General features: G+C 41.2%; 4 protein-coding genes across 6 annotated transcripts; all 4 read right to left on the reverse strand.

The window, feature by feature from the left end:
* Window positions 1–3,962: 3,962 nt before the first annotated feature.
* On the reverse strand, window positions 3,963–33,919 carry LOC134395133 (inter-alpha-trypsin inhibitor heavy chain H4-like). 3 transcript variants are annotated; one of them, XM_063121154.1, is made up of 22 exons: window positions 33,824–33,919; window positions 30,736–30,896; window positions 30,156–30,260; window positions 29,157–29,319; window positions 28,946–29,056; window positions 28,729–28,857; window positions 28,482–28,598; window positions 25,898–26,066; window positions 25,383–25,508; window positions 22,196–22,377; window positions 21,411–21,593; window positions 18,881–19,020; window positions 16,923–17,068; window positions 16,617–16,655; window positions 16,436–16,522; window positions 14,863–14,898; window positions 13,853–13,873; window positions 10,567–10,686; window positions 8,291–8,462; window positions 6,222–6,376; window positions 5,122–5,218; window positions 3,963–4,128 (listed from the first exon to the last, which is right to left on the reverse strand). In XM_063121154.1, the coding sequence occupies exons 1-22, from the start codon at window positions 33,896–33,898 to the stop codon at window positions 4,053–4,055; spliced, it is 2,610 nt and encodes an 869-aa protein (XP_062977224.1). In that variant the 5' UTR covers window positions 33,899–33,919; the 3' UTR covers window positions 3,963–4,052. The 3 variants fall into 3 exon arrangements, with proteins under 3 accessions (XP_062977224.1, XP_062977225.1, XP_062977226.1); XM_063121155.1 differs by lacking the exon at window positions 13,853–13,873; XM_063121156.1 differs by lacking the exons at window positions 3,963–4,128; window positions 5,122–5,218; window positions 6,222–6,376; window positions 8,291–8,462; window positions 10,567–10,686 and adding an exon at window positions 10,701–12,003.
* Window positions 33,920–36,713: 2,794 nt separating this feature from the next.
* LOC134395132 (inter-alpha-trypsin inhibitor heavy chain H4-like) lies at window positions 36,714–64,422 on the reverse strand. Its single transcript, XM_063121153.1, has 22 exons — window positions 64,340–64,422; window positions 61,878–62,038; window positions 61,296–61,400; window positions 60,172–60,334; window positions 59,961–60,071; window positions 59,744–59,872; window positions 59,513–59,629; window positions 57,138–57,306; window positions 56,556–56,681; window positions 54,519–54,701; window positions 53,700–53,881; window positions 52,982–53,121; window positions 52,405–52,550; window positions 49,857–49,895; window positions 49,662–49,766; window positions 47,445–47,474; window positions 45,866–45,883; window positions 45,165–45,284; window positions 43,699–43,870; window positions 40,193–40,347; window positions 37,674–37,773; window positions 36,714–36,891 (listed from the first exon to the last, which is right to left on the reverse strand). Exons 1-22 carry the CDS (start codon window positions 64,412–64,414, stop codon window positions 36,816–36,818), a joined length of 2,622 nt encoding a protein of 873 aa, XP_062977223.1. The 5' UTR covers window positions 64,415–64,422; the 3' UTR covers window positions 36,714–36,815.
* A 16,088-nt stretch (window positions 64,423–80,510) lies between these two features.
* On the reverse strand, window positions 80,511–92,815 carry MUSTN1 (musculoskeletal, embryonic nuclear protein 1). Its single transcript, XM_063121184.1, has 3 exons — window positions 92,595–92,815; window positions 86,296–86,416; window positions 80,511–80,978 (listed from the first exon to the last, which is right to left on the reverse strand). Exons 1-3 carry the CDS (start codon window positions 92,601–92,603, stop codon window positions 80,872–80,874), a joined length of 237 nt encoding a protein of 78 aa, XP_062977254.1. The 5' UTR covers window positions 92,604–92,815; the 3' UTR covers window positions 80,511–80,871.
* A 1,418-nt stretch (window positions 92,816–94,233) lies between these two features.
* On the reverse strand, window positions 94,234–136,905 carry STIMATE (STIM activating enhancer). Its single transcript, XM_063121180.1, has 8 exons — window positions 136,788–136,905; window positions 122,950–122,998; window positions 121,393–121,491; window positions 119,252–119,373; window positions 106,977–107,089; window positions 103,790–103,867; window positions 100,924–101,073; window positions 94,234–99,773 (listed from the first exon to the last, which is right to left on the reverse strand). Exons 1-8 carry the CDS (start codon window positions 136,849–136,851, stop codon window positions 99,657–99,659), a joined length of 792 nt encoding a protein of 263 aa, XP_062977250.1. The 5' UTR covers window positions 136,852–136,905; the 3' UTR covers window positions 94,234–99,656.
* Between the last annotated feature and the right edge of the window lie 6,585 nt (window positions 136,906–143,490).

Genomic DNA, 143,490 nt, shown 5'->3' on the forward strand with positions numbered 1-143,490 from the left:
TTAGCACGCCGCTCCGACCATGTTACTCCGCTTCTGAAATCTCTTCATTGGCTTCCAATTCACTTCAGAATCCAATATAAACTTCTCCTGTTAACCTTCAAAGCTTTTCACGGTCTAGCTCCTTGCTATCTCTCCTCTCTCATCTCACACTATTGCCCCGCTCGTGCTCTTCGCTCCTCTGATGCCATGTTTCTCGCCTGCCCAAGGGCCTCTACTTCCCTTGCTCGGCTTCGTCCATTTTCTTCTGCTGCCCCTTACGCCTGGAACGCTCTTCCAGAGCATTTGAGAACTACAAGTTCAACCACAGCTTTTAAAGCTCAACTAAAAACTTTTCTTTTTCCTAAAGCTTTTAAAACTTGATGTTGTGCAGACTTCTACTGTTACTTTCTACTGTTAGTTTTTCCCTACCCTGTGCCTGCTTACCCTTCCCTGTACCTGTTGGCATTCTCTTCCCCTCCTTATTGTTTTACTATGATTTTATTAGATTGTAAGCCTATGCGGCAGGGTCTTGCTATTTACTGTTTTACTCTGTACAGCACCATGTACATTGATGGTGCTATATAAATAAATAATAATAATAATAATAATAATAATAATAATAATAATAATGGGAACTCTCACCACCACTCCATTGGGGCCTGGGAAAACTCTCTTAGCCAGCCTGTGAGTGGCTAACAGAGATTTCCTTGGAGTCACCAGGGGTGGAAGCATAAAATTAGAGGGGTGACAGCAGCCTTTGGTTTTGGCCTCGTGTCTGTCTTTGCTTTGGACTCCACCTATGTGTGTTTGGTCCTGACCTATTTGAAGACCTGTGCTTTAGGCCAGCTTTGTTGCTTTTTCACTGAAGCATTGTTTCCAAATATACGCTGGTTCTTATATGTCTTTTATCCCTTTCTTCCCCTATCCCTTTGTAAACAAACGTATCACCTCACCTACCTTGATGATTGCGTGTGTTTTCTTCCAAGTAAGCCTTGGTACTAAGATGAGAACTTTCTGTTCCGTTATTGTTACTGTTTAAAGTTTCAGTCGTAGAACTTTGGGAATAGAGTTCCAGCTTACGCTCTTATTTCACAGTGTCCTGGAGATCTGAGAATCCCTGGCTCAGGCCTAGGTGGTGGCAGCCGACTTTGCTGGGTTGGGGTTCTGCCTGAGCAACCTCATGTCCCTGCCCACATTGCTTGGAGCTAGAGCAAACCCCTTCCTCCCTTCACAGGGGTGCTGATCTTTCCATAGGGGCAGGACGGGAGTGGCCCCCATACTGTGGGATTCACTCCCTCAGTGATTGCATCTGGCTCCCTCATAGACTGCATCTCAGTTTTAAATAGGGATTTAAGACCTAGGCAGAATCTACAATACTGCTTTAAAACAGTTTATAACAGTAGTGACAACTGTTGGGGCCCAGGACACACTCCATAGACAGTTTTCAAACCATTTTCAAAGTGTCATATCCTGCTTGGTGTAGATCGGGTGTATGAATCTGCTTACACAGGACTCCCACCTGCTCCCTTTTGCACACACAGATCAAACCTGTGCAAAAGCTCATTAAGTTTGCTGCCAAGAAATGCTGCATGATTATATGTTGCATGGCATTCCACAATATTGAATCAAGCAAGGCAAACTTATCACGCAAGAGTCTGGAGGCACATTCAAGTCAATGGATTGATGTATAAAAGTTTACATCTCACACTAGAACTGGAGGATAGGATTTCCTTGGAGAGGCAATGATCTTCTTTTCAGCAGGTAAGGTGAGAGTGATGCTGCCAGGTGAGGAACTGCAACATGGTCTCTTCCCACATGGTCCTTGCTACTCACGGTTCCCTAGTGGCATGGGAAGGAGGTGTTTATTGTTTTTAAAGTACCTGAAAAGGTGTGATTTGTTAACACCTGTCAGACAAGGGGCCTAGCTTGTATGGAGTCCAGGTCTCATATGGGGCTTGGGGCATATGGGCCAGTGGCAGGAGACGTGGATGTGAATGGGCTGGCAGTGAAGCCAAAGGTCAGGAACCAAAGGATAGAAAAATACTTACAGAAAGGTGAAGGCTAAATATTGGATTAGATAGACAAGGTAAAGCAGGGCAGGAGCCGAAAAAGGCAGGCATTGCTGTTTCCCAAAGGAGTGAGTTATTCACATTGCTAGCCCAGAAGGAAGGCTTTGATATGGCCTGGTGCCTCTCCAGTGGGCTGCAAGGTCAGCTGACCATCTTTGGGCTGTGGGGTCAGTTTACAGAAACCAGGCCACAATGCTAGCCTAGAGGGCACTTTTGCCTGGCTGATTGGTAGAGAGGGTGCAGGTGGGGTGGGCGATCACATACCAAAGGCTGGGCTACTGCACAACAAAGATTTTACATAAATATTATGCCATTTTATTGGTCATTGACTGTCATAGTGATTGCTGGGGCTATGTGCATAAAGCTCTTTCAAATAGGTAAACATTTTGTAGTTCAGCTGTTGCGGAGGGGAAGAACACTGCTGGGATTTGGTCCTCCCTCTCTCCCCCTTGTGTGCCAAAAGGCGGATCAGCAGGATTTGAAATATTTTGAAAAGGCTCCACACATGGATGAAGGTGACATTCATAATTTGACTGAAGTTTTCCCTAACCAGACCCTCCTAAGAAGCATGTTGTAGATTCATGACTTGTCCGGTTCTAAGTAGCCCTGGAGGTGTGGAGGCCTGATCTTGTTACCAAGGCTGGAGGGCCAGTGTTGTAGTGGAGTGAAAGCTTGCAATGTGAAAGCACAAGGTATTTTTGATCAGCAGGGACAATGATGTCATTTGCTTCCCTCTGTGCTTTGCTGCAATCCTCACAGTAGCTGGAGGGGAAATGGATTTTCTCAACAACACGATATTGCTCCCTATCTTAAAGCAGAGTATTTTGCGTTAGGTTGGTCTTGAATGGGCAATTAAGACCCCTTACCTTTACAGAAGATAGGTGACCATATCAAAAGGAAGTCAGGACTCCTGTATGTTTAACATCTTTCGGAAAAGTGAATTTCAACAGGTGTCATTTGTATGCATGCAGCACCTGGTGAAATTCCCTCTCCATCACAACAGTTAAAGGTGCAGGAGCCTTGCCCTCTTTAGCTAGCATGACCAGATACAAAAGAGGGCTGGCAGGGCTCCTGCAGCCTTAACTGTTGTGATGAAGAGGGAATTTCACTAGATACTGCAATGCATGCAAATGACACCTGCTGAAATTCCCTTTTCTATACAACTGTTAAAGATACAGGAGCCCTGTCCTACTTTCCATATGTTCACCCTAGAAAATAGCTGCTCCTGGTGGAGATGAAAACTGCTGGAACTGGTTTGTTATTATGAAGCAACACAGCTGCCCTTATTTTTGGATACGCCTGTGGAGACTATCATAATGCAGTTCAAAATAGATCATTACGCCACTGGGGAGGGCATGTAAATTCCATGCAAGCATGTTTAGCAGTTTAAAAATTGTAAAAGTGAGCCGCAACTATTGTAAGAAAAATTAATTACTATGAAACATCAAACAAAGTAGAAAAGGCTTAATTACAATTCATTTCTAACATAGCATCTTTTTTTTCCTGTTGGAAAACTGGACATTCTTGAAATGTTGGGAAATATAACCATAAGCACATAATGTTTAAATTGTAGTATTTATTCTGCAATTCGGCCGGAATGTCTGTACCACCATAACTGCATTTAATACATGATCTAAGAGGGCATAGGGAATGGGCCTTCTGTGGCAGAGCACTTCAGGAGCTGACATTTTTGACAAATGAAAAGGAAAAAAGAGGCTGGACAGCAGTAGAAACGTTTTCCTATATGTGTGTGTGTGCATAATTTTTGTTCCTCATCAAATTAGTGAAAAACCTTGTTCTCAAATTCATGCAATTTGAAATTTAACAACAGCATTTTATATTTATCAATTAAAAGCCAACGCTAGAGTGAAAGGTAGAAGTTGCACTTAAAAATAATTTGCAGATTAGTCCATGTTTTGTATGATTTTGTTTATTTCAAAGATTTAAAGACAGCCTCTTAGGAGAAACCCTGAAATTACATTTTAATGTTTTATCATTTCTTCTTCAATGAATTATAGATAGTGACCAGCATGTCATAGTACCACCACCTAACCCAGTCCTGTAATCTTTCTTGCTTTGCCTGAAAAAAATGGAAAAAGAAAAGGAGAGGTAAATTGAAAATAGGGTGGCCACTTCTGCAATCTGGTTTTATTCTGGTTGTACTTTTATATTGGGTTTTTATGTTGTGGGTTAAGTTGTATACTTTAAATTGTACTTCTGGTTTTAATTTTTGTGAATCACCCAGGGAGCTTTGGCTATTGGAAGCTATAGAAATGCAATAAATAAATAAAAGAAAGAAAGAAAGCAGTCAAGAGAGGACACCAATTCACATTAAAATTGCATATGCTAAATTTCTAGTGTAAGAGAACGTTTAAGATTCATTATTTTAAAATAAATAGAAATGCAGTTTTGTAATGGTGAGGTATGTGAGTAGGTGACTGCCTGATCAGTCTACTGTGGTGCTAACTGTTGATGGGCAATTTCAGGGTCTATGCTCCTCTCCCTACTTATCGTTCTTTCTCTTTAAACCTGATTTGGACAGGACAATCCTTTAAATACAGGGCACTTGCAAATGGAAGACAGCCCTTCAACAGAAGACAGTCCTCTGTCAAGCGGGACACATGGTCACTCCACCTGAAAACCATTTGGGCTTTTCCATTGTTCGCTGGGAATGCCAAGTGGCTGATAGTTGAATTTACAAAAACGACTTCCAGTTTACTATCTTTAATTGTCAAACATTTCAAAGTTCCTCTTCCTATACATAAGGCTCTCTCACAAAGATGGAGAGGTCCGGGGTGTGTGGTGAAAGAAGAGTTAAAAGCACTGAGTATTTTTAGACTAGAGAAAAGATGACAAAGTAGGGCTACTTTAAATAGTTTCATGTTTGTATATTGGAGACAGAGGCCTTAGCTAGACCTAAGGTTTATCCCGGGATCGTCCCTGCTTGCTCCCGGGATCTCCTGTGTGTCATTTAGATGCACAGGGATGACCCCGGGATGATCCCGGGATAAACCTTAGGTCTAGCTAAGGCCCAAATAATTCTCTACAGCTAATGCTCTTTGGTATTCTTTACCTGGTGGCATCATGTGGTTGTCCTTGTACAAGGATTTTCTTCCTTCCAACGTTTTCACCATGGCTTCTTTCGAATTGTGTATTAAAGAAAAACTGCCCTGGGGGACACAGAGAAACACACACAAAATTACATCAGTTATGCTGAAGTAACTGCTCTACCCAAAAGGCAGGTTATCTCCTGCCTGATTCTAGGATACAGTTGGGTCCTGACCTTTATGGGGGGCTCTTAAGGTTGGTCCAGAAGCTGCATTTGGTGCTCAACGTCACAGTCAAGTTGGTAACGGGAGTAGTTGCAGCTTATCGCCGGCATATTACACCTATGCTGATTGAACTGCACTGGCTGCCTATACACTGCTGGACCAGGTTTAAGGTTTTGGTATGTGTTTACAAAGCTCTAAAAAAAAATCAGGGCTAAATACTAAAGAGATCCCCTGATCTCCTACTGGCCTGCTGCACTCATCAAGAGATTCCTCCTGGTGGTGGATGTCCAGTCCATCATGGCTCAAAATAGGGTCTTTCCTATCATAGCACCTACTCTTTGGAACACTCTACCACTACAAATTAGGTAGGTGCCAAACCTTCTCAGATTGAACAGCATCTTTTCCAAAGGGTATTCTCATAGTTCATATTGTTGTCCAAACCTAGTCACTATGACCCTTGCAGTTTGACAGGCCCCTACAAACCAAAATCTAACCCTAAGTCTGCTGAGAATAATAATAGTCAATTAAAAAGAGACATTTATGCATCAAACTCTATGCTCAGTAACATTCCCAGTTACCTCTATCAATAATGGCTCCACACGAAGGGCTTCACTACTTGCTAAGTTGAATACATAACATGCAGTTGTTCCTCAGTTTAAAACTTCCCATCCAGCCACTGTTCCCATTAATTTTACCTCCACCACCACAACCCGGTAGGGTGGCTTAGGAAAGCTACTCTCTCAGAGCTCCCCATCCCACCAGAGACACAGAGATAATTCTAACCCACTTTAGAGGGTTATTGCAAAGATTACTGAGATAATGTATGTGAATTGATCTGTGCCTGCCACATTTAATAATAAATGCTATTTTTGTTAGTCCATTGAAAAATCTGAATACATACCTAAAAGTCCAGCAACTTTGTCAGAAAAGTTATCACTATTCTGGAAGTACAATGCAAGGAAATCAAGGGGGGGCTTCTTATAGTAAACTTTCATTGTGATGTTGCCTGGTCCTGACAGAGAGAGACTCTCTTCCTGTTCAATTATAATTCTCAATCTAAAAAAAGAATGAATGGCTTTTTGAATGTTTCAAATATTTGGTATCCTGTTATTTGCTGCTGGGCAATATAGAAATAAATAAATAAATAAATAAATAAATAAATAAATAAATAAAGATTCATTGTTATATAAATTGGACTTTGATCTGCAATCACAACTTCGATGTACCATAATTTAATGAGTATTACTATATTTGATAATTATTATTATTTCATAGATTTAATGTTTGTTTGTTTTTTTGAAATATCTATACCCTGGCTTTTAGGATTTTGTGCTCAGAAAGCATCTTCCAGAAATAGATATAAACAATTTCAATAAAAATAGAAAATGCAAATTAAACCCAAAACACCAGGGTTGGTATCTAGTCAGTATCCCTCTGTTGAAGGACAGCATCTGTCAGAAAAATGAAAAGTGGGAGGTGATTTCTGGTTATTTCTCCTCACTTTGATAATTTTGTTGGGAAGCAGAATATAAATTTGTGAAATAATAATAATAATAATAATAATAATAATAATAATAATAATGTTTCAGCTGATTTGACCTCATCCAGATTAGAACTACCTCCAGACACAAATTCAGGATTTCCTTTGTCTCCTGGGATTTATTTCAGTGGCTTCATGGTGCTGTTAAAAAGCATGGAGGATAAGATGGAAGAGGACAAGGTGCACAGCAGTAACTCCCCAGCTCAACCTTCTAGATATGTATTCTAAAAAAATTGGAGACACCATAACTCCATGCCCACAATTCTTACTCTGTCCAGAAGGATACCATGGTGGATGGTATTGAAAGGTGCTGGAAGGTTCAGCAGATCATGTACCAGGAGGACTAAGGCCTTAGCTAGATCCTGGGGCAAACCCCAGGATCGTCCCTGTGCATCCACATGATGGAGGGGATCCCGGAATCAGGGAAGGATGATTCTTCCCTTGCCCTGGGATATAGCCCTCCCCTTTGGCCCTAGTTTTTCCGCGGTCCCAGGCTGAGCCCGAGAACGCAGAACGTGTGGCCCGATGTCGCGGGTTGACCCAGCTCTATGCAATTCCTCGCGCGGAGCTGGTAGCTGCACCCATCAGGGGTACGGTGGGGGGAGCGGGGAAATTATTATTATTATTATTTAAAAAAAAACACCTACCTTTGCGCACAAGCATTTATACGCTGCTGTTACTTTAAAAAATTAAAAATGGCAGACGCAACGCCCCTCCTCCTGAGGTCGTCGCGTCTCACGTGTAAACGGAGAGGGATCTTGTGTAAACACAATGTGAGATCTTCCCTCCTCCATCTACCATAAGAGGTAGGTCTAGCTAAGGCCAAGGCTGTCCCATAACCAGGGCAGAAACAAGATTAGAAACATCCAAATTATCAGTATCATCCAAAACTGCCTGCAGATTAGACACCATCACCTTTTCCAGTACCTTAGTAAGAAATGGTAAATCAGATTCTGGATTATCATTGTTCATGTCAGCCAGAACTAAATTGTCTTTCTCTCAGAGAGGTCAAACTGCCACCTCTTTCAGGGCAGCTGAGATCTCATACTCCCTCAAAGAAGCATTAACCGCATCCAATATCCAAGATCTGGATATTGTTTGCTCTGGTTGTTTTAAGTAGCTAGGACAGGCATAGTGATGGCCATCAATTTGGATGGCTCTAAAAGGGGGTTAGAGAAATTCTTGGAGGATAAGGCTATCAATGGTTGTGTTGGCTATATGCTAACTCCAACATTAACTACATATGATATCCAAGTTGATAAACCAGCTCTGGTTATTTTAAGTAGCCAGGATATGTAACGATCTAAAAGGCATGGTGGATCTCAAACCTCCAAGTGTTTGTCCTCATTCTCAGAATTATATCGTCTAGAATACTCAGAATGTAAAAAAGAGACTAACTATGAAAGGAAACTGAGAAGAGCAATGTTTACCCTTTGACTGTTAAAGATGCAGCATTTGTCCATGGGAAAGAGCGTGCATAGCTCTGATCATTCAATACAATTTCTCTCGTTGACACACTAATTTGCATATTAAGCATCTGATAGATTACTTCAAACTCCACAAACTGTCTGTTTTCCCCACGCTTGCCAGTCACGATAATCCCTGAAAATATATTAGTCAAAGAACAGAGGGTTAGGCACATGAAACATATCACTGTTGCCAAGCAATAATTTAATTTGACATGCAGTTTCCACAAATAACAGTTTTCACTATAATTTAGTTGGGAGTTTATTGTCCATAAAGCCTTTTCTTTTAAGAATTAGGTTATCTTCTATAACAATATATTGTAAAGTTTTATTTTTAATATCAAAAACATTTCAAGTATAATTAAACAAACATAAATAAATGCAAATTGGAGAAAAATGAAATATGAACACAAAGAAGTCTCTGTACACCTTTATAAACACAGGTGCAGGCCAAAGTACAACGATATGCCAGTAACATATGGACTGTAAAGAAATCAAGGCCAGACTGTGGATCAAGTTGGCATCTATCTGCCTACACCTACCTTCTCCCCTGGACAACTCTACATTGCCATGAGTCATGTGCACTCATTGGCAAACCTCATGATTCAAGTTGACGATGAACCAGAATAGGGACATTACAGTGTCCCCAGTAGAGTTTACACCTAGAACATTGCATTTATGGAGTTTTGTTACATCTTGTATGCAACACTTTGGCCCCATTCAGACAACACGCTAAACCATGCTGCTTAACCACAAAATGATTAATGGAATGCATTCTGTTAACCATTTTGTGGTTAAGCAGCATGGTTTAGCGTGTTGTCTGAACGGGGCTTTTGAAGGTTTCAATAAACACAGTTAGTTAAGTTAAACTTTTCTTTAGATATGATTTTTCTCTACGAACTGTGTTTGAGGGAAACCAACTGGTTTAAATATAACCACAAAATAAACATACCAAAAGCAACAAAATTCACATGTTACCAATACTGAACTCTACATACTTTGATTGTTCAATGAAATTTGCAGAATTGCTCTACACATGTGTGCTGAGGACAACATTGTAAGAGACACAGCTAGAACGAGATGTTGTAGCCAGACAGAATTTCCATTCATCCATCCATTGTGCTATCAGTATTGATTGATATTGGCATTTGTACATGACGTGAGATATGAAGGTAGATAAAGAGATGATGCAGAGAGGCAAAAAGGAAGGAAGCTTCAAAATTGGTCCCTCAACATTTAAAACAAATACTACTGATTAAGTGATATGTATGCTGATCTATGGAGTAAGAAATCATAAGAACATAAGAGCCACCTAATCCAGTGTTCTGTTCACACAGTGGCCAACCAGCTGTCAATGGGGAACCCTCAAGCAGGACATGAGTGTTGGATCCTGGAATGGATCTGGTTTTACTTTATTCCACTGTTTTAGAAGTGCCTGGTGGCATGAAGAAATATGAAGAAATCAGAAGAAGTGTGTTTTCTAAATGTCAAGGCTTCAGCTGGACAATTATTGAATTATTGGTTTGAGATGCTTTTCAATTAGTCAATTAGTGATTGCCATGACTGTACAGTTTTTGCCCTATATAAATGCCTGTGTTTTGTGTATGTTCTCCACTCCATCTTTACCTCATCTGTAATGCTGCTGCTGTGTATTTGATATAACCGTTTGTGAGTATAACTTGTGATGCTGTAACTGAACTCCTATGCCAGTAAAAAGGCTTTGTTTTAACTAAGCAAAGAATCCTGAGCCTCATTTGTGTCTTTGCTGTGTTCTACGCTGAGAGACGCTTCTAACTCTGCTTATCTCTGGAAGAGAGTTTAACTTCCAACAATGAGTGCCATGTTTCCCAGCACTTGGTGTACATAAGGCACACTGCCTCTGATACTGTAGGTCACATATAGCTATCAGGACTAGTAGCTGTTGATAGCCTTCTGTTGCAGGAAGGATTCCTGAGATAAGGCATGTGAAGCACTTCAAACAACTGAATTATTCACAATAGATAATCATGTAATATCAATTTTCTTTGTAAGCCCTGAGTCATTCTTTAAGTGCAACTGTGCTGGGTTACCAAGAATTCTTCTGTCAAAGGTTTTCATGTATTTGTTGTCACCTTGAAAGTATTTTTTTATAGAGCTTTGAGTAATCAAATCCACCAAGTTCTGTGTGGAAACAAACAAACAAACAAGTCCAGACATGAAAGTTGGGCAGTTGACCACGTTTTACAATATGAAGTGTATACCTTTGTCTGGATCAGATAGCAGGTTTATAGTTGTTTGCGACTGTCCATTGATATTTAAACAAATGGAAGCATTATCACCAGGCACTTGTAAGATGAAATGTGGATAGTCACTACTACTGTCTGGAAAAAAAAGACAAAAAGACAGGAAGAAGACACTGTAGTTGTTTCTTTGGTTTTGATTTGTGATACAGCCAGAGAACTCCTAGGTTCATCAGTGGGCCAATTCTATCGAGATACATTCACATTTACGCACACCAAATTCAAATAGATTGCAAATAGTTTTGATTGAAAGGGTGAAAGGACAGGAAACAGCAACTAAATTATCCATTTTTCCTTCTGTGCTGCAGTTTATTAAGTATAAATGTCAGCAGGAAATTTCCCTTTTCCACTGTGAAAACGGACTGTGGTAGCTGACAACCCTTCGTTGAGTGAATTTCGATTTCATTATTTTTATTTAAGTTGCCTTGAGAGAGCATGGCCCTAAAAGGCAGCAAAGAAATACTTAAACAAACAAACATTTAATGCAGACTGGGATTAAAACATATACCTAGGAGGAGAGGATTCCAACTGTTTTAACAGAAATCAATTGCCACCATTGATAGTTGAACTTATTTTTATTTTTTATTATTTATTTATTGCATTTATATACCGCTCCATAGCTGAAGCTCTCTGGGCAGTTTACAAAAGTTAACAAAACTTACCCACCAACCCAATTTTGAATGGTCCCAATTTAAACAAATTATTTTACAACACTTTCAAATTATTCAGAATGAATGGGTTGCAATTTCAGGGCCCATTTTGATTCAAGGGCTCATCAGCATCAAAAGCAGAAGTCCCTTCACTTGCTTGGATAGTATCGCTCACTTGCATAATGCTCTCACGGGGAAGTTGGTGGTATACTGCTCAAGGCTAAAGAAGCTTAAGGGCTTGCCAAAATTGATGTTGGAGATGATGATGATGATGATGATGATAGGAAGTAAAGAACAACCCTCCACGCCAGTCTTCCCCAACTAGTGCCCTCTAGGGATGTTGGACTATAGTTCCCTTCAAAGTTCCCAACACACCTGGAGGGCACCATGCTCTGCTTTTTAGTGGGGGGATTTGCTCAAGTAACAGAGTGCAGCAAGGTCAGGCTGGGGAGGTTGGGGTGGTGGTCTTTATTCCCCTCCTCGTTCCTTTCAATGTAAGCAATAATGCCCCATTCCACCTCCACCCTGACTTCCTATGAGAATCGGGCACTTCACAGGGATAAAATCCACGTGGCTGTCCTTTCATGTCTAATCTGCCATTGACAGGCAAAGTTGCAATAGGTTCTTTGCAATGCCAAATCAGGTTAAGCAAAATGGGAGTTACCTAGCGTCATCTGACGGGGTGGGAGCAACTGCATTTCCTTACCGTCATTTTTCCTCCGCTTCTCTTTCATGATACTTCCGCTTTCTTCACATGCGGGAAGAAAGAGGAAGTAAACAACGACCATGTGGCCCAATCAGTGGGTGTTTTTATTGTGCTGCTTTTCCTGCGTGCAGCAGGAAATGGAAGCACATTTCACTCCCTGCCCCAAAATCAGATTTACTAGGGTCTTATTTGTGGCAGAAAGAAGAACAGAAGGAGTGGGAGATGTGGGAGATGGCGGGACGCGGACGGCATCGTGAAAAGGACCCGCAAAAAACAAGCATGCAATAAAACGCTCCTCTGATTACACTCATTGTCAAACAAGTATAAAATCTAGGCTGCAATCCAATACACAGTTACTTGGGAGTGAGGCCCATTGAACTCCATGGGACTTATTTCCCAGGACACATACAAAGGATTGCACTGTCAGTCAACATCCTGCGCCAAGAAGACAAAACTTTTGTCGAGTGGGCTTAAAATGTGATCAAGACAAGACAAGTCTTGTTCTGATTTCCCAACTTAAAGTGTGTGATATACTACATTTTGGGGTTCACACCTGTTGGATGAACCTATGGAGGGGGCTGCGTGATTGCCCATGCTAGCCCCATTCCCCACTGGGGCCATTTGAAAGCTCCCCCAACCTTTGCATGGTCAGTGGATGTCAGATAGCATTCTGCATGCTTTCAGCGATATGCAAGTGGGCCTCCTCCCAATGTCTGCAGAATGTGAAGATGTTGGAAGAGCTTTGTGGAGGCTTGGGTGGAGGGTGGGGCTAAACTGTGCAGCCCCCCCCACCCCCACCGCCCCTGAGCTCTCTTACAAATGCATGGAGGGGTGGGTGTGCACCCCCTTACAGTTGACAAGGCAAATGCTTGTAACAAAGCCCAAAGCTTTTTTGTTTCATTTTAAATGAAGGGCATCAAACCAGTCCATACTCCAGGAAATAAAGCCAGACTGCTCACTTGAGGGAATGGTATTAAAGGCAAAACTGAAGTACTTTGGCCACATAATGAGAAGACAGAATACCCTGGAAAAGAGGCTGATGCTAGGGAAAGTGGAAGGCAAAAGGAAGAGGGGCCGACCAAGGGCAAGATGGATGGATGATATTCTGGAGGTGACAGACTTGACCTTGGGGGAGCTAGGGGTGGCGACAGCCGACAGAAAGTTCTGGCGTGGGCTGGTCCATGAAGTCACGAAGAGTCGGAAACGACTGAACAAATCAACAACAAAAAATCCTCACAAGGCTTTGTATTTGACCTGGGAAATGGAATAGGTGGGGGTTGCTTAACATAGGTGGGGGTTCCTCACTAGACATTTGTCAGCTCAGACTGTGGTCATGTCTACACCAGGCAGTTATCCCGGGGTTGTCCCTAGGCCATCCCTGTGTGTCCAAATGATGCACAGGGGATCCCAGGGTCAACCGGGGATGACCACAGACTCACCCCAGGATAACTGAAACAGGGGATGTCCCTGTTTTTCCGTGATCTCGGGACAACCCAGGACTGCGGCTGGTGTGGCCTCCTGGGTCCACAAATGGGCACAGAGATGCATGGGGTGGCTCTGTGCTCATGGGGGGGCGGAGTTTGGTGAGGGGTTTTCCTTACTTTCTTGCCGCGTGCGGCTCCTCTTTAAATAAATTAAATGGCGGCCATGACGTCCCTCTTCCCTTACAGGATGTCACACAGTCATATAGACGCCAGGGGAGGACTGCGGAAGCAGGTAAGTCCACGATCCTCCCCCTTCCCTCCCACTACACCCTTAGGTGAAGATGAGCCCTCACTCTTGGAATCTGTTTTCCTCCTCCCCAGCCACAGGATTGTAGATACTCATACCCATATCTGGAAGATTTCAGGGGGCAAATATACTAATAGAGAATTAAATGTATATTACTTACCAAACCTTCTTTCAGTGCGATCTAATAATATAGAAATTATGAATATTCTACAGTTTGACTTCATAGCACTAGATCATTTCACTAATTCTTATACAGTACTACTAGATGAAGTTAATGTAGCATTATAGGGATACAGACAGCCACCCCAACAACCCACCCTTGCTGGATTTCCACATAACACGAAGCTACAGAGTGTCCCCTCTGCACCCACAAATATTCAGAATGGCCACCGTCCATGACAAGAAGTCTCATGGAGAATTTCAACCATGGTGGTTTCTTGCTCTGTGTGAACCAGGTGTCCATAATGCCCCCATCCCCATTCCCTAGGCCCTATTACTGGAAGAGAAGTTCAGAGGGAACAGAGGGTGAATGGATACAGTGGCCAGGTTCAAAGATAACGAGAAGCCACCATGGGGCATCTTGGCATGGTGGCAGCCACCATTTTCAATATTTGAGCCCTGGCAGGGGCATGCTGTGTGAACGGGATAAAGAGAAATAAAACAGGGCATAACTTTAAAGTATTAAGGGCACAATCCTATTGTTTAGGACCTCAATGTTCATAAGCCTGCAAACTTGGAAACTTATAATCATCCGATGCAGAGCGAGAGGTGCAGCAGAAGTGATCTACACCTCCCTGTCCTGCCACTCTGCATTACTGTTAGGCAGGCACTTTTTTTGCCCATCTAGCTGTGGCGTTTGGGAGGCGGAGGGAAGGAGGCTGGAGAAGCCTCAGGATAGCTCATACCCTGTCCTCTCCAGTCTCCTCCCCTTGCCACCGAAACACTCCCCTTTCCCCCCTCTCCAAAGTTAAATGTGGAAAGGCAGCTGGCATGGTTCTTTCTCTGCTGGCTGGAAGGGGGTCGGAGTGTGGATTCTGTCCTCTGCGGTTGGAGCGCTCTCTTCAATCTTGGATCCAGGAATACAAACTATCTATGGCCCCCAGATGCTGTCTATCGGCCATAGGATTGCTCCCCAAGTTCCCTAAAAAACTGCTATTTGTAGACACTTACATGTGTTGGGGACGTATTTGTCACGACGGATGAAACCTAGAACAGAACAAGCATTGTAAAAAAAAAAAGTCAGTGATTAAGAAAAAGGGGGGAATCTTTCGATACTGTAGCACAACTGAACAATTTGTTTCCCAAGTAGATGAATATACATTTCTAATGTGGTCAATTGGAATAACCTTCCAATAATAATATATAATTATTTGTAATGTGTATACAATAATATGTATTTTTGCGCAAACGGCACTATTCACAGCTGCACCCCCACCCCACCCTGAAAAATCCATGAGTTGATGGACTCATGGCATGCTGAGTTGGGCCGACTCACAGATGATCAAGATGGAGTCTGGAGGGGCTGAGCAGGCAAAACCCCACAGAGCTCCACCCTCCCGCAAATGGATTCCTCCAACAACTTCACTACCATATTTCTTCGATTGTAAGACGCCATCGATTGTAAGACACACACTAATTTCAGTACCACCAACAGAAAAAAAACACACCCTAAGACACCCGTGATTCTAAGACGCACCCCGTTTTTAGAGATGTTTATATGGGGGGGAGGGAGTCTTAGAATTGGAAAAATATGGTATTTACTTTTCTCCATTTACCATTTATCCCTACTCTCTGCTTACTTCAACCAGTTACTGATCCATAAGAGCACTTCTTCAGTCCTGTCTCATCTGATGGCAGCGCCCCTCCCCCCACTCACCTTCAAGGAAGTGCAGCATTAGGAAGTATGATGGGCAGCTATAAAGAGCACAAGAGCCCCCAAGATCTTAGGACACCTGGATGACTTTGCCATCCACGGACATTCTAGGTCCCCTCTTTAAAAACATACTTGGGTCATAGCTAGATGGGGCAAAATCCCTTCCCTGTGCATCTACATGACGCACAGGGGATCCCAGGATCACGGAGGGATGATCCCTCCCTTGCCCCAGGATCTCGCCCTACCCTTTGAGCCTGGTTTTTCCACGGTCCCAGGCTGAGCCCAAGATGGCGGAATGTGTGGCCGGGTGTCGCGGTTTGTCTCGGTTCCTTGGGGTTACTCACGAGGAGCCGGGACCCGTACACTGCGCCCACCAGGGGTGGAGTGAGGTGGGGGGAGTGAGGGAAATAATTTTAAAAAAAACAAAACCTTACCTTTTGCACATGAGCACATCTTTAAAAACAAAACAAAATGGCGGGCGTGACGCCTCTCCCTCTGAGGTTGTCACACGCTGCATGTAAATAGAGGGAGGATCTCGTGATGAAAACATCGCGAGATCTTCACCCCTCCATTGTGCAATAACAGGTAGGTCTAGCTAAGGCCTTAGTTGCACATTGGTTGGTCAAACACTTTTGAGATAACATTGATTATATTTCTTTTTAGAACATAAAATACACATGCACACAGTTCTTCCCTCTGGAGAGGAAGGCCACTGTTAGAACCTTCTCTTACAAAATCCAAACTTAGTAAAAGATTTCCCAAAAACAAGGTGAAAAGTTTGGAACAAAACCTCCTGGAAGAGAGAAACTCTTCTTTGAACATACAGGTGCCCTGTAATGCTTGTTTGAGATAAGGGGATGATAAGAATACTTTGTACTGGAATGGAAAGAAACCGGGATCCGTAGTGGCTTTCCTTTCTTCGGCTCGCAGGATGTCCTTGTCTCCCCGAAATCACACCTATGGGAAATTCTCATGGTTAGACTTTTTTTCTGAAAGTATAAATTGTTTGGAATAAATTGCTGGTATCAGATTGCTAGAATAGATTACATACGTGAAACGACACGATGCTGTTGCCTGAAATTTTCATTATCTGGACAAAGAGACAATGACAGGAGTAATGTCAGCTTTGTTTGCATTCAGTGGATTATGCCATGAGCCCTTGGTGCAAAGCAGGTGAAGTCTGTGAATCTGTCACCTTTCCAGATAGCCTTTTGATCAAAATTGTGTCATAACAGTTGTATAGTGTCCCAGTGTAGAGGCACCTCAGGTGTGGAATGGCACAAAAATATTCAAACCAGTTTATTACATTTTATTGTGTTGCTTCTATTTGACATTGAAACCTTTTCTGCGGTTTTACCTGCCTCTGTAGGTTTGTTTGCCACCTCTTGAGCATCAGGCTTGGTCACCACCATGGAAGTGAGGGGCGTGACAAAGCTAAACTTCAAGGAGAGATTCAAAGCTTGGGCGTCCAGGTTTTTCCGTTTTTCTCCTTCCGCAGAAACACTAAAATGCAGGGGCAAAATCAGCACCGTTGATTTTGACTCATGATTCAAAGAAACAAAATGGAGGGAATAAGGTACTTCAGAACTCAAGAATTTATATCAGGAATAGGGTGACGATATGAAAAGGAGGACTGGGCTCCTGTATCTTCAACAATTGTTTAGAAAAGGGAATTTCAGCAGGTGTCACTTGTATGCATGCAGCACCTGGTGAAATTTATTTTTAATATTTATTATTGCATTTATATTCAGCATTTTTTCCTCCAAGGAACCCAAGGCGGCGTACATAATCCTCCTCCCTCCTCTCCATTTTATCCTCGCAACAACAACCCTGTGAGGTACATTGGGCTGAGAGTCTGTTACTGGCCCAAAGTCACCCAGTGGGTTTCCATGGCCGAGTGGGGACTAGAACCCAGGTCTCCCGACTCCCAGTCCAACACTCTAACCACTACACCACACTGGCTCTAATTCCTTCTTAATCACAACATTAAAGCTGCAGCAGCCTGCCCTGAGTCACCAGATACAAATGGTGTATATATGGCTTGTCTATATTTATTTATTTAAGGATTTAAATAAATATATACACAAATGGTGTATATATGGCTTGTTTACCCAAACCTAAATGCACATATTTGGGTTTTGGGTTACATGACGCAGCCGTCCATTTGCCGCAGTGCCAGGTTTTTAACCTGATAATGCGCATCTTCGCATTCGCGATTTACTGCAACTTTTAGATCACGTCCGAGTTTGCACCATGTTATGGCTATGTGTCTTTGGGGGAGTTAAATCAGATTTTGACATGCGGGCAGAGCTTTGAGGGTAGGACAACATGATTGGCTGATTTCCTGATTTCGCACCAATCGGCTGCCTCGTTCGTTCGCTCCGATTTTAGTTTGAAGTCTGTCTGCGGAGCGCCAAACAGAAAGCTTCTTAAAACAAATTTATTTCTGTATTCATATATTTATTGCATTTCTGTACCGCCCAATATGCAAAGCTCTTTGGGCGGTTCACAAAAAGAAAGAGGGGGGAAACGGGCAGCCAGATGAAGGAGATGAGTTCTGCTGCCTTGTTCCTTCCCCCCCCCCCGCTCCCAGTTTGTGTGTTATATGAATCTGCGGAGTTCCAGATATAAAATTTATAGCTTCACTCCTCTCTCCTCCATAGCTTCGTATATGCGATAATGCAATAATGTGCATGTGTGCATTTATAACTCACTATAAAAAAAATTCAGGAAATAAATCGGTGTTTCTGCTGCAGTGTGATGTTCTTTATCTACATTCGAATCAATGAAAATTTGGGTTTATATTTAATGAGGAGCAATCCTGTTGTCGTATAGACGAGGGCCTGCTGAAATTCCCTTTTCTATACAACTATTAAAGGTACAGGAGCCCTGTCCTCCTTTTCATATGGTCATCCTAATTAGGAATATTCCCACCCTCTTATTGAAATAAGATGTGAAACATAATGAAAGCCAGTTAATGCATCATGACAAGCTGTGCTGAAAATAAGCCATGGTGGGTGGTTTGTTCACTCACTAACCCACGTTACCCTGGCTCTCAAAATGGTTTGTTTGCAGAAAACTACCCTTGATGGGTAAACCGCTCAGGGTTCAGACACCATGCTAAGCCACTCTGTGGCCTCGTGTGATGACAACGGAACATGGCTTAGCAAACCCAATAACTGTTCTCCTCTGTTCTGAAACTACAACCACAAAATAGGAGAATAGAGTCCTTCCTTTGAAAAGAATGGTGGTGCCTTTAAGAACCTTGCTCATTTGTGGCTGTTAACACCAGAGAAGGAAGTGTTATTAGCTTACGATTTTTCTAAAAGTTGTTGAATTGTTTGGTAGGCCCATAATCTCTCAATGAAATTTCCAAAGATGTATTCCTGATGCTGAAATACTTGCTCCTTTTCTGATACATTTGCCTCTTCTTTAAGGGTCAGATTGCTAGTATGCTGCAAGGGGGGAAAGTGTGTTATCCATAGTAACACCCAATTTGAACAAAACATCCAGACTGAACAGACAACACATGTTATTTTCTACACAGATTGACATTAAAAGAAATATCAATCTTTAACAGACTTTTAGAGCTTGAGAACAGTAGACATCTTTTTACCGCATTTGTAAAATCAAATAATTATGAATGGGGGGAAAAACACTGATAAAGTTTTGAGTTGACGTAAACCAGTAGGATGCTGCTTGTAAACCAGTCAACTGATGTTTTCAGTGAATAGATTCATTTGCTCATTGAAGTATGTTCTTTTCTTTTATATTATCATAATGAGCTTGGATAGTCATGTGTCTATAAGTCTGGAAGCAAAAGGGGGGCACCCAAAAATAAGGTAGCAGTTTCTACATAGGTAGGGGACTCCCTAGGAATTAAGAATACACTTATGAATTAAAAGTAAAATAAACGTTTAATTCCCCATTTCCCTACTGCCCATGGTCTTGGAACCTGCCCAGACCCATGGAATGCTGAAGGCATAGAGAGAAGAAAAGTAGAGCGACACTTTTCTTTGCCTGGAGAGGAAAGCAGCAGCTCTCACTTCCTGGAAGTCAGGCCAAAAGCAGTTGGGCCATGAAATGCTGAAGGTGTCAGCTGAAGAAAAAGGTGGGAGGATGATCTGGTTTGCTCAAATCCCCATCAGCTTATTGCTTATTCCAGAGATAAGCATTAGGTCCCTTCCCCTGGCAATAGGGCATGCTACACAGCTGGCAGCCAGTCCTGAATGCGAGCAAGTCTTTTAGGACTCTGTGGCCTTAGCTAGACCTAAGGTTTATCCTGGGGTCATCCCGGGGTCGCCCCTGCCTGCTCCCGGAATCCCCTGTGTGTCATTTACATGAACAGGGATGACCCCGGGACGATCCCAGGATAAACCTTAGGTCTAGCTAAGGCTTGTAACACAGCAGACAAATGGTACATGATGGCAATAAAGAAAAGAGGTTTCCACTGCAAGCTTCAAATAGTTCTGCGGGTGTCCTGTCCCAGGATGGCAGGAACCCTGAACAGGAGCAGACCTGTTAAGGGCTGGGGATGACTTACAACATGCTATTGCAGGTCCCCACTTTTTCATTTATAACTCTAAATTCCATGGTAAAAAATCCTTCAGTCACTTACATTTTCCCTTGTGCTCCCAAAGGCATGAAAATGGTAAGTTAAGGGACACACCGTAATGTCTGCACATGGGCCAGTGTAAAAGTTGAAATAGAACAGCCCTTTTATTTTCCCTTTTCCCTTTAAACATGGCAAGACATGTAAATTGCATAAGCAATTTGCATATCTTGGGCAAATTACAACCGTAATTAGTGTATTTTTTGCAAACTGCAGCTGCAAAGTGCTTAGTTGAGCATAAATTGCAGCTGGGCAGAGCCATAAGGGGGGACTCCAATAATGGAAAAGACCCTCTGAGGTCAGAGCTCTGACTAAAAGGGTTTCCCTGTACTATCCTATGGTCCCTGGGATGCTGTCTTGAGGTTATGGGAAATATTTCTCCCAACCTGAACATACCCAGACACTATGATTAACATCTGGGGTCTCCCTGTGAGTGCCACCTCCAAGGGAGGCTTGGAAGGTGGCAACAAGGGAGAGGTCCTTCTCTGTGGTGGGCCCCCAACTGTGGAATGAAAAGACAAGTGCAGACAAAATCCAATAATAGTTGAATAAAACATACATAGGGGAAGGCCAGAGCAATCAGATAAACCTTCAGGGCCTTCTTAAAAGCTTACAATATGGGGCCTAATGGAGCCCAGATAGCAGCCCATTACAGGCCTCTCCCGTGTATTTGCTGACTTATCTATCGACAAAGGTGGGCAAGTGAGAAGGGCCTTTGTTGCTGCTCTTAAGGTGTGGGCAGGCTGATATGTGTGAAGATAGGCTCCCAAGTCACTTTCTACCACACCACTTAATGCATCTTCTGAAAGCCCATTTTTCCAGACAGCAGGTATCAATCAAAAGGCATTGTACATTTATACTGTTGTTTTATACTTTGAATGTTTTTAATTTTTGTGAACTGCCCAGAGAGCTCCGGCTATAGGGTGGTATAGAAATGTAATAAATAATAAATAAATAAATAAATAAATAAATAAATAAATAAAATTGTGCACCTATTCTGACTTTCCTTCCTTAAGAGATTCTTTCTGCCATGGGAAAAGTGACAGAAAAACAAAGGAGGAATCCAAATAGAAGACATTGTCATCTGGACTCCCTGTAAAATTCTGAGAAATGAGGCAGGGTGATTGCACAATAAAAGCGTTGCCAGCGTCAGACATGAAATGACTTTGTAGACCTGCTTCAGTGATAATGATGTTGTTCATGCAAAGAAGCCATGCTTAATCCAGTACTTACCGACTGAGCATTAATTTCCACAGGGAAAACATCTATTTCATTTCCAAGCTTTCCAGCGACTACAATTTCAGAGCCATCAAAGAGCAGCTTGAAATTATTCTGAGTGATTTCCAGTGCAACATTGTCTGGATATTTCATTTCAATCTCCTTCAGGATGGGAGTAGCGACCTCATGATAAAAGCCCTGGAAAAGGAAAGACAGAAACAATGCAATGTCCTGATCAAGAAGAAATACAGGCCCTTTCTACACCATATGGATGTAGAGGGAGGGAGTGGAGAGGATTTCACGATATTCTGCTCACAAATGCGTGCGTGACATCCTGGGAGGACATATGCGTGCGCTTCAGCTAAAGGTAAGATTAAAAAAAACACCGATCCCACTCCCCACTCCAACCCTGATGGACACGGAGCACCTAAAGAGCTCCGTGCCCGGTGCTCGTTTCCCACCTCCTCGCATTTTCTTGAGAGGAAGCGGGACTAAGCCGGAACAGGTGCCCACACATCTCCCGTGGTCTTGGAATGATCCCGAGACCGCAGGAAGAATAAGGTTTTCCCAGGGATTATTTATCCCTGGGAAAACCCATTCTCGTCCCTACTTGCCCCTGGGAGTCCCTGTGCATCATTTGGATGAACATGGACTCAGCCTTGACCAGCCCGGATTTGGGGGCTGGTATAGAAACAGCCCTAGAGAGGTAGAGTTTAGTATACCTGGAGATATTTTCGAGACGTGATTTTATTCGTGTATTTAAAACATTTGCATATGATTTTATAATTGCCCCCCCCTACCTGGAGCTGCAGGGCTGCATCCGAGTCCTCGTATATACGCCTAGCAACTCCCCCGTTGTCTAAGGCCATCTTCTCCAGAAATGAGTAGCTGACGTCAAAGCCGAAGCCAAGACAGTAGAGGAAGTATTTGCCTTCATTAGCCCTCTTTATGTTTGCTTGAATCTCATTGACATTAGTAACACCTGTTAGACATATTTTTAAAAAAGTATTTAAACATGACTCAGGGGTGCGTGCATAAGTGTGGTTAGTGCCTAAATAAGCTGTATTTTGGGAGAAAGAGGCAGAAGTTTGGAGAAAACACAAATAATGAGATTACAAAGCCTTACTGAGTTTTCAAGTTAAAAAAAAACCTTCAGAGACAAAGCGTATGAGACGTTTGTGTTAAAATGTAACACATATTATATTTTGGATTTCCAGTTTATGATTCAGAAACAGCAGCCCCACAAGTTCTTCTTCGATCATCTGGCAGCTCATCACTAGATCTTGGCAAAATCTGCTCATATGAGTATGAGTGTGTGTCTGTATGGCACCTAGTATGTTGAAAGATGGGTTTAAGACAGCCTCCCCCAACCTGATGCCCTCATCTCCAGAACAGTCCATGAGGTTGCATCCAGAGTGCATCACATTACCATCCTTGGACTTCTCAGACTTCAGCTTTGAAGCCATCATCAAACTGCATGTCATTGCAATCAAAGGCTTCAAGAGCAAGCAAGATGCCTTTAAGGGATAATGTCTCATTCAGTGTTGGGACAAAGCCACCAACCTAAAGAAAGTTAAAATCCTAAAGCTCATTCAGAGACTGGCAGTTGTTGGAGCAACATACAAGTCAAGAATGTGTGGCTTCCAGCCCCACTCTAAGCTTTCCATGGTGCTTCTCACTCTTGTTGTGCCTATCCAAGGCCTGACCATGGACCTGGCTATGCTTCTGAAATGTCCCCTCTGCTAGTCCTCTAGCAGAGCTTCAACTGAGCTTCACCCATTCTTCAGCAGGTCCCTGCTGCCTGAAACAGAACATGGGGAGTGGGAGTGAAATGCCCTGCTTGGAGGAAATGGGTGACTGGATCCCTGAATGGGAGACTTCCATTAGGAGGGAGGATACAATGCAACACTTCTTGGGATGCATCAAACTATTCTCAATAGGTTTTTCTCCCATGTTTTCCCATGCTGTTTGTTTATTTTTCTCTCTTTCAAGATTTCCCCTGCAAGCATTTCACAAGACTAAGGAATAAGAGAGGATAGCTTGACATATGGGCCCAATGATATAACAAGCATCAGAATGTGACTGCACCAGAAAATAGTAACGTGATACATTTGAGCTATCTGAAATAGGAAGCTGGACAACAGGCTTGGATTTGGGGGGAAAGCACTGACTTCTAAAAAATCAAGTACTATATGAATGGAAGGATAAAACTAAACCAGACATAGATGTTAGTGCTTCCTAGGAAGATATAGCATATACAATCAAGGTATGAAAGAGAATGACAAAATATGAAGGAATTTTGGTTGGTTTTAGATGGCGTTGCTACCTCTTGTTAGAAAGTCAGTCAGGAGAGATAAACAAATAGGCACAGCGGATTGAGCATTCAACAATCCGACAGCACACAAGGCTAAAAAAAGTGGGGAAAGGAAGAAAACAGCTTTACTCACAAGTATTCTTGCATTTACAAATACAGGCACAGCGTAGGATTTCAAAAAGGCTTTGTTCAATCCATTTCTTTGTGTTCTATAACACCAGCAGAGATAGCAAGGACACCATGTGCCCACCATGGGGAGGGATATCTCCTGCCGTATGAGACGCTAACCCAACAGGGATCGTGTTTTTGAGTGATCCATGGTGTACAAACTTTTCATCTTGACAGGCCAAGAGATGGTGGGGTGGAGGAGGAAGAAAGGGGACAAGCAGGAAACTGTAGGCTATAGAGATCCCCATATATTAACTAGCTAACTTCCAAACTGCCCTCTTCCTGTAACTTCAGACGAGTTTGCAATATTCCCAACAATTTTGTGGATATATATCATAAGAAGAATTAGAGATCAGTTCATCTGCTGGGGTGTGTGTTCCCATCTCTCTCTCTCTCTCTCTCGCTCTCTCTTTCTGTGTGTGTGTGTGTGTGTGTGTGTGTGTGTGTGCGCGCGCCTTACCTACTTCATACTTTTGTCTCATTCAGGCTCTCTTGCTCAAATGGATATAGGAATGGTGGTTGAATGTGGAAGAAACATAAAAATATGAAGATTTTAATCAGGATAAATGTTTGAGGAAGGTTTGAAATTGGAAATTGTTGCATAGAAGGTTTGGGGAGGAGAAAATATACACATAGGCTGACTATCATGACTAACAACATGATAGTCAACAGTGAGGTAATAATCAACTCGACAGTTCTTTATCTAGGAAGTACTCCCCACCCAACATGATAATAATCAACTGTGGTGTAGATTAGGATCAGCATTGAGTTGACTGTTAGTCCACACTGAGTTGACTCACTCATCCCCCACCCTCTCTCTTCCCAGCAGTCTTCTCTCTAGTATCCCATCAGCCATTGCTGCCAAAAGTATATCCTGCTGGCTGGACTAGAGCTGCCGCTGCCGCTTTGATCGCTCTTGCGTTATGAATCTATGGTTGATTAAATAATCAATAGTGGTTGAGGAAATAACGAACGGTGCCCTGCACACAACAAGATGACTAAGGGTAGTTCAAATAGCCATCTCTGCTCAGCATTGTTTATTTGTGTTAGGCCAAATAACCAATTGTTGGTTAAAAAACTCCCTCCACACAACACGTTAACCCATGGTGGGTTAAATAACCAACCATCAACTATTTAAACCACTGTTGGTTATCATGTTGTTTGAACCCAGTCATGCAATTGTATTGTTTATTAGTATGTAATAAAATTAATATGATATAAATGAAAACAACAGCAAATTGGAGTTGCTTGCTACTAAGTAATTCCGATATGGCTAATTAGAAATGATTGAGGTTTGTTGTCTGACATGAAGATCGCTCTAAATGGAATATAGCCTTGTGTATTTGTGGTTATTTTAGTAGCTGTATGCATTGTGATGTAGTTTGTATAGTTTGTATTGTTTTTTACCTTTCCCTGTGGGTCTTGTTTTTGTAGAAAATAAATAAAAGTATTAATTATCAAAGAAAACAACAGCAAATTGGGTTCTTTTGCTGTTTCTAACTTACCAGTAGTGGGTTGACCGTCTGTCAACAAAATGATCATTGATACACTTCTGTCTGGCAGTAACTCAGCAGAGGTGGCTTTATCCAGGGAACGAATTGCAGCCAGAAGAGCCCCATTGATATCTGTTACTGTAACAGGCAGGAGAACATAATGATGGATTTGACCACATACTGGATTCTTCAATGATGCATAGAGGAGATTTCAAAAGTTATGAGGAAAGTTGGGCTTAAAGGATCTAATAAATAAGGTGTTAGAGGACGTTCACTCCAAATGTAGGATATGTCAAAAAGTTATGCAGCAGTGAATAAATGCACATCATATTTAGTTGAATAATCTAAAATTGAACAGAAAGGCTCAAGAAAGAAAAAGGAATAAAGTAGGAATGGAGTCATATTTCTGAGCAGAAAAAATACATCAAGTAGTTGAATCAAAAACAAGATATGGGATAACTGTGCCAAGTACATTTTTAAAACTCTACTGAAAAGCTTGACAAGCCTACTTGGTAAAAAAAAATTACCTCCTTGAGCAAAAATGGTCTGAACATATTGTTTAGCCAGTTCCACGTTCTCCTCTGTGGCTTGCAACAAAGATGGACGCCATTCAGCAACATTTCCACTAAAGATGACTAAGTTAAAGTGGTCTTCAGGGTTAAGATCTCCCAAAATCTTTTGCAGGGCCTCTATTGTCTGTAAAATGCATAAAGCAGCACATGACTTTCAGGCATGTAGTCATGATCAGGATCTGAAGCCTAAAACGAGACATGCGTTCAAATAAAGATTTCTCAGTGTGGGAGAGAGGGTTTGGATAAACATCTCTTGGCTTAATAAGCCAGGATGTGAATGGTTCTTTTGGTTGTGAATGGAGCCCCCTTGCTCCTTTCTTCACGTGAGCCATACAAGAAGTCAAGAAGTCTTAGGGTGACCCTATGGAAAGGAGGACAGGGCTCCTGTATCTTTAACAGTTGCATAGAAAAGGGAATTTCAGCAGGTGTCATTTGTATATATGGGGAACCTGGTGAAATTCCATCTTCATCACAGCAGTTAAAGCTGCAGGTGCCCTGCCCTCTTTTAAATCTGGTCACTCTAGTATAGCTCCTGCATCTTTAACTGTTGTGATGAAGAGGGAATTTCACCAGGTTCTCCATATATACGAATGACATCTGCTGAAATTCCCTTTTCTATGAAACTGTTAAAGATACAGGAGCCCTGTCCTCCTTTTCATATGATCACCCTAAGAAGTCTTCCATAACTATACTTTCCGGGGGTTTTGTCCAACCAAGAAACAATAGAACTTAAAAGGCTTAATGTTCTGGCTCATTCTGAAATTGTTTCTCAGCTTAAACAAAATGGGATTTTATAGTTAATAAAAGATGTCCGGGTTTGGTTGCTCCCACCATGAGGAGAGAAGTGAAGAGGGCTACATGCTTGCATTCATCAGAACGCAGTCTATATGTCTAAAAGCCACATGATATGTGGCAATTTTCCTGTATGGAAATGCTTTTTGTGTAGGAAAAATGTAACACATGAAACAGTTTTGAAGACATATTTTTGGGCAGGATATGCCCCGAACATAGAGAGAACCATAGCTTCACCCATGGTTATGACCATGATTTGACACCAGTTTGAGATGACAAGTCAAGTAGGCACTGACATTTACTGATATAAGGTTCCTGCAGTAGGGGCCTTAGCTAGACGAGGGGTTATCCCGGGCTGATACCCGGGATCGCCCCTGTAAATCCAGATGACGCACAGGGGATCCCAGGCTCAGGCAGGGATCAACCCTCCCTTGCCCTGGTATAATGGACACCACTTTGGGCCCGGTTTTTCCCGCGGTCTTGGGCTGAGCCTGAGACTGCGAACAAGTGGCCCGTTGAAGCGGCTTCTCCTCGGCTTTGTGCAATTACTCGCACAGGGCGCAGCACCCCCCAGGAGCGCTGCACCCATCCAGGCTAGGGTGGAGGGAGCGGGGAAATAATTTTTTTAAAAAAACCTACTTGCCGTTGGTGGAGTGCTCCTGTGCTGCTGGCCCTTTAAAACTTTTTTTAAAACAGAGGGCACAACGGCTCTCCTCCAGAGCTCGTCACGCCTCGTGTGTGAACGAGGGCGAGATCCCGCGATAGTTGCATCGCGGGATCTCCCCTCCTCTAGCCCGGATTTACAGGTAGGTCTAGCTAAGGCCAGGGTTTATGAGCTGTGCTTCTTCTCTTCTTCTCGAGTAAATGCATTCACTGAGAAGGTGTGTCATTCTCTATAGTGCAATGCTTCACCTAGGCCCCTTCCACACGCTGTACTGAAGGCGTATGCATGCGCCCCAAGTACGGCCCCAAAACGATAGTGTGCACTACAGCAAGAAGAGACGGAGGAGGAGGGTGGGGAATCCTGGCGCGTCTGCCGCCACCCGCCTCCCCGCCGGCCTCCTGCTGCCTAGGTAAGAGCGACCCGGGTCGGAGAGCTTGGCTTCTGCCTCCGCCGAGCTCTCCGACCCGGGTCGCTCTTACCCCGGCAGCAGAAGGCCGGCGGGGAGGCGGCAGCGGTGGCAGACGCGCCCGGATTCCCCAGCTGCCACCTCCTCCGTCTCTTCTTGCTGTAGTGCACACTATCGTTTTGGGGCCGTACTTGGGGCGCATGCATGCGCCTTCAGTACGGCGTGTGGAAGGGCCCCTACTCTTGCCACCTGAAATGTTCTTTTCCCTCAAAAACAATAACAGGATTGCAGAATGGGAGCAATGCATCTTCAGACCCAACTTATTTCCACAAGGTTATTTAGCTTATCCTTAAACACTGCTTGAAGAGCTACATACACCATTTGTGCCAGATAGAGTGAGAACAAGAGAGAGTGTGTAGCCTGGACAGTAACAGTTCTACAATACTCCAAGAGGGTATTCAGACTCCAAGAGGGTAACCCACTCACCCACAGTTCTTTCCTGAAGCTCAAGTCCCAAAGATGGATGAGGCTGGGACCAGCTGGAGGATCCCAAACCCATTAGAAAAGACTGTATTTCACTGTGATTCCTTAAGAAGAGACACTACATTGTTCCTGCCTTCGCATGACAAAAACACTATGAGAAAACTCCAAAAATGTTCTATTTTGAGACAAATTACCTGCTGAATTTTCTTGCCAGACATAGATCCACTTTTATCTATCACAAAGATTATATTTTTGGGAAATGCTGGCATTTGACTCGGTGCAAAATAGTGGACAAAATATCCATTCACAATCTGAAAACAAAGAAACAAACAAACAAACAAACAAACAGTGTGTTAATGTATTAGATTTATACATTTTATAAAAGAAGGGGATGGAAATGAGCAAAGGTACTTACTGTAGTTACAGTCTTCCTTTCATTACCTGTATATCGCCCGCAGCGACACTCCTTTTAACATCATAACGGATGAGAAAATCTCCATTGAGCAAAGTTTCTTCCAGTTCGGGGCTTTTTCTTTGTTGAGATATGGTTGGCTTAAATGAAATGTGGGCCTGAAAATTAAAGGCACAGACAAAAACAGTCACATTATCATTGGAGGACAAGTGCTGTGTTCATTCAAGGGCATCAAGATGGTTGTACCTTGGTCTCATCCTGGACCTTGGTGAGGGCATTGCTCAGCTCATTGGTCATGAAGGTGCTTTCCGTTTCCAAGAAACTGATGCCTTGCGGTTCAAAGATGTGGGTATCAATCTGAGGAAAATGAAAAGAAACAGACCAGATTCAGACCTTCCAGCTGTGACGTGATGCCTGCAGGCAGTGGCCCTTAGGACAATATCTTCGAAGGGTTTACCTGGAAGTGATTCACCAGCTGTTTGGGCTTGACCTTAATCAGCAGTTCATACTTTCCCAGCTTCCGCTTTAGCAGCTCCTCGTAGATCAACTCAAAGGTCACTTTAGCTGCTGCTGCAACGTTGACTGAAACATGAAACTGCTCTAATTTTCTTCCAGCCGATCTGGAAATAAATGACCATAATTCAGGCTGTATTTGTGTAGACATGTACCGGTTCTTGTTCCTATGGTGGACAATGTGTAGGTCTATCAATGTATCATCCCCATTCAAAAGGTTTCCAGAGGCTCCAGTCCTGTCACCCATTAAACCATCATAAAGTGTTCATTGTAAACGCTTCAGCTAAACCCCAGTGTCTCAAAGACACTAAGGCGATGCAGAAATCCCTAGTTGTATAGGACAAAGATTGTGGGGTTAGCTGCTTTTCACACAAGGCTGATGAAAGCTGAATGGGTTGGAATAACTGTTTCTATACCACTATTTCAATTCAATTTTAGTTTTCTATACCTAGGGTGACCATGTGAAAAGGAGGACAGGGCTCCTGTATCTTTAACAGTTGGATAGAAAAGAGAATTTCAGCAGGTGTCATTTTTATGCATGCAGCACCTGGTGAAATTCCCTCTTCATCACAAAAGTTAAAATGGCCCTCTTTTGTATCTGGCCACTGTTGTATAGCTCCTGCAGCTTTAACTGTTGTGATGAAGAGGGAATTTCACTAGGTGCTGCATGCATACAATGAAACCTGCTCAGATTCCCTTTTCTATTCAACTATTAAAGATAAGGAGCCCTGTCCTCCTTTTCATATGGTCACCCTACTATACTACTATGTAGACTGGGCAGCAGGGACAGTGGGAACAACCTCAATCCGCTACACTATGTGCATTTAGCCTCTCTGCTTATGGAAGTCTGGGCAAAGCTAAAGATGCTCCCTTTCCAGTTCAAGGATTCTACTAACAGGTGGAATAAACTTTCTAAAAAGCCAGGGGACCTTCTGTTGCTTACTTGACCAATCCAGCGCTTTGCCCTCGTGAAACGGCAGCATCATACTGATCTTGTGCAGATTTCTTCTCCTTGATTATTCCAGGATATGTTTCTCCATCTATGGTCCTTAAAAATCAATAATTCAACTGTGTAAATCATTAATTACAAGGAAGAGGTGCAGGTCCAGAGAGAAGTAAGGAGAACACAGTGACACGGTGATGTGCAGATCTATGATGACTGGCCCCAACAGAAAGAAAACTAAACCTTATGTGCCCCCGGTATGATATTTTCTGCACTTTCAGATCTTAAATCATGCAGTAGAACAAGTTATGGAAGTTAATAGAAGTTAATAGAAGTTAGCGGCACTTAACTCTCAGTAAAATTTCTGTAAAAGAATATCTTAGGCTTTGTTATAATTGGCAAACATATCTACTCTTTCCCTCCAAAACTGCCATCATGTATACTTGAGGGATAACAGGGACAACATCTCCAAAGGCATCTCCTCTCATAAGCCAGGAAATTTCTCTCAGGTTTCATCCTGGCATTGTCTTGTTGAAGCAGCCCAGAACAGACTCAAGAACACTTCAAGAGATGTGCTTACATGCTGAAGTTTGTGATGAAGGCTGTCTTGGGTAATTCCACTTCAAATAGGGCCTCCTTGGATTCATTTGCCTTGTTGACAACTCTGCTGGTTATGACCGTGTGAGCAAACCGTGATGTAACTTTGCAGTCCACATGCAGGCTGTAGATTTCAATGGCATTCTGGGGAAGTGAAGAAAAGGGTTGTATAAAATTAATACTACAAACTGGATTCCCGCTAATTCAAGTTCCTATATTTATTGGTCAACCATTGAGCAGTAGCTATAGCTAACAGTCACAACAATCGACTTCGAATACAAAAACACCTGGTCATAGAAATGCCAAACTATTGTTTTAAAGGCTTAAATGAACAAACTGCTTAGATATTTAGTTGATGATCAAAATGTTATTTTTATATAAAGGTTTCATACCGTCAGATGTTTCACTATTTGAACTGTGATTGAATTTTTATTCTTTCTCTTTTTAAAACAACGCAAACAAGGCAGGATGGGGTGGGACAGTGCGATAATGCAGAAGGAGAAGAGGTCATGGAAAAAGAGATGGATGAACTCATTGTTAGCCTGGACAGTGTGTGGGTGTCCTGCATGTTGCAAGACAGTTTCTGGCTGCCTTTGGGAGGTGAACATCCTGCGGGGGTGGTGTTCTCTTTGCTCAAATGGTCAGTGACCTTGGACTACCTACGTCATGAATATTTAGATGATCTAAGACAAAATAAATCTTTGAGAGTGGACCTGAACTACGTTAACTGATATCTATCCCAAATTCTCAAACGCAAGAGCATGATGCATTTCTGCCTCTAGGGGGCACTGCCATTGAAGCAGAGACTGAAACTAATAGTGGTAACTATAGCTCAGAAAATAAGTCTGATTAAATTTCATGCATATTTACTGATTCTTGGTTCCCCCTTTTTTGTCAGTTCTTTTTATGGGAATGGGTGTTTTATGTCTTGACCTTGGAGGACTAGCGGAAACATAAATAATTTTATTTGTTACTAATGTTGGTGGTTTCTTCTGTTGTTGTTTTTAATTGATTTTTTTGCCTGCTCCTCATAAACTGGCAGAACCAAAGAGGTTCCTTACAGTTCAGGTGTTCCTAACAGTTCAGGAACTTGTAGCTCCATTTGTTAAATGGAGCTACAAGTAAAAAAAAAGTAAAAAAAAAGTAAAGTAAATTTGTAATAATTGTTTGAATACACTATACTTTTAATATACCAAATGTAATAATTTTATGCCATACCAACTTGGACATAATTACATTTTATATTACTAAAGTAACAAAGTGACTTTCAATCTGTAAAAAGTGTTAATATTGCATTATTTCAATTTTTCCAAAAAAAATAATTTTTTTTCCAACCCCCCACCCCGGAAAAAAAAGTTTTTTCCTATGGCTTCAAAATTTCTGGAAATTTTACATCTCTACTCCTGTGTTACCTGTAGAGCAAGGCTGTGTGTGAGGGTGTGTCTATAAGGGGAGGCGGGGATACAGTAGCTGAGCTGTAGCAGTGGCGCCAAGTGTGCGCACTCACGTGGGAGGGAGGGAGCCAATCAGGGGCTAGATTGGCTCAGCGGGAACAAGGCCTTGTCAGTGGACAGGAAGGAAAACTTCCTTCCCTCTAGTCTGCCAGAAGCTAGTAAGAGCAGGGCCTCTCGCGTGGCTTCGGCATTGCCGTCGCTGACTTCCCCACCCACCCACTCCAGGGTACCTCACTTCTTGCCATGAACTATGGTTAGTCACCAGTTAATGGGGCTGAGAAGGAATTTTACCTGCACACAGATTGGCATTGGGTGAAGGGTTTTTGCCTTCCCCATAGCAAGAATTAATTCAGTGGTATTTGGATTTGACTTGACAAATATAGATAGCTGTAAGGTTGATTAAAAACTTTCAATTCTATGTCACAGCTTTGTAGGTGTGGAAGGCCTTGGGCTGGATCCACTGGTAAGGGGAACAGGATTGGGTGCCCCGTTTTCCCCTTCAAGAGAGGGTCCACTTAATGGACCACTGAGGTGTGTGGCATTAAGACCCAGCTCAACATGGGGCTGCAATCCAGGCCACACCCCAGGGAGGCAGAAAGCGGCTCACTTCAACGGTCTGCGCCTTGGGGTCTTCCTCTGACTCCTGCTCCAATGAGGCACCTGGCAGGCAAACCAAGTTGATTGAATTGGACTGCAGGTGGATAGTCCAAGTAACAGATCCATGCCCCATTTATTTATTTATTTATTACATTTTTATACCGCCCAATAGCTGAAGCTCTCTGGGCGGTTCACAAAAATTAAAACCACAATAAAACAACCAACAGGTTAAAAGCACAATTACAAAATACAGTATAAAAAGCACAACCAGGATAAAACCACGCAGCAAAATTGATATAAGATTAAAATACAGAGTTAAAACAGTAAAATTTAAATTTAAGTTAAAATTAAGTGTTAAAATACTGAGAGAATAAAAAGGTCTTCAGTTGGCGACGAAAGCAATACAGTGTAGGCGCCAGGCGGACCTCTCTGGGGAGCTCATTCCACAACCGGGGTGCCACAGCGGAGAAAGCCATACCCCATGCCCCCACCTATTCTTTTCCAAGCTGAGCTAATAAAGTTGAGGTCAGTTATTTCATCCATCCAAGTCTATGTCTGAATTTGTTTCCCCACCTCCCTGTCCTGCCCCTAAGGGACCAGCTATATGCTGGTCCCTTATAGTGTGGCTATATGCTGCCACACACAATGCAACTTCCTGCTGCCTCCTCTTTTTCGCTGCCCAAATCCACTGGAGCTCTTAGCCCTTGGCTTGGGGAGTAGACATCAAGCTAATCCTTAAAGCTGTCTCACAGATTGACCAGAATGTTAACTAAACATAAATATTTTCTGGAACTATTGCAAAAATATATTTATACTTCTGAAGAACAGAGTTCAGTCATGTGGGAAAACCTCTTCCCTAACCCCCTGAGTCCAGTTTCTATCTGAATACCCCCTTGTTCCTTAAATTGCCACTGAGTATCTAAGGCTTTCCCGTTAACATTAGTTGAATTCAGTGACTGAATCTCAGATTTGTCTCACATTTTAATGAATGATTAGACGCCACACAAAAATGGTAAATACCTGATGTACAGCCAGGTCTGCTAACACTATCTGCGAAGAAAAGACCAGCCAGAGAGTGAAAACTTGCCTTTCCATTTTGGAAATGACAGAGCCACAGAGGAGAATTAATTTATTGGAAAGAGTTAATGAATAACTAGGATGTGGGAGAATTCAGGAAATCAGTATGCCTAATATTTGCACATTGATGTAAGACACAGTTATGTTCTTTTGCCTTTCACCCTCATTGAGCAAGTGAACGAAGAAGCAATGTTTCTCCTAATCTTATATGATACAATCTCTTCAAATTCTTGCTGTAAACCCAGATATTTGGAGCCTAGTATCATATGATTTTTTTCCTCTTGCAAAGAAAGAAAAATTCTAAGAAGTTGAAAGTGTTCCTTTTATCAAAATACCTTGATACAATTAATGGCTAAACGGCTTGGGGCCAGGCTACCTGAAGGAATGCCTCCTCCCATACGTACTTGTCTGGACCCTAAGGTCATCCTCGAGGCCCTTCTCTGTGAGCCCCTGCCAAAGGAGGTGAGGCAGGTGGCTACCAGGAGGAGGGCCTTCTCTGCTGTGGCACCCTGGCTATAGAATAAGCTCCCTAAGGAGGTTCGCCTGGCACATGCCAGATGAAGACCTTTTTATTCTCTCAGCATTTTAACAGTCTATAAATTAATTTTAACTTTTCTGTTTTAAATTTGTATTTTAAATTTGTATTTCTGATGATTTTATCCTGGTTGTGTTTTTATATTATTTTATATCATGTTTTTATACTGTTTGTTTTATACTTTGATTGGTTTTAATTTTTGTGAACTGCCCAGAGAGCTTCGGGTATTAGGTGGTATAAAAAGGCAATAAAAACAATTTGGGATTATTATTATTTTCACTTGGTAAGGGATTTATAGAATGTGGCTATATATTATATATTTGCACCAATGGAATTTGCCCTCACTCAAAAAAGGTTTCCTGAAAATAACATATTTCACTATTTGCTGATGTTGTTATGCAGTGAAATCAAAGGAAGGGCAATGCTCTAAGGTGGGGAATGCATTTCATGTGAGGGCAATTTTTTCATGGAATGCAGTTCCCATGTTAGTTCAGCCCTGTAACATATAATGCCCATTGAAAGCTCCGCAGATCCCAAATCCTTACACAGGACTGCAATCCATTCCTATTTGTACTCATGGGTCAAATCCACGCAAAAGGGGCCATCTCATTAAGCTTGCTGTCAGGATATGGTCCATATTTAAACATATGGTGCATTGCAGAAGGCAATATTGAAGTGCAAGGCAACCTTATTGCACAGGAGACTGGAGGCTCATTCAAGTCAATGGATTGATGGGTAAAAGTTTACATCTCACACTAAAACTGGAAGATAGGATTACCTTGGAATGGCTATGGCCCCTCTTTTCATGTTAGCAGGAGAGATGGAAGCGATGCTGGCAGGAGATGAACTGCAGTATGTTCTGCTCCCATATGGTCCAGGGTTTCTCACAATTCCCTGGTAGCATGGAAAGGAACAGGGTGATAGCAGGTTCTTTGCCACCACTGTAGTTCAAGAGGGGGCCCTTGTTGTTGTTGTTGCTGCTGCTGCTGCTGCTGCTGTTCTTAACATAACTGGAAAAATGTAGTTTGTCAACACCTGTCAGACCAGGGGCTAACTTGCATAGGCTGCCAAGGAGGGCAGGTCACATATGGGGGCTATGGGCACATGGGTGAGCAGCAGGAGGCATGGTTGTGAACAGGCTGGTGGAGAGCCTAAGGCCAGAAACCAAAGTCCAGAAACATAGTCATAGAAAGGTGAAGGTCCAATACTGGATTAGATAGACAAGATAAAGCAGGGTAGGAGTGGGAAAAGGCAGCCTTTGCTTTTACCCAATGGGGCGAGTTATTCACATTGCCAAACCAGCCCAGAAGGAAGGCTTTGATATGGCCTGGTGCAAGTGGTGCATGTCCATTGGGCTGCAAAGTCAGCTGACCATCTTCAGGCTGTGGGAGCTGTTTACAGAACCCAGGCCAGTACTCTCAAGCCAAGAGTCACTCTTGCCGTATTGTGCCTGATATGGCCAATCGGTAGAAATCCCAGAGTGCTGGTGGTGTGGGAGGTCATGTACCGAAGTCTGGGCTATTAGAGGCCCCAGTTTTATATTCCTCCTTGGCACAACAAAGATTTTAAATAAATGTAAATTTTTTGGTCATTGACTATCATAGTCAAATCTGCACTTGAGCTTCGGCTATTGGGCGGTATAAAAATGTAATAAATAAATAAATAAATAAATAGTGATCAAAGCAGGGCTGTGTGCATAAAGCCCTTTCAAAAAAAGTTAGCTGTTCAGCTGCTCAGCTGTTCAGAAAGGGAAGAATTCATCCGGGATTTTTTTTTCTTCCTCTCTCCCTTTTGTGTGCCAAAAGGCTGATCAGCACGATTGGAAATATTTTGAAAAAGCTACACACATGGATCAAGGCAATAGGCATGCAGCGTCAGAATTAGCCACCGCCACCCTGAAGCAGCTAAAGCACGGGGTTTTGCTTATTGCAGCGATAACCTGCCGCCGCATAGGCAGCCTCCGTGTTACCAAGGAAGGAGGACCAATGTTGTAGTGTAGCCAGGGCTTGTAGGGTGGAAATGTGAGGCCTTTTTGATTGGCAGGGACAATGATGTCATCAGCTTCCCTCTGAGCTTTGCTGCAATCCTCCCAGTAGCTGGAGGGGAAATGGATTTTCCCAGCAATAAGATATTGTTGTGAGCTCCCCTTGCTGTAATGCCCAGTTTTCTGGGGTGGCTTGAATGGGCAACATTTAACAATCTCAAGTTCTCTATTAAACGGTGTTTAATATTTATCAGTTGATACCCAAAGTTAAAGAGAAATATAATAGTTGCACTTATAAATAAATTGCACATCAGTTCCTGTTTTGTATTACTTTATTTATTTTAAAGATCTACAGGCTGTCTTTTAGGGGAAACCCTAAAATATTACATATTATTTACTGCTTTACAATTTCTTCTTCAAGGAGTTATATCCAGTGACCAGCAGAAAAGAGTTCCATCAACTGATCCAGTCCTGTAATCTTTCTTGCTTTGGCTGAAAAAATGGAAGAATAGTAGCAGTAAAGGCAGATGTGTGAGAACCTTCCACCCTGCCCTCTTGAAAATTGGGTGACCACTTAAGTGTTGCCAAAGAAAAAGAAATGCAGCACAAAAGAAGCGGTCAAAAGAGGAACCAGTTTGCATAAATTTTGCATATGTTAAATTATGTATATAAGTGCAGATTTAAAACTATTATTATTATTATTATTTAAGTATAAATACAACTTCATAGCGGGGAAGACTGTAAGCAGGTGACTTTGTCACTGACTCTCAGCCTACTCTACCTCACAGAGTTGTTGTGAGTATAAAATGGAGAGGAGAATTATGTAAACTATCTTGGGATCCTTGGAGGAAAAAAGATTGGACATAAATATAATAATAATAATAACAATAATAATAATAATAGATAAATAATAATAGTAAATGTGTTTCTGATCCCTAGTGGGAACGAGATTACAATAAGCTTAGGAAACAGGCAGACTATCCTCTGTGAGTTCTTCATATCCACGGATACCTTACCAATTTAAAAATCCAAAGTAAAATGGTTTCATTTGCAAAGAAATATTTTCCCATTTACTATCTTTAATTATTTTTAAAAAATCAAAATTCCTGTTCCTTAAAAAAAGCCTCCCTCACAAACAGGGAGAGGCCTGGGGTATGAGGTGAAAGAAAAGTTCAGAAGCACCGAGTATTTTTAGACTAGAGAAAAGATGACAAATTATGGCCAACATAGCATGTTTCAAATATGTACATCAGAGACAAGACAATTCGTTTTACCTTGTGGCCTCATGTGGTTGTCCTTGCACAAGCAGGGTTTTCTTCCCTTCGTGACTTTGACCAAGGTTTCTTTCAAATTGTGTATTAAAGAAAAACTGCCCTGGGGGACACAGAGAAACACACACAAAAATCACCTCGGTTATGCCCGAATAGGCGCTCCACCCCAAAGGCAGGTTATTTCCTGCCTGATTCTAGGTTACAGTTATGTACTGCGCTTTATGTGGGGCTCCATACAGTTGTATGGAAGCTGCAATTGGTGCAGAACATTGCAGCCAGGTTGATAATGGGATCGGCTTATGCTGTCAGGCTAGGTTTAAGGTTTTGGTACATGTTTACAAAGGCCTTAGCTAGACCTAAGGATTATCCCAGGCAAATGGAGGGGTCGTCCCTGCCTGCTCCCGGGATCCCCTGTGTGTCATTTGGATGCACAGGGATGATCCCGGGACAATCCCGGGATATAGGCCTGGTCTAGCCATGGCCAAAGACTCAGGTCCACAATACTTAAGACATCCCCTGATCCCTACTGGTCTGCTTAGTTGCTGCACTAATCAAGAGATACCCTACTGGTGGTACGCAAGATTTTGTTCGTCCTGTCCATCATGGCTAGAAATAGAGCCTTTACTATTGTTCCACTCTTTGGAACATCCTATTAATATTATTATTATTATTAATAATAATAATAATTTATAAAGTGCCATCAATGTTCATGGCGCTGTACAAAACAAAACAAAACAAGACAATCTGCCATATGGCTTACAATCTAAAATCACAGTAACAGACAGGGCAGGGAGGGGAAGAACCAGTCAGGGTAGGGGACATTAAAACTAAAATATAGGCTGGTATCAGCATGCTATGACTGATAAGCTTTCGAAAAAAGAAACGTTTTCAAGAGATGTTTAAAAACTGAAATCGACGTCATGGTCTGCAGATGCACTGCAAGAGAATTCCAGGCATAGGGGGCAGTGAGCGAAGATGAGCAAAGAGAAGTGGAAACTCTTGGGCAGGTAAGAGAAATGGTGTTATTGGAGCGAAGGGCATGAGCAGGACGGTAAAGTGAAGTAAGGCACGAGAGGAAGGGAGGAGCCAGATCATGATGGGCTTTAAAAGTGAGAAGAAGAAGCTTGTATTAGATCCTATAAGAGATAGGAAGCCAGTGAAGGGATTTTAGAAGTGGGGTGACGTGATCAAAACGACAAGCCAAGAAAATAATCTTAGCCACTGAATGATGAATGGAGACCAGTGGGGGAAGATGAGAAGAAGGAAGACAGGTCAACAAAAGATTACAATAATCCAGGAGAGAAATAACCAATGCATGAACAAGGGTATTGGCGGAAGAGACCGATGGGAACGGTCGAATTCTAAAAATGTTATACAAGAAGAAACGCCAAGACTTAGCTACAGCCTCGATATGTGACAAAAAGGTAAGTGAAGAGTTAAAAATGGGCCCCAGTCCTCTCCTCCCCCTGTTTTTTTATTTATTTATTTATAGAGGTGTGGGGCCCATTCCTCTCCCCACATTTTAAAAAAAATTACCACGGGGCTCCCCTGAGCTCCTGGAGGTCTGCCCCTTCTCTGTCCAGCTGATGGCAATGAATCAGGGGGTGCCATCGGCTGTGACATGCCTCCGCAGACAAAAAAGTTGGGATAAGTTCCCAACTTCTTTTCAGTGGAATTTCTGGGGTTTGCCCCTGGATGGCTTCACAATAGCAGCTGTGTCATGTAGATGACCTGCCACTACTGTGACTCCACCCTGGGTCAAACCCATAATCTAGAAAAGCCCCAGGAAGTTCCTGATTCAAATATAGCTTCAGCCATGAGATCATGAGGTGGCTTAGGAGAGCTACCCTGTCAGAACTCCCCCTCACACCACCATCACTCCATCTGCAATACAAAGATATACTAACTTATTCATTCATTTTTCATTACATTTTTATGCCACCCAGTAACTCCCTAACCCACCATAGAGGGACAGATTAATGAAATAATTAGGGCTGTGCTTCAGAGGGCTTGCTTCAGAGGGCATTTTCGAGCCTCCAAAATGGCCCTGATTCAACTCGGGGTGCTTTGGAGGGTGCTTGCCTCACCTTTATGCCAAAACAAGATTTGCTTCCCCCCCCCCCCCTCAAAAAAGTAACTCAGCTTGCAGGTTCCTGGGTGCCAGCTGGGTGCAGGAAGAAACTATGGCGGCCATAAAGAGGAGCAGGAGGACACGATTTACAGGTAAGTCTTGGTGGTGGCAGCAGCAGCAGTGGCCCAAAGCACACCGAGGATTTTTGGTACCAATCTGCTTTGGCCTCAGGTTGCCTTAGGCCAGCCCAGTACTGAGCTGGAGCAGGGCCAAGGCGGGCCGAATCGAGCCACCTCACCTCAGATTCGAGGATTCGACCCAAGGTGATGTACAGCCCTAGATATAATATACTGTATGTGAAGTTGTTTGTGCCTACTAAAGAGCTACATAAAAGCTACAGTGAACAATACATGTTATTATTGTTAGTCCACTTTAAAATTTGAATATCTACCAAGAAGTCCAGCAACTCTGTCAGAAAAATCATCAGCATTCTGGAAGTACAGTCCAAGGAAATCAAGAGGGGGCTTCTTATAGTAGACATGTGTTGTGATGTTGCCTGGTCCTGTCAGAGAGAGGATCTCCTCCTTTTCAATTATCATTGTCAATCTAAAAAAGAAGAAATACCTTTTTGAATGCATAATGATACAACTTTTCAAATACTTTTCATAATGATACAACTTTTCAGAGAGTTTCAGCTTTTGGGCGGTATAAAATGCAATAAATAAATAAATATTTAGTATTATGTTGTATAAATTTAATATTATTTAAATTACATGTTGATGTGAAATCATTATTTCAATGCAAGAAAACATCAGGGTGACAGCCAATTTGTTCCCTTCAGTTAACGGAAAGCATCTTGAAGTGGAATGGAAAGGGGGTGATTTTCAATGATATTCCCTCCTTCCTCTAGGTCCCCCCACACCAATACCTCCCATGCTAGAATGGATCCCCAACATTCCAGAGAAGATTTGGGGACTGGGCGGTGCAAAAGAACTACAAGGGTAGGGGGAATTGGCAAAAATCACTCCCTTCCCATTCTGCTGACTGATGTCTCCCATTAGCAGGGGAACATCAATTGGATCCCAGCCCAGGTAAAAACAACGTAAGACCACCATAAGAGAGATCAAGCCATGGAAGCTTAAACATAAAGGAACAATAATGGTAATTTTTATCATTGGTGATGATACAGCTAGGAGTGAACCACAGGGCCAAGCCCTGGGCCCCCTCAAATGACCATCCAAAGCAATAGGTGATGAGGGCAGTGGTAAACAGCACCTACGTCAGCTCAGGCCTACTGGGGGCCTAACGCAGGTTAGGATGCTGCAGCATCCTTTCTTATGTTTAAAGAGTTTAAGTTTAAAGAGTAGCCAACTGGGTATGGACATAGTTGCAGATGACATCCAGTTCTGTTTTCTTTATAACATCTGCAGGTTCTGGACTGGTGCTTTGATCCAGTACTGGGCTGGATGAGGGCCAATAAACTGAGTTTAAATAGTGTCAAGATGGAAATGCTGTGCGCTGTGGGTAAGAACATAAGAAGTGCCAGGCTGGATCAGACCAAGGGTCCATCTAGTCCAGCACTCTGTTCACACAGTGGCCCACCAGCCAGGGACCAACAAAGCAGGATATGGTGCAACAGCACCCAGCCACCCATGTTCCCCAGCAACTGGTGCACACAGGCTTACTGCCTTGAATACTGGTGATTACACACAACCATCAGGGCTAGTAACCATTGATAGTTTTTGCCTCCAGGAATTTATCCAACCCTCTTTTAAAGCCATCCAAATTGGTGGCCATCACTACATCTTGTGGTAGTGAGTTCCATAATTTAACTATGGGCTGTGTGAAGAAGTACTTTCTTTTATTTGTCCTGGATCTCCCATCAATCAGTATTTTGAGAGTGGGAGAAAAATGTCTCCCTATCCACATTCTCCACACCATGCATAATTTTGTACACCTCTATCATGTCTCCTTTTAATCTCCTTTTTCTCAAGCTAAACAATCCCAGTTGATGTAACCTTCCCTCATAGGGGAGATGCTCCAGCCCCTTAATCATTTTAGTTGCCCTTTTCTGCACTTTTTCCAGCTCTATAGTATCCTTTTTTAGATGTGGTGACCAGAACTGTACACAGTATTCTAAATGTAGTCGCACCATAGATCAGTATAAAGGTAGTATTATACTAGCACTATTATTCTCAATTCTTTTTCTTATAATGCCTAATATGGAGTTTACCTTCTTTACAGCGGCCGCACACTGCATGGACAATACATTTCCATTGAGCTGTCCACCACAATCCTAAAATCCCTTTCTTGTTCGGTCACTGCCAGCTCAGATCCCATTAGATTATACTTGAAGTTGGGTTTTTTTGCTCCGAAGTGCATCCGGGAAATAAGTAAGTTGCCTATCCTGGATGGTGTTGCACTTTCCATGAAGGAACAGGTGTGTAGCTTGGGAGTGCTCCTAGACCCATCTTTGTCATTGGAAACTCAAGGGATAGACCATCTATGGACCTTCCTGACCATGATAGCTTAGCTGTGGTGGTTCAGGCACTGGTAATCTCAAAACTAATTTTTTGCAACACACTCTATTACAGTAATGTGGGACTACCCTTTGGTTTGGTCCAGAAGCTGCAGATGGTGCAAAATGCAGCTGCAGGACAGCTTACAGGGGCCTCCTTTTGACAGCATGTTACGCCTTTTGTAAAAGAACTGCACTGCCTGCCAGCCAGCCAGACCAGGTTTAAGGTTTTGTGGTTAATATATAAAGCCCTAAACAACTTGAGGCCAGGTTATTATAGGAATCACTTCACACCTTATTTTCTTGCCTGCGATCCTCAGAAGAAGCACCTTTGATGGTGCCATATGGTCCTGAGGTTCACCTTAAGAGCACAGTAATAGAGAATTTTGTGTTACAGCACAAAATGTTCTACCAGTTGATATGAGACAGGCATCTACTGCTTTGACCTTTAAACATTTTCTTAAAACCTATCTCTTTATGTAGGCTTTCCCTAACGTGTGACTTAGCCAGCTACATTTATAGTTTTATTGTTGATCAGTGATTGTTGTATCTTATTGCTATTCCTCCCCCGCCCCCCGTGTTTGTTGTCGTTATGTTCACCACTTCAAACATTTTGTTGGGAAGAGGCATATACATGTGTGAATGAATGAATGAATGAATGAATGAATGAATGAATGAATGAATAAAGTTTCATCTGATTTGCACTCATCCAGATCATAACTATCTCCTGATGCAAATTCAGGCTTTCCACTGCCTCCCTGGAATTAATTTAAGTGGTTTCATGGAGCTGTTAAAAAGCCCTGGGGATAAAACAGACTCCCATGGTATTGCAGAGGAAAAGGTACAGAGCAGCAATTCCCCAGCACCTTCTGAACACGTACTCTAACAGGACCAGAGGCACCATATCCCCAAGCCACCAACTCCTACCCTGGTAGGGCTGTCCAGAAAGAGAACGTGGCTGATGATACTGAAAGCTGCTGGTAGGTCCAACAGAATCCACATGTTGCACTCCCCATGTCTACTTCTCACCACAAATCATGCAGCCAGCTGACTAAGGCAGTTTCTGCCCCATAACAAGGCCAGAACAGGCTGAAAAACCCTCCAAGTTGTCAGTGTCATCCCAAACTGTCTGGAGATAAGACACCATTTCCCCTTTTCCGGTACCTTGGTAAGAAATAAAGTATCGCCTCTTTCAAGGCAGCTTGGACCTCCCCTTCCCTCAAGGAAGCACTAATTGTATCTGATGTCCAAGCTGATAGACTAGCTCTGCTTATTTTAAGTAGCCAGGATGGGGAAAGGATCTAAAAGGCATGTGGTTTGTTCACATTTTCAGAATTATATGGATGTAAGAGATGGAAATTGTAAGAAAGTGACTTTATATAAGGGGTAGGCTCAGTGCCCACTAACTATGAAAGGAAACTGCAAAGAGCAATTTTTACCCGTTGAACGATAAAAATGCAGTACTTGTCCATTGGAAAGAGTGTGCATAGCCCTTATCTTTCAGTACAATTTCTTCCCTTGTCACACCGATTTCCACATTAAGCATCTCATAGGTTACTTTAAACTCCATAAACTGTCTGTTTTCCCCAAGCTTGCCAGTCACGAGGATCCCTGAAAATACATTAGTCAGAGAACAGAGGGTTAGGCCCAGGAAACGTATCACTGCTTGCCAAGCAACAGTTTAGTATAAATATAACGACAATATAAACATAACAAGAGCAACAAAATCTGCCTCTTACCAATAGTGATCTCTACCTACTTTGATTGCCCACTGAAATTTGTAGAATCACACTGCACAAGTGTGAACCAGATGCGTGGCCAGCAAAGATTTGCATCCATATAATCTGTTTTGATTAGTTTCGGCATTTGTACATGTCATGTGAGGCATGGAGGATAAGGCTATCGATGGGTACTACATATTCTCTCCAAGATTTGAGGCAGTATCAGTTGCTGGGAAATGTGAGCCAGGACAATACTATTCCACGTCTTGTGGCCTTCCCACAGGTAGGCTAGCCACTGTGTGAGCAGCATGCTGGACTAGATGGCCCTTTGGTCAGATTCAACATGGCTCTTCTCATGTTCTTATGTGATGATAGATAAACAGGTGATGCAGACAGACATAAAAGAAAGAAGTTTTGGGATTGGGCCCTCAAATCTTAAAACAATACTACTGACTCATAGCGTCATCAAACAGGGCAAAATCATGTTTTCTTACCATTACTTCTCCGCCCACATGTTTGTCCCTCATTACTTCCTCTTTTGAAAGAGAAAGTAAACAACTTGCACGTGGCCCATTCAGTGGGCCATTTTCATCCCGCAGCTTCTCCTGTTCACAGCAGGAGTTAGCAGCAACGTCCGTCTTTAAAACTAAGTCGGTCTTACTGGGGTGGTGTTTTTTTTGTCATGTGAAGAAGGCTAGAAGGGGCGGGAGGGGTGCAAGAGGCAGATGATGTCGTGAGAGGGACCCATGAAAATCTGTGAGTGCCCATTAACGAGCGTACAATAAAACATTCATCTGATGGAGCTCAGGGAGATATGTATGCTGACCTATTGACTAAGAAATCATCATAATAAAAAACACTGGGAACTGCAACAGTGTTGCAGTAAGGATCCCTAAGATAATGTATGTGAAGCACTTTGAACGACTGAAATGAACTTTCTAAATGACCAAGTATTATGATTAATGTATGAAATTAATAGCAGAAAAATCACACAGTAAGAGATTTCATTGTAAACCATGTTGGGTTGCCAAGACCATCCAAAGCAGAGGTCTTCATGTACCTCTATGGAAAGCATTTCCATAGAGTTTCAAGCCCACTAGATTCCATATAGAAACACAAATTAAACAAAACAAAAACAAAACAACAGACAATGAAAGTTGTGCTGTTGACTATGAAGTGAATACCTTTGTCTGGATCAGATAGCAGGTCTATGGATGTTTGCGACTGTCCATTAATATTTAAACAAATGGAAGCATTATCACCAGGCACTTGTAAGATGAAATGTGGATATTCACTACTACTGTCTGAAAAAAAGATAGGAAGAAGACACTGCAGTTGTTTCTTTGGTTTTGATGAGTGATACAGCCAGAGATCTCCTAGGTTCATCAGTGGGCCAATTCTATCAAGATGCATTCACATTTATGGCAAACAGAATGCAAACAGTTGCATGGTGCAAAGACATTCAACTTACCCCATATTATCTGCCTCTTGCAGCATGTATTGTGTAGACGAAGCAGCGTATCATACAGGAAAGAGCATCTAACTAATTAATTTTACTAGAGAACCCCTTCTTCCTTTACTGTAGTTTATTAAGTAAAGTATTGTATTTTAAAAGGCAGAACCATACACAAACTCCCAGCCCCATACACCTGCTCTTGCAATTCATGATGGAGATTGTGTGGATCCTTGTTTTAAATGAAGAGCAGCCTCAGAAGGCTTGGATTTGATCTGAAGAATGGCATAGCTGTGTGGGATGCTTAACATTTTCCTCACCTCAGCAGATATTTTCCTACTAAAACTCAGTCCCTCAGCACAGGATTCCATATCTAGATCATTTCAGGGTGGGTGGGATGTACTAATAGAAAAATAAATATATATGACTTACCAGGAATTTTTGTTGGACCTAAAAATATAGAAATTATTAATGTTCTACAGTTGGATTTCTTATGGACTGGATTATTTCACAAATTCTTACACAGTACTACAAGGCAAAGCAGTATTTTCTTTAATATAGCATTATAGGGGTATAGTGTTATACTTCTATAATGCCAATTTTAAAACTATTTATTTATTTATTTATTTATTTATTACATTTTTATACTGCTTTCTGGGCACTTCACAACAATTAACAACTGATATATGGTTATAATAAAGCTATAGCTGTATGAAGCTAATTAAAAAAATTTTTTTTTTTGAAAACCTTGCTAAAATGGCAGGGGCTGGAAAGGATATAGAGAGAGGCATAGTGCTATAATACTCATTTAAGTGGTACGTGTGTATATACAGTAAATATCAAAGCATAGACATAAAAGTGCTCTGCAATACTTAAAAAACCAATTAAAGATAAAACAAATGGATCTTAAATGGGTCACCCACCGTGTGCCTCAACTATCATCAGTTCATTGCCCACATCAAAATAAAACCTTTTTAAAATGATAGGAGGGTAGTGCTACAGGCATCTACATTTGTGGAGAATACGTTGCTATTTCATCTCTCTCAAAAAAAAGTTGAGTCATTTTTAAGGCAAGGAAGTGGCTGTGGACAGCTGGTTTATAGGTGGCTTTAGTGCTTTTAATCAATGCCTTGTTTCTGCTGTGAAAAAGGATGCTGGTGATTATTACTTCCTGAGGGTAAATATATACATGAAGCCACTACAGTTTGACTCCCCCCCCTCTTGAATTTATTTCTTTATTATTTTGTTATTACAGAGGAAACGTCCAGTAGGTAAACAAAGGAAAACAGGGCAGCAAGAAATGATGACTCTAAAATCACTTCACTGGCTGCCAATTAGTTTCAGGGTGAAGTATGAAGTGTTGGTTATTACCTTTAAAGCTCTACATGGTTTGGGTCCAGGTTACCTGTGGAATCACCTTCTCTAATAAAACCCACCCTGCACACTCAGGTCCTCTGGGAAGAATTTACAACCATTACCCAGAGGACCTGGGTCAAGGGCTGGAAATTATGGGAGGGTCTGTTTGCCCACCTTCCCATCTATAACCCATTGTTGTCAATGGAAGTTTCCAGTGAAAGTCAAGCAGCAGCTTCTGAGAAGTGATTTCTTTTCCTGGACAGAAGCCAGGAGAGAATGAGTTACATGTCTCTCCCCACCCTCCCAGGTCCTGAGTCTGCTCAGGTCTTTCCCGTGGCTGCTATTTATGTAACAAATAACATACATGTTAGGTGCATTTACACAACTAATTTTAGTTTAGTTTAGCTCTCAGGATGCAATAAATAGAACACTGGGAAATGACTCTAAAATATATAGACTCTCAACTATTTGCATGTAAAAAAATACTTTAAAAGAAATACTGCCTGATGTTCCTAAGCAATTCACAACATGCTGTTACAGGCACAATGTTTTTAAAAATCTAAACCATGGTTGCTTCATGCATACCAACCAATGATGAAACAGAACAGGCATAATTTAAAACTAATAAATTCCCTAGTTATTCATACTCACTTACTTTTTTGGGGGGACACTGAATGATAGAAACCTAGAACAAAACAGAAACATTTCATTTTTTAAAAAAGTATGTCAGTGATGAAGAAAAATAGAAATAAATTTAAACATTTAGAAGTTGCAGCAAATCCAAACAATTTGTTTCCCAATTGAATGAATATGTTTACAATGTGGTCTATTGAAATAACCCTATAATAATTAAATATATAATGACTTTTAACATGTAATATTGAATATATATTTCAAAACAAACCAACAAACCAACAACAACAAACATCAGATGCTGAAAGGACCAAAGGAAGTTGAAACTTCAAAGCAGAAAATTACTTCCAAACAAGTGAGGTCAAATAAACATGGTGATGCCTCACGGAGAATGTCGCAATGGGCTATGATTGAGTTATTTGAGGGTTGTTTTTCCCACAAACAAGCCATACCCCTAAGGTTCAGACAACACGACAAGCTGCAGTCAGGCAGATGAATATGCAAATTATGCATGGGACGCTCCACAGCTTAAACAAGCCATAGTGGCTTATTTAGTTTATGCTGATCGTACAAACGAGATCCCTGTATTCTATAGACCAAAGCGGGCTTTCCCAACCTTGGGCCTTCCAGATGTTTTGGACTTCAATCAGCCCTAGCCAGCTTGGGCAATGGTAAGGAATGCTGGGAATTATAGTTCAAAACATCTGGAGGGCACCAGGGTGGAGAAAGCTGGTCCAAAGCATGAATGTGACTTACTGACATGGTTTGCATGGCATAACAGCCCATGGCTTAATAAATTAATAGCCCATGGCTTAATTAATTCTTGGGGCTGTCGTGTTGTGCCGTGTGCCCTTTTTGCACAGCACCCCCGTTTGCCATGGTTTGCTGTGTCATGTGAAACTCGTGTAATGCGTTGTTTGAGTGGGAAGACAACCTTCAAATAACTCTAAAACAAGCTATGGGTTATTTAAAGGTTATCTAACCCCCTCAAACAATCCACAATGCTGGGTTCAAACAAAACAGCAAGTTATGATCTTGCTGCTAGTGACTGCATATTCAAAATAGATGCCAGGCCTTCAGCCCTCCAGGGAAATTTACCCACAGTGGCTTAGCGTTATGTGTGAACAGCCCCACTGCTTGGAAAGCCCATTTTTGTCTCCTGGGCTGGGTTGGCAAAAGCATTAAAAACTGGACACCTTAAGCATCCCTGGTTGTGGATAGTCAGAATGCTTCCAGATAAAGCTTTTATTGTGCAGTCCTGCCTCATGTACAGAATTTTACAGCAGTCCGAGTGACACCTGCCATTTGCAGCCCTCGTGCGTTTTCCCACTGCTGCTTCTGTCTTTTTTCCTATCATGGAAAAGGCATTAAGGAGGGAAAGATGGATTAGCTGCTAAGTGCCTTTGGTTACTAACTCTAGGAGATGTCACTTTTACAAATAAATATTACATTTTCCCTGTACTAAAAAAAAAAAAAAAACACCCTGCCAAAAGTGCTCTTTAGACACAGATGCAAAGCTAGCAGGTCTATACATCATCTAAAGAACCTGTAAACAAGCATAAGTAGGGAATGACGAGTGCACAACAAATGCCTTGAATAGAAAAGCTCTTAGAAACACAGCCAAGAGTAAAGGCCTGGCTGGCAGGATACCAGGTGTCCAAGCAGCAGACCTCTTTGGAGGACACAGCTTCAGTCCTGTCTCAGCTGATGGCAGCAGCTATCCCCTCACTTCCCAGCGAGGACAACAAGGAATGAGATTGCATTAGGAGAGCTTCGGCTATTGGGCGGTATCAAAATGTAATAAATAAAATAATAAAATAAATAAGTATGATGGAGAGCTATAAAGAACCCAGCAGTGAGACTAGGGCCACAGCTAGACCTAAGGTTTATCCTGGGATCATCCAGGGTTCGCCCCTGCCTGAGCACTGGATCCCCTGTGTGTCACCTAGATGAACAGGTTTGACCCCTGGACGATCCAGGAATAAACCTTAGGTCTAGCTGTGGCCTCAATCAGCCCCCAAGTTCTCAGGGTACGTAAGCAGGGAATGACAAGCACATAAGAAATGCCTTGTGTTGAAAAGCCTTCAGTATCCTCTTTTTATAACATAAAAAGAGTGGAAGATTTTCCAAAAATGAGAAGAACAGTTTGGAACAACATATAGTCATAGAGGGAAGCACTTCTTTGAGCCTGCATTTGCCCTGTAAAGCTTTTTTTGAGATAAGGGGATAATAAGAATACCTGGTAATGGAAAGGGATCATACATGGGTTGCATCACATCAAAATCATAATCTGATGACTCAAGCATTATGTAACTCTCAGGATGGCTTGGGCTCATCTTCATACCTATGGGAGATGCACATGGTTAGAACATTTTTATGACAATATAAATAGGATTAAGTTGCTGTTTTTAAAATCACTAATGCAGATACATACCTGCACCAAAAGGATGATGGTGCATGTACATCTCGTTATCTGGACAAAGAGACAATACAGAAGTAACGTCATCCGTGTTGCAGTGTAAGCCTCATTTTTATCCCACCACCACCAGCAGCAGCACCATGTTTGCATTTAATTGGTTATGCCATGGGTCTTTCATGCTAGTGAGATGAGGTTTGCTAATCTGTCACCCCTGTTGTTATTATTATCTCTGTTTTCTCACTCGTGGCAGTTGTTGTTATTGTTATTGTTATTATTATTATTATTATTATTATTATTTACATAGCTATATCTCCCCATAGCTGAAGCTCTCTAGGTAGCTTACCTTTAGATAGAGCCTTTTGAACTAAACTATTTCAAAGGAGTTGTACAGTGCCACAATTCTTAGGTACCTAAGGTGCTGATTGGCAGAAAAATTAATTCCAACCAATTAATTACATTTTTATCCCTCCTTTTTCCAAGGAACTCAGGACAGCGTGCATGGTCAACTGCTATTTATCCCCCCAATAATCATGTGAGAGGGTTTAAGATGAAAGATACTGATTGACCCAAAGTCAGGCCGTAGCTAGACCTAAGGTTTATCCCAGGATTGTCCTGGGGTCAAACCTGTTCATCTAAGTGCCACACAGGGCATCCAGTGCTCAGGCAGGGACGAACCGGGGATGATCCTGGGATAAACCTTAGGTCTAGCTACGGCCTAAGAAATAACTATCATTCGCAGCCAGCGCTGTAGGGCATCGTTTGGGAAGACCACTCAAGCGATTGCATAACACTGGCTTGCCAAGCAATTTTGTAATGTAATTTAAGCAAAATATAGTATTAATATAGGGTTTGATTGGTAGAATTTCCATTAATCCACAGTAGGTTCTATAGCCCTTTGATTTGTTTTTAACCATATTTCTGAACCAAGGCCCTGTCCTTTCATGAACTTTTCCATCAACAAACATTTTTAATCTTTTGAAGCCTGTGCACTCCTCCTCTCCAGTGCTGTACTTAAAATCTAATGAGTAACAGATATCCCATTGTGTACAGACGTCGAAGTCAGCACAGTGAGCCAATCAACAGCAAAGTAGGATTGGTGTAGCCCAAGTAGAGGAGAATCTGGTTCTGGAAATCATTTGAAAAGGCTCCAATGTCTTTTAATACGGGAACTACACTCCATTCCAAGATGTCTTCACAGATTGTGTCATAAGTTGTGAATTCATCACAGGTGCATTGATTTGGCAAGAGTTGTAAAAAAAAGAAAAGGAAAAAAAGGTGTGCACACATGGCCTCAAACAGATAATTGTTTCAGTCCCCATTGTATTTATTAGTTCTACGTTTTAAAAGAGTGGGTATAAGAAACTGTTTGGTTTAAGCAGACATGTAGGAAACAGTGACAGAACAGAGTTTGTTTTAAAAAAATTAACTTTAAAAAATGACCTGTCTTGTGAATCAATACAAATATAAGACCATAACAAAAGTCCTGTTGGATCAGACCAAAGGTCCATCTAGTCCAGCATTCTGTTCACATAGTGGTTAACCAACTCTCAACCAGGGATCCACAAACAGCAACTACTGCCCTGATACTGGAGGTAGCATATTGCCATCAGGACTAATATCCATTGACAGCCTTCTACTCCAGGAATTTATCCAACACCCTTTTAAAGCCATCCAGATGGGTGGCATTACTAATTCTTGTGGTAGTGAATTCCATAGTTTAACAACTATGCACTTTGTGAAGAAGTACTTCCATTTAGAAGTACATGCTGAATCTTCCACCAATCAGCTTCATAGGATGACCCTGGGTTCTAGTATTATGAGAGAAAATGTCTCCCTATCCACATTCTCCACACTGTATTTTGTACATGTATGTCATATCTCCCCTCACTCACCTTTTTCCAAGCTAAATAATCCCAGTTGTTGTAACCTAACCCTCATAGGGGAAATGCTCCAGCCCCTTAATCATTTTAGGTGCCCCTTTTTGCACTTTTCCCATCTCTACAATATATTTTAGGTGCGAGAACCAGAACTGTCGCACCATAGATTTATATAAGGGCAGTGTATTATTGACAGTTTTATTATCAGTTCCTTTCATAATTATGCCTAACATGGAGTTTGCCTTTCTTTTCTTTTTTTTTACAGCAGCTTCACACTAGGTTGACATTTTCATCGAGCTGTCCACCACAACCCCAAGATGTCATTCTTGGTCAACCACCACCACCAGCTCAGATCTCATCAGGTTACAAATTTATCGCTCATTAACCAATCAGGTCACACACATACAAAAACATAATAAAACACCCTCTTATACAAAAACAATAGTAATGTAAATATCATTAAGAAATAAAACAATAGCAAACACTAAGAAGAAATATATATTAACATGTTAAGCTAACTGGTCTGTAATTTTCTGGATCCTCCGGATCTTTTTTAAAAAAATTGGTGTTACATTGGCCATTCTCCAGTCCTTGGGTACATCTTGGATACATGTTGCATATTCTTGCTACAATACATTAAGATGTATTGCTACTATTTGGCAATGAAACCTTTTGTGCTGTTTTACCTGCCTCTGTAGGTTTGTTTGCCACCTCTTGAGCATCAGGCTTGGTGACCACCATGGAAGTGAGTGGGGTGACAAAGCCATACTTCAAGGAGAGATTCAAAGCTTGGGCATCCAGGTTTTTCCGCTCTTCTCCTACTGCTGAAACACTAAAATGCAGAGGCAAAATCAGCACTGTCGTTTTTGACACATAATTCAGAAATGAAATAGAGGTGATTACATGCTGCAGAAACCCAGATTTTGAATTAGGAATATTCATTCTCTTCCATTGAAACAGACTATGGCCACAGCTAGACCTAAGGTTTATCCTGGGATCATCCAGGGTTCGCCCCTGCCTGAGCACTGGATCCCGTGTGTCACCTAGATGAACAGGTTTGACCCCTGGATGATCCAGGGATAAACCTTAGGTTTAGCTATGGCCTGTGAAACATAATGAAAGCCAAGGAGTTACCAGTGCAAACCAAGATATTGCTTTGTCTCTGTTCTGAAACTACACCAACAAAATGAGAGAATATAGCTCTTACTTAGAATGGCATGTTTGCGGCAGTTAGCACCAGAGAAAGAATTGTTATTCTCTTACTGTTTTTCTAGTAGTTGTTGAATTGTTAGGTAGGCCCACGATCTCTCAATGAAATTTCCAAAGATGTATTCCTGATGCTGAAATACTTGCTCCTTTTCTGATACATTTGCCTCTTCTTTAAGGGTCAGGTTGCTAGTATGCTGCAAGGGGGGAAAGTGTGTTATCCATAGTAACGCCCAATTTGAACAGAAGAACACCCAGTCAGAACAAGCAACACATGATATTTTCTACACAAACTATTGTTATATCAATTTTAACAGACTTTTAAAACTCGAGAACAGTAGACATCGTTTGACTGCATTCATAAAATCAAATAATTATGAATAAAAAAGCACTCCAACAAAGCAACGTAACACTCAATCTCAACAGCTAGAGTGACCAGATACAAAAGAGGGCAGGGCTCCTGCAGCTTTAACAGTTGTGATGAAGAGGAAATTTCACCAGGTTCTCCATATATACAAGTGACACCTGCTGAAATTCCCTTTTCTATGCAACTGTTAAAGATACAGGAGCCCTGTCCTCCTTTCCATATGGTCACTCTAGTAGTAGAGCTAGAGCAGGATCTGGAGGATTAGATTTGTGTGTGGTGGAGGGGTAGGGCAGCACAGTGCAAGCCTATAGTCTGGAAGTACCCTCAGACATGAAATGACTTTGTGGAACTGCTTCAGCGATAATGATGTTGTTCATGCAGAGAAGCCATGTTTAATCCAGTACTTACCAATAGAGCATTGATTTCCACAGGGAAAACAGCTGTTTCATTTCCAAGCTTTCCAGTAACTACAATTTCAGAGCCATCAAAGAGCAGGTTGAAATTATTCTGAGTGATTTCCAGCACAGCATTGTCTGGATATTTCATTTCAATCTCCTTCAGGATGGGAGTAGCGACCTCATGATAAAAGCCCTGGAAAGAGAAAGATAGAAAAGGTAACCATAAGAAAAAATGTGAAGTCCTGATCAGGAAGAAATAGAGAGAGGCAGGTTTTTGCATACCTGGAGATACTTTTGAGACATGAATTCATTTGTGTATTTAAAATATTTGCATATGCTTTTACTATTGCCCCCCCCACCTGGAGCTGCAGTCCTCGTAGATATGCCAAGCAACTCACCTGTTGTCTAAGGAGGAAGGAGGCACGACACGCCCACCATTTTTATTTTTATTTTTTTACCACAAGATGAGTACACATGCACTCCAGCTAAAGGTAAGTTGTTGTTGTTGTTGTTGTTTAAAAAAACCCTCCACCCTTGATGGACATGGAGTGCCTGAAGAGCTCCGTACCTGGTACCCATTTCCTGCCTCCTAACATTTACTCATGTGGAAGCGGGACTAAGCCGGGATGGGTGCCCACACATCTCCCGAGGTCTTGGGATGATCCTGAGACTGCAGGAAGAATCAGATTTTCCCAGGGATTATTAATCTGGTGTGGAAACGGCCCTAGAGAGGCAGAGTTTAGTATACCTGAATAAACTTTTGAGACGTGATTTTATTTGTGTATTTAAAACATTTGCATATGATTTTACTATTCCCCACACACACACTCCTGGAGCTGCAGGGCTGCATCCGAGTCTTCGTATATACGCCGAGCAACTCCCCCGTTGTCTAAGGCCATCTTCTCGAGAAATGAATAGCTGACGTCAAAGCCGAAGCCAAGACAGTAGAGGAAGTATTTGCCTTCATTAGCCCTCTTTATGTTTGCTTGAATCTCATTGACATCAGTAACACCTGATAAAAACACACCAGGAAACATGGTGTCAGGATCCACACTGATCTACTGTCCTCTCAGACCATGAAAAAGATAGACCCCGAAAGCACATTTTAAGGTCTCTACTTCTGCAAACTGAGAAAACTTTATCTGGAGGTGTCACACTACCATCTTCCACATTCAAAGCTACCACGACAAGACAGTTTCCTCAACATAATCAAAGGCTTCTGGAGCAACCAAGGCCCTTTTAAGGGAGAAGGTCTCATTGTGTGCAGGGGCACAGCTAGAACCTAAAGGAAGACATACCCCTACTTAAATCTCATTCATAATCTGCTAATTGTTGGAGAAAGATACAAGCTAAGTCTATGGGGCTTCCAGCTCCACTCTGAGGTTTCCATAGTGCTGCTCACTCTTGTTAAGACCTGACCTTGGACCTGTCTGGCTATGTTTCTGGAATGTCCCCTTTGCCAATCTTCTAACAGAGCTTTAACTGAGCTTGACCCATTCTTCAGCAGGGCTCTGCTGCCTGAAACAGAACATGGGGAGTGTGAATGGAAACCCTGCTTGGAGGGAATGGCCTGAATGGGTGACTCCCTTTAATAGGGATGATACAATGCAACCTTTTTTTTTTTTTTTTTGCAAGTACCACTTCTTGGGACATGGCAAATTAATCTCAAGAGGTCTTGCTCTCACATTTTCTCATGCTTGTTTGTTTATTTTACTGTTTTTCAAGATTTCCACTGCAAGGATTTTGCAAGTTTAAAGAATGAGAGAGAACACTTCAGGATACAGCAGAATAATATAACAAGCACTAGAATGTGACTGTACTATAAATCAGTAATATGTTAATATTAGGATACGTTTGAGCTATCTAAAACATGATGATGGACAACAGGCTTGGATCAGAAAAGCAGGACTGACTCCTAAAACTCAAGGACTACATGAGTAGAAGGTTAAAACTAAACCAAACAGAGATGTTAGAATTTCCTAGCAGCCAAAGATGATACAAGCATATATAATCAAGGAATGAATGAGAGTGACAAAATATGAGGATATTTTGTGGATATATATACATCATAAGAACAGTTGAGGATCAGCTCTTATGTGTGTTTTTAAGAGCTTCATCAGATGGGGGAAAATCACAGTTCCCTACCGTTGCTTCTCCTCCCCGGCTTCTATCGCACAATACTTCCTCTTTCTCAAGTGAGAAGAGGAAGTAAACAATGACCATGTAACTCATTCTGTAGGTGTTTTTATCATGCCACTTCTACTGTACACAGCAGGAGATTGCGGCAATTTCCAGTTCTAAAAATAAATGGGACTTACCGGGGTCTTTTTTTTTGTCATGGGAAGAAGGCCAGAAAGAGTGGGAGATGCATGGGAGGTGGACAGCATTATGAATAGGATCCACAAAAACCCATCAGTGTCAAGTAATGAGCAGGATATAAAATGCTCTTCTGATGATCCCCTAAATCCCTCCCCTCTCTCTCTCTCAATCTGCCTCATCTGCTTCATCCTTTTATCTAATTTGAGCTTTCTTGCTTATTTGGTTCTTTCCTTGATAGGTATATAGATATAGGAATGATGATTGAATGTGAAAGATTTTATTTTATTTTTTAAAAAAAACATTTCTTAGTTGCCTTTCAAGGCAAAAGCCCTCACAAGGCAGCTTACAACAATAAAATACATAAAAGCAGTTAAAATATTAAAAGCAATAAACACATAAACACAATGAAAAACAATAACAGTAAAAATGTGTAAAGATGCTTGTAAGACGTGAAGATTTTAATCAGGAGAAACTTTTGAGAAAGGTTTGAAAATGCAAATTGTTGTAAAGGGCCTGGGGAGAGGTTCCTTTGCTGTTTCTAACTTACCATTAGTGGGTTCGCCATCTGTCAGCAAAATGATCATTGATACACTTCTGTCTGGCAATAACTCAGCAGAGGTGGCTTTATCCAGGGAATGAATTGCAGTCAGAAGAGCCCCATTGATATCTGTTGCTGTAACAGGAAAGAGAACATAATGATGGATTTGACTACAGAACTGGATTCTTCTTCGATGATCTATAGAGGAGATTTCCAAGGTATGAGGAAAGTTGGATGTCAATGTATGTACACTCGAAACATAGAATGTGGAAATAAATCAATCATATACATGAGTTATATAAGTAGAAATCTATGTGTGGAAGTTTAAAGCTATACACTTAATATTTTGTTGCAAAATCTAAAAATGAACAGAGGAAGGCTCAAGTAAGAAAAAGGAATGAAGAAGGAATGTGACCATATGTCTGAGCAGAAAATATACATCAGGCTGTTGAATGAAAAATTAAATAGAGGACTGAAAATGAGAGATTGGATAACTGCACCAAGTACATTTTTAAAAATAGTCTGCAGTGACCATTCTGATTAAAACTCTACTGAAAAGCTTGACAAGCCTACTTGGTAAAAAAAAATTACCTCCTTGAGCAAAAATGGTCTGAACATATTGTTTAGCCAGTTCCACGTTCTCCTCTGTGGCTTGCAACAAAGATGGACGCCATTCAGCAACATTTCCACTAAAGATGACAAAGTTAAAGTGGTCTTCAGGGTTAAGATCTTCCAAAATCTTTTGCAGGGCCTCTTTTGTCTGTAAAACGCATAAAGCAGCACATGACTTTCAGGCACATAGTCATGGTCAGGATCTGAAGCCTAAAATGAGACATGCGTTCAAATAAAAATTTCTCGGTGTGGGAGAGAGGGTTTGGATAAACATCTCTTGGCTTAATAAGCCAGGATATGAATGGTTCTTTTGGTTATGAATGGAGCCCCCTCGCTCCTTTCTTCAGGTGAGCCATACAAGAAGTCTTAGGGTGACCCTATGGAAAGGAGGACAGGGCTCCTGTATCTTTAACAGTTGCATAGAAAAGGGAATTTCAGCAGGTGTCATTTGTATATATGGGGAACCTGGTGAAATTCCCTCTTCATCACAACAGTTAAAGATGCAGGAGCTATACTAGAGTGACCAGATTTAAAAGAGGGCAGGGCACCTGCAGCTTTAACTGTTGTGATGAAGAGGGAATTTCACCAGGTTCCCCATATATATAAATGACGCCTGCTGAAATTCCCTTTTCAATACAACTGTTAAAGATACAGGAGCCCTGTCCTCCTTTTCATATGGTCACCCTAAGAAGTCTTCCATAACTATACTTTCCGGGTTTTTTGTCTAACCAGGAAACAATAGAACTTAAGAGACTTAATGTTCTGGCTCATTCTGAAATTCTCAGTTTAAACAAAATGGGATTTTATAGTTAATAAAAGATGACCGGGTTTGGTTGCTCCCACCATGAGGAGAGAAGTGAAGAGGGCTACATGCGTGCATTCATCAGAACGCAGTCTATATGTCTAAAAGCCACATGATATGTGACAGTTTCCTGGATGGAAATGCTTTTTGTGTAGGAGAAATGTAACACATGAAGCAGCTTCGAAGACAAGTACATGCCAGTTGTGTGTGTGTTTGTGTGTGTGTGGAGGGGGATCTGTCCAAGAACATACTAGTAAGAACCACTGCTTTACCCTTGGGTTGTGACCATGATTTGACTCCAGTTTGAGATTTCATTTTAGATCATTAGTACAGGCTCCTCTAAATGGGCAATTTAATGCACACTTATGATTGGCCACTCACAAAAGTTTGCAGGTCTCCCATGTTATCTCCTGGAAATTCTGCTATGAAAAGAACCGCTTTTAAAGTGGTAACATGCTATAAAGCAGGATCTTCCACCACTAGATCGTGCTGTCTTATTGAAGTGAATGGAGGGGAAGTAAGTATTCAATTCAAGCCAAGTGGTTGCCTCTCTCCACCAGCAATTTCCCCTTAATAAAGAGACACTTTACATCACGAAAGAGATATTATCCCTCTTGCAATATCCTTTGTTTTAGTCCGTATATTTACAAACAATGCTTCCCCCCTTTAACTGCATGCTTCCGGCCATCTTTTAAATAAATTGATTTATTTAAACTGGCATTTACTGATCTAAGGTTCCAGCAGTAGAATTTAAGAATCATAGAATAGAAGAATTGGAAGGGGCCTATAAGGCCATCAAGTCCAACCCCCTGCTCAATGCAGGAATCCATCTTAAAGCATCCCTGACAGCTGTCCAGCTGCCTCTTGAAGGCTTCTAGTGTGGGAGAAACCTCCCTAGGTAATTGTTTCCATTGTCATACTGCTCTAATAGTCAGAAAGTTTTTCCTGATGTCCAGCCAGAATCTGGCTTTCTGTAACTTGAACCCATTATTCCATGTCCTGCAATCAGGGATGATTGAGAAGAAATCCTGGCCCTTCTCTGTGTGACAAGCTTTCAAGTATTTGAAGAGTGCTATCATGTCTCCCCTCAATCTTCTCTTCTCAAGGCTAAACATGCCCAGTTCTTTCAGTCTCTCCTCATAGGGCTTTGTTTCCAGACTCCTGATCATCCTCGTTGATTTGTGCTGCATCTCTTCTTCTCAAGTAAATGCATTCAATGAGAAGGTAACATTCCAAAGAGTGCAACGGTTCACCTACTCTTCGCACCTGAGATGTTCTTTTCCCTCAAAGACAATTCCAGGGTTGCAGCAATGGGAACAAAGCATCTTCAAATCCATTTAAAAATTGATTTTTTGTGCTGTATTTCATTGTGCTGTGTACTCAGCTGATGAGACAGCGGATTTGAGAAATGGAAGGTCAGGGTGCCATGACTGCAGTAGATCCCTTAAGAAGAGACTATGTTCCTGCCTTTACTATTGGGTATGCACCAAGCTTCACATGACAAAAACACCATGAGAAAACTCCAAAAATGTTCTATTTTGAGGCAAATTACCTGCCGAATTTTCTTGCCAAACATAGATCCACTTTTATCTATCACAAAGATTATATTTTTGGGAAATGCCGGCATTTGACTGGGTGCAAAATAGTGGACAAAATATCCATTCACAATCTGAAAACAAACAAACAAAGGTGGTGTTAATATATTAATTTTTTACATTTTATAAAAGAAGGGGATGGAAATGAGCAAAGGTACTTACTGTAGTTACAGTCTTCCTTTCATTACCTGTATATCGCCTGCAGCGACACTCCTTTTAACATCATAACGGATGAGAAAATCTCCATTGAGCAAAGTTTCTTCCAGTTCGGGGCTTTTTCTTTGTTGAGATATGGTTGGCTTAAATGAAATGTGGGCCTGAAAATTAAAGGTACAGATGAAAACAGTCACGTTATCATCGGAGGACAAGTGCTGTGTTCATTCAAGGGCATCAAGATGGTTGTACCTTGGTCTCATCCTGGACCTTGGTGAGGGCATTGCTCAGCTCATTGGTCATGAAGGTGCTTTCCGTTTCCAAGAAACTGATGCCTTGTGGTTCAAAGATGTGGATATCAATCTGAGGAAAATGAAAAGAAACAGACCAGATTCAGACCTTCCAGCTGTGACGTGATGCCTGCAGACAGTGGCCCTTAGGACAATATCTTCGAAGGGTTTACCTGGAAGTGATTCACCAGCTGTTTGGGCTTGACCTTAATCAGCAGTTCATACTTTCCCAGCTTCCGCTTTAGCAGCTCCTCGTAGATCAACTCAAAGGTCACTTTAGCTGCTGCTGCAACGTTGACTGAAACATGAAACTGCTCTAATTTTCTTCCAGTCGATCTGGAAATAAGGAACCATAATTCAGGCTGTATTTGTGTAGATATTTATCGGTTCTTGTTCCTATGGTGGACAGTGGAGAGTGTGTAGGTCTATCAATCTATCATCCTCTGTCAAAAGGTTTCCAAAGGCATCAGTCCTGTCACCCATTAAACTAATGTGCTGTCATCATAGAGTGTTCAATGTAAACACTTTAGCTAAACACCAACGTCTCAAAGACACTAAGGCCATGCAGAAATCCCTAGTTGTATAGGGCAAAAATTGTGGGGTTAGCTGCTTCTCACATAAGGCTGATGAAAGCTGAATGGGTTGGAATAACTGTTTCTATACCACTATTTCAATTCCCTTTTCTATACCACTGTGTAGACTGGGCAGCAGGGGCAGTGGGAACAACCTCAATCCGCTCCACTATGTGCATTTAGCCTCTCTGCTTATGGAAGTCTGAGCAAAACTAAAAATGCTCCCTTTCCAGTTTAAGGATTCTACTAATAGCTCCATCACAGCCCACTGTCATGGTGTGTTACATACAAGGGACTCAGATGACGCCGTCCATGTCTTGCCCTGACCTCGCCTCTTCCCCCCCTCTTTGTGAGGTTTTCAAGTGTGGGGAAGGAAAAGTTTTTCCATCAATGATCTCGACCCTCTACGTGTACTTTTATTGTATGTGTATTGTACTCAATCCGATGTTCTGAGGGTGGGCGGCACTGCTGATAAAAGGCAGGAGGCGTGCCAGGGCAAGGTGTCCCTGTGAACAACCAATAGATTGTAAGGGGAGGTACCAGTGAGATCTGTGGGGTGGGGGGAAACAGCGATTCTGAGGAGAGGTGTGAAGATGAATGAAACATAAGGCTTTCAAACCTAAATAAACGGAGGGGGATAATACAAGGGCAAACGTTCAGATGTGATGGAGCACTAACAGGAGGAATAAACTTTCTAAAAAGCCAGGGGACCTTCTGTTGCTTACTTGACCAATCCAGCGCTTTGCCCTCGTGAAACGGCAGCATCATACTGATCTTGTGCAGATTTCTTCTCCTTGATTATTCCAGGATATGTTTCTCCATCTATGGTCCTTAAAAATCAACAATTCAACTGTGTAAATCATTAATTACAAGGAAGAGGTGCAGGTCCAGAGAGAAGTAAGGAGAACACAGTGACACGGTGATGTGTAGATCTATGATGACTGGTCCCAACAGAAAGAAAACTAAACCTTATGTGCCCCCGGTATGATCTTTTCTGCACTTTCAGATCTTAAATCATGCAGTAGAACAAGTTATGGAAGTTAATAGAAGAAGTTAATAGAAGTTAGCAGTGCTTAACTCTTAGTAAAATTTCTGTAAAAGAATATCTTAGGCTTTGTTATAATTGGCAAACATATCTACTCTTTCCCTCCAAAACTGTAACATGTATATTTGAGGGATAACAGGGACAACATCTCCAAAGGCATCTCCTCTCATAAGCCAGGAAATTTCTCTTGGGTTTCATCCTGGCATTGTCTTGTTGAAGCAGCCCAGAACAGACTCAGGAACACTTCAAGAGATGTGCTTACATGCTGAAGTTTGTGATGAAGGCTGTCTTGGGTAATTCCACTTCAAATAGGGCTTCCTTAGATTCATTTGCTCTGTTGACGACTCTGCTGGTTATGACCGTGTGAGCAAACCGTGATGTAACTTTACAGTCCACATGCAGGCTGTAGATTTCAATAGCATTCTGGAGAAGAGAAGAAAAGGATTGTATAAAATTAATACTACAAATTCGATTCCCGCCAATTCAAGTTCCTATATTTATTGGTCAGCCATTGACCATTTCCCTTGAATACAAAAATGTATGGTAATGGAAATGTCACATTTAGTCGGTGATGAAAATGATATTTTTGATACTGTAGAATGTCTCACTATTTAAACTTTGACTTTTTATTCATTCTTTTTTTAGAGAGTGCAAACAAAGCAGGATGGGGCAGGACAGTGTGATAAAGCAGAAGAGGTTACAGGTCACATGGAGAAAGAGAAGATGAACTCATTGCTAGCCTAAACGGTATGTGTGTGTCCTGCATGTTGCAAAACAGCTTCTGGCTGCCTTTGGGAGGTGAACATCCTGCAGGGTGGTGTTCTCTTTGCCCAAATGGCCAGTGGCCTTGGACTATCTACGTCATGAATATTTTGATGTACAAAGAAAAAATAATGATTTGAGACCAAAACCATATTAACAGATATCTATTCTGAATGTTTAATTAAAATAGGGATACATGACAGTCATGGGATATTAGAATGTAAGCCTATGTAGCAAGGTGTTGCTGTTTTATTCTTTTACTATGTGCAGCACGATGTACATTGATGGTGCTATATAAATAAATAAATAAATAAACAGTACACAAAGGTCTGGAGGGATCCCTTTCTGGAAAGCTGACATCCCATCCCCATCCATCATCTGTTTGGTGGAGAAGAGAAGCTATATAGGGAACTGTGTGGGCCTCTATGTGCCTTGGATTAAGGGGGGGGACCCTTTTGCACATGTAGGTTCCGATCCCATGTTTGGAAGCTGTTTCAATGGGTGTATTTGCCCTAACTTGATTAGGACAAAGTCTTTCTTAAACATTGATTGAATGGCTTAGAAGTCATAATATGGTGACTGTCAGAAAAGGACCATAGCTGGATGATTGAACCCTTAGCTTTGCTTGAAGGAAGTTCATGGTATCTCCAGTTCAATGGATCAGGCCTTGTGCTTGGGAACTTGAGAGCCACTGAGAGCCAGAATAGACATTATTGAGCTTGATGGACAAAGAGTCTGATACGGTATAAGGGAAGTTCTCATATTATTTACTTGGTGGGAATCTACACTTATGTAATACAACGTAAAGCAAGAGTTACAATAACTCTATGGGCCACATGACGCACTTCATTTCATGGCTTTTCATTGTTATTTTTTCCTACTTTTTCAGAAAATATATCTCAGTTGTTACTGCCGAGAAATCGTAGCATCATGTAGCTTGTGTCCCATCTCAGCATTAGCACTACATCTGCCCCTATGTTCAAACTTACCCATTTAGCCAATCACTGCCCTGGGGAAGGGGGGTTGGACATCTGATTTTGGAGCCGAAATTAGCAGTTGTGCTCGCAGTTAAGAGGAAGTGGGCGTAGCACTGTAATGAGCAAGGCGCAGCATGTAACATTTAAAGAAACCCCATGGTAAAGCGATACGAGAAAGAGAGTGGAGTATTAACGGGTAAGAGGAAGGAAACTAATCCTATAATCTATGAGTGTGCCCTGAGACATTTAAAAACATGATTATTCATAACGTTAAAAGGAGTCATATACAATGTTAGAACCACATGTGTAGATTCGCCCTTGGAGAAGTGAATGGGCACCACCATAGTAATATCTGGAGGGCCCTTCCAGGTGGAATGGCAGGATAAAAATAAATAACTGAAACAGCGGTAAAACACAGTTCAAGTCAACAGTTTCCAATGTTCTTTAAATGTAGGGTGAGTGTATTAGGATTTAGCAAGATTACTCTGTTACAGGGTTTTACTTTTAGGTTATAAAAGCAAAAGAAATAGATGGGAGAGGACCTCAGTGGATCTTAGGAAACACACTGACAATTTATTGTAGACCCCTACATGTTAGGTTAAAACATTCCTTCAGGGGGCATTTAAATGTATTTATTCCTGTGACAATATAATGTCACTTCCAGCTGTGCCCTCCTTAATCCCTAAAGCTGTGTCACAGATTGACTTGAATGTCAACTAAATATAAATATTGTTCTTAAAATCTATTTCTGGAACTATTGCAAAAATATATTTATACTTTCTAAGAAGAGAGTTCAGTCATGTGGGAAAACCTCTTCCCTAAACCACTGAGTCCTGTTTCTGTCTGAATACCCCCTTGTAAATTCCTTAAATCTCCAATGAGTAGCTAAAGCTCTCCCACTTACAATAGTTGAATTCAATGACTAGATCTCTCATATTTTCACATTTTAAGGAAAAATTACACACCACATAAAGTAGGCAAATACCTGATATACAGCTGGGTCTGCTAATACTATCTGCGAAGAAAAGACCAGCCAGAGAGTGAAAACTTGACTTTCCATTTTGGAAATGACAGAGCTACAGAGGAGAATTAATTTATTGGAAAGAATTAATGAATAACTAGGATCTGGGAGAATTTGGGAAATCAGTAAGCATAATATTTACACATCAATGTTGGACTTATTTATTTATTTATTTATTTATTTATTTATTTATTTATTTTGCCTTTCAGCCTCATTGAGTAAGTGAAGAAAGAATCAATGTTTCTCTTAATCCCATATGATACAAACTCTTCAAACTCTTATTGTATATCCAAACAGTTGAAGTCTGGCATCAAATGATTTTTTTTCTCTTGTAAGGAAAGGTAAAATCTAATATGTTGGAAGTGTTCCTTTTACCAAAATATCTTAATATAATTAGGGAATTGTTTTTCCCCACCACCACTTGGTAAAGAACATAGAGGCTGAGTTTGCATGACATGATAATCAACCGGGGTGGTGGTGGTGGTGGTGATAGGAACAAAATGGAAGTCAATCATTGATTAGCAGGTTGTCCAAACTCAGCCATCATTATAGATTGTGACTACATATTTAAAAGTACACAGTAGTGTCCCTTTAGTTAAGGTCCCTTTATAAAGGGGTAATTGGGGGTGGTCATTCTAACATTCATAAAATTGAAAATGTTTCACCAATCTTCCTGAAATTTACATATGCCAGAAAGAAACATTTGTTTTACGTACCTTGAAAATTTCAAGAAGATTGGTGAAAGATTGAGGGAAGGAGGGCAGTTTAAAGTAGAAAAGAAAAGAAAAATCTCTCACATTCACTATGATTACTGAATTTAGGTTGGTGATTTTTTTATCCATGAAATTTGGAGGAATGAGCCCCTTACTCATTAATCCAGTGGTGGTGTCTTCTTCTTCTTCCTTCCTTCTAGTTGGTGGAATAGCTTTTCTTTTTTAAAAAAACAACAACCTTCGTTTGATTTTTAATTAATATTTATTCATCCTATTAGAGTGAATACAGAGGCCTTCTTCAGGCATAGTGCAACACATGCTCAGTAGCATCACACTCCCCCTTCCTCCTGCCTCAGCTAGATTAGAATGTTGAAAATAAAATGGCCGACTGCCTCCTCTAGCACAGGCATTTCCTTAGTGGAATCATCAGTGTCTTGGCAGAAGTAAGTTCCATTGAGTGTAATGGTCTTATTTATTTATTTATTTATTTATTTGTTTCATTTTTATACCGCCCAATAGATTACTCCCTGTTAAGTGCATAGGGGATTGTAGCCTTTTAAAAACTGCCTGGAACCTTGGCCAGAAGGAGAGTGAGAGACTTTACTAAGAATTTCCTCTCCTTTCCAGAACAATAATCCTACAATTAACAACTTTTTGTAAGCCTCTTTGTACACTGCAAAAAGTAGTGCAAAAATATTTAAATAAGTACTACACTTTTGCTCATGCTTCTTTTACCTTTTTGTTCATATGAATTTTGTTCATATGAAATATGGTGGACTTCAAAAGCTGGGGTAAATGCTTCTGATGTCAATGTCTCTCATTTTAAGGATCTCTCACCAGAAATAAAGTATTAACAACTCAGATAAATAGTGCAATAGCTCCACCTTCTGTTAACATCTAAAGAAATTACAATAAAGAATATTCCTGCTTGCCATTCTACTCAGCACACTTTTGGTCTTCACATGCAGCAGAACATGTTGGGAGTGCATTTATACATTGTGACTGTACCAGTTCAGACTTCAGGTGAACTCTTCCACCTTTTTAAGAGGTATTTGTTTGATGTGGACAGTTGCATATCAGGAACCTATTCGCTTAGCACACATTCATTATAACCTTCATTGTCACCATTTTATAAGCCTGTTAATTTTTTTTTAACATCTATCTTTTAATGAGTGCTAAAATGCTTTTCCAGCTATACATTAAAAATATTAAATACAAAATACTGCTTAAATGAAGACCATTACAGCATTGCAACACTATAGTCCTGACATTAAAAAAAGGAGGAAAATGCTTTCCAATTATTTCCAATATGTTTTTTCCCAATTAAACATTTCCAATCTACATTTCTGATCCAAAACAAATATTAAATACTTTAGAATGCAATCCTATGCATGTTTACACAGAAAACATGTCCTATGACTCCCAGGTTTCTCCAGCCAACCATGGATTATAACCATTAATAAAGTCAATGGTTAATATATATATATATATATATATATATATATATATATATATATATATTGCATTTTTATACAGCCCAATAGCCGAAGCTCTCTTGGCAGTTCACAAAAATTAAACCCATAAAAGCCATTCAATCAAAATATAAAACAAACAGTATAAAAGCATAATATTAAATGCAATATAAAATACAGCCAGAATAAAATCAAGCAGCAATGCTGAAATTAATACAGATTTAAAATACAAATTTGAAACAGAAAAGTTAAAATTAATTTGCTAGACAGTTAGAATGCTGAGAAAATAAAATGGTCTTCACCTGGCATCTAAAAGAGTATAGTGTAGGTGCCAGGCCATATTTCATGAGTAGGAATGGACAATGTTACTTAAGTGAATAAGCACTTAACTGATTTAATTGTTTTAAAAGAATCTCTTTTTTTAAAAAAAAAAATCTTCAAATGACCAATCTGGTGAATTGGACTTTCCCTATCTTTTTTCATGGCCGTTACTGTGGGAAAAACATAGTGGGAGGAACATATTAAAAAAAATGCAACAATGTGGAAAGCCAATTATAATTAGAATCATAGAATCATAGAATAGCAGAGTTGGAAGGGGCCTACAAGGCCATCGAGTCCAACCCCCTGCTCAATGCAGGAATCCACCCTAAAGCATCCCTGACAGATGGTTGTCCAGCTGCCTCTTGAAGGCCTCTAGTGTGGGAGAGCGTGCAGAAGAAGAGCAATGATTTATTTGCATAAGAGCTGGACAACTGGAAGCATTCTGGGTTAGGACCTTTCTCCCTGATGTGATGTGGTAGATTTTAATTTTTACATTTATTTTTAAAAATGCATTTGCAGGGTAAACAGCATTGGAAAACACGTTGGTTCAGGGTTGTGTAGGTGGAGTCCTACGTGGAGAACAGAATGTTATCAACTATTTCTGTGTAGTGCGCTGAGCGGAGAGTTAAAAAAAAAAAGTCATCCCAAAAGCAATTCCCAATTCCCTTCCCTCTCTCCAGTGCTGAGTGCAACTGAAGTCATGTGCCACAACTGTGTGTGAGGTGCAGTAGCACCAGAGTAAAGGTCCACCCTGTATGAGAACTTGCTGTTTTTGCTGTAAGTGTTTCAAATTCAATACGATGGAGTACACCCATTGAACTCAGTAGCGTTTAATTCCCAGTAGACATGGCACTGTAAGGCTCAATCCTATACACCCTTACCTGAGATTAAATCCAATTGAATGCAATGAGCTTTACCTTTGAGTAGGCATGTCTAGTAAGAAACTTAGAATATTGTGAGATATAATTAACCAGGCTGAGACTGAATCAATATTTAAACATTTGTTCCATTTATTCCGGCCAGATTATTATCAGTGTCAACACAACTTTTAATCTATGACATTAGCAACCAATAGGACATTTTCTGCAGCAAATGACTTTTAGGATCCAGTCCTTTATTTTTTATTTTATTTATTTTATTTATTACATTTTTATACCGCCCAATAGCCGAAGCTCTCTGGGCGGTTCACAAAAACAAAAGTGATTTTAGAAATATTTTTACCAGCCATGCCTCATATTAGGCAGGAAATAGATAGAACCTTTTATCCTTGTTAGTGTTTTCAATCTAGCAAAGAACTGTGCCTTCAGATTTATCTGGCTAATATTAAGTATTTTAGGAAAACTCAAACTTTAAATTCTTCTTTCAACAAGATTTAAACAAGAAAAACCAATGCTAAGATAAAACCAAGCTGTTTGCATAGTCAATACAAAAACATGGGCAGTTAATTTACACTGCAAGGTTTTTGCTGCTAAAATGTGTTGTTGTTAAGAGACACTTATATCCACCTTCCAGCAGAAAACTTGTTCATCAGTTGCCCCTACCCTATAATCCTTCATGTCTTGTCTGAAAAGGGGAAAAAGTGGGGTGGGGGAGGGGGAGAAAGACACCATAAGAACTAATTTTTCATAATCCAGTCTGATGCTATCTTATGCCTACATCCATCTGTAGCAACCTTCCCCAACCTGGTGTCCTTTAGAAGTGCTGGACTACAAGTCCCATCATCCCCATTCCCTGAGGGAAGGGAAGGCTACCTGAATGCAGGTTAAAAGCATAAGAACAGTGGAGGTTCAGACCAAGACCCATCTAGTCCAGCATTCTGTTCACATAGTGGCCAATCAGCTACCCACGAGAAACATACAAGCTGGACACGAGTGCAGTAGCACCCTCCTACCCATGTTCCCCAGCAACTGGTGTACATAGACATACTGCCTCTGATACTGGGGGTAGTACATAGACATCAGTAGTAGCCACTGATAGCCTTATCTTCCAGGAATTTGTCCAATCCCCTTTTGAAGCCATCCAAATTGGCGGCCATCACTATATCTTGTGGCAGTGAATTCCATAGTTTAAATAATATGCCGTGTGAAGAAATTCTTCCTTTTATCTGTCCTGAATCTCCCAGGTGACTACCTTTTCATTTTGTTTGTTTGTATGTTTTTCGTGTTCTGCAAATATATACAAACCTGACCCATTGGTTTCTGGTAAACAGGAAAGAGCCAATTTTTTTGCCGCCTTGAGGCCCAGTATTGGGCAAAAGGCAGGATGATGATGATGATGATGATGATGATGATGATGATGATAATAATAATAATAATAATAATAATAATAATAATGGCCTCTTCCACTTCGATACTGGGGAAAATTCTGTGTGCCCATCCCCATTGCACACAGAATGTTTTCCTGATATTGAATAAAATGTAGGTTTCCATGTATGCACTGTGGAGTGCCTGCTACAGATTAGGCCTCATTCTTTTGTGTTACTGACTTGGTATTTGTTCCCAAATATTTGTTTTTCACTGTGCTTTTCTCCACGCTAGCTGTGTGGGTACCCATATGTAAATGTTCCATTGTTCATGCAATGGAAATATGAATTATTTCATAAGTGTATGCATATTATCTCCATAACCTTATACAAGATAGTATGATCTATTCCTGACTCCTAGTTGTTTTACAGTAGCGACAACAAAATAATTCCCCATCATACCTAAATCAGGCTTCTGAAATGGATGATATCTGGGTGATCTGCTGTAGATTGTCAAGGGTTTCTTGACTCCCAATTGTTTAACAAAAGCAACAACAAAATGATTTTCCCCACCACCTAAATTAAGCTGCTGAAATGCTTGGAGTAGCAAGGACTTCTGTGTGAAGGATATGCTAACCGAGATCTCCCAACTCCCAGTCCAACACTTTAGCCACTACACTACACTGTTTTACTCACCACCTTTTAGGGAAAAGGCACATTTAACGTTTAGAATAATACCAAACAATAAAAGGCTTGTTTACATATCTATTATATTTTCTTAACCTGTCTCGGCCTTTGCTTTGTCCAAACAAAGAGTAAAGTCTAAAGGAAAATAGATCCCTCAAGTCTGCTTATCCCTATTGAACTTCAGTGGGCTTTGCTAGACCTACCGGCTAATCTGTGCGGGAGGAGCGGTGAGCCAGTGCTACAAGTAGCATGGGCTGTCATGCCTTGCTAGACATGGATGCGACGGGGGAAAGCAAAGCCCCGTCGCATCCGCCATTTTTTTTATTTTTTAAAGGGGCCGGATGCAGAAACGCTCCTGCTTAGGTAAGGCCCTTTAAAAAAAACCCAACAACCCTTCTCCCCACTCCCCACCCTAGCAATGAGCCCCCCCTCCCGCCGGCTTCGTTTCCATCCCATCTCCACCAGCTCCAAGCCAGGCCGTGTTAAGAAGACACCTTAAACCACAGCTTTAATTATTATTATTATTATTATTATTTATTACATTTTTATACCGCCCAATAGCCGAAGCTCTCTGGGCGGTTTAACCATGGTGAACAGTGTCTTCTGAACATGGCCCAGCTTTTTGGCTTAACCACCATGGTTAAAGTTATAGCTTAAGGTGTCTTCTGAACAGGGCCTTCTTTTTGTGTACACAGAATGGGCCGCATTGGATCCCAGCCAAGGTTGGACTCATCAGGAAACTATGGATGTGTTCCTTTGAATCTCTCGTATGATAAAATAAAGGACAAAAGCTCCTGTGAATTATTGTGAAGTAGGAATTTGCTTTTTATCTCCCAAGGTCTGATTTTTTCCAATTTAGAAATTATGGCTAAATCACCAAAATGTGTTCCATGCACATCTCGTTTTCTGCTCCAGATCAGCCCCTGAACCATACAAACTGTGGTCATTGCTAGAATTTAAAGCAATGTCCTGGATGGCACATGAGAGGAGGAGGGAGCATGATTCTTTCTACACAGCTATGATGCAATTTAATTGTGATGTCTGAATAGTGATACCTAGGAGTGAATTGCCCAAATTGCTGAATTCCCAATAAACATGTTCCTGTATTGTTAGTTGAATAAGCCAGAGCTATTGTGTATGAGTCACATTTGCTAAAATTATCTGTGAAGCATTATACTTTTGAAATTACCTTTTATTGCAAAAAAAAAAAAAAAATTCAGAAGGAAAAATTATTCATGACTGCTTAGAAACTTAGTGAAGAACAAGGAGCTAAAGGCAGATGTGCATTTGAGTGCACCCATTCACATTCTGGCATAGCTAGTTGAACAGATTGGTCTGTTTAAAGCAGAACTAGAGCTAAATTGGGGCATCTGTATTTTGTTTGCAATTCCAAACATTATGAAAATTGCTTTCTAAAAGGAAGGAAGCCAGATTGCTAGTATTTTAAATAACTTCCACCAAGGCAGAATGGTTTATTGTAGCCTTCTCTAACCTGACTGTGGAGGGCCAAGAGTTGTGGTCCAGCATATTTGTAGGTCACTGGGTTGGGGATGGCTGGTCTTCTGAGATAGTGTGATTCTGCTATCATGACAACTCTCTTGTGACTTATAATAGGGTGACCAAACATCCGGATTGGCCCGGACATGCCTGGAAAATGAGGGGGGAATCTGGGTCCAGCCGGAAATACCTTCCCCCCTTTTGTCCGGCCCTAATGGAAGCCGAGAGAGCCTTAATAAACCCCAACTTACCAGGCCTAAATTTCCCTAGTGAGTGGTGGCAGCCATCTTGAATCTCGCCCGAAATCACGCGAGATCTTGGCAGCTGGCTGGGAACTCTGCGAGACCCAGCCAACAGCCGAGATCTTGCGTGAGTTTGGGCGAGATTCAAGATGGACACCGCAAGGGGTGGGCAGTGAGAGTGGGGTGAGTGGTTGGGGGCTGCGTGCAGCAACTTCCAGCAACGCAGCCTCCAGCCCCCCCCCAGTGCAGAAGCAGCAGCAGCAGGAGCAGCAAGAACAGGAGGAGGTAAGACTGAAGTTTGTGTGTGAGAATGTGTGGGTGCATGGGGTCTTTGAGTGCATGCATGTTTTTTGAGTGAGTGATGCTGAGTGTGTGTGTGCATGCACACGTGTGCTGGCAGTGTGAGTGTATTGATGTCTGAATGGGATGCCTGGTTGTTTGACTGAATGAATGCATGTGCATGTTTGCAGTGGGGGTGGCTGTAGTTTTCTGTGAGTTGGGGGGATGATTTGGAGGTGAAGTTCCTATTAAATAATGCATTTTAGACCCATAGACCTTCCTTTCCACTTTGTTTACTATAATTGGCATGATGTGTGTTTTGCAACAGTGGCTGACAATTGTTCATCCTTCTTAAAGAAACTTTTTTAAAAATTAACAGGGTTGCTATTATCATCATCATCTCTCTCTTTTCTTGCTTGTGGTTTTTCTAGATGAACATGATGGGCTTTGCCAAGTCATGTTGTCTTTTACTGATTCAGAAATGTCCTGACTATTGAACATGTTTTAAGTATAACTACTTTCTGGATGTTGGCATGCATGTATTTTGGTAGACCTAATTTCTGAAGGTTTGCTGTAAAAACAACCACAATGTCATGCTGGTGACTGATGTGACTAACAAATAATTGTAAGTTTTTCTTGGTGCCATAGTTCTTTAACTTCCATATCCAGTGGTGTATATTTTTCTTTTCTGCAACATTTTTTGTCATTAAGTATTGCAATTTCAATGTAGGTGTGTATTTCTTGGTTGTTTTTGACTGTTATGTCTGGTCGAAGTTGAAACAAGCTAAGACAAGCTTTAATCCATTTTGTTCCATGGCTAATTTTGCAGGCTGTTACGTGATGTGCTCTCATTAGACCCGTGTACAAAAAAGTCAGTACTGCTCACAGAAGCTACCTTGTAACAACTCCCCCCATTGATGACAAACCAATCTTATTGGTGGCGTCATCACAACAATTATACAGGTTGGAACTGGAGACTTGTTTCACTGGTCTAGAATCATAGTAACTACTCTTTCTAATTAGACTTTATAGCCAATTAGAATTTATCCTTAAAACAGGATACAGTTATTGCAAAAACATGTTCATGCTGAAAACACAAAAGTGATAATCTGGCAATACACAATACTACTGACAGTATAAAAACTGTGGCACTTAAACATATTCTTTCTGAGGTGGGGGAACACATTTTTATGATTCTTTCATTCTTGCTTATTGCTTATGTGTGACTGCCTATGTATGGTGATTAGCCGGTGGAGGGAATGGAAGAAGAGTTGAAAGTACTAGGATAGACAAAGAAACTTGCTATTAAGGAGGGAAGCATGGGGTAAACTTCACAATATTAACACTATAAATGTTTTGGGAAAACAACAATTGGAAGAGAGCACATCTTTCTTTATACAGGAGTAAAACAATTTCACTCAAAGTTCTATTTTTATTCAGCTGAGATATCAGTTCTTGATGGGACTGAAATTTCTAGAGCTTCTTCAAAAGCAAGTTTTCTTGCAACGTGCATCGCCCCGGCTCCAGACGCGGAAGCCGCAGGGAAGACACTATCCCTGCAGCGTCTGCCATTTTTTGTTTTGTTTTAAAGGGGCCACGTGCGCCCCGAAGACTCCGCAGCAGGTAAGGTTTTTTTTTAAAATTAAACCCCCGTCCCGCTCCTGATTCCCCCCCAGCCCCCCTGCCCACTCTTTCCCCACCCTCCCTCCCCAGGCCCCATGTCCGCGCCGCCCTCCCAGTCATCCTCCCATGTGTGTGTTTGTGCCGCCCTCCCAGTCATCCTCCTGTGCGTGTGTTTGTGCCGCCTGTCCATCTCTGCCGCCCTCCCTGTCCCCCTCTCCTGCCAGTCTGGCCTCCCCCCCCGATCCCCTCCCGGCGCGCTGTTCCCTCCGCGGCTTTTCCCGGCTACTCGTGAGCAAGCGAGTAGCCACAAAAAGCCGTGGATGCTGCTAGACCTTCCGCGTAATGCTCAGTGTAATGCTCAGAGGATGCCCCCTGCCAGGGTTACAGTGGGGGATACTTAGCCCAACCAACAACAGAAATGAGAAAAGACCAAGAGACTGTGAGTTCACAATTGCTGCTAGAGAAAGAATCTAAAAGATCAGAAAGAGACTCCCCAAAGCAGCAAACAGAAATGCAGATTCTCCCTAAAACCTTAGCTACAGAGAGAAGCAATACTGTAACTGCCCCAAAAACCTCTCCTAAGCAATCTCTTGCTGTGTCTAGTGCACCGCTAGAGAAACTGAAGCTTCACTTACAGAGCCAAGTAAGCCCATAGAACAACCAGTTTTAAAAGCTCCCCCAATTCAATCTCAAGTTCAAGAGAAAACCCAATTGAATGTTTCTGCCATGCCAAGTTGTAAAGAAACTCCTATGGCATGCTCAGAAATAGAAATTAAAAATATAAAGTTTGTTAAAGAATGCTGCATAAAACAACAAGAAAGTTCTCAAGAGAGTGAAGCAAAACTTGCTTTGTCTTCTGAACTAGTAGCATAGTCTAATAAAGAAAACATTGTGTTTGCAAACCAGCTGTTGCTTCCTGATAAGCAACCTGTTCATACCAGAAAAACTTCAAAAATAGAGCCTCCAACAGCAAGAAGAATCTACCTCAAACCTGAATTAAATTTAAAAATTAACCTAGTTTTCTCTCTAATCTATTAAATAGTCTCAAAGTGCAGCCACCAGAGAGTAGACAAAAATTACACGCATTGGGTAGTCCCTTGTAAGGCACAAGGAGAGCCCCTTCAAGACACCAAGACACCAAGGCCTTGCAAAACAATTCTAGCAATTCTAATTTTTGCAGTTCTAAAAAGCAGTTTCTAAAATCACAGTCTAGCAAACATTTAGGCTAAGCAAAACATTTTGCATGCAATATTACTTCAAACACATTGGTGTTACCCAGCACTGGAAACAGAAAACAAGAAAGCATTCATACAGTAAACCTCTATGCTAACGTGTGTATGAACAGACACATGTCTGCCCACATTCTCCACCAGATCTGTTACGTGATGTGCTCTCATTAGACCAGTGTACAAACTTGCACACGTTCTAATGAGACTTACACCCACTTCTAAGGAATCTTTTGACATTGGCAATAGAGCGTCTGTGGCGAAGTAAGGCGATTCTAACTCAAGAAACTTACAGCACTGAAGGGGATAATGCCACAATGGCACATTTATTGAGGTTGAAACAAATACAAAGGCACAAGCTAGTTTTGGGGAAATTAGCTGAGCAAGTAAAGGCTTAGAAGCAGTTTCAAGATTGAAAAATAGACCTTTTGAGACTTAAGAGCGTCAGAGACAGCAGGGGAAAGAGTAGAGGGAATCTTTAAAGGCAATATCTCTCTCCTTGGGCTGCAGCCCTTTCTTGTAGAGCAGAACTGCGGAGCATTGCAACTCTTGGTATTAGGTGAAGAGGAAAGGAAAGCAACGAGGCAAAGCATTCACCCATGGCAGCTTGCTCTCGCAAGCTGGAATCTGTAGTAAGCTCAAAAAGAAGAAGCTAGCCTCTCTTTTCCCTCCCCCTTTAGGGGGTCTTGGTATGATCTTGTTTAAAGGTCTACTTGCTATGGGAACAAAGAGTGTGATTTGGGGATGATGGCTGTACTTGATGCAGCTTGGAGTTCAGCAACAGGGCTACATTAGCATGTGTATGACCAGGTAAAACTCTTGCCATCCAGCATTCATATTCTGCTTAGTTTTACCCCTACCTTTGTCTCTGGGGAATGCATTTGAAGAAGTCTATCAGGAAATGGTTACTCGACCTAGGCCTTCTGTGAATGCTCTCAGTCTATAGGTGGGGTTTTGGGTCGCTTCAAAATGGAGTCAGTACTGCTCACAGAAGCTACCTTGTAACAAGGCTAATAGTAGTTTATGCTCTTTCTGAATGTTTGGTTGTTGTATACTTGTCAACTGCTTCATTTGTTCAGTGGTAGCAGTATGCAGTAAGGTGATGGGGAAACAGTGTTAAATGTTAGGGAAGGTTAGACTATGGTCATCCAGTGAAGGATTTGCAGTCAGAAAAGATATTTGAGGGAAGGGAAGACTGTATCACACACAGGGCTCATCTACACCAAGCAGGATATTCCACTCTGAAAGCGGTATAGAAAATCCAGGCGCCACACTACTGCTTTATAGCAGTATTGAAGTGTACTGACAACTGTTGGGGCCCATGACACATACCATATACCACTTTCATAACACTTTCATAGTGTTATATCCTGCTTGGTGTAGATGTGTCATGGGCCCCAACAGTTGTCAGTGCTCTTCAGTACCACTATAAAGCAGTAGTGTAGCTCCTGCAGTGCAGTTGAATACCTCTATAAAGTAATAGTGTGGCTCCTGACTTTTATATACCGCTTTCATAGTGGAATACCCTTCTTGGTGTAGCTGAGCACACAGTATAGCAAAAGCTTCAACATACAGCAAAAGCTACAGAAGTAGGAATGAGTGAACTTAATTTCAGATACATTGAATGTCTCAATTATACTTTATTCCAGTGATTTATTCCAGGCACAGTTACAAAATGGGGGATACTTGGCTCAGCAATACTACAAACGAGAAGGATCTTGGAATTGTTGTAGATCGCAAGCTGAATATGAGCCAACAGTGCGATATGGCTGCAAGAAAGGCAAATACTATTTTGGGCTGCATTAATAGAAGTATAGCTTCCAAATCACGTGAGGTACTGGTTCCTCTCTATTCGGCCCTGGTAAGGCCTCATCTAGAGTATTGTGTCCAGTTCTGGGCTCCACAATTTAAGAAGGATGCAGACAAGCTGGAGCGTGTTCAGAGGAGGGCAACTAGGATGATCAGGGGTCTGGAAACAAAGCCCTATGAAGAGAGACTGAAAGAACTGGGCATGTTTAGCCTGGAGAAGAGAAGATTGAGGGGAGACATGATAGCACTCTTCAAATACTTAAAAGGTTGTCACACAGAGGAGGGCCAGGATCTCTTCTCGATCCTCCCAGAGTGCAGGACACAGAATAACGGGCTCAAGTTAAAGGAAGCTAGATTCCATCTGGACATCAGGAAAAACTTCCTGAGTGTTAGAGCAGTATGACAATGGAATCAGTTGCCTGGTGAGGTTGTGGGCTCTCTCACACTAGAGGCCTTCAAGAGGCAGCTGGACAACCATCTGTCAGGGATGCTTTAGGGTGGATTCCTGCATTGAGCAGGGGGTTGGATTCGATAGCCTTGTAGGCCCCTTCCAACTCTGCTATTCTATGATTTTAACATTAAGATGTAATGTAGAACAGGTCTGTCTTAATTGTGTGCTGTGAAATCAGACCTGTGACCAAGGCCATGTTTGGGTGGGCACGCCCCTTTGGGGGCTGGATATGCTGGTGAGCACACCCCCTTGGGGGCTGGACATGTTGGTGGGCACGCCCCCATGGGGCGGCCATGTTGTCCTCCTTTTTGGTTTCCAAAATATGGTCACCCTATATTATGGGCAGTATCCAACACTGCCATTCCCCTTAACTCTATTGATGTGGTGATAGCATAAACAACCTCTAGTGGTACATCAACAGCGTAAGCCAGAGCAGCAGGTTTTCTGGGAAAGCCCATCATCCAGCTATGCTATTTTTAATATATATTATTTTGTTTCCCATTGCAATAGTTCCAACCAATTACAATACTTAAACTTAATTACATATGGAATATCCAAGGTTGCTATTCCGATAATCCATAAAAAGTATCCAATTTGGTGCGGGGTCTAGATGTAGTTCATTCTTCCCTCTCATAGCATTTTTAAGATGTTGTTTTATTCATTACTACAATACTTCTTTTCCCCTGTACCAGAGATGGCATAGATGCTGTTCACCAAGCTTTTGCTGAGAGAATCCATGCAGCTATTAACATATAATTCCCCATCACCACTAAATCTCTAGGGATCTGATCTTTAATATCACCCGGGAGTATAGTAGTGGGGATTAAATGCTAGTTTACATTCTTGGCATACTGCTAGAGGTCGCTTATGTTAGCATTACATTAACCGCCCAGAGAGCTTCGGGGGTGGTATATAAATGTAATAAATAATAATAATAATAATAATAATAATGATGATGATGATGATGATGATGATGATGTAAGTGGAGCAGCAGTGTTGGATGCTGCCCTTTGATTTTGCTATATACCATCTGGTATGATGAAGGGTGTTAGAAACATGTTTTAAATAAACAAATTAATAATCAGTTCCTCTGGGCAGATTCCTTCTCCCTTCCACTTTTGCTGTAATTCAGTGTATTAAACCTTGACTTTCATCCTAAAAAGTAATAATTCTCTTTAGGGTAATAGAAAAAAATATATACAATATGAATTCACAATGGTTTAGACACCTCCACAGTTATCTACAGTGAAATTACATAATTTTTACATAAATTTTGTAATTACATAATTTTAAACCTAAGAATTTTAAGATGCTTTGATTGTTATTTTAATATTGTACTGGTTTTATATTATCTTTTAACACATTTTATGTATTATATTTTATTTAGTGTTGTTTCCCACCTCGATCCAGAGGAAGAGACGGGTAAATATATTATTATTATTATTATTTTATATTATTATTATTTTGTCATCAATTCACACAAAGACCCCCTCTAAAATTCCACAAATGAGAGCAGGGAGAGGGCTCTACAAAAGCCTCATCTGAAAGCACGCTGAGAGCCACCTTTCTGGGCCTGTGAAATGCAGACTACTGGTACTTTTCAGGGAAAAGGCTTGTATAATGGAGGCCTAGAGGGAAGCAAAGAGGAGGCCTGACACCTGCTGCAGGCTTCCCCAACCTGGTACCTTCCAGATGTGTTGGACTACAACTCCCAGCATGCCCTACTGGGAATTGTAGTCCAAGACATCTGGAGAGCACCAGGTTGGGGAACGCTGGCCAAGATGTAGATCTGCCGCTCTGTTCTACTCCTGGGACATTGTCCCAGAGTTTGCTGCATACTGAGAAGACAGCTATAATCAGGTGACAGAGAGGCATCCTATGTATGAAGGCAACCAATGCCAAAAGTTTTAGAGAGAATACAAACATTATTAATAGTAAGAATGAAAGGACACTAGCGATAGTAGAAGGATTGTAGCATTTTTTTAAACTTGGGAACTATTTAAGTCAAGAGCTCCATCAAGAGGCTCTCTTTGGCAAGGGCATTCTTAAAACGTGAAAACTAGTAAGAGTGTTAATCAAAAAGACTAGAATTGCCAGCAGTTTCGGGAATATGCAGGACTTGGTGGGGTGGGGAGAGGCAAATTCTGAAATCCACCCTCATAAATTTGGCAGGGAGTTCTTGGGAAAGGTATTGGAATCTGGGAGTGAGGGAAGGCGAGACCCGTTGTTGGAAATAGCAATCTGGTACGCAACTGTGACGGACATCCATTTCCTTTGTTGGAGGTCCCAGGTTCCATCACCAGCATCTCCAGGTAGGCAGAAAAAAGGAGAAGGGGGCTTCAAAAGGGTAGGACAACTGGTGGATGTGTCCCCACCAACACTACACCAGCGACACTGCTGCCTTCCACTCACGAATCAGAATCTGTCCAATACATTGCCTCCCCCCCCCCCCGTCTAAAACTACAAGTGAGGGAAGGAAAGCATCACAACATGTTTAATTTTTGCCCCTACTCTAAACGCAGGAGCTACCTTCAGGGGGGCAATCTACACTTTTGCTTCTTCAGGGTGTGCGTTCATATATTTCACGCATACACACACAACTTGGTGAGTATGCAGTGGAGCAGCTTTGCACATCATTAGGACCTGGGGTAGCAATTCTGTAGAATAACTCCCTGGATTCCTGACCATTGGCCATGCTGGCTGAGGCTGATGGGAACTGATGTCCAAAATATCTGAAAGGCCCCAGTTTGGGGAAGGCAGCTGTAGGGGGCCTCTGTGTTCGGGACACATTTCTTGCCGGTGCCGCAGTGTCAGGCTGAGGGCAGGTTTTGTTCTTCCTGCAAGTGTCCAAAGGCAGAGCTGTACCTTTCCCTATAGGGATGAATGGCAATCCTTCACTTATATAGGGGAAACTAACAGGCAGGCACTTGGGGAAATAAGTGGGATAGAGGCTACGCCTACTGGCTGCCTCTGGAAACCCCAGTTATTAAGAATCAAATTTGCTCTTCTATCCACTGCCCCATTCTAAAGTCCTAAAGCGACTGCATGGGGGCCGACTGCTGCACCCCTTGGCTAATTTGTGCGTTGCTTCCTCCATTCCTGATCCAATGGGCAGGCTTCCTTTTGGCGAGCCAACCAACCACCCCTAATGCCAAAACCAACCTAGGGGAGAGCAAGTGCCGCGGTGGTTGCCTTACCCTGCTGGTTTGCACTGGTGAAGATTCGAACCAGCTTCCACCTTGCTGTTCTCCTGGAATGACTATTCCCAAGGACATCAAAGCATGGCCAATCAAGAGCAGGAGAGGCTCTGGATGCATCACTGCCTTGAAAGAGCCGCAGGATAGAAATGCTGACTCCTGGAAGAACCAGAGGCTCCAGCTATACATATCTAAGCTGGCTTTAACTAGGCAGAGGCTGCAACTACTGATTTTTGGTGCCTCCCCTCCATTACCAGTAAATAGGCTAATCTTCATGCTAGGAATGTCTTGGGCAAACACAAATTCCTCCAACTTGTTGACTGAGAAAGTTGTTATATAAGGGGATCTGTTTTTACTGCCAGGGAAAACAAAGTCATTTGCCAAACTCGAAGCCACCATGCTTTATTGGTTTTATGCCACATAATTATAATCACAATTGGAATTGGGACACTGTTCTGGAACACAAATTTAAAGAGAAGAATCATGTAACAAAATTGGTCATTACTGGATCAGCCTGCACTCAATAACTACTACCCAACTTGAATCATCCACAGGATAGCTAATCATCCCACCCCCCATGTTACAAAAAACAATAGTATCATACAATGCAAATTCTCTTAATTAGTAATTAAAAGAATTAAGTTAATAGTGCCGTAATAAGACTGATGTATGTAAAAGCAAAATAAGGGGGGGTTAAGTAGACCATGAATATTCATTGCAGATCTTGAACTTGGCCATCAGCCAAAGACACTCTTTGCAGGCTCTTCTTTAGGCCTATCGAAGACTGTTTCCCCTCCCGTCCGGTCTCGGCTGAATACGGACGGCGCAGCGGAGCCAGCTTGCTCTGGAAAAAGAGCAGGAGTCAATTAATACCTCAGCAACAATGATTCACACACAATGGCAGCTGCAGAAAAGGCAAAAAGGACACACGTGCACATCCCATTGAAATGTATAGAATGTGCGCTAAAAAAGGGATTGTTCATCACGTCTCCAATGGCTCAATGTGCACAAACTGCTGAAAAATGGAGCTCTCAGGCAGGTGTGTGTGTGTGTGTGTGTGTGTGTGTGTGTGTGTATTTAAATGACAACCGTTACACAGAGGACCTTCTCTTCTGCTGCTCCCAGGCCTTTTCTACACCTAAGGATTATCCCAGGAAAATGGAGGGATCATCCCTGCCTGCTCCCGGGATCCCCTGTGTGTCCCCTGTGCAGTCCTACACCTGGAAAAAAGGCAGGTATAGAAACAGCCCCAGACTGTGGAATGGCCTGCCAGGAGAGATTCACCCTGTGCCTGCTTACCCTACCCTGTGCCTGTTGGCATTCTCTTCCCCTCCTTATTGTTTTACTATGACTTTATTAGATTGTAAGCCTATGCGGCAGGGCCTTGCTATTTACTGTTTACTCTGTACAGCACCATGTACATTGATGGTGCTATATAAATAAATAAATTAATAATAATAATAATAATAATAATAATAATAATAATAATAATAATAGTTTCTGAATTTTAAAAAGCTATAAAGACTGATCTCTTCCGGTAGGCCTACCCTGTTGAATTTTAAGATATCTTAAAAGATTTTAATAATGTATTGGTTTTATGTTTTAAATCAGTTTTATGTATTATAAAAGCTGTAAGATTTTATGTATTATAAAAGCTGTAAGATTCCTTACAGCTATCCCCTCTTCTAGTCCTTCCCCCAACCAGATGGTTCCTGGCGGCCTTATCAGCTTGCTCTCGGGTCTGGTGGTGCTGTTGCTGAATGCCAGGTCAGTCCAAAACAAAATCTCTCTCATCCATGATCTGATTGTGGATGAGGGGGCTGACCTGGTATGCATCACTGAGACCTGGGTGGGGGAACTGGGAGGGGTTGCTCTCACCCAGCTCTGCCCTCCTGGGTACTCGGTGCAGCACCAGCACAGACTCGAGGGCCGGGGAGGGGGGGTTGCCGTGGTCTATAGGAATACAATCTCCCTCACTAGGCTTCCTGTTCAGTCGAGTGCTGATCTTGAGTGTCTGTACTGTGTGTTGGGTACTCGAGACAGATTAGGGATTCTGCTGGTGTACCGTCCACCCTGCTGCCCAACAGTCTCCCTACCTGAGCTGACGGAGGTTGTCTTGGACCTGGTGTTGAGGACCCCCAGGATGGTGGTTCTGGGGGATCTCAACTTCCATGCCGAGGCTGCTGTATCCGGAGCGGCTCAGGACTTCATGGCTGCCATGACAACCATGGGGCTGTCTCAACATGTCATCGGACCAACACACGCAAAGGGACACACGCTTGATCTGGTTTTCTCTACTGGGCAGGAGGATGGTGATCTGGAAGTGGGGGAACTAACATCTACCCCCTTGTCATGGTCGGATCACTTCCTACTGAGGTTTAGACTCTCGGCGGCCTTTCCCCTCTGCAAGGGTGGGGGGCCTATTAAAATGGTCCGCCCCAGAGGCTAATGGACTCCGATGGATTCCAGAGGGCTCTGGGGGATTTTCCTGCTGATATGGCCGGTGCTCCTGTCAAAGCCCAGGTCACTCTGCGGAATGCAGAGATGACTCGGGCGGTTGACACGATCGCGCCCAAGCGCCCTCTCCCTCTGAGCAGAGCCCGGTCAGCTCCCTGGTATACACCTGAGCTGAGGGCAATGAAGCAAGAGGGGAAACGGCTAGAACGCAGGTGGAGGAAAACTCGTGCTGGGTCTGATCGAACACGGGTTAGAGCTCACTATCGAGCCTACTCTGTGGCGGTGAGGGTGGCAAAGAGGCAGTTCTTTTCCACCAGCATTGCGTCTTCTCAGTGTCGTCCGGCGGAGCTTTTCCGGGTGGTTCGCGGCCTGTTACACTCTGGGCCAGGGCGAGAGATGGTGGAACCCTCGGTAGCACGCTGTGACGAGTTTGCACGGCACTTTGAAGATAAAGTCGCTCAGATTCGTCATGAATTGGACACCACACTTAATGCAGCTCCACTAGTAGAGGCGTTCAGAGCGCCGTCCGGTTCAGTTTTATTGGATGAGTTTCAGTTATTGAGGCCCTACATTTAAAGCCCTAAACGGTTTGGGGCCAGGTTATCTGAAGGAACGCCTCCTCCCATATGTACCTACCCAGACCTTAAAATCATCTACAGGGGCCCTTCTCCGTGAGCCCCTGCCAAAGGAAGTGAGGCAGGTGGCTACTAGGAGGAGGGCTTTCTCCGCTGTGGCACCCCGGTTGTGGAGCTCCCCAGAGAGGTCCGCCTGGCGCCTACACTGTACTGCTTTCATCGCCAGCTGAAGACCTTTTTATTCACTCAGTATTTTAACACTTAATTTTAACTTAAATTTAAATTTTACTGTTTTAACTCTGTATTTTAATCTTATATCAACTTTGCTGTGTGGTTTTATCCTGGTTGCGCTTTTTATACTGTATTTCGTAATTGTGTTTTAACCTGTTGGGTGTTTTATTGTGGTTTTAATTTTTGTGAACCGCCAAGAGAGCTTCGGCTATTGGGCAGTATAAAAATGTAATAAATAAATAAATAAATAAATAAATTATATATTTTTGTATTCAATGTTGTTCCCCGCCTCAATCCAGAGAGGGAGGCAGGTAAGAAATAATAATAATAATAATAATAATAATAATAATAATAATAATAATAATTTAATCTAAATACATAATTAATCTAAATGCATTAATGTGTTGTTGTTTTTTAAAAAATCATTTATCTAAAATATGACACTCAATCTTGCAAAGTCTTTTCCTTAGAAAATAAATATATCAATGCTACCTATTAATGCAGGGTTGGGGGACTCTGTGGTCTTCCAGAAGTTGTCAGACTCTAACTCCCATTAGCCCCAGCCAACATGGCCAATGGTAAGGTATGATGGGAGTTGTAGTCCAACATTTGGAGGCCTACAAGTTCTGGCTTAGGGTTTAAAATGTAGGTGATAATTGTGAATGTAGGTGAAAAATGTAGGTGAAAAGTGGGGAAGTGGTGGGGGGGCTGTGATCCCCTTTGTTGCCCCCGCAATGCTAGCTCCAGTCCTTCAAAAGGTACTATGATCACAGAACAAACCTAATGGGCAACGAGAAACTGGTGGTGGTGGCTAAAGCTTAGGAGAAAGAAAAGCCTGTTTGGAGTGTGGATGTGGGGGGGGGCAGGGCAGAGGGGGGAGCAGGTTCAGGGAAAAGGAGATGTGTACTCAGTTGCTCATAGGTTTAGTGAAATCTGTTCCATCTGTGTTTTGCAAATTGTCAGGTGCCTTTTGTTCGGTTGTCTGCTCATTAAGGGCGTTAGGTTGTTTTTTCAATTGCCCAAGTTTGCGCAAATTCACATTTCTGCAAATTTGGGCTTGTGAAAACGCATGATATCCTGCCCCAAATATGCACCACCACCACCACCCAACGTGTGCATTGTCATGCTTTAGCCTACGGCAGAAATGCACCTTTTCAGGTGTATTTTTAATATTACAATTTTTTCTTTGACTAAATTTGCATAGAATTCTGGAAAGTAGAAAAAATGGCTTGCAAGTCCATGGAATCTGTGTGATTCGGGAAAAGCTGCTCTGCTGCAGGGTACATGAGTCAGATTCATAGAAATACAAATTCATTTGATTCCATTATGGATTTCTCCAACATCCCAAGTTGCTCAGGTGGCTCATTTTGAAAAAAACAGAGGGAGTGGGAGGTTCTGAAAATAGCAGCACATTGTTGCAGGTGAAGGGGTAACCTTAAAGGGTTTTTCTTTATTTCTAAAGGCTACATGGACATGGTAAAGAGGACAGCTGTTCACTTACTATCAACATTTCACACAGGATTTTTTAAAGGACTGTTCTTGTCAGGAACAGGAAGGGGAAAGGGCAGGGATAAGCAGTAGCCACCAGGAGAGACAATATATGAAAAAGCTCAACTAAAAACCTTTCTTTTTCCTAAAGCTTTTAAAACTTGATGTTGTGCAGACTTCTACTGTTACTTTCTACTGTTAGTTTTACCCTACCCTGTGCCTGCTTACCCTACCCTGTGCCTGTTTGCATTCTCTTCCCCTCCTTATTGTTTTACTATGATTTTATTAGATTGTAAGCCTATGCGGCAGGGTCTTGCTATTTACTATTATTATTATTATTATTTATTTATATAGCACCATCAATGTACATGGTGCTGTACAGAGTAAAACAGTAAATAGCAAGACTCTGCCTCTGTACAGCACCATGTACATTGATGGTGCTATATAAATAAATAAATAAATAAATAAATAAATAAATAATCATCATCATCATCATCATCATCTATGGTGTGTTTTGCTTGTTCTCTCTAGCAAGGAACTGATGTGGCTGCTTTCAGGATCAGTGGCTGGCAGCAGCTGACAGCTTGCTTTCAGGAGTGCAAGGCAAGTGGGGCTTTCCAACATGGATGCCCATATTGACTGTTGACACTAGAGACCAATACTGGCACAAAGAGGCTTCTGTATCCCATACCATGAGTACTCTCAACTATTTACTAAAACCTATTAGCTAAACAGGTTGGATTTTCTCCATGGTATAAGTCCCCGTTGTCCATTCAGAATGAGCGTTCAAGGAGCTCTCAGTGCCCAGTTTATATTCTACCCCTTGTAGGATCTTATTAGGCCTAAATACTGGTGGCTCTAATTTTGGTGAATCCTATCCTCAAATTACGCTCATCACCTTGGACAGTTCCTTTAGAATTCTGACTGGTTCTAACTAAAGCCCAGAATGGATTCACAGCCTCACCAAAATTAGAGTCACCACCCTCCACTGTCTAAATATTCATGGAGTTCAATAAACCTTTCAAAGGAATACGATGTAACAGCAAAACAATGCCCCTGAGTGTCACAAGATACATTTTGGGCAGAACTGCCTTCATCAAGAAGGCTCAGAACACTGTCAGCAGAAAAGAGGCGGCCTTGTTTCCTGTTATTATGATGATGCCACAAACTCCAGTCAGGTGAAACATCTAATGCTCCAGAAAAGCTGAAGCTAATGCCAAATTTACATTTGCACTACCAGCAACTGGCCTTGTTAGCAAAACTTCAACATACAATCTGCTTAGCATGGGGTGCTGGATTATTTGCTGTTTAAAGGGCTTACTCTCACGGGCACAGATTCTTATAACTCTCTGTTCAAAGTTACACTGCAAGACTATTAATATTCCCAGTAGAATAGCGATGCCCACTTACCACACTGCTTCATGACTTGGTACGTTTTGGATTTGATTTCCTGGTTGCTAGAGAGCTTTCCTTTAGCCCCTTTGAGGTCTTCCTCTTTGACTGGAGGACGTTTCTTTTTCACGGGAGCTGGCTAAAAGACAGACAAGTTTGTACTACAAGATACATTGCGGCTACAACACACACAACTGGCCAGTCTATAAATATTAAGTGATCCCACGTAATTACTTGATCACTTGCCTCCAGATTGCTATATGCACCCCAGGTAATTAACTGCAGTCAGGTAACCATCTCTTATATTCAACAAATTAGGCAGAAGAACTGCTGCAGGTTCACAACGGTGGTATGAAGACCTTCTATTTATGTTAAAGGACTTACCAACAAAATCTAAAATATTGAATGAAGGCAGCAAAGCCCATCTGCCCCCTTGTATTTGAAATGAAGGATGCTGCGATAACCAGTGACCGGATTGTGATCAGGCTGTCTCCACCCTGGTACCATGTTTGCCTTTAGGATCACCTCGTGGATAATACATACATGCAGATTCAAGAGAGAAAAGGGCAACGGACAAATCCAGGGGGCTGTGCCCTTAAAGTTCAACAGGCAGAAGTCCTAAGGATAGAGATTATAAGAAAATTCCTTTGTATGTCTAGCCAGGTTTTGTCAATCGCTTCCCAAACCTGAGTGATTATCAAGGTTTAATCTCTCTTAGAAGGAACTGCAGGGGGCACTGAACATTAAAAAGAGCCATGATGGATTTGACCAAAGTCTTATCTAGTCCATAATTCTGTCCCCACTGGCCAACCACTGTGCCCATTATAAGCCCACAAGTGCAATATCACCCTCCTGCTTGTATTCCCCAGCAACTGGTAATGAGAGGCATACTGTTTCGGATACCGGAGGTAACACATAGTAATAATGAGTTGCTGCCATTATCCTCCTTGAATTTGTCCAATCCCCCTTTTAAAGCTATCCACGTTGGTGGCCATCACACCACCTTGTGATTTAACTACTTGCTTTGTGAAGGCTTTCTATTATCTGTCTCGAATTTCCACCATTCAGTTCCCCAGGTTCTAACATTAGAACTTCTCCCACTCTACTTTCTCTGTACCATACATAATTTTATACACTTCTCTCATGTTGCGGTTTACTCACCATTTTTTCTACACTAAAAAACAACAGGGCCAGTTGCCTGTAGCACCATAAGCGTTTGCACCGTGTGAGCATGTGAAGGGACACCTGCTCCCCAAGATTAATGTGAAGATTTAACATACAAAATTAAAACCAAGCCTGAGTAGACATATTCCCTTCCCCCCACCTTGCCCCACCACCCAAATTTAGATTTAAAATTTTTGGTGGAAGGAGAACATGAGCCATGCTGGATCAGACCAAAGGTCCATCTAGTCCACACGCTGGCCAACCGGCTGCCCACGGGAAACCCATAAGCAGGACACGGGTGCAACAGCATCTTCCCACACATGTTCCTCAGCAACTGGTGATCAGAGACTTACTGCCTCTGATACTGGAGGTAGCACATGTTACTGTAAAGCACAAGGTAAATTAGAGGAACTATATCAATGACAATCAGGATGGGCAGGAACAGCTCTCATGTTGTTGTTGTTGTTATAATATTTATTTGTATCCCGCCTTTTGCCCAATACTGGGCCTCAAGGCGGCCTTACAAAGTTTAAAACATACATTGTAAACCCTAGGAAAAGAAAAGTACAAAAAAAATTAAAAAACATAAACGTTTAAAATACACGACAAAATTATAAGTCATTAACATTGATGGAGGACGATATTATTCTCCAAAGGCCTGCTGGAACAAACAAGTTTTAGCCTGCTTCCAAAAGCTCATCAAGGAGAGAGCCAGTCTAGCTTCCCCGGGAAGTTTCATTCTATTATTATTATTATTATTATTATTATTATTATTATTATTATTATTATTATTTATCCCACCTTCCCCCAATACTGGGACTCAAGGTGACTTTGCAAAATAAAACATATACAACTATATACAAATACAGGTAGTTGTGTGCAGCTTGGAAACAATGTTTCACTCACTGCTCAACACCTAGTATATCAGGAGACCTAGTCTGTACTTCTAAATTGCCCGAGTACAATTCCTCCTAATTTCATTTCAGTGATAAGTGGAAGATGCCGTGTGTGTGTGTGTCTGTGTGTGTTTGGAAATATTGCATTACAGCTGTTGTTTAACTTGGTTATTTGTCACCTCCACTTTGAGATTTTCTTCAGTGTCAATGCAAAATGTTTAATCTTTGTCCAGTATGCTACCATAGTCCAGTATTATTACCTTTGTGCTAAAGTAACAAGGCTGTTGTGTTCATGTTGATATAGGCATAAAATCCGATGCACATTATGTGTCCCGCACAATAATTCTGAAGTACTTTAGGTTAAATATAGCAAACCAACAGATTCTTAGCAATGGACATTTTTACATATTCAGAGAATGCATGGGAATAGCTTGCTACCATTTGATTGTGGGAACAAAAACATTCAAGACCCCTAGGGAGCAAAACAACATAGCCAGCCAAAGAACATTACAACTGAAAATGAAAACCTTCATTTTTCCATGAGTGGCTGATTCTTGTTCGGTAGACATTTTGCTGAGATATTTTGTAGTCAAAGAACAAGGAAGTCATATTAAAGGTCTGAATGCTGCGTGGGGAGTTGTTGATTCCACACAATGATAGGCTGAGACTATGACAGGATCTACACTACTGCTTTAAAGTGCTTTATAACAGTTTTGACAACTGTTGGGGCCCAGGACACACTGCATATAGAGTTGTAAAAACTGTTATAAAGCGCTTTAAAGAAGCAGTGTAGATCTGGCCTATTTTTTTTTATTATTTTTTTTATTTTTTTTATAACTTAAACATACATCAATACAGTAATAAAACAAAACAAAAAAATTTTACAAATTAAAATAATAATACATTGAATTGAATAACCTTATAATAGCCCCTTACGCCTGGAACGCTCTTCCAGAACATTTGAGAACTACAAGTTCAATCGCAGCTTTTAAAGCTCAACTAAAAACTTTTCTTTTTCCTAAAGCTTTTAAAACTTGATGTTGTGCAGACTTTATACTGTTAGTTTTACCCTACCCTGTGCCTGCTTACCCTACCCTGTGCCTGTTTGCATTCTCTTCCCCTCCTTATTGTTTCATTATGATTTTATTAGAATGTAAGCCTATGCGGCAGAGTCTTGCTATTTACTGTTTTACTCTGTACAGCACCATGTACATTGATGGTGCTATATAAATAATAATAATAATAATAATAATAATAATAATAATAATAATAATAACATTTCTAATTTAATATTTTAACATCATCCCATAACATAAAGTGCACCCCCCCACCCCGGGATCTATTCTTGTTTCCAAAATCTCATTGTTTCTTCTGGAGGTGGTTTTCCACTCCCCTTAGATAATGCATATTCCAGGAACTGATTCCAAATTCCCTCAAAATCATTCATTTTTGTTGTCCCTCTTCTTACTTTTATATTACATGTCAGTTTATCATTTATAGCAATATCCCAAATCTCTTTATACCAGTCTTCGACATGATAATCTCCTTGTACCTTCCAGTTCCTAGATATGATCAACCTTGCTGCTGTCAGCAAATTTGTTATCAGTTCTTTTGTTTCTTTGTTACACTTTAATTCTCCATATAATGATAGCAATGCCACTGTAGGTGTCTCTTCAATCTCCATTCCAACAATGTCTTTTATCTCTTTAAACACCATTTACCACAATTTTTGAACAAATTCACATTCCCACCACATATGTAAATACATTCCTTTTTTTTTGACATCCTCTCCAGCAATTTGCTGAGGATGTCAAAAAAAGGGAACATATTTACATATGTGGTGGGAATGTGAATTTGTTCAAAAATTGTGGAAAATGGTGTTTAAAGAGATAAAAGACATTGTTGGAATGGAGATTGAAGAGACACCTATGCGGCAGGGTCTTGCTATTTACTGTTTTACTCTGTACAGCACCATGTACATTGATGGTGCTATATAAATAAATAAATAAATAAATAATAATAATAATAATAATAATAATAATAATAATAATGAGAATTAAAGTGTAACAAAGAAATATATATATTTTAAGTTGCCAGTTGGACACAGTTTAAAGAGCCCTCCATTTGCCAACTGTTATATCCTGGAACACTATTGTTGTTGAGTAGCTCACTACATTTTTGCTAGCACAGAAACTCTCCCTGACTACATGGCAGAGTGGAATGGTTCACCCGCTTATAAACAGCCAAGTGATATAAAGCATGTTCCATGGTTTAATAATTTGCAGACTTAGCCCACTCTTAGCTCTTCTCCCCCAAGATGCTAGATTTACCTGGCAAAACAGTCAATGGACACAACACACCAGATCAGCAGGTCTGCCAGCATCAAGATTGTCCAGGGGGGTCAGGTGGTTGGCTCATGTGACAAGTGTGTCAGCTACACTGGCTGCCAGTGCATTTCCAACTCCAATTTAAAGTGCTGATTTTAACCACTAACATGATCTGGGTCCAGGCTACTTGAAGGATCACCTTCTCCTGTAGTAGCCTGCCAACACCCTGAGGGGTCAACAGAGACCCTTCTCACCTGCCTGCCACCAAATCTGTTAGGTTGGTGAGTACAAGAGGAAGGGCCTTCTCAGTTGCGGCCCTGCACATCTGGAATGAGCTTCTATCATGGGATTGTGAGGCCCCTTGTTTGTAGATCTTCAGGAAAGCTCTGAAACCCCAGCTTTTCTCACTGGGCTTCCCTTAAGTCTGGGCCATTGGTTTTAGTAGTAGTAATAATAATAATAATAATAATAATAATAATAATAATAATAATAATAATAATAATATTTCTAACCCACCTTTCCATCCTGATTGAGGCGGGGAACAACAACAAATATAAAATACATAAAATATTAAACAAAACACAGTATACATTGTTAAAACTGTTAAGTTTTGTTTTTATTTACTTCAATTGACAATCACAATTTAAATGTTTTATCCATATATGTTTTTTTTTATGGATTTTTAACTTGTATCCACTTTTTATGGTTTTTATCTTTCACACTGACTTAAAAATATTTTTAAGATAGATTTAGGTAGATAGAATACCATTCCTTCCAGGGAGCCATGTAATTTCCAATGTTACTGAAGTGACAAGTTTCGTCATGGGAAAGGTTTTAGCCAGACTCCATTCCTTTTTCGCTTGCAGGCACAACCATCTATCCTACAGTTTATTTGAAACTGTGACAGGAAGAGAGTGCTTGTTTATAAGAGCTCCAACATTGTCTTCAGCGATGATTTATTTTGAATATAAACTAAGCAGAACCAAAATTCCTCTACACAGCCTCTTCAGACAGCTTCTGAAAAACTACGCAGTGCGTGTTGTCTGTGTGCATTCTGCTCCAAGTTTTCCTTTCATCCTAGCTGTATCATAACCATTCCCTTTAGGAAATTGCCATGTTTATACATGCCCTATATGATGAAAGCTCTCTATGAACATGGAAGTTAGCGTTACATTCTAAGTCTTTGTTAAGATAATACCTACACAGAAGATCAGGCCGTCCTGCTCTTTGTAACATGTTGCCTGATGAAAAGATCTAGAAACCTTGAAAACATGCACCTTTGAGTTGGCCTAATGAAGGTATTACACTAATATGGACTTTGGAATTCAGCTTTGCAGGCTATCCAGTCTGATAGAATACTGGAAGAAGTTTGCCTTAACAGCAAAATTTATTCTGTCAGAAGCTACTCCTTTGGTCATTAAGATTTTTATCTTGTATTTGGCACATAAGGTACTCTCTGAGAAGCATGTAGTGCCTGTGCTACATGCTTCTCAGAGAGTACCTTATGTGCCAAATACATTAGCATTCCTAATGTTTTGTAAATGAAATTGAACTATTCTGCCTGCACATAACTCAAATGAAAGCATTCTATCAAATATATGATTAAGGTGTATTAAAACACTATATCCTTAAATGCATATTAATTGATATTGGACCAAAAAAAGCAGGAGTGAAAAGGATACTAAGCTCCATTAATTATTCCCCCAAACTTGCTCTAGTTTAGGATAATTACCATGTTGAGCTTTTCCCAGATAAATTCATTGCTGAACCTAAGAGATCAAACAAAGCTGTGCAGCAAGAGATAAATCAGGAGAAAAGATACTCGGAAAAAATGTCATTTGTTCAATTCACAACCAATGACCAAAGCTGCAGATAAAACATACTGCTAGGTGTTATGATTCTAGTAAATAAAGAAGAAAAAGATTCATACCTGTGACATGGTTGTAGCTCTTGCACAAACCCTGAGCTAGTAGCCTCCTTGGTTAATATCCAGACTCTGCGGTAGCCTGCTTACTCTAACTTATATAGACTCTCTCGTGTGAGGTCATTCTACTGGGTCATCTTCCCAATGTAGTTTCTGGAGTGTTTTGGGTTGACACAGCGTTGTTGTCGAGAGGTTTATTCTTAGCGGTGACTGAAGATTGTAGCATTTACTGAACTGGATGACTGGAGTGAGAAGAACCGCACAAGTGACAAGAGAGGACAGCTGGGCCAGGAGAACTATGTGGAAGTCTTGTCCTCCCTCCTCGAACAAGTACTTCTTCCAAGGGAACCCTCTGAGCATCTATTTATAGCTTTAAAGGGCAATGCTTTGTGCTACAGATGCTCCAGCCAGACTGTGATACTATGCAGACATGTGCGAATCCAATTGAAATTCAGATGGCACTGCGTATCTCAGCATGAACTTGCTCTGTTAGTAAGATCAGCAGAAGCCCTTTCGAAGATGCCCTTGCTAGCAGAGGCCTGCTTGTCGGCATGCAACAAAGGCCTTTCTCCTGCGTTGGTCCCAAACCGTAGAACACACTCCCTTGGGAGCTGTGACTGGTCTGTACACCTTACCTAGGCTTTTAAAATTGTCACCATAGTCTTTTAAGGTTGCTTTCAATGTTTTACTTGTTTTAAATTTGACTGCTTTTTTTGTGTGTAAGCCACCTTGGTTGAAAGGCAGTACAGAAATAAAACATATGATAACCCCAATAAATAAGTAGATGTCATGAGGGAAAACACAAATTCCTACCTCTCAGTTTCCCTCCTAATTCTAATGCTGTGGTGGGGGTGGGACCATCTGCAGGGATAAAATCAGTGGGAAGGTTTTTAGCTCTTCCCATACCTACTAATTCTTTTCTGCAAAATAACCCTCCCATGGGCCATTTTAGAATTGATTCCCTCCCACCATAGGTGCGGGTCGTATTGGTAGCCAGGAATGCCTTTTACCAGCTTCAAGTGGTTCATCAATGGTAGCCCTATCTGGAGCAGGCAGACATAGCCTCAGTTACTCATGCACTGCTTATATCTTGGTTGGACTCCTACAATGTTCTCTGCATAGGGCTGCCTTTAAAAAATAAGTTTGGAAACTTCAGTTGGTTGAAAATGACTGCCCATCTGATACAGGTAAGAGCTAGAGGGTGAGTACATCTTTCACCAATCCTGTATCAATTGCACTGTTACCAATTTGTTTCATGTCTCAGTTTTAAGTGCTTGTATCAACCTGGTTCCTCCAGACGTTCTGGGTTACAATTCCCATCATATAGAAGGACAAGTCTTGCTAAAGAATCAACATGGTGTCTCACTAACTTTTTAATATTCTTTGAGAGTGTAAACAAATGTGGATTTTCAAAAGCTGTTGACAAAGACAGAACCTCACTTTTACCAATCTCAATTTTAGAGAGGTTACTTCTTTTGAAGTCAAATGTGACTGTGTTGGATTTTCTTGGCAATTTTCCAATTACACATAGAATTTGATAGCGCTGTGGTACTTCCCTGGATTTCCACAGATTCACCATTTTACAATGTCTGCTACTAGTTAAATAAAGCGAATATAAAGGGCAAGAAGACAAGTAATGACAAAGTTATATTAAGCCAAAACTTTATTGTAAACCATTATTTAGGTACAACACATATCCTTTCCATTTTAATGAAATACCATCTGTTAAATATGATCAAGAGGGCATCATGGTTCACATTTTTAAACTCACAGGGCAGACTTTCATCTTCATTTTGAACCCCAAAAACACATTAAATCCGGGCTCGTGCTCAGTGGAGTTCCGCTCACACTGGACGGGTGGGACGGCAATTTTCACTGGTTCTTCCTTCCTTCTGGAGCCTCATGCCCCCTAAAAAGCTGTTCTGGAGGGTTGGGGGACTCTCTGGAACAGAAAGGGAAGCAATTCTGGGGGCTGCAGAGGGATAGGAAATTGGTGAAGATTACCACTTCATCCCCTTCCACCAATGGGGAACCAGAGCTCAGTTTCCCTCTACAGGAACTCTTTTGTTCATAAAGCAGCAAATCTGGATCCAACCCAAAGAGTATCTCTTTAAAAAAAGGGTGCTGCAGTTTTACTTTGTAAAACCACAGTCATCTCCCACCATTTAACTGGAAACTTCAGAAATGTTGATGTATTGCATCTCCTATGATCTGATGTGGCTAGATTTTTGTGTGTTCACCATCACTACTACTTTTGTATGGAAGCTGCAGATCTGCATTGAGCATGCACAAGAGGCACAGATGCCCAGCTTTCAAATAGGAAATGTTAAGGCTGAACACACACACACCGCCCGCCTTTCCTTCCAGCAAAGCATAGTTAGAAACCAAGCACATGCTTGTGAGGGAATGCCTCCAGAAAACCTTGCATTGTTGTTGTTTGAGTCACAATTCAACGAGTATGAGGTCTTTTCCCTGAAGAGAAGCTTATAACATGGTTTGTCAGCAACATTAACATATAGCATTTTTTAGTAAAGATAGTCAGGGAGACATTTATACAGTAAAGTTAGAAAATGAAGACTGCATAATGACCACAGGATTTCCATAATAATTACATTGGGCACCCAGATATAACGAACAGCGAATAATGCAAATCCTGCCCTATTTCATCTCTGTATCCCATCCATTTGGCAAGGGGAAACTATTAGTCTCTATCAAATTCCACACTGTCCTATATGTTTTAAGTGCAGAAAGAAATGGATCAGCCACATTAGTGTCAGATTAGCAACATTTTTTAAAAAAAAATACAGACTAAAGCATACCTCATTGTGATGAGTTCTTGAAAGATAAAATGTGCTCAACTTTTAGAGAACACTTATACCTTGCCTACTTTTCTTTGCCATCTTAGAATTGCCACAACTCACTGGATGCGTTTGCACAATCATGGATGGAAAATAAGCCACCGTGGCTTGTTTTTCCTCCCTGTGGGTGGCGGTCATGAGACTCCTATTAGCATAATTACGTTCATTGGGTGTGAGTTGCTGTGAAGTTCAGGGCGGTTTTTAAACCACCCCAGCCAGCCACCCTTGCCGTATTTGGACGTCATGACAACCCATATCTGGCAAGGGCTATTATGCTAATTAGGTGGCTTGAACTGGTATGTGCGCAGAGGAAAAATAAGCCAGTGGCTTATTTTCCCTCCATGATCATGCAAACCTAGTAAGTGGCTGCATTTGGACAATACTTTAGTCAATGGTGTGTGTGGGGGGGGAACAGTCAATTCATCATTGCTTATCTAGGGGTACTCCCCACACAACATGTTCCTACACAGCTGTGGTTGGTTGGGACTGGCACTCAAAACCAGCATTTGACTGCCACAGCCCCTGCTGCTCTCCGTCCTCCCTCAGTCCTCCCGGTGCTATCCCAGCAGCCTCTGCAAGTTGTGCTGCCTGTAGCAGAGCAGTGAGCGTGGTTTGGGCCACTCTTGCCCGGGAACTCTGTAGCCAGCCAAGATAGTCAACTCAACCCTGCAAAATAGTCCACTGGCTCAGTTCAGACAACACACTAACCACTGGTTGAGCAACTAGTCAACTTTGCAGCCGGTTGTGTTTTTTCCAGTTGTTGTTGTTGTTTTTGACAAAAAAGTCAACCACAGGGTGGTTGTTTTTTTTTTGCCAGACAGAGGACACAATTACCAACCATTGACCATTCAATTGACAGTTGTCTACTAAAACCACCAGTGGTTATTGTGTTGTCCGAAGTGAGCCATCGAAAAATAAGCAATACATTCAAATCCATTTAACTGCAAAACAAAATAAAGCACTAGCTATTTCTTCCCCGGTTTTGGTGCTGTTATCCTAACGAGCAAAGCAGAGCCATTTGTTCCATTTCAGCTAAATTGAATTCCCTCCCTCCTGCCCTGCCCTGCATAAGTTTTTGGAAAGAGACAAAATGAAATAAAACAAATTAGTTTACTGTACAGAAGGACTCAGAGCACCATGTATATTCAACCCATTACTTCTTCACACAGCGCTAAAACAATGGAATTCGGTACCACAAGATATGGTGATGGCCGCTTTAAACAAGATTTAGGGAAGTTTAAACAAGATTTAGGGAAAACTATCAATAATCCATCTATCAATGGCTGATAGCTACATCAAACTTCTTGTATAGAATAGTATACTTTTAAATTCCAGATACTGAGGAGTTAACAGGAGCCCATTAATGTTATATCCTGCTTCACACCTTAGAGGCTGACTGCTGAATGCTACACTAGATGGGCCTTGGTGTAATTCACTAAAGCAATTCTTATCATTCTTAAATAGGACCTATGTACATTTATTATCTGAGCATTCAAAATTATGCCTCTGGACAGTAGTGCTTTATTTTGTCATGCCGTTATAAGGTATGCGAAGCACAATTCACATTCCCTTGCAATATAGAACAATTGGGGAAGCCAAATAGAATATCTTCCTTCTGTCTTTAAAACGCTGAATCAAGCTGCTCAGCAGTGCCTGGCACTAGTCAATCACAATGGTAAATCTGAGGTCTACTTGAAGTTTGACTGTTTAAATACAATTAAGGCTTTGGGTTTGGTGTTTTTGTTTTAGAACCCCCCCCATCCCAACACTGTTTTAAACAGACATTTTATGTAATTGAGGCCACAGGAGGAAATGAATGGAGTTAAGCTTGGGGTTTTAGTCATGTGTTATTAGAATGAAGAGGTAAATGGCCTATAGCAGTGCTCTTCCCCATTTGTTTTGCTACCTCAAAGCAAAGGTTTTCAATTCTTAGTCCTACTATACAACTAAATAGATGTTGTTAAGTATCTACTTGAATTGACAAATTGTATCCGCCATCCTGCACACTAGGAATTTCACATAGGTATGACAGAACTGGTGTTAGGGCACAATGCTTGACAGAACAGTAATTCATTGAATTAGAAATACACAGTAAAAATATAAAAACAAATAAGTTAGGAGGCAACATTGATCAAGGACATTTCTCTACCTCAAAATAGAGGCTTTATGTAGGTCTATGCTTAGATAAACATTGGTTTCCCTTTGTTTTTAACCTGAACACCAATAAGTAACAATGTATTGCAAATATGTTACAGTGCAAGTCAACACTGTCCAATGTGGAGCTCTGGAATGCATGGCCCAGTAAAATGCCTCTTAGGGGCAAGCCAGGTAAGTGAGGCGGACATTGCTTGCCTCAGAATACAGCTAGTAAAATAGCCCCAGACAAAGAAAGAACGAAAAAAAGGAAGAACAAAGCAGTAATGGAGCAGCGTACTTTATCTCCTAAGGCCCAATGATCCCCCCAGTCCCAAAACCAGCAACCTGTGTAGCTTACCACATTTAAGGCTAACTACACATATAAAAACCATAAAAAAGAAGAAGAAGCTTTGAAGAGTTCTGACCTCTTGCCAGTGAACTGTTTTAAGGCTTGAAATACAATCTGATATTCAGATACTGCAAGTTACCAGTTTGCATTTTTTTCCTGAAATCACTTTTGCTGTTTTGTTATACCAGAAGATTTAAATAAGCATGGAAAACTGCCAAATAATAACTAGACCATGGTCGATGAAATCAGCTATGCAAGTATTCCATTGTCAGATATATTTCCAGTAAGCACAGGATAGCAGACAAAAAGAAGAAGCTGCAACCACCTGGACATTAATGGATGAATATATTTATCATACTATGCTATATCTTTGTTCTATCCCAGCTGAAATGAGACAGATGTTGTTTAGGAAGTTGAGGAATGAACAGTAGTGATTAGTGCACTTACAGTAGTCAACTGAATCATATTAAGAATTGGGGGGGGATGCTCTTAGGAGGAACAACTCCTTTTACAACATTATTCAGTTACATAAGGAATCTGCCTTATACCAAGTCAGATACTTGGTCCATCTATCCCAGTACCACTGGCAGTAGCTCTCCCTGGTTTCAAGCAGGAGTTTTTCCAGGTCTACCTGGAGATGCCGGGATTGAATCTGGGTCCTTCTGCTACTGAATTACAGCCCTCCCCACATAATGATGGTCACAGGAAGAGCTAGACAGTGTGCTATATTATATGTTCAAGAAAAGTCTTCTTGTTTTGAACAAGGAATGTTTCTTCAGCTTTGGAATAGTTGAGATACGGGATCAGAAAACTTTCAAGTGCTTAAGAAGCCGACATTATTCCAGTCTCTTAAATTCTTCAGTTGACATACAGAAGAAACCGCTGTAATAAATATTTGTTGCTTTTATGCTAAAGTGCACAGGGCCATGTATACGCAAATAGTACCCATGTCGCAGAAGTGACCAGTAGTATAATCCACTAAATAACGCTGCCGCTCAACCACCTTTTGGTTCAATTGGGCTTGTGCAGCACTCCAGCAGAATGGCTACGCAGATCTAGTAGCCGCTTGGCCATTCCTTTTGTCAGCACATTACTCTCCTTTATGTGACAGAGATGATGAAAAATAATTTTGCTGCGAGTATGACCTTTTTAACCACATGCCAAAAGTAACAGCATAATTTTCTTTGACAAAGACAGTCTTTAAATATTCCAGTATGAAAATATAACTTAAATATAAAAGTTCAAAAGGTTAGAGGAGACTTGGGGAGAAAAACTTTGTTCAGCCCATTAATTCCATAGGTACCCTTAAGTAGTAAACTTACATAAGAATATTAAGTCACAATTTGTAACATAAAACTATTCTGCTCTAGGAATATGCTGAAAAAGCCAGTTTTTAGTAATAAAACATACTGATTCGAATTTTGTTAATCCTGATATCTCTTCCAGAATATCATTCAGCAACCATAGCTGAAGCAATGATGTTCTTTGACCTGGTCACATCCAGACCACCTTGGTGATGAGGATTCTTCCACACAGGGAAAGATACCCTTGCATATTTGGTCAGAGTTTCCATAGTGCAGCTGAACAGGTAGCTTTTCAAACTGTCCGGGTTCCATTGTTTGAGCCACAGTTTCGAGGCAACAAGGATACGATTGCCAAGCGAAAATCCACTGAACGTGGACAATTCTGTCATAAACCTGCAAATGTAACAGGCCACCAAATCTGTCATACAGGCAGACCAAATCGATGCTTCTTTTTCTTAAAAGACTTTAAATTAGTCAATCTCCGAAGATCCTCTTCACCATCTGATTCCTCCATTTCGTCATCTGCTGAAATTAAGATCTATAGACAAAATGATATGTGAATAGACAGAACTCAACCAAACATTTAAACTCACACATCTTTTTTTAAAAATGAGGAAGTATGGATAGAAAAATAGTAGAATATGTGACCATATAGGTCTGAAAGTAACTTTTAGCCTTACCTTTCATTAACACCTCTTGAAGGAGCACATATTATGATCTGAATAAATATTTCAACCACTATCTTTGACTAGAAACCACACTCATGACTTTGTGGGAAACAACTATTATTTCTTAACCTTTTCTAAGACCCAACAAGAAGCTACCAGTGACACAAATATAAGGCTGACTGAATAAAGATCACTCAAATGCTATTATAGGAGCCAACTCTGTTCTACAAGAGCAAAATAATGGGTTTTGTTCCCAATTTCTTGCATCTCTGCACAATACTTAAAACCTCTTACAAAGAGAATAGTCAGCATCACATATCACCCATTTAAGCTCTGCCTAGAACAGTCCTTCACTTTTACCCATTAAATGTAGCCTTGTGAACTGCATTACTCGTTATGGAGCAGAGATGGATTCCACCCCACGACCACCATTCCCAATTAGTAGAATTCAGACAAAAGATTTGTTGCTTTCGTGACTCTGTCTTGTGTTATGGCCCATGATCAATACGTGGTTTTACCTTTGTAAGTCACGATAAACATGTGATGAGATAGAAATCTATAAATAGAACATGTATTAAGTGTCAACATAATAACTTAGGCATAAATGACTACTTTTATTAACAGTGGTACTTCTTAGCATTAGTCGCACTTGACACAACTGCAAGGACAGGACTTCTATGTGGGCTAGCCCTAACTTTAGGAGACTAAGCTCTTAGTATAATGCACTGATAATTTTACTCCATTAAAAATCTATTGAAGGCCCTAAAAGGTTGGGGCTTCATTAAGGAGCACCGAACCACTTCTACTAAGAAGGTAAGAGAGAGACGCAGTCAAACACCGACTGACTTCTGGACAGTCAACTTGCTTAATGGCGGTGGGGGCAAGACTCCAACTGGAGTGTAGGGCTGGAACAGAATGACCTAAGAAAGCATTAAAGCTTCCAAGCAAAAACTGAAAATACACAAACCTACATAATGGTAAGCAAACGGTAAGTGAGTGAATAGCAAATACAGAACTTGCCTCTGACTCAGATTCTTCATGTGAGGCTGCTCTCCTGTATCGAACTTTGCTTCCATTTCTTGAATCCAGCCCTGGTTCTTTCTCTTCAAGTTTAGCTTTTCTCCTCCCTTTCTTCATAAGGAAGTTATCAACTACCCAGAACATTAATGCCTGTTGCAAAGGAGAAGTCATTGTTAAGTGCCACCTATTGTTTGTAGCACAGGATACTATAGAAATGATACTATAACATCATTTGTACTATAGCAATTAGATTCAAAGAACTTATTTATATAAATGTATAAAATTAGATGGAGCACTAAGAATGTTGAATCGCTTAAGCTGAAGTTCAGTGGGTCATTCTTCAAGTGTACATGAAGAAAATGCATAGCATTTCACTGCAATGGCACCATGGCAATTAAACATGTATTCCGCTTGTGCTTCGCCCAAAACTTTCTCCTCTTTAAAAGTTTCTAAGAGTCGCAAGGCCTACATTCATATATTCTATATATTTTATCATTTTATCAGTCAAATAACAGTCAAGTATTTAAAACATCACCCAGTAAAACTGAGAGACACTTTAAATACAAAATTGCAATTTAATCATATTGAAATAATGATATTCAATTCTAAGATTTTATAATTATAAATGACTACCAACATTATGTTAACATAATTATTTGAACTAGCCAGACAAAAGTTATTTAAAACAAAGCATAAAAGAGAACTACACATAGAAAATATAAAAGGCTAGTTTTAAAAATGTGGCTATTCTTTAATGTGGATGTGCACAGATCTTGAGTTCTGCAGGACTCTGCAGTAGGAACCATCACTTCTGCCTTTGCTGCCAGAGGAAACCATGATGCCCCTATTATTTATAATATTCTTGGCTTCATGGCATATTTGAGCACGTTCAAACAGACAAGAAATCCAAAACATCTGGCAGGTCAAATCAATGACTTGTGCCCCCAACGTAAGGACACAAAGGTCATGGTGATACACCCAATAATGTAATTCCTTCTTTTTGGCTACTCAGAGGATGAGTAGCTTCTGGAAGCCCTGTAAAACTGTGCCGGGCAAACTGTTAAGGGCCGGGATTCAACTGCTGCTAAGGCAAGTTTTAGTAGCTTTTGAATTTTCTTGCAAATTTCACAGTTCTGTTTAGATATGTTTTTATTTATTTTTTAAAAAATCTTTCAAGAATGCTGTCATCCACTCTAAAGCTTTGAAGGAAAAATGGAATTAAAGTCAATAATAAACTAATAAATGATGATTTTCTACTTTTTAAAGCAAAGCAAAGGGAGGATTAACCACATTCATATCTTAAAACTACCACCATGGGATCAGTAATATGGGGTGGAAATTTTTTCATGACTGATGAATGCGGAGGATTGTCATCCAAGACATTTGGAGGACATCAAGTTGGGGAAGGTTGAATTAGCTTGTCAACAGTTTTCAGTACTTTAGCTTTTTTCTTACATTTAAACAACATAAAGGAAGTACATGCTGTTGTCTTCACATTTTTACAAGTATCCCAATAAAAAAAATCTACAAATGTAACACTGAAATCACATTAAGTGTGATTTCATTTCTTTCCTCAAATATTTCAGGTCAAATACTTGAGTTGCATTGAGACAAAAAATTAATACACGGTTTGTTTGTTTTTAGTTTTATTTACTAGATACAAGTAAAATAAACATGCTAAATTACTTTCTAGGGCATCCGAAATTTTTCCAATGCACACTGAAATTTTTCCAGTGCAGATTCGCCTAGTTTGCATAGGAACATTTTCCAGAAAAATTTTCAATTCAATATTTTCCAGAAGACCCACATCACTGCATGGAATAGAATGAAATGCTGGAAAATTATGGAGAAGTATCCAAAGTATGGGTTATGTTGCTCTCTCCACCAAGAAAGGCAAGGATCACATGATCTGTTATCAGACACAATTCTGTAGGAGAGACCTTTGTTGACTGTTAGCAGAGTTCAAAGATTAGGAATTAGTTCTTTTGAGAGGCGAGGCACAAATTGAAATGTGTGGCTAGTGTGTCAGCCACCCTAAGGAGGGGGGCTGGACACCTGTCACACCACTCCAGAATGGACTTTCACTGTATATTTCCAACTTTCCATTCTCTGGGTGGTGTAAAGGAGGCACCCAAAATATGTGCTCAAGCTAAGTTCCCCTCTCCAGGGTGGATCACGGCTCACATGGGAGTTCCGCCGTTGAGGGCGTCAACTTGAAAAAAACCTCACGTGCGTGGACTCTGGTATTCCCTTTGTTGCTGGTCTATCCTTTTTTTTCCATTTGCAGATTTTCCCACCACAGAGAAGTGCTTCCCCCACAGTGCCATCAGAACAAGAAGTGAGATAAAGGAAAGAAAAGGGTTTCTTTCTTTCTTTCTTGAAGATGAAGGAGAAGAAAGAGATGGATTCAGAAGAGAGGTAAGGTTGAGTTATACGTGTAGGAAATAGTTCAGAAGAAAAATAAATAAAGTTAAGACTGTTCTGGGAAAGGCAGGAAAGGAAACCGGGGAGAGAGAGACCGACCCAGACTTCCTCCCAAAGATCACTGATCATGGGATGCCTGCCTTCCTGGATGGAGAGGGGGCATAAACCATAGTATGGATACTCTCTTCACACCACCCAGAGAATAATTGTTTCTTTAAAGTTATTTTAGACAAGAGGAAAAAACAGAAGCCACTGTCAAGCATTAAGTACCCTTTCACAAATCTATACGCAACAGCTAATTAACATTTTTAAATGTTACTAATCCACCTTATTCAATTAGTATAATAGTTCCCCCCAAGATGCCACCACCACATATTTGCACTCCAAGTATAACTATTTCTTAAACACACTGAATATCAAGAAGATGTTCGTTTATACCAACATTGACAAAGAAGGGGACTATCAGCATGACAATAGCCAGCTCTAACTGGGGATTTTCTATAGGATTCAACAAGGCTACCTGTGAAGACAAAAAGCAGAACATTAATATCATGGAATTATATACAACTGAGTTCCCTAGTTATCACTTGCACTACATGTAGTTTCAGATTTGAAGGTTGTGGAATTAGGAAGCTTTGTTGAGACAGCAACGTGCTATAAGTTTTTATTATATTAAAGCTGATGTTAGGCTTGTTTAAGTGGCAATGTGAGGCGAGGATACATCTAAAGGTGTATATAGCCTTATTTAACTAGGGATTTTAAAAACAGACTGAACATTAAATATATCCTGGCATCTTTTTCATTTAACCCCACAATGATTTAATAGCGCTGTTCGTTAGCAACACATTGATTTTAAAATTACATGACTGATTAGCAAAGCCATGAATAGTGCTGCCTCAGCTATCAGAGACCTCTGCTCCAAGAACTTCAACATGGGAGAGATACCAGCACTATTGGCTTTGCAACTTTCCTGTGAGCTCCATTCAAGCTGGGCTCAATAAGACTTACACTGAAAAGGGAGGAGAGTTAAAAATATATATGAGGGGAATTGTATGTGAATGCAGAATACGCATGGCATGACCTATTGACTTAGGTTTTCAGCACTGAAATATTTCGTTTGGGCCCTGCTATGATCGCACCTTACTCTTATTTGGGAGCTCAGCACCACCAGTCCTAAGTTGGCGGGTTTTCCCCCCAGTGTGGAGTGTTCCATATATTCATCTGCCTTCCTCCTGTCCCATCTTAACAGAGCACAACCACTATCAACTTAGAAATTATTCATGAGCTTATGCTGCTAAGATACATTTGAATACATGGTACCATATCAGGATTTAGGTGCTAAAGAGCTCAGTGGCGTAGCATGGGTTGCCGGTGCCCGGGGCAAGGCAAGTATTGCGTCTCTAATCCGTGGACCTTTAGCACTCCCTGAGTCCCTTCCACCAGTCCAGTACTGAACTCCTTACCGCCCCCCACCCCACCCACAAGCACATGTATTACATTTTAAGAAAATACTGATCTATTTAAAGTAAAATTAATTTAATACTAGTATACCGGAACTTAAATTTATTTAACATCGCCTGGTTTTAATATACGCAATTTTTTCAATAACAGTATTGAAATCTACATTGAAATCTCTCTCAATTGACAGTATTGCTAGGTTACTCAGTCTTTCTTGGGTCATTGTAGATCTCTGATACGTTTTGATTAATGTAAGTTTTGAGAAACTTCTTTCACAACTGGCAGTTGAAACAGTGATAGTTAGAAAGATTCTTAATGTCACAACAAAGTTTGTCAAACTCTCTTGCAGCTTCCTTTTGTACACCTACCGAAGCAAATCTCTCTAGCACACGCGTCGCTGCTCTGTCCTCCTTCTGGATGACTTAGAAGGTAGCCAGAGCATCAACACGTGTGCTAGAGAGGGCCGTTTGGGAGGAAATGCAGCCTGCAAGGCCTTCCTGACCTGTGCGCAACAAGAAAAATGCTGTAAAATGTTACGTGGCAACGTTTATTTGCACAGTTGGTTCTACATAGATTTTAATTTCTTTATTTATTATTACTACTTTATTTCTTTTGAAATTTTTGCGCCCCTAAGAATTTTGCGCCCAGGGCACCCACCCCTGAGGGGGCTCCCACGCTACGCCACTGAAAGAGCTTTAAAAGGCCAAAATAATCGCTTGCCTATTTCATGCCTCTTCCAGGTTTATAATAAGAGTATGAATCCACAGCTGTTTCTGGCAATGTTGAAGGACTACAGGAAAACTTTGAAATAAGGAAGCTGTAAGTTTCCTTATGTCAACATTTTATATTCATTTGTACAGGAAGTATTCAGTGCCACTGTTGTTTGATACTCATAGTAAAGCTATTAGGTTATTAAAAGTGAAAACCACACTCTGGGTTAGTTCACATGACACAAAAGCCCAACATAGGTTATTTAACCCTTAATGAGGCATTATGTATGCCAGCTGCCATTCTGAATATGCAAGCCCTGATTGGGGGTTGCCGTCCCACCCAAACTCAGCCATTGGGGTTATGCAAAAGTTATTAAACAACCCAAGGGATATGCAACATCCTGATGGCCAGGGTTGTATGAAACGGCAACCCGTGATTGGTGGTTGCATATTAAAGTCATACTCAGCATGTGTCATGGCTTATCGTGGTTTAAATACCCCATGATGAGCCTCAGGGTGCCATGCGAACCAGGTCCAGAAGTCCTGACTAATCTCTGTATTGGAGCATTTTATGTACTTGTTTATCAGACACAGGAAAAATTACTATTGCCATTAAATATGATGGTAATAGAACAAATATTTAATGTAGAGAATTCAAAAGATTTGTCTAGATAGCAATACAAATGATTGAAACTCTTTATATTGGAGATATGGAATAAATAAAAGTAGGTGAATGTTTTAGCTCAGGGGTAGGCAACTTTTGGGGGGCTGTGGCCAGCCCTGGGAGTTTGAGAAACTGTCCTGGGCACCTCTACCAAATGGGCCTGCTGCAGATGAAAGCACTGGCTACAGCCACCTGCCACTTTCATTTTCTGAGAATGTTCGAAGAGCCCCATGTGTGGCCCAAGGGCAGTCAATGAAAAAGAAGATGGGAGCAGCTAGAGGCCCGGACGTCATTTTCAAGCAATCTCAGCTGCTGGTAAGAAACGTTATTTTTTAAAAAATAAAAATAAAAATGCATAGTAGGAGGTGTAGGGCACCTCAGTGGATGCCATAAAAAGTGTCCCAGTCCACACCGCTGTCCATGGGTGCCAAATTGCCTACCCCTCTTTCAGATGATCACAAACTCAAGTGAAATCTACACAACAAGAAATAATAATGACTTCAAAACTTACAAATTTTAAGCAAATACTAGTATTCAACGTTTGATAGTTAAGGTGACACATACAGAGGAAACATCTATTTAGCATGGCAAAGGAAGGTCTCTGAACAGTAAGATCAGTCATACTTAACCAAAGTATTAACATACCTTATTGTAAAAGGTAACAATTAACACTTAGCCACTGTGAATATTTTCGTGATGTTGTTTGCCAACACACTGAACTAGTCCCACCTTAGGTAAAGCACTAATAACTATCTGGCACACCACTGACTTATTAAAATAATAATCAAGATTCAAACCTCTTTCCACTGAGGTATTTGGAGAACTATGATGATGATAGTTTTTTCAAATATCATGATCACTATGTACAACGCACACTGGCCTACCCAAGCACTGCATTGCAGTGGGTCACCTACAAAAGAACACACAAATGGTTAGCACAGGTATCTGGTAAACACATTTACAACTACATTTAAGTGAATCATAAAACATTACTCCGCATATGAAAGTAGAGTGTTGAGTATCTTAAGGTATTATTTTGTCAGTTCAATCTATTTAAAGTAAAACCACTGGATTATTGGTTATGCATTATTTAGGGAAAGATGTTCTCTTTGTAGCTTATAAAGTTTGAGTTATGAGATTTGAGAAGCTGAAACTAAAAGTAGAAGTACCAATTTCCCACGTGGAATGCCTTTGAGAGCTCTACTGTAAGAGTGTGTGTTTGTGTGTGTGTGTGTATACATATAAACCATTTAGAAAGCAAGTCTGAACTTGAACGAAAATCACTGTTGTGTCTTGTGTGGCAAATAATTTTACCTTCTAATCAGGCTTAAACATATTACTCTTTGGCCCCATTCAGAAGACTCCTTAAACCATGGCTTTAACCATGGTGGTTAAGCTAGAAAGCCAGGCCATGTTCAGAAGACACCTTAAACCACGCCTTTAACCATGGTGAATAACGCAAAAAGCCTTATTCACTGTGGTTAAAGCCATGGTTTAAGGTATCTTCTGAACATGGCCTGGCTTTCTAGCTTAACCACCATGGTTAAAGCCATGGTTTAAGATGTCTTCTGAATGGGCCCAATCTCTCTCTCTCTCTCTCTCTCTCTCTCTCTCTCTCTCTCTCTCTCTCTCTTGATTGTGCAAACTCTGTCTTTCATCTCTAGATTGTACAAACTAAAAACAAGATTGGACCAAATTCATCAGCAACATGATCATTACAGCAAAAACTTCTAAGATGTAACGAGAGAACACAAATTTCAGTAGTGCCTCCAAACATATAATTTCAGTCATTGGAAGAGGCACTGCACATTATCTAATTTGTGCCACAACTTGTCTGTCCAGCCTGATCTTTAAATCCTCCATGAAATCATTATGGCTGTTGCCCTTTCCTTCAAAATCATTAGCAAAAATACTGAAAAGCGCTGGATACTTTACAACCTTTTTGCAAAACGTCATTGCATCCCTCTCCCCAATGTAGTGCCCATGCAAACAATGAAGCATTACATTTGCATCTACCCTTCTTCTTTGGAGGTCAGATCAGGGGTTCCTAGACATGACTTCAAAAGAAGGAGTTGAAAGGGAAAGTCAAGGTGGTCAAATCTCTGCAGAATGCTTGGGGGTTATTCAAAACCACAATAATAGAAGCTCAGATAAAATGTATACCTCAAGTTAGGAAATGTATCAACATGTGTAACTAATGAAACGAGGAAACAGAAGTCTTGAACATGTTTTGACAAAACAAATGCATACAAAAAGGATTTCAAAAATATTTGAGAAGTATATCACTAAAACAGTGAGACGAACAATAAAATGTTCTTTTTTGTTTGGTATTTTTTTAAACCTCTTGTTCGGTGGTATCCAGTGGGGCTGCTCCAACTTTGCTGGTTTCATTGCGCTCATGGGATCCACCACTTGCACAACGGGGCTTTGGCACTTCTAAAAATAACCCCAGAAATGAGGAGAAACAATCATTTCTGGAAAGAAACAGCTCAGTTCCTTTCTGCGAACTCATTGACCTGCTCACTCTGGTTATTTTTTAGAAGTGCCTAAAAAAGCTGCATATCTAACTCATGGCAGTTTTAACAAGTCCATATTTCTCAAAGCTGTCTCACAGCAGGGGCTCACAACTTTTTTGGTTCCGTGATCACATCTGGATTTTTGACAGAGTGTCATAAGACTGTCACAAAATGGCTGTCATGTGGGGCTTCTCCAGCCCCAAATGGCTTTCATGGTGGATATAGCTGGTTACAAAACATTGAATTCCCAGAAGGCAGACTGATGTGACTAAAATAAAAGTAGCTTGCCCAAGAACATAAGTACAAGCAAATACACTCCAAAACACAAAACCGCTATTTGGAACCCACAGTTTCTACTCCAAATCCCATTCCTCAGAAGGCAAATTGGTGAGCCTCAGAGATAAGATACTTGACCAAGAAACTGAGTATAAGGCTACACTGGTGTCTGAGCCAGATGTCAAATCACATATTCCCCCCTCAAAGCACAACAAAATATCCATTTCATAGAAGGCAAACTTGTGTTTGATCTAAGAAACACACCCACAGACAAATATGCACACAAAATACCAAAAACCAAACCCAGGCAAAACACCCACACAGAAAGGCAAAATGCACACAGACCACAGGCATGAGGGGGAGGGGGCCTGGCGGGCAGCAAGAGAAGGGTCCACGGGAACCATATTGGAGACCCTAATTTTAAAGGAATGAAAGCAATGGAGAAGGCGAAATGCTTTGCTGAAGCCCTTTATATATTAATTAGTATCTTTAGCAAAGTAAGTAAACTAGATTGATGTCATATACTCAAATCTTAATTGACTGCTACTAGTTTTGTTTTGAATACTCACAACCTGATGTATTATTATTTGCTTGAATATCTTCCCAGGTTCACCAGACAAGCTAGGAGGCTTGCAATTCCCTTTAAGAGGCGCATTGTACTTGCACTTCTCTAGTCTTCTAGAAAATACTAATTTATCAGTTATCTTCTCTATAGTAATTAAATTACCATTATGTTTTTAGTACTATTTTAAATGATTTCACTGAAGCCATTGTAGGATTCTTTGGCATTTTTAATCATTAACTAATTAAATTACCAATTTCTCTGAAGAAGGAACTGGACTGTCTAAAATATGACAGCACAAATGTATGTTTAAAAACCAGTCGAGAGTTCCTGGTTACAACACACACACACACAAATTGGATCATGGAATGAAGTACTAGCAACAAGATGAATCTTTAAAAGCTTGCAAACACAATTCGATTTGCTATATGGTTTTCAATGTGCAGTGTCAGCACATCTAGAATACAGCTATTCTTTATGATATTTCGCCCTCTACTTTCAAGTCAGTTTTACGATATCTTCAAATACAGACTAACAGCTGAGCTTGAGAACTGGGCAGTGGAAACTCAAATACCTTTAAACAGCTGTAATGTGGAATGGACCCTGGCCATTTCCTTTTCTGGCGAGGCTTTGAAAGACATACACCAGATCTTTTACTAGCTGGGCTTGATGTTTATGTTCTTTTATGTCGGCATGTAACACTTGAGCACTCAACACTCCGAAGTCTGGAAATTTCTTATAAAAGTTACTAAACAACAACCCACATACCTTCAATTAAATGCATACATCTGTTTAGAGATTTGGGATAAGAGTTAATTGCAAAGCATTAACAAACATTTCGGCAATAAAAGTTCAAGCTTCTCTTTTCCTATCCAGATTTTGAATTGGCATATTATGATCATCTCTCGTTTGCTATTGGCAGGCTTGCCATGATGACTTAGGGATGTTTTGTGTATCTTAAAAGTTGTGGAATTTGTTTAATATATTCATTAGATATTTTTTTAAAAATAAATAAATAGGGGCACTCTCAATTCCCCCCTAAATGAATTCTGCCTCAAAACACTTGTTCTATTACTGTTCTCTATGAATAGCATCTTCTTTGTGGTAACACCATGGCTCCGAAGCACCTTCTCCTGCTCAGGTTCCATCAAAGCCCGCCCCCCTCCCCCACCCCACTTTCAAAGTCTCTTTTGTCAGAAAACACTGGAACTCTTGCTTGGGTTAGCTTTTCACATATTGTTTGTACCTGCTGCACATTTTAACATTTCATATTTTATAACCCTGCTAAAAGGCAGCTATTCTGATCATTGTATTACATTTTATGTTTCCATTTGTTTTGTCTTGCCTCTGTTGTAAGCTGCTCTGGGTACTATAAGCTGTAGGCCAATTCACTCTTCCCCACCTTGTTTTCTTTTCCATTTGACACTTAACATCCTGGGCTGTTGTAGCTTGCTAAGTATACCCAGAATTCATTGCATTTTGGGGGAGAGTTTTACCCCCTTAAGTTGTTGTTGGGGTTGTTTTTGATTTTTTGGTACTTCTGCAAGTACCTTGGTCTATGACTGAATTAGTATTCTACAGGGGGTGATGTTTAAACAACATCGTCTGGTTTTAATTGTTAATTCTGATTTTAACATTGTTCTTATTATGTTTTGTGGTTTAAAATTGTGTTATATTCCTCCTTGGAAGGGTTTACCCTAAAAGGCAGCTTATAAATCTTTTAAATAAATAAAATAAAATACACAGCACCTGCATTGAAATCATTTTTTCTCAATGTAGGAGGGCAAGAAAAGACACACCTAACTTAGGGCCTTCCTAGACGAGGCCTTAGCGCGCTTTGTGGGCCGGTTTCCCTGCTGTGCGTCCAGATGACACACAGGGGAATCCGGTTCCAGGCCGCGCTGAAGCCTCCCCTAACGCGCCATAAGCAAAGTCGCTTATGGCGCGCCTTTTTCGCAGCCCCGGCCTCAGGCCGGAGCTGCGAAACGTCTAGCTACTTCCGTGGCTTTTTGCGGCTACTCGCTTACTCGCGAGTAGCCGCAGAAAGCCGCGGACTGGCCACAGCGCTGAGCGCTGTGCCCAAGGGGGGGAGAGGGGCAGGGGGAAGGCCGGACCCACCAGGAGAGAGGGGGGGAAGCCAGACATCGACGATGGCAAGGGAGGGGGCAAAGATCGGGGATGGGGCTGCCGAGGAAGGGGGGGAGAAGATCGGGGACGGGATCGGGGATTGCGGATGCGGGGAGGACGAGCGAGCAGGCAGGGGCCTATGGGGAGGGATCAGCAGCGGGTGGGGGGGCTAAATTTAAAAAAAAAACACCTTACCTTCTCCGCAGTCTTCGGGCTGCACATGGCCCCTTTAAAATGAAAAAAAAATGGCGGACGCTGCAGGGATCGCGAGGTCCCTGTGCATCCGCCGTCTGGAAGCCCTGGGCGTGCGCGCTAATGTCAGCGCGCCGTCACCCCGCCTCCCTGCCGGCTTATACCGGCAGGTCTAGCAAAGCCCTCAGTGTCTTTCTCCACTGCCTTTCCTTGTCTTTTTTTTTTTTTTTGCTTTTCTTTATGTGTCTGAAAATATATTTGGCAGCTTGCATGTTACAGGAATTTCAGCTTTCATTGAAAAAGAACAATCATGTTTCTACTCTATTTTGGCAGAGATCAAGCCTACAGATGGAACTATGAAACAAAGTCCTGGCAACTGAGTTACCTTACCACTACCTTTCTGTTTATTTACACTGCAAGCCTGATGTCACAGGGCTCTGGTCTTTTATTCTCTGTTTTACATTGTACAACTTCTTGGGTTTATTAATCTGCTTATGAAATAATCATTATTTAGTTTTCGGAAAGCCATTGTCAATATAACTAATGCATTTATAAACCTATTACATTATTCTAAAAGAAATAAACAGGTTTACATATAGGAAGGATCCTTCCCCCAACAATGTAGTGTCCTGATAAACAGGCTGGGAACTCAAAGCAGGTATTAGCTTCTTCATGTTGGCATCAGTATAGAAGCCTGTCACTTATATGTCCACCTTCCTCCTTAGAGATACATAGAAGAATAGACTGCCCTGTGTACAATAGATGAATGTAACAGCAGTAATTATACTGCTTATTCTCAAATAAATTGACAAACCTATTTCTAAGACTACAAAACCTAGAAAAAGGCTTTTGAAAGTCAAGAAAAAGACAAGGCAAAAACATACTGGAACATCTACTGGCATCACTTTTATAGTAAGTTGTTTATTTGTGAAGACACCCATTTTTGCACAAGCCAAATGAAGTAGGCAGTAAGCAACTATACTGAGTGATGATAGGCGATGCCAGAGTTCTGGTGGATACTTCTTTTCAGTTCAAAGTACTGAGGACAGGGGCCCAGAGCAGATCTAGCACTGACACTCTTGGTTAAGAGATTGGGAGAAGGCTACAGGATTCCAACTTCCACCTCTTGCCAACGTTAACCACACTGTAGCGTTATATCTGCATTGACCCAAATTATTATTGGAGGATCAACTTCAAATCCTAGTTTCCAGCGCTGCCTAAAAGCTGACTCCAAGTAGCGTCCATGAAGGCGTAAGCCTACACCATAGTTCATTCTGACAAGAGAAGGAAGGGCCAAATTTGCATGGGAGAGGGCAGGAAGCAAGGAAGGTCTTAGTCTGCTCTTGATCTCTTAACTGCAGATAAGAGACTAGTAGCATTACATCAACACTGGGCTAAGTTATAATTAGTAATGTGTTACAAGCATAGATTTTAGCAATTTCCTGGATCTACGTATTACGTTACTACTGTTCTATATTAAAACAGTATTCCCCATATTTAAGCTAACTGTTAACCAATGAGATTGCTAAAGAAGTACAAATGCTAGACGTAGACTCCTCCACTTGCCCCAGGCAACTTAATCTGTCATATCACCAGTAGCTCCTTCTGCATGTGTTGCGGTATCAACTCTCTTCCAGAGACACTAGCATATTAAATCCATATAAAGACAGGCTTTCAATAGAAGAACTTGTTGCCCTACAGAAATAACATCAAACAATGAATCACCAGGGATCAAATGCTATGTCTAGGAAAGCAGATGAGTTCATAGGTGACAAACAATCTGAAAATGCAAGAAAGGTCAGGGGGTGTTTCATTAGTTAAATCAGGGAGAACGGAATATTATTTTTTCTATCATAAACACTGTTAAAATATTCTTTTCCTCAGGCACCAACTTGCTTCTGTCTGCTTCCACAATTGCACTGAAAATTATCATTTTTCCTCCAGCAACAATAACAGCAACATTTTAATCATAAGAACATAGGAAGAGCCCTGCTGGACCAGACCACGAGTCCATCTAGGCCAATACTCCTTTCACAAAGTGGCCACAGCTGCCTGTGGGAAACCCACAACCACATAACAAGTATTAGAAACACAAGCAATTCAAATCCACCAACACTTATATTAACAACATTAAGGTTTCTTCCATATATCAGCCTTGCAAATGGGCATTCAATATTGGCTTCTCTCCTCTCACCTGGATATCTCGTCCCATGTCCCCAGTGCCACAGCTTTGTGAAGGCATCTGCCAGAGTTCTCTGCTTAAGCAGTTCAGCCTCCTCTTCCATGATCACCACCACCAGCCCCAATCAGGCCTTGCTACTGAGGCAGAAGGACACTCGCGCAACTGCAGTAGCACTGCTATGTTTGGAAACAAAGCTCATAAGCCTTCTTGGTCTTCTGACTAAAAGGATTTGGGGTCAGTGCACACACAGCTGTGCCACAAACCCAGCCTGGGAAATGCAACAGAATGAGACAGTGGAAAGGCAAGAGATGCCGTTTGCAACGTATCTACTTTTCCCTGTAAAAAAAATAACAAAAAAACCTGCATGACGGATTTATTCACTTTAAAAAAATCTACTTAGTGTATGTAAAAGTGTCTCTGTTCAGATTACAAGAACACCATATTCCAATTTTTGACACAAGGCCAAATACAATGGCTGCTTTACAGGAATCGTCATTCAAAAGTTTCATGTTTCTACTACTATTAGTTGCACATTTCAGCCCATCACATCTTAAAAGTGATCAGACATGTCCTATCCTCTAGCAATAGCAACCAGCATTTTGCTGAGCGGTAAGAATTTTAAAACAATTTCTGATGTTATTGCTGATTAGACATATTCACCCTAATCCTCACCCTCTTGAGTTCAGGACTCACATTCTTGCCATAGAATGACTGTGCCTCACCAGCAGATTCAGAAATTGCACCTCAGAGGGAAGAGTCTTAGCGATCAGGTCCTAACCCATACTCCCAAAATTTGAGATATTTTAAAATAAATAAATTGCTAAGAAGAAACTTTGCCTTTGCCACTCTATAGTAGGTCCGTTTGTTTTTTTAAAAAAATCTATGCTGTAATTGTTTAGCTGAAGGAGAATGTTGAGCTTCCCTTCCAGTTTTATTCTTTACCTGTTGGAAGAACCCAGCGGATGTTGGTAGCCGGTCTGACTGGTGGGGTGGAAGGCAGGTCACAAAAGGAGGAGCCAAGGGGTCATGAGAGGCGGAGTCAAGGGGTCAGCGGACACAGAACATTCTTTGAATCCCCAACACTCAGCAACCCATACCAAAGAAAGGGAAAGCGAAGGGACAAAACATGCAAAGGAGGAAGTAGGAAAATCACAGAGTCTCAGAAAAGTACTCCTTTGGACCCACACTCTCCTGTTCCAGCAAGAATTCACATTCCACAGGGAATCAAGAGACTTTAAGATGATGAGTGGGAGGGGAGAATCCACACAACCATAATAACAATGATAATAATTAAAATAATATGTCATATCTTCAGAGCTGCACTGAAAGCAGGCTTTAAAACACACAAATTCTGAAAGCATCCCCAAATCCAGGCCTTTGTGTGTCCGTCTCAAAGTATCCACCAAAGCAGGCCTACTCAGAAAGCAGTACAGTACACAATTCCAGATTATGCATATCTCTTAAGAAGTAAGGAAAACTGGATTAGTCAGGAGAAGGCATGGACAGCAAGTTCTATGAACATCCCCAGCCCATCCCTTGACATGTAATGATGGTAGTGATGATGATGATGATATCCCTTAGGAAGCCAGCAAAAACCCAGTGCAAGACACACAGATGCCCCCCATCACATACACAGAAGCACTCACTCACAGGCAACCCCCTCATTCACCTCCCCCAAGGCATTCACACAAGCATATATACACACACACACACACCCCAAGGCATTCACAGACACACAGTGGCACACACACAGACACACAACAAGGCATTCCTACCGAGACACACATCTGTCCCCTCTTAAGGCTTCAATCCTACGCATGCTTCAAGTAAGTTCAGTGAGACTAACTTGGGCAGTCCCACATCGGATGGTTCTACATATCCCATCCACATATCCTGTCAACCCCTCCCACCCTTGTCACACACGCAAAGCCCAAGGGATTCACAGACACACTCACTCATATAACAAGATATTCACAGAGAGAGACACATCTGTCTACTCTCCTTAAGGCTTTAATGTTTAAACAACAATAAACCCGTAATTAAATTGATGATGCCATCAAGCTAAGGAGGAATCCAAGAAGAAAAAAAACACAAACACGAATGGAGCTGCTGCTTCTGCTGCCCTTCCACCGAGAGAATGGTTTTACAAAGCCTCTTACTCTGTCGCCCACCACAAGGCACTGATAGCTGGTTCAGCAAATTATCCGATGGAAGCTGGCCAGCAAATGGCGTGAATGGAGGCGGCGGCTGTGCATCTCAACCACACCCCAAATGACCCCCCTCCCTTGGGAAGGAAGGGTTCTACTATGATTGGCTAGCAGGCCTGAGACTTTTTTTCTTTTCTTTTTCTAGAAAAAAGCTTTCTCCCTTGCAAGGAATGCAAGCCCTGGCAGGCAGCAGCAAAAAGCCTTTCCCCTATGAGAAACTGCTCTGCACCTGCAAGCCAGCGTGCACATACGCAGTTTCATCAATGATGTTGCTCCGCTGGACCAGGAGACCCTGGTCCCAGAACAGCAGCACTAGAGAAGCAGCAACAGCGAAGCTGTCAATGATGCCATGAATATTATTATTATTATTATTATTATTATTATTATTATTATTATTATTCAGGCAGGTTGCAGGGGTAGGTGGAGGAAGCAGGGGCAGGGCTGTGCCCACCTAGCTCTCTGACTGGCTCCACCACTTAGAGGAACACCTTATATCGGGCAAGGATTTTAGATTTAACTGGATTTCTTCATATTTTTTAAAGCAAGAACGTTGAAGGCCAACAGCAATAAGACAGCTTAGAGGGGTTTTCCTTAATTTTCTCCCCACTCGTTTTTGTCCCTTGTGGTTGTGTAGAGAAGCTGGGATATGGGACAATATGTGCAAGGAACCAGAAGATGATGACTTCTGATTGACAACTTGACATATGGAATCCTAGAGTACTTGCATCCTGCAGTTGGCTGGAAGACTCAGCTACTGAAAGAGAACTCTCGCTAATGGACCACAAGTAATGCCTCAAAATGAAATATCTACGGACAGCACAACTTTAAATGATCTGGCTTTTGCTTCAAAATGAATTTTGTTTTGAAGCAAAATTCAACTCAAAGATACCACCTGCTATTTAGTTATTTTGCCTTTAGATATTCATTTGAAATTTACTTGCATCATTTAGAGGTCTTAAGAGAAGAAACTCCCATTTTAGGAATAGCAGGTTTGTTGCAACACACATCATTTTCTGTAGCATTATCTACATTAACTGAGCTCTGCATGTCCAATAGGGCTTTTGTTTCTTGAACACCTGCTCTCCAGAGGCATTTTTGAAACTGAGGCAACTTTCCAGAGGAGTTTGGAAGCCACTGTTTGGATCTTGGCCAGGATTGCATTGCAGTGCTTTGATAATTCTGAAGTGAGTTCCTAACTGACCATCTCCAAAACATCCTATAGTGTTTTAAGCCCTTGCATGGCATTAATTCTCAACCCAATATGAAAGGGGAGCAAATCTTTTGAGAAGAAAGAAATGCCCAACCTGGCACAATATTGGGTTTATCTATCTCTGGAATCTCCCTGAATCCACACTCAGATGGAAATGGGGTGGAGGTGATAACTGGATTTAGAGAAATCCCTCATACAGAGAAACCTTATATTGTACCAAACCTTTTTACCCAGGGGGAGGGTGGGGCAAAAATATGTATGAGCTCAAGAACTGCAATTGGGTTGAGAAGTGAATGCCTTGCCAGGATTTACAAGTAGCAGTATGCAGTATATTTTGGAGATGGCTGGGACGGAACACTATTTATTATTCATTATTTGTGACCTGCATATACCGCTAAACATAATAAAATTTCTCAGCAGCTCACAATATTAAAATACAGTATTAAAAACACAATATTAAAAACATAGCATAAAAGCAATTTAGACTTAATGTTCGGCACTAAAGTATTTCTACCAATGAAGACCAGGATAGGGAGAGGGGTCGACATCACCTTAAACTTGTTCTGTCTCTTACCAGATCCAGATATAGTACGACTATTTTTATTATTTATTTAGTGCCATCAATGTTCATGGCACTTTACAAAAATATAAGGGGAGAAACGTATAAAATTCAAAACAGGGGAGACAGAAGACGTAAAGAAAATGGAAGCGGGGGGGGGATTGTGTTTATTTCAGTTACACTTAAGGCTTAATCACAGTAGGGTACAGGGCTAGAGGTAGTACCAAATGTTTAACAGAGCAGAAGGAATTTGCAGACGGATTAAAGGAAGTAAGAGAACTAGCATCAACACAGGTGGTTCTGGGAGGCAGGTCCAAGCATGAGGGGAAGCAAGAAAAAGAGGGTGGGGTCATTTGAGGGAGCAGCCATAAGAACATAAGAAAGTGCCATGCTGGATCAGACCAAGGGTCTATCTAGTCCAGCACTCTGTTCACACAGTGGACGACCAGCCATCGGCCAGGGACCAACAAAGCAGGACACGGTGCAACAGCAGCCTCCCACCCTTGTTCCCCAGCAACTGGTGCATATACGCTAGCTGCCTCAGATACCAGAGGTAGCACATAACTATAAGGACAAGTAGCCATTGACAGCCTTCTCTTCCAGGAATTTATCCAACCCCCTTTTAAAGCCATCCAAATTGATGGCCATCACTACATCTTGTGGTAGTGAATTCCATAGTTTCATTATACACTGTGTGAAGTGCGTCGTTTTATCTCTCCTGAATCTCCCACCAATCAGCTTCATGGGATGACCCTGGGTTCTAGTATCATGGGAGAGGGGGGGAAATGTCTCCCTATCCACATCATGCATAATTTTGTACACCTCTATCATTTGAGGAAGGAGTCATCCGATGACGTCCCTACATCACAAAGCTAGAAAATAACAAAAATGTATCATAAAGCATGCCCCTCATCCTTGGCCAATTGATGTGCTGAGATTTGATGGAGAAATAATGCTGCAGAAGACTTCACAAAGTTTATCCAGCACTACAAGTTCATATTTTGGAACACTTTTGTGATCAAGCATCTGCAGTTTGGAAAATACATGCTGTACAAGTGCCAATGAAGATATGCTATTTACAAAAAAATATTCACAAGTAGTCACTGGAGTAGCCTAGCCCTAAAGCATTCTTCTTCTTCTTCTTATCATCATCATCATCATCATCACCATCCTGCCCCATAGTCGACGCTCTCTGGGTGGTTTACAAAGATTAAAAACATTGAGATTAAAAACATCCTTACCATATTCACCAAAGCGAAGAGACTCCCACTGCTGCCATTCAACAAGGGTGCTCACTGCCTGCACACCAGCATAAATTAGCAGCATTCCTAAGGTGGCATCTAGCAGAAAGTTGATAAAGTACCTAAGATGATGAGAAAAATACAGAAAAGGAAGCAGAGGATGGACACATCTTAGAGTTATGTAGCTGTGATAATCAAAATCCCCAATCCTATCGCTATCATCCATCCTCCTTACCCAGTTCATAAGACTTTGACAGTGCCTCTACTACATTTTCAAACTTGATGCCTAGAAAACCTGCATAATCACACAGTAATTTTCAGATTTGAAATTCTTCACTGCGCTGCAAGAATGTAGATTCATAGAACACACAGAAGTCTAGCAATGGAGTTGGAATTGCACTTGCTTTGTTTTTGTTTTGCTATTTGAACAGGTTTGGCAGAAGAAGGTAAGTTAAGTTTTAAAATGTTCATTATTCTTAAAATGACCACACAGTATAGAAAGACATTGTACTTGTGGCACTCCTATACATGTAGCCAAACAATCACCTTTCCATATGCACCTGAATATTAATTTTAGTGTGTAATCAGGAAGTACCCTTTCACTGCACATTCTATTCTCTTTATCCTAATGGCTCCTCTAAACCAGAATCTGCCATTTGGACACTTTAACATTTGACTGTCTAAGCCTACAGGACTTGAGACAGTAAAAAAAAAAAAAAAGCAACGTGAAATCATGTCAAGAGAGAAAGTAGACCCGAGTTTCCCTACCTTTTTTCTTTGATTTTTGTTGTGATTTTTAGCATCTATATACAATAGATACATATTATTCTCTCTTGTATTTGGGGGAGAGGCTGCAACATTTAGTCAACTGATTTGTTAAGACAGACTGATTAAAAACCTTTGATGAATTAAAGTATCTCTAATGAGGCCCTGTAAATTTTTAATGGTAGTGTAGCAAGCAAAGATACACTCAAAGACGCAGTCAGAGACTGACTGAGTGCGGACGATCACAGGGGGTAAAAGAAGTCATCTTGGCTTCTTCCCCTACTTGCACGCAATTTTCATAATTACCCATGATGCAGTGTGGGTTGCCATGTTATCCAAACCCAGCACAGTGCATGACGGGGGGCTTCTTACCCACGCTACAATACACGGCTTGTAGTAGAGGTTGTGGTATAGCTAAGAAGCCACTCCCTCCATGCCCTCCATGCCAGGTTTAGACAACAAGACAACCCGTGCTGTATCACAGGTAATTATACAAATCGCAATCGCACGCACGGGGGTGGAGGGAAAGCCACAATGGTTTCATTTACTCCTCCAATTGTCCAAAAGCGCCCAGTGTGACTTGGTTCATACGATCAAGCCACAGTGGCTTGTTTAAGCTGCAGTGCATGCCGGGCACCATCTGCCTAATCATCTGCCCAGCCAATTAGTAAATGGCACCCAGCCACTGTGGCTTGTCTAACCAGGCCAGTGCAATATAGTGGCAAGAGTGGTGGCCTAGAAGGAGGACAATCCAGATTCAAAGCCCTGCTCAGCCATAAAGCTCACTAGGTAACCTTGGTCCAGCCACCATTCTCAGCAGAACCTACTTTACAGGGTAGTTGCCTGGCGGGTGGGGGTGTTTGTGCATCACTTTGAACTACTTGGAAGTATAGCAGGATGAACATGTGACAATAGGTAGAAATTTCTGTTCCTACTTAACCTATTTGTAGATGCTTGAATGCAAAAACACTAGCAAAAAGGCCAAAGAAGCTGCATTAGAAGTGTTCTTGAACACTCCTATATATAAAGAATGATAGGCCAGATAGATTAAGACATTCAGACTGATCAGCCTTGGGGTGTACAAATTTGGCCTATTATTATACAAGAGGCCACCAGAGGTCACTGTTGTCTTGGATAATATCAAACTGTGTAATTACTACACTACGGATTGCTCATCCTTATTTGTCAACTCTAAATAGTAAAATTGCTCCACCTTGAGGACTACAGAACTTGACTCTGAAAATTTAACAGGGTTTGAATATGCAGCTGCCTATGATAAATAGAATTCAGGCCATATTGTTACATTTTTTTATCAGCGGAACTTCAATAAGATTGTTACCTAAAGCTTTGTGCATACATAAACATGCACTACTTACAGTGAACAAGGGTCGTCCTCTTTGGTAAGGTCTGATAAATACACATTGGCAAAGTGGATGAACAACATCCCTATGGCTTGTTTGGAAGTATCCAAAAACCTACAGAAAGTTTGAAAAGTAGTCATCCCGTTAAACACTTTGACTGCCCAGAGAGTACACCAACAAATGATCCTCACGCAGCTCTAAACGCTTTATTTCCTTTTTGTCCAACTCTCAACACTAGCAGAGGATTTTCTTGTTCATTTACTTGACTAGGTGAAAGGGAATAGAGTGCAAGTGACTTTAATGATGAAGGACTATTAACAGGAAAGTTCAGGTTTGCACTTGACATTCTAAAACATTTCTCATTATTCTAGAATATGGGTGTCAAATTCAAATGAGTTGGAGGGCTAAACTTCCTATTCAATAAATGGAGTGGGCTCACCCCCCAACTCACCCACCCTACATGATTTGCTGCCTTTCCATATCCTGTTTCCCCCAAATCTTTTATCAACACCACCAGTGCTTTCAGCTACTGGCACCCATTCCATACCTTTCTAGCTTAGCTGCCAATTTAGGCAAGCAGCAGGCTCAATGTTTTGTGACACTACTGCGCTCCGTTCTCCACCCTCCTTGACAGCCTTGCTACTAATTCAAAGAGAATGGTGGAAGGTGCTGACGCTAAGGATAGCGGAGAAATTTGTTCAGTCTGCATTTTACCTAATTTCACCCTTTGAACCACTATCTGAACTGAAATTCAGTTATTCTCTGAAATTTGTACTTCTCTGAATTTTGCAACTGAATTCTGCAGCTGAATTCTTAAATAAAAAATGCATACATACATAAAGGAAAATAATGTTCAAAAATACATTATTTTAGGAAAATTGCTTGCAAAATATGTGCATATTGTGGCAAAATGCATATAAAATGCATACCTTTGGAGAACTGTGCAAAAAAAAAAAAAAAGCTATGAATTTTCATGGGAACTTTTAAAAACAATTTTTCAAAGTTCAGGACAACCTGAAATCATCCTGAAGAAATTCTCAAACTCTGAGGTTAATAGAATTTAAGACTGGAAAAAATGAGAAATTAAGTGCACTGTAGCGGCACTGAAGTCAGCAAATGTTTTAATGAGCTTTTGGAAGCAAGACAAATCTCTTGAGAAAAAAGAAATTCTAGTAAATTGAGAAATTCTACTAAATTGGTGGAAGGACAAAGAAAAGAATCCATATCATCTATTGTATTCTTTGCTCTAATGAACAGGTAATGCTTTTATTTAATGCTTATATCATTTAATTCTAAAAATAGCCTGCTGCTCCTGCATTCTGGCATTATCTGATCTATGTCTGCCAGGAATGGGAGACAAGCTAAGGCAACTTCCATTTTCTTTAAAAGAGAGCCAGGAGTTCACATTCATAGACATCTCTGCCTCTTTGCGCATACAGTCTGCGAAACACAAACTGACACACAGCAGTCAGGCTGCAATGGCTTGCCTTTTGAAAAGCATTACCAAAAGTGTATAATATGAACATCTAGGAAAAGATAAGGAACTCTAGGAACAATATTGAAAACTCTTACCAAATCCTCCAAGGACGCCTTTCATGCTTTGGTTCTCTGAAGCGTTTCACTGAAAGAAAATTAAGGATAATTAGTGAATTGTCAAACTTGCATCAACTAATCCCTTAACAGCTCAATCTGCATACGATACTTCATTTTAAGAAATTCTATCCACCTTTACACTTTACACTTACTGACACCTTCACAGAATAACATGTGTGTTCAGTACCAAGGTTTTCTATCAGTATTTACCTGCTAGATATTTTATGTTTGAATAAATGCACTACACTTTCTTCTGCTCTTGCCCCTTACACGAAGGATCTCAATTCAAATGGTCTGTAATCCAATAAATATAATGACTTTAAATCCAGAGCCACATAGCTTAAATCCAGAGCCACATAGCCAAATAACTCATATCTGTGAACCACCCAGAGAGCTTCGGCTACTGAGCAGTATAGAAATGTATTAAATTAAATAATAAAATAAGGCAGTGCAAAATTGCTGTACTTAGTCATTACGTTTTTTTTTAATTGAGGTATTTATGCAAACAAAACTGAAGAAAAGAACAATTTAAGGCAGCTTGCCAAGAAAGAAATGGAAAGGTCACAATAAAAGCTTTATCGCAAATAAAGACAATGGGCTTATTACTTGAAGTAGTGTGAATACTGGTGGCCCATGAACTTTATAGTTACAATTGCACTAGTATGAAAATGAGAACAAAGCACTGAACTTGCTTTATAGCTGCAAGTCCCTGGGGAAAAGGCAGATTGTCTTAATGCTATTTTCCACTAGCTTAGAAATAGTACTGTAGTTCCAGTTTACATAAGCCTACAAAAATACAAGCTACAGTTAGTCAACTGCCTACACATCATGCTGCAGTCTAACCTTTATAGTCAACAAGGTAATCTAGGTGATTTACATTCGTCATGTTCCTTAGAAGTGAATTGTGGAGAGATGAGGAAGTTGTAAAGCTAGACTATAAACACAAGCAGAGAGAGTCTCACTAGGGAAGGGTTCATTTGAGCTACATACAGACACGAATACTGCAATTAAATACAGAAAACAGCCCCGCAAACAAGGTGGTCAATATGACACTTGGAAAATGCAGGAATTACTCAACTCCTTGTCATGCAAGATAATCCAGGCACAAAGGCACTGAGGGGGGGGTAGCAATGGAAATGCAGAGTGGTGTGCCAAAAGTGGCAAACGCCCCCTTGCAACCTTTTCCTGGCTTTATTTCAATTGGCATAGGAGGGAAGGAAGCAACCCATCTCTTCTCAAACAGTATAATATCGTTCACTCAAGTGTTGGTTAGTATTTGTGATGGCTATTATATTGTCTTCCATCAGATTCTCCCCAAAGTCTTACACCACACTGAAGGATTCTGAAGCCATCTAGACTTAAGATCTGCTTGCTTCGGGAACAAATACAAGTTTGGCCTTAATTAACTTTATCAAGGCCTGGGCAGTTATCACAGGTAACTTCCTCTCAGTGAGGAAGACAGCCGTATTCAACGTAATCCATTACTCCCCATTTTCCCATAAACTGATAATAAATGCAAGCTAATTAAAGTGTTGTTTAACCGCACGTATATCCATAGGTGATTTTTAAAGCAATTCTTTCTAAATCAGTATGTGGAGTTTTAGCACTAGGTTGGTGGCATACAAGTATTTTAATCATTGGACAGACTAATGTTGCATACTTGAAAACCTACATAATTACTACTGTTATCATGAGTCCAAGCTCTCTCACTGAGATGTGAGGCAATAAAGCTTTGTGTAATCCACAAAGCTTTATTCAGCAAATAAAGATCTCTTCACACCTGAAGGGAGTGAGAATGCTAGGAGTTTTTCTCTAAGCTTAATTAAGCTAACCAAGCTAGGCAGGTGCCCTTTCAGCTAAAAGGAAGAGTTTCCCGCTCAGTCCAAGAGCTACTTTAGCTCATGGAGGGTCTTTTTGGAGAAGTCTTTGGCGAGTGGCTAGCTTGGCAAACCACCGCTCATCTGCTCTCAATTATGCCTGCTTGACCCTGAGGCGGACTCTGATCTGTCAACTCTGAAGTTCCCCATCCCCCCACGCTCCGACAGAGGCTGAGTCCCCAGGGGCTGGGCTCTGAGTTGTTGGCATTCTCTCTGATAAGTTCCTGGGAAGATTCCTCTTTGACTTCTGAAGAGTCTTAGAGGAGGGAGGCTCCACTTGGAATGGTGAGGCTGATGGAATGCCACTATCTCCAACCTCAATACTCTCTTCTGCTGTTGGACTCTGCCTGGCGATTTCTGAAGTGGGTCTAGGAATGACATCTATGGCTGCTGATATGCTGACAGCCCCTCATTTATTTCAACAGAGTTGGACTCTCTTCCGCTGATGATGTTGGGAGGGCACCTCCAGTTTCACTGTCACTACTTCCAATTTCCATTTCACAAAGACAAATATATATTTCAATGACATGTCTATCCATTCACATACTTGCTAGAGATAATCACCTGAAAACATTAATTACATCTTTGAAACTGCTAAGCATGCTGAATATTGGATTTGCAATTGGTAATGTATTCATTGTTACTAATGAACTTATGAAATGGAAAGTGTTTCGTTTGGGGAAAATAAAGCACTGGATAATTTTCCGCCCCACATAACTGGTTTTTGCTACAATACACTAACCTGGATACCTTACTGGAATAAAAAGGCTGTCAAATTCTTACAAATAAACTTATAAAAATAAGGTGCATTTCATACCATCAGACTGGGACTATTTTTCTGCTCATGGAAACGCTAACTCTTTCTATGGATGTTATATTTATTTGTATTTATTTATTAAAAAATTTGTATCTCGCCCTATATCACTGGGATCTCAGGGCGGCATACCAATAAAATCAGAGCAATGACAAATCTTGATAAAATAGTTAAGAGCAGAGACACCACACTGACAACAAAGGTCCGCATAGTTAAAGCAATGGTATTCCCCGTAGTAACCTATGGCTGCGAGAGCTGGACCATAAGGAAAGCTGAGCGAAGGAAGATAGATGCTTTTGAACTGTGGTGTTGGAGGAAAATTCTGAGAGTGCCTTGGACTGCAAGAAGATCAAACCAGTCCATAGTCCAGGAAATAAAGCCAGACTGCTCACTTGAGGGAATGGTATTAAAGGCAAAACTGAAGTACTTTGGCCACATAATGAGAAGACAGGATACCCTGGAGAAGAGGCTGATGCTAGGGAAAGTGGAAGGCAAAAGGAAGAGGGGCCGACCAAGGGCAAGATGGATGGATGATATTCTGGAGGTGACAGACTTGACCTTGGGGGAGCTAGGGGTGGCGACAGCTGACAGAAAGCTCTGGCGTGGGCTGGTCCATGAAGTCACGAAGAGTCGGAAACGACTGAACGAATAAACAACAACAATGTAAACATAAATAATATACACAGCTAAAAAAATAGTAAATCGATTTCAAATTAAAAACAGTAGATATTTTTTTAAAAAGCAATAAAAACAATTAAATTTAGCCCTCAAAGGCTTTGATAAAAAGCCATGCTTTAACTTGGTGCTGAAATGAAGCCAATGTCGGCACCAGTCAGGCCTCCAAGGGGAGGGTATTTTACAACATGTCCCACTGTAATGTATGTCTCGCATTGGTGAGACACAGGGGAGGGCTCCTCCAACAGATCTCAAATCCTGGGCAGGCATATATAGGGAGAGGCGCTCCCTCAAGTACTGAAGTCCCAAGTCATTTAGGGCTTAAAATGTCATTGTCAACACCTTGAATTCAGAGCAGAGTTTGGACTTTGCAACTTCCCCATCGGAACAGCTCATCCTGCATTAATAAGAGATTTCCCCAACTAGGAAATAAATGGGAAGCCCTTTATGCATGAACTGACACATTTGCAAAGTTCTGGATAGGCCTATATGAGTAAAGACATTTTGTATTTGAATGGAGTTATTTTCTGCTATGGCACAAAAGCCATAGGCTGCCTATAGCCTGCACATGCACCCAAAGTGTTTCTGCGATCTTTTCCTTTTGGCAGAAGCCACACACACCTCATGAAAGGATCTGTGCGGTCCTCTAACTCTTAGGTCCAGTTTATCAGAGAATGCAGGAGGCTCAATGGACGGGGGAGGCTGAAACCCCCCATGCAGAAACAATACAAGTTGCCCTTTGGATTCTAACAAAAAAGGCTGATAATGCAATGTCCTCAGGGACCTCCTAGCCATATCCTCTGTACAAGCCATTTTGTGGTGGGCCTACAGCAGTTTCTCAAATTCCCAATGGCTCCAAAATGGTTGGGAACCCTTGGAATACAAATGTAGCATTGCCTGCAGAGGGATTCAACTGAAAATTCTACATTGCACGTAACACAGAGATTAGCTTTACAATATGTATTTGGATCAAAACTCTGCTTGTTTCAAAGTAAGAAATCAACCAACTGGCAGACACCAAAAAGTGTTGTTTTCATGCATAGCACCAGAACTCTTCAAAGTAGTAAAATGAAGTTCAGACTTGCCAACAGGCAATGTGTGAGCTGCCAAATGAAAAGACAGGACAAAATGAAATATGAGAGTTGGAAAAGAATCTTTTTTCCCTGGAATTAGAAAAATTGATACCATTCTAGTTCTCATTTGTAGAACAGGAATAATAATTCAAGAAAATCCCCCCTCCCCAAAAAACTGTTTGAAGATACATCAACTTGCAATACCTCTAGCAAGATGTTGATGTCATACACTCAGGAAGAGAAGTCTCCAGAACAGCAGATCAGGCAGGAGGTTAAAAAAAAGTCCCTTTACCCTATGTTTGAGTCATCTTTAGTTGGCATGTTACATTTTCTAGAGTTGGAAGAAGGGAAAGTTATTTGCTGTCTATTATCTATAAATGGCTTGGAAGCAGGTCCTCTGAAGAACCTCCTCTTCCTCCTCCTGAACAAACCTGAACTGTTTTCAACGTCTGAGGCCCTGCTTTGTGTCTTGGGACGCAAGATGAGGCTTCTCTGTAGTGACATCCAAACTGTAGAAGTCTCTCCCACAGAAGTTGTTGTTCCTTCCCTTGAGTTTACGAAAGTGGAGAAGACTGTTTTATGCTTTTGATCTGTTTTAACCTCCTGCTAAGATGTTTTATTTTTAAACCAGCCCAGTTGTTTTATGCACCCCTTGTGCATAATATATCATATTTAGCTTTTAATCTAATTTTTATTGTATCCCTCTTCTGGATGTTTGCTAAATGGACAACTGATGACTCTCTCCCAAACTAATTGTTTAATAGTTGGGACAAGTCCAGAACATAGGTATAACACTGCTGGAAAGTCTTGGCCTCTGAGGTTTCCAGATTTTCTGTTTTACTTAATTTGTGTGGAATAAGATATCACTGGTAATATCTTTAAATAATTTTCCTTCACATTTACACTCATTAAATTGACTGGTATTACTGAAAATCCAAATCTATGCTTGTTCCTGTATTCAAATCTTTGTTGTTGTTTTTTGGTAGGAAATGTGTGATTGTTCCATTTGGTTTCTGTGGTTTATTATCCAAGCTTCAAATTTTGTTTTATCATATAGTTGTACGTACCAGATAAGGAGACTACTCCCAACCCCTCTCACTAAGCTGTCCATACTAAGTCAAGAGCTGATTTACAGTATGACAAGCTTGGAAATACTGGAAATATTGGAGAATGACATCTAAGAGGTGTTAATTCATCATAAGAAACTACATGATTGACAATCAGGTCTTAAGATTGCCGAAAGGATTTTGTTGCCAAACTGGAAAATGTCCTAATGGTCCCGTTCACACATAATGGCAGCAAATCCCCGTGTTTTGCTGCGGTGCTTGTCCAGCACATGCAGCCACCACTGAATTACCCTTTAATTTCTCCCTCAACAACCCAGGGTCACATCATAACAAACAGCCCAGGAACAGGGCGTTCTTGCATTGCTTTCTAAGCGGGATGCAAAGCAGAACAAGCTAACCAGGTCAGTAGCTCCTTGTAGTATTTTTGAAACATTACATCCAAAGTCTAAGAGATAAAAATTCTGCCTAATTTATGAAATTTGGCCAAGCAATGTTAATTCTGCTAAGCAAAACCAATAGCTCCTAAAAGTGCCCACAGGTATTTCCAGCAATCTGTTAATGATTGTTTAGCGCTTGTTTGCCATTTGGGAGATAGGAAACGTATTTAAAAAATAGTACCTCTGCTTATCAACAGCTCCAGGGAAGAAGAAATCTTTTTTCCACTTCTATTATTGCTTTGGCTATTTAGATGCAATAGTATTTTTCTTGCAGCTGAGAGACACTAGATAAATTTAATTCTTGCCTTTGCTGTATTGTAGAAAGCCTTCACTGAAATACCATTTACCATCTAATAAGATCAAACATGGCTCCACTACAGGAGACTTTGCAATTTTCTTGTGCAGGTACTTTTAAGAGACTGTTAAGCAAGGTTGTGCTCAATTGCTTCTTAATACCTTGAAAGCCTATCATGATGTGGAGCCCCAAGAAAAACTGCAGTCTAGCACTTAACAAAACGATGAGCTTTTAGAATATCATCCCTCCAAGTGCTGAATCTGCAGTCACATCAGGGATATAAACTATGGGCTTTTGCTAGTGGGAGAAACATTAATGCTTGTATCAACGGCATAATCAGGTCCCTTGGAGTTGCTTGCTCACTTTGTCACCTTTTACCTTTGAAATTAAAAGTTGCAGGAGTCTCAAACTATTGGTCGGCACGCCCCTTTGTAACAATGGCAAAACCTACTACTCAGGCCTTCCCAAGCAATGAAAGCAAATTCAGACATGATAAAGAAACACAACTTACATGGTACCAAAGCCATCTCCAAAATAGACCACAAAATAGACCAGCAAAGTATTCTGCCGACACCTGTGAGGTTTTTTTTTATTTGATTCTTTTAAAACTTTATTCTTATATCATTTTTTCAGTACAATGAACATGGGCTAAACATAGCCTGAAAAAGGTTAAAGAAACAACCAAACACAATTGATTATTTTCTCTTAGAAGGTTAGCCAAATCTTATAATGATCTGGAGGGGCTTTGGTCTGAGATCTATGATCAACATAACACAAAATAGGTACCACATTATATACAATGTTTCAGGTTTTGCATGACCTTTAACCACTTCCATATGGTTGGTAAATCTGTCCACTAGTGAGGGATCCCAAAGTATCTAAAGCCAAACCTTGAGAGAAAACTACACTAGACTTTTCCACTGGCTTGCAATTGTTGCTCTTGCTGCATCTAAGAAGTATAAAATAAAGTATTTATGCAGAGTAGACTCTACATCTTTTGGAAAGAAGCCCAGAATTGCAAGTACTGGAGCCTTGATGATGTTTTGTTTCATCATATTGTTAATTTCTTAGAAAACTTTGTCCAAAAACACTTCTACCAGAGGACATGACAACCACATGTGGATAAGTGTATCAGTTCCATGACTCTGCCTCCAACATTTAGATTTATTTTATTTTAAAATGGTTTTTCTGGATGGCCAGGAAACTTCAGAGTGAAGGCCTGCCAACTTCCCCCAGCCCACACCCTCACAATACATAGGAAGTAAAGGTGACAGGCAACTAGAGACTAGCACATCACTTTGAAATGCTCCCAACAGCCTGGGAAAAAATGAGACTTGGTTGGAGCCGTTGGCAGCCAGGAAGAGGTTGGCTTTTGGAAGAAAAGCATGAAGGGGAATGGCATGAGAACGAGTTTGCACATTTGAACCACTTTACGACATTTGCTCTGTGGCACATGAGGCCAAGCATTGTAGCAGGTATATGGAAGGCAATAAATTGTATATTCTGTACAGGACCAAGTACATTGTTGGTGCTATATAAATAAATAATAATAATAGCAGCCTTGGATTGAGAATTAGTATTATGAATATGTACAAACTAAGTATGAGATGTATTGATGGGCATTTTTGACTGCTAATCAATTGTTTTAGCATTTATATTAATATTTTATTGAATATATACAATTTTCCTTTCACATCTGAATCAACCACTTATTTCACATTTCCTTCCCTCTATTATTATTATTATTATTATTATTTATTTATATAGCACCATCAATGTACATGGTGCTGTACAGAGTACTGAAGCAGATGAATTGGGGGGGGGGGGACACGACGACATACAGAACTAAGAAAATTTCTCTTCTTCCCAAATGGAAGAAATAAGGAAAGCAAGATCAGCTAACGCAAATCAGCCCCTGGAGGTAACAGTGCTGACCAAAAACAAAAAGAAAAGAAAAGGAAGCTAGGTGGGGAAGTAGCTAAAATTAAGAGCACTTTGACCTGAGTTCCAGGATTGCTTTGAGATTACTTTGTGATAATGATGTAGCCCAGAAGTAGGCTCCTTCTGATCCCAAGGGAAAGGCAACGAACCACCTTGGGGTCACAAACACTGGCCCCAACTTCAGTGCCAAGTGCAAGCCCTCTCTAGCCAATCATACTGAATAGCAAACTCAGACTAGCAAGCACAGAAGTGGGGCATACATCACAGAACGGGCAAAGCATTTCCTGCTATCTTAAAACGAGAAAGCAGCTGAAGAGCCACACCTAAAGATGTGAAAGATCCCAATCCTGACCAGATTTTGGTCCAACCCAAACTCTACATTCAGCTCCTTTCCTCACCGCCATTAACTCAAGAGAACCTCATAGTTGTAGTGTCCTGGGTCCCTCCCACTGTTTATGATCTTTATCCCACTTTCAAAAACATTTGAGATAATGCGACAAGGGAGGTTATTCTGATCTGTCAGCTGTGTGAAATGATCATGTAGCACTATAAGCACAGCACCATCTAGTGGTTGCAAAATGAAACATGTAGAACTTGCCGAGAACAGAAGTCCTCCTTGATTGCAAACCATGTGTCCACCTGTGTAAAGGAGCCAACTTAATCCCATGGAGACTCAGGAAGCAGATAGACCTGGTAAGGCTGCAGGATTTCAGTTTCTTGCGTTGAACCTCTTACTCTCCTGTGCCCTCCAGATGTGTTGGACTACAACTCCCAACACCCCCAGCCAAGTGTTTACATAGTCTCTCAGTTATATTTATATACTAAATAGCAGCATGGGGAACAGCACATAAATGAATCCTTCAAGACAAGTATTGCAGATAGAGATTTTGTATATTCTTCTTCTGTGCATCATGCACTGTCTGCATTAGCCCTCTGCCACTCAGATTATGCACAGCATAGGCACCAGACAGGTTACAACACTGAATGCTCTTAATAAATGTATCAAAGCTTTCTTCCATGCTCCTAAATCTTGACAAGAAAATTGATTTCTTGACAACAGGAATAGAGAGAGTCTTTTCAGTGTTAGCACCCAGCTGTGGAATGCCCTCCCCTTAGAGGCTGTTGCTTAAGAGTTTGATCATTGACTGATCTTACTCTCCAATGTTAAGAGTTTGATCCTACTATGTATTTTAATATTTTTATTGTTCTTGTAAGCAATCCAGAGAACCTTGTTATTGGGTGGTATAGAAGCATTATAAAGAAAAAAATGTCTAAAGCAGGGGGTGGGCAATTTATGGCTCTCCAGATGTTGTTGGACTATAACTCCCACTAGTTGTAGCTAATGGTGAGGGATGATGTTAGCTGCAGTCCAACACCTGGATGGCCAAAAGTTTCCCACCCTGGCCTAAAAGGAGTCAGAATTTAGGCAAAGTGTGTGAGTCTATAAATTAAGTCTATGGTTGAGCGCATACAATAGTCTTCCCCAATCTGGTGCGCCCACTTTCTTACAGGGCACTAGATGTTAGCGTGTACCAGTAGTACACATGCTAAAATAAACTGCATGCTTATATATGTTTATCAATCTTTTCTATAAACCAAGGCACATGACTTATGTGTTTTTATGCAGTGCAGTTCTAAATAAAAAAGGTAAGAAATATCCATACTGCTTAAGAGCTGTCCATGGTCCTCAAACAATTTTTTAAAAGCCTTTCAAAACAAAAACCTCAAAAAAAAGCAGTCTAATTCCATATCAAATATCCACTGCTCATTCCTCCAACCAAATTAGTAGAAACAATTTTAGTACTCTGTACTAGGTTTTAAAAAATCAATAAATAAAAATACTGATCATTGCGTTCACAAAGCTCTGTATTGTGAAATTCCCTTACTCAACCTATTCTGTTACTTATAATTGCAAAATCACAGGAATAGTTTATTTTCTAATCAAAATATTGTAGAGTTTTGTAGTAAAAATACTACAAAAGTAATTTTAATAAGTTACACTTCTTAGTTTTTACTCTACTTTAAAGTCAAAAGCCTAAGTTAAATCAAATTTCAAGAAGGAACAATATTTGGATCATACAGCTTTGGCACCTAGAAATCTTCATCCTAAATACTAATTCTGACTCAATTATTTATGTTATGGCAACAGCCACATATAAGGGAGTTATTGACAGACTTAGAACCCTGAAGTAGAGACTCCCCCACCATTGCCCCCCACAAACACCCAATGAAAACTAACAGCAATGGGCACGGAACACTAACTGACTGGGGAGGAAAGGAAATAGGATGGAGTAGTAGGAAACCTGAACAGAAGCATCCACACTGCAACATTTTGTTGCAGAGCCCCACTTTTCTATACTAACAATGACACTAATTCTCCAAGCATCAGTGGTACCATCACTGTATTAAAATGGTATCATCCATACACAAAGAAGTAGTTTCAAGAAGCTTGGAGAAACCCCAAGCTTTTTCTAAAAAAAATCTTGGGGTGGGGAAAATCCCAGAACAGCTCAATGAATACAGAGCATGTTCAGTGACTATGGGGAAAAAAGGTTGACTGTTGAGGAATGGCTGGCTGAAACACTGAACAGGAGCACTCCACAATGCAATAGCTTTTTGCTGGTTTAATTTGTCAACCAAGGTAAGATTGCATTTAGGAATTCTGTAGAGACAGAACTACAATTCTTGGTTGATTATGATCACTCCATTAGCAATAGCTCCCTCAGATATAATGATGGTGTATGCATGCTGTACTTCAGCCTCCCCCAACCAGGTGCCCGCCAGATGTTTCAACTTCCATTATCCCCAGCTAACATACTCAATGGTAAGGCATTCTGGGAGTTGTAGTCCAAAACCTCTGGAGAGTATCACGTTGGGGAAGGCTGCTGCATTTGATAAGAGCTAGAACACTGAATACTTCACACAGGAAATTTAGGTTGCTTCTGAGCCAGACTACACACATGAAAAAGCATGAGTGTAACAGATACCAACCTTCTTACTATTATAAACCTTGAAAAACTGAAAAGCCATACAAGATGAAAACTTTACAATTTAATGATTTTGATTATTATTATTATTATTATTTATATAGCACCATCAATGTACATGGTGCTGTACAGAGTAAAACAATAAATAGCAAGACCCTGCCGCATAGGCTTACATTCTAATAAAATCAATTTATGCAATAAGCTTAAATTTATGTTTATGCAATAAGCTTAAAATAAAACGTTCCTTGGCCTATCCAATTCATTGATAAAAAGAAAATTAATAAAATGTATGAGTTACTATTTGCATAAGCGACTGTAAGTATCTCACTGGACCTATACATTTCTGAAGGGACTAAAAACAAGCTAAGCATGCCAAGAAAAGTCATACTACTTTCTAAGATTAATTATCCATCAAGATATGAATTTTGTATTAATGCTCTACAAAAATTTGAGCTGAGTTTCAAGTTTCTGTAGACAGGAAACTTGTGTACATGGATAAAAACTGTAACAAGCCAAGTAATAACAAAACTAAAGTGATAGAAACCTATAGCTCATGTCGTTAAATAACATTATCCAGTGAGTAGTTGGATTTTTATCAACTAACAAGTAACTGTCACAATTATCTATTATGCATCTTCATGATTTTCCTTCACACTGTCATCAAGTCAGTGTTGAGTTTAAAGGTGGCAGCAGCGTAAATTTAAAAGTTAAGGAATATGGGGGGAAAGGCCATTTCTCTGTGATAGTTTTGACTGCTGCTGCTGGTGGCTGATACAACATATGACACCTGTTCAGATGAACACACACACACACACACCAATATCTCCAGCTGAAAGATTCTAAGACAACAGGACTGAGAAACAGCCCTGAGGCCTTTGAGAAGTCAGAGTAGATAATACAAGCTGAGATCATTGGCCAGCAAGTGAGTTTCAGCCTGACTTAAGGTGGCTTGTAACAATGGCATAACCAACACACAAATATATGGTAAAAAATTAAGTAGAGAAGTCCCAAAATGCATGTTCTGGGCTAAAGATGAATCCCAAGTCAGAAATAAGATTGAAGCTTACTGGGGCAGATGGATCAGTTGTTTAAATCATGTTGCTTCATTTGTTCAACATGAGTCTTTAAATAACGCAATGCAAAAACTGGATTGGCATGACACCTTGAAAGACAAATCTCAGTGAAAATGAGGGTAAAAGTTTGATGGCAAAATGAATATCACCAATGCAACTGAAAAGAGTCAATGGGTTTGAGAGTGCACCAAGGTAACTGTTCATACTGAGAATGAAATACAGACGGCATAACTCTTCCCTGGAGAGCTAGAAATAGGGTGCAATGTATAAGCCATTTAAAAAAACAAAACACTTCCTCTAGTTTGTAAACATGAACCACTTGGGATAGATTCACAGTATCTGAAGTCTCAAAACAAATCAACATGTTTCCTATACATACTGTAACTGGTGACATGACTGAGAAAGCAGACAGCTATTGCAGCACCTTTCCAAGAAGTCTACCAATTCACAAGACAAGTTGTTATATTTATGCTTGCTGAATAATAACTAGAACATACTCATAGATTTTTATTTTAAAACTTTCCACAGATTTCAAGCAGCTAATATATAGAATGCCACACTCGCCAAACTCATAGCTGATAATCCATAAGCAGAAATGCAAAGTGACAAATACCACTGTGTATGGAAGCTCTTCCCCCAGCCCAATACATCCTGAGCCCATTCCAACTAACAAAAGTGCTTAAATAGAACCAAGTAAAACATGATTATACTCAGGAAGATGACAACAACAGTTAGATAAAGAAGTCAGAAGAGCATGCTCTGCAAAATGTGCCAGCTGGAAAGAATGACAACAATGGTTTTAAGATGGTAAACAGAGAGTTGTTGGCCACCTCTTAACAGAATAGGATTAGAAAGCATAGCATGCAAAATTCACTCAAAGAACAGAATAAGGAAAAATTGCTAGGTGGTATCTTGCAGTTGACAGAGGGCAAGTAGAGGATCCTTGAGTATAGAGAAGATTTCACTTACAGGGGGGAAAAAACCCCAGTGCAAGCTCCATTAGTTAAAACAACTGGATTTTCAAAAACCCACACCAATTTACTCGGACACCCGTGCACTAAAAACTGGTGCCATTGCACAAGAAAACGCCCACGCTCAGGGGCGCTCTCACTCCTTCAGAGGAGCGCCAGGGTTGAAAACATGCCTGAGCCCAAAAGGCAGAGAGGAGTGGAGAAGAGCAGTGGACGTGGCTATGAAACCGAGGAAGAACAAAGCCGGCACAGACTGATGGAGAGGGGAAATGGGAGAAGCCCGGCCTAGCCTCCCGGGGCGTGTGCATGGCAGCTCGGGACTGAGAGAGGGGACAAGAGGCGCAGAGAGAGACCGGGACCCCGGGCCCTCCATGGAGAGGGCAGAGGCAGCGAGTCATGCTCCCTCCTGCAGCCGGGCCGGGGGAAGGAAAACTCGCACCAACTTGTAGGAGAAGGAAGCCCGAGGAGGCGAGACGCCGGTCGCAGGCGGCCAGGGAGACGGGAGCTCGGGGCGCCCGAGGAGCGCGGGCTTAAGAGGAGGCTGCGCGGGGCTGCGCCCGAGGCGTACGAGGGAGCAGGCAGGGAAGGCGTCGGGCTTGCAACTCACGCAGGAGGAGGCTGAAGGCCACAACCCCGAGGAGCCCCTGCAGGAAGATGCCGAAGCTGTTCATCAGGTCCCCCTTCTCGCAGCCTCGGGAGCCTGGCCCAACCCCAGGCGATGCCGACGAGGAAGCCCCGCCGCTCAGCAGCGGGCCCGGCCTCGGGGAGGCCGAGAGGGAGCTGTTGGGAGCCAGGGAGCCCCCCATGGCGGCCCGGACGCGCCGCGGAGCAGCAGCAGGTGTGCGGAGGGGCGCGCAGAACGCGGCCGGGGGATCATTTGCTCCGCGGCGCTTCCTGGCCAAGGGGAGGGACCCCCCGCCTCACGAGCGCCGCGTCACTGCCGCCGTGCGCCCTCACCCGATGCGGATTGGCTGAGCTCGGAGCCTCAGGGGAGGCGGGGCCGGGGGCGGGGCGACGAGAAGCTACAGTCATCGTCAAGCCGTCAGACGGGTGTGCGCTGTGGCGGCTGCGCGCTTTGTTTCACTCAGCCTTCCCCAACCGGGGGCCCTCCAGTTGTGCTGGACTACGACTCCCAGCGTGTCCGGCACAACTGGAGGGCCCCCGGTTGGTGGAAGGCTGATTTAAGAAGGAAGAGGTCGGGATAGAAACGCAGCGCATCTGTGTGGCAGTCGTCGGCCCCGGCCCCCTGCTTCTGAAGCGCAGGTTGCCTACAGCGGCGGTGATTTTGCTCCCAGTTTCTGTGGCGAACCCCCCGCCCTTCCTCCAATCCAAGGGACTTCTGTCCTCGTCCCCCGCCCGGTCGGCGAGTTCGTGAGGCGGTGGCATGGAGTGAGCGCCACTGAAAGAGCAGGATTTCTAGTTGAGGAAACCCGCCCAGGATTATGAAATGGAATAAGGATGCAGACGGTAATCCCAGACTCGTGTAGTTGCTGGGAGAAAATCCCATAGAACTCAATAGACAAGTATTGCACTGTCAGAGATGGTTGAGTGAAGTGGAGCTACTGCTACCGTGCCAAGGTAGTAGTAGGCACACGAGGGAAAGATGGATTTCTGCTAGTCTGAGAGGTCTGTTATAGCTTGTATTTTGAAAAACAAAGGCTTGCAAGGAGCCATCTATATCTATAGGAACCTCGGAGCAATCTTACGCATATGTACACAGGAAAAAGTCCTATAACTCCCAGCAGGGCTTGCTGGGTTCTAAATGTGCATAGGGATATGAACATAAGAACAACGCTGGGTTAGATCAAGGTCAATCAAGTCCAGCACTTGTTCACACAGTTGCCAACTAGCTGTCGACCAGGAATCCACGAGCAGGACACAGCTGCAACAGCACCCTCCCACCCATGTTCCCCAGCAACTAGTGTATATAAGCTTACTGCCTCAGATACTGGAGGTAGCACATAACTGCCAGGACAAGTAGCAACTGATAGCCTTTTTCTCCAGGAATTTATCCAACTCCCTTTTAAAGCCATTCAAATTGGTGGCCATCACTACATCTTGCGGTAGTGAATTCCATAGTTTAATTATGCACTATCTGAAGTGCTTCCTTCTATCTGTCCTGAATCTCCTACCAATTAGCTTCATGGGATGACCCTCTGTTCTAGTATTATGGGAGAGTGAGAAAAATGTCTCCCTATCCACATCCTCCACACCATGCATAATTTTGTACACTTCTATCATGTCTCCCCTCACTTAATCATTTTAATTCCCCCTTTCTGGCTTTTTTCAGTTCTACAATATCTTTTTTTAGGTCCAGTGACCAGAATGGTACACGGTATTGTAAGTGCAGTCGCACCATAGATTTATATAAGGGCAACATGACACTGACAGTTTTATTCTCAATTCCTTTCCTAACTATGCCTAACATGTAGTTTGCCTTTTTTACAGCAGCTGCACATTGGGCCAACATTTTCATTGAGCTGTCCAACACAACCCCAAGATCTCTTTCTTGGTCAGTCACCGCTAGCTCAGTTCCAATCAGGTTATACCTGAAGCTGGGAATCCCCACCCCCACCCCCACCCCCAAAATGTGCATCACTTTACACTTCCTTACACTGAACTGCATTTGCCATTTGGATGCCCATCCTCCCAATTTGGAGAGATCCTTTTGGTGCACCTCACAATCGTTTTTTGTTTTAACCCCTTAAATAACTTGGTGTCATCGGCAGATTTGGCCACTTCACTCTCACTCCTAATTCCAGATCATTTATGAATAAAATGAAAGACATTGGTCCCAGTGCAGATACCTTTGAGACTCTACTAATTACATCCCTCCATTGGGAGAATTTACTAGGGCTGTGCACTGCCTTGGATCCGAACCCCAAATCTGAAGTGGATCAGGGTGATTCAGACCCGAATCACTGATCTGAGGTGGTTCGGGGGGGTCTCCAGATCGGTCTGGAGTGGATCAGACCTTTCCAAATCAATTCGAATTGATTTGGATGCCATTTTAGGTCAAACCATGGGTTTTTTGCTAAGTTTGCTCAGGAGTCTTTGGTGAGGGACTTTGGTAAAAAGCCTTCTGGAAATCCAAGTAAACGATGTCTACCAGATCACCCCCGTCTGCATGTTTATTGACACCTTCAAAGAACTCTAAAAGGTTAGTGAAACAGGACTTACCTTGCGAAAGCCAGTTGATTTTTTTTCAGCAAAGCTTGTCCTGTTATATGCCTACTAATTTTATCTTTAATAATGCTTTCCACCAATTAATTTATCTGGACTACTGCAACCTTCTTCTCTCTGGCCTTCCCTCGTCTCACATCAGTCCGCTGGTCTCTGTCCACCACTCTGCCTCTAAGATCATCTTCTTGGCCCGCCGCTCTGACCATGTCACTCCACTTCTGAAATCTCTTCATTGGCTTCCAATTCACTCCAGAATCCAATATAAACTTCTCCTGCTGACCTTCAAAGCTTTTCACGGTCTAGCTCCTGCCTATCTCTCCTCTCTCATCTCACACTATCACCCCGCTTGGGCTCTCCGCTCCTCTGATGCCATGCTTCTTGCCTGCCCAAGGACCTCCACTTCCCTTACTCGGCTTCGTCCTTTTTCTTCTGCTGCCCCTTACACCTGGAATGCTCTTCCAGAACACTTGAGAACTACCAACTCAATCACAGCTTTTAAAATTCAGCTAAAAACTTTTCTTTTCCCTATAGCTTTTAAATATTGAGTTTGTTCTGACTCTATACTGTTAGCCTCACCCTACCCGGTGCCTGTTTACACTTCCCTGTGCCTGTTTGCATTCTCTTTCCCTCCTTACTGTTTACTACAACTTTATTAGATTGTAAGCCTATGCGGCAGGGTCTTGCTATTCACTGTGTAATCTGTACTGCACCATGTACATTGATGGTGCTATATAAATAAATAATAATAATAATAATAATAATAATAATAATAATAATAATAATAATCTGGAAGAGACATTAAACTAACTGGCCTATCATTTCCTGGATCCCTTTTTAAAAATTGGTGTTACATTGGCTATCTTTCAGTCCTCTGGAAGATAGCCAATGAAATTATTATTATTATTATTTATTTATATAGCGCCATCAATGTACATGGTGCTGTACAGAGTAAAACAATAAAATAGTAAAACCCTGCCGCATAGGCTTACATTCTAATAAAATCATAATAAAACAATAGGAAGGGGAAGAGAATGCACCAAACAGGCACAGGGTAGAGTAAAACTAACAGTATAAAGTCAGAACAAAATCAAGTTTTAAAAGCTTTAGGAAAAAGAAAAGTTTTTAGCTGAGCTTTAAAAGCTGCGATTGAACTCGTAGTTCTCAAATGTTCTGGAAGAGCATTCCAGGCGTAAGGGGCAGCAGAAGAAAATGGACGAAGCCGAGCAAGGGAAGTAGAGACCCTTGGGCAGGTGAGAAACATGGCATTAGAGGAGCGAAGAGCACGAGCGGGGCAATAGTGTGAGATGAGAGAGGAAAGATAGGAAAGAGCTAGACAGTGAAAAGCTTTGTAGGTCAACAGGAGAAGTTTATATTGGATTCTGAAGTGAATTGGAAGTCAATGAAGAGATTTCAGAAGTGGAGTAACATGGTCAGAGCGGTGAGCCAAGAAGATGATCTTAGAGGCAGAGTGATGAACAGAAACCAATGAACTGATGTGAGAATCCCACTTGACGGAAAAGAAATTCTAGGGTCCTTCTCTTTCATCCCACCATCTACATTGAAATGAGGTGTATTGAAATTGTGGTTGTGTATCTAACTCAATTTTGAAATCCAGGATAGACATTCTGGACTCTTGTGGATTTCAGTGGAAATTGGCCTGAGAAGTTCAGTTCTGCCAATTATTTTCTGAAGCCGAGCTTCTACCGTGTTCTTAAAAAAGTATTGGTCAAAGAATTGTATCCAACATTATTGTTCCTTCTAACTCCCAACAAAAATGTAATTTTAGACTCACCTTTGAATTGTATTTTCTGTCTGGCAGTAGACATGTGTCTCTTTTGAATTCTTGAGGAATGGACACTTCCTTGAGATAATATTTTTTTTGATAGCTCAGCATATCTGGAGCTATGGACTATGACTTCTATCAACCTCAGCAAGCTTGGTCAGTTACCATGCTGACAAGGGTTGTTAGGAGTTGTAGTCCAAGCACATCTGGAGAGCACCAGGTTGGAGGAGGCTATTTTAGAGGTCTAGTTTATTGAAATTCCCTTAATATAGAATAACACTCAACCTTCTCTTACTGCTACAAAATCCTGTACTTTTATTGTGTTTCATTTTTGCCACTTGTAAAACACTCCACTCCTTTGTGACTTTTATAGTTTAGATTATTATAAGCTAATTTTTTTTATACAGACCATAGATAAATATAAAACAATCTATATTTATGCCACAACTAGTTGTTTTCCCTTTTGGAAGATACATCACAATCTAGTTCCTATCTGCAAACTGGTTTTCTCATTGTGAAATATACTTATAATTGTGAACGAGAATATTTCTCAACATTGCATTGATCTGTGTACTGTATCTGATGATAACGCTGCTGCTGTGTTGAGTTGTTTTTTATTTTCTTTAATCATTTTTTATTGTGAATATCAACAAACAGAACAGAAAATGCATTGTGAAAAATGGGAGGGTCCCCCCATACATTGTGTATATAGAATTATCAACATTCCCATGGTTTGTACCATTTCTCCCCCCCCAAAAAAAGGGGGGGAGAGAATTATAAAAAGGTTTCAAGAAAAGCAAACCAGATATCCATATATTTATCCAATTGCAAGTTGAGTCTACTGTTGAGTTGTAAAATGAAGGCACATCAATACATGAGAGCAAATATTGTTACATACTAGAAAATAAACTTCTGCCAGGTTATTTCTGTATTACAAAGCTGAAAATCAATTTAGGGTGCAATTATATGCATGTTTAGACATAAAAAAATGCTACAACTCCCAGCATGGCTGGTTAGGGAATGCTGGGAGTTGTAGGACTTCTTTCTTTCTAAACATGTGTAGGATTGTGCCCTAAGAGTCTTTGTTTTGTCTGAGCATTGATTGTTGCATCCCAGCAGCAGCAGCAAGAGAGTAAAAAGATACAAGACATCAACTTTTTCGAAAGTTGGCTTGACCAAAGTTAGGAGCCTTTATAAATGGGAAGCTTCAGGCCTGAAGTAAAAACAAGTAATTAAAAAGTAATAGTACTGATGCTGAGAATACAGAAAAGAGGAACCTAGAAAGGTTCGAGACATATGCTGACTTGATATTTATAAAGAAGAACTAAATATTGATTGACTTGGTAGTTACAAAACAGATACAAGGATGTGTCATCTTGTGATTAAGACTGGAGTACATGACCATTGCCAGAGTGAAATTCTCTGGACAAAGCTAAGAGAAAGGGGTAACAGTTGATGAATGGGGGAAGCATGCATGAATATAAAGAGGTGGGAGTAAAAGAATGAGCAATCATATAACATATCATATTCAAGTGTAAAATTGTAAACACTAAAGAGAAGCTACTGGCTGGGGATGCTCCCACCTTTGCTAGCAGAAGGCTATAACAACTGCTAATGTATGTGCTTGTAAGTTGTATCTTCATCTCCTTGTTCTAAAATGGAATAGTACCATGGTATCATATTCTTTCTATAAGTAGTGTAAATCTCGTGATGCTATGGGTGCTAGTAGTCTGAGAATGATTGGATAAAAATATGTTGGTCTGTTTTTCTTGGACTGGAACAATTGTACTAGACCTTTAAAATGAATGTGCTACAAATAAACCAGCAAAGGTGGGGGAAATAATGTACTTTTTAAAAAAGATTGTTTACTAGGAATGTGCGCTCCGCATCAAAAATCTGGGGGTCCACCAGACCTCCGACAAACCTCCGAAATCGTGGTGCAGTTAGGGGGCTGTTTTAAAACCATCGGAAAGATCATTCATTTGGACCCCCAAATAGATCCGTAGGTCTGAAGATTTTTTTAGGCGATGTGAGGGCTCATCGTTTCATGTTGATGGATGGCTAACTGAACACACTAATATGATATTAGGAAGACACTTAGGGATGAAGGGGGGGAGTTTTGAGACTGACATCTGTGGCTAACCAATAGCCACAGTCTCCTCCCTGTCCCCCCTCCAATCACAGTGCTTAGGGGGAGAGTTGGAAATGATATAACCCATTTCCCCCCACCCTAGAACTCATTTGTTTGCTATCTTATGGAGCAAGAAAGAGTACAAGTTCCACTCCCCATATGCACTATTGATGTTGGCTGAAAGGAAGGATTTAAGAAAAATGGTTCACATTA

Source organism: Elgaria multicarinata, chromosome 3, assembly GCF_023053635.1.
Source record: "Elgaria multicarinata webbii isolate HBS135686 ecotype San Diego chromosome 3, rElgMul1.1.pri, whole genome shotgun sequence".
Lineage (NCBI taxonomy): Eukaryota > Metazoa > Chordata > Lepidosauria > Squamata > Anguidae > Elgaria > Elgaria multicarinata.

Excerpts from the sequence above, each read along its gene's own strand:
- STIMATE (XM_063121180.1), bottom strand. The coding sequence starts at position 136,851 with ATGAACAGCTTCGGCATCTTCCTGCAGGGGCTCCTCGGGGTTGTGGCC. Across the intron at positions 119,374-121,392 it reads GAGGACGACCCTTGTTCACT|GTACTTTATCAACTTTCTGC; the intron begins GTAAGTAGTGCA and ends TCATCATCTTAG. Across the intron at positions 107,090-119,251 it reads TCTTCGCTTTGGTGAATATG|GTGACCCACTGCAATGCAGT; the intron begins GTAAGGATGTTT and ends GTTCTTTTGTAG.
- LOC134395132 (XM_063121153.1), bottom strand. The coding sequence starts at position 64,414 with ATGGAAAGTCAAGTTTTCACTCTCTGGCTGGTCTTTTCTTCGCAGATA. Across the intron at positions 59,630-59,743 it reads TCGCTGCAGGCGATATACAG|ATTGTGAATGGATATTTTGT; the intron begins GTAATGAAAGGA and ends GTTTGTTTTCAG. Across the intron at positions 52,551-52,981 it reads CAACAACTACTAGAAAAACA|TGTTTCAGCAGTAGGAGAAG; the intron begins GTAAGAGAATAA and ends TCTGCATTTTAG.
- MUSTN1 (XM_063121184.1), bottom strand. Across the intron at positions 80,979-86,295 it reads CCAAGTCATGAAGCAGTGTG|AGCAAGCTGGCTCCGCTGCG; the intron begins GTAAGTGGGCAT and ends CTCTTTTTCCAG.
- LOC134395133 (XM_063121154.1), bottom strand. The coding sequence starts at position 33,898 with ATGGAAAGGCAAGTTTTCACTCTCTGGCTGGTCTTTTCTTCGCAGATA. Across the intron at positions 21,594-22,195 it reads ATGCAGCCCTGCAGCTCCAG|GGCTTTTATCATGAGGTCGC; the intron begins GTAGGGGGGGGC and ends TTCCTTTTCCAG. Across the intron at positions 6,377-8,290 it reads GCATCTTTAACAGTCAAAGG|ATTGAGAATTATAATTGAAC; the intron begins GTAAACATTGCT and ends TTCTTTTTTTAG.